The 144179-nt window shown below is 42.2% G+C and overlaps 2 protein-coding genes and 1 long non-coding RNA gene across 4 annotated transcripts in view; 2 read left to right on the top strand and 1 right to left on the bottom strand.

The window, feature by feature from the left end:
• Positions 1-61930, top strand: part of larp1 (La ribonucleoprotein 1, translational regulator) — a 65562-nt gene extending 3632 nt beyond the window's left edge. Inside the window, exons 2-21 of one of the 2 annotated variants that reach the window (XM_080749899.1) lie at positions 26345-26409; positions 28624-28689; positions 35402-35473; positions 39475-39628; positions 41704-41838; positions 42763-42915; positions 45577-45739; positions 46211-46355; positions 47195-47375; positions 50738-50895; positions 51380-51472; positions 51985-52311; positions 54224-54347; positions 54559-54764; positions 55461-55567; positions 55756-55913; positions 56046-56190; positions 56478-56587; positions 56737-56864; positions 57944-61930. In XM_080749899.1, the coding sequence (XP_080606025.1) occupies positions 26345-26409; positions 28624-28689; positions 35402-35473; positions 39475-39628; positions 41704-41838; positions 42763-42915; positions 45577-45739; positions 46211-46355; positions 47195-47375; positions 50738-50895; positions 51380-51472; positions 51985-52311; positions 54224-54347; positions 54559-54764; positions 55461-55567; positions 55756-55913; positions 56046-56190; positions 56478-56587; positions 56737-56864; positions 57944-58195 (2942 nt within the window). In that variant the 3' untranslated portion in view covers positions 58196-61930. The remainder of the gene's footprint in view (positions 1-26344; positions 26410-28623; positions 28690-35401; positions 35474-39474; positions 39629-41703; positions 41839-42762; positions 42916-45576; positions 45740-46210; positions 46356-47194; positions 47376-50737; positions 50896-51379; positions 51473-51984; positions 52312-54223; positions 54348-54558; positions 54765-55460; positions 55568-55755; positions 55914-56045; positions 56191-56477; positions 56588-56736; positions 56865-57943) is intronic. The other variant, XM_080749900.1, reaches the window with a different exon arrangement.
• Positions 61931-64678: 2748 nt separating this feature from the next.
• faxdc2 (fatty acid hydroxylase domain containing 2) lies at positions 64679-99942 on the bottom strand. The gene is made up of 9 exons (XM_080749847.1): positions 99776-99942; positions 85074-85111; positions 83378-83475; positions 81368-81471; positions 78864-78985; positions 73575-73780; positions 68457-68562; positions 66238-66404; positions 64679-65292 (listed from the first exon to the last, which is right to left on the bottom strand). The coding sequence occupies exons 1-9, from the start codon at positions 99798-99800 to the stop codon at positions 65136-65138; spliced, it is 1023 nt and encodes a 340-aa protein (XP_080605973.1). The 5' UTR covers positions 99801-99942; the 3' UTR covers positions 64679-65135.
• An 8707-nt stretch (positions 99943-108649) lies between these two features.
• Positions 108650-143640, top strand: LOC308304221. The gene is made up of 3 exons (XR_013963046.1): positions 108650-108784; positions 109146-109246; positions 142594-143640. It is a non-coding gene; the product is annotated as an uncharacterized lncRNA (long non-coding RNA).
• Positions 143641-144179: the final 539 nt, after the last annotated feature.

Here is a 144179-nt window from a genome sequence, read left to right as displayed (position 1 = left end):
TCTCAGGCTAATGTGTGCACTGTGCAGTGAGTTTGAACAACTTTACCTACATTTATTCATTTTCAAGTACGATGCTTGTCTGGCCTGTATCAGTACTGACACTGACAAGTGACTATCGGCTTCAGTCCTGTGGCAAGGAAAGGCTCGAGGCGCGCTAACTAGTACATAACTAGTACATAAAGACTTTGCACCTTTGAGTTTGTGCTGTACAGTTGTGAGCTTAGTATGAGTTCGTAAATTATTCTGATTATAAGCTTACTTTTCATAGCCACAGTATTTCACGTGTTTGTTCACGAGAAACCCACAATAACAAGAGTAGATTACCTTTTTCAAAATTTGATCAGACACTTTTGTAAAGAGCAGATAACAACCACATGTGAGTCCCGGCCTGGACACATTTAAGCCTATATTTATATATTTATATCTGGTGACCATGCACCATTGTTGCCTCCTGATAACTCCAGGCTGGACAGACACACCTGCTCAAGAGTCAGACATCCATGATCACCTGTCATTGTTTTAATGTCAGAGGATGATGAGCTGTAGTTGCACCATTAAAAACGGACGCTCCAGATAAGTGAAAATGTGATATGGAAGTGAGGTATATTTTGTAGGGTGAGAATGCCTTTAGAAAGGCTGGTTTGGGAGATACCTTATTATTGGTAGATGCTATAAAATGTTGAATTGGCATGTAATGTATACAGGCATAATTCAGAGAGAGAATGCTTGAGGCAAAGTGACATGCTCTGCGGCAGGGTGTCTTAAGCCAACACAATAACTTTTTTTGGACACAAGCCAGAGTAGCCAGGTGTGCAAACGTGTAACGTTTTTTTTTAAATAATATATATTTTATTTTTATTTGTACTTCATCTGTCATTATTTCATGGTTATGGATATTGTTGCTGAGCTTTGCAGCAGAAGATATTAAAGAAACCTAAGCATATGCCATTTAGGCCTGGGGCGGTATGGACATTTTGTTACCGCGATTACCGTCTTCCCATTTACCGCCGGTACTGCGGTAATTACCGCACCCCCGTATCTATTAATTAAGGTTCGGCGATAAGCCAAAATATTGCAATCATCTTCCCAAAAGGAGGGGCGACACAGCCTGACTGCCCGAGTTATACTTCTCCGTACAGCACAGCGTGTCTGGCTTTCAAAGGAGCAGATCTACAAGCTCACAACACGTCGCATCCGCGATGCGTTCTGAGCTTTTAGATCTGCACTGTCGGGTTACCATAGTAACGTAGGCAAGCTACGTAGGCTAGCTACTTGGGCTATTCAGACACAAACAGCTGAAGGAAGGGTTGTCAGATCGTGTACAGTGATTCTGTAAACTCACGTCACGTCTCAACTCTCAAATCGCAGTGATTGAGTGCTGCTATATACAGGTTTTAGTTACAAGACTTGACAGAAAAGGTTATAAAATCGCCGACGCGCCGCTGGACGGAGCACAACGTGCGACGGAGAAAGTAAAATAGTTTCTCCACAGTGGAGAGGCGACACAGCCTGACTGCCCGAGTTATACTTCTCCGTACAGCACAGCGTGTCTGGCTTTCAAAGGAGCAGATCTACAAGCTCACAACACGTCGCATCCGCGATGCGTTCTGAGCTTTTAGATCTGCACTGTCGGGTTACCATAGTAACGTAGGCAAGCTACGTAGGCTAGCTACTTGGGCTATTCAGACACAAACAGCTGAAGGAAGGGTTGTCAGATCGTGTACAGTGATTCTGTAAACTCACGTCACGTCACGTCTCAACTCTCAAATCGCAGTGATTGAGTGCTGCTATATACAGGTTTTAGTTACAAGACTTGACAGAAAAGGTTATAAAATCGCCGACGCGCCGCTGGACGGAGCACAACGAGCGACGCGGTGGAGAAAGTAAAATAGTTTCATTTTCGGCTTTAGTCCACGCGGCCCGCGCTCCGCCAGTAATCCGTACGTATGAATAAAAAAAGATATGCCACAACACAAGGTAGCCTATGTATTAACATCCTTGTGTCGAGTGGATTACAGAGAAAGAGTTGTGCTCCGTACTCTATCTATGCCCTGCGTGCAGCCGTGCACTGTGTACACTGCAGGTCTCTGTGTGTGAGTGACGTATGTGGCTTCCAACGTGTGGTACACGGCCCAGAGCAGAGCGGCATGGAGCGCATGCGGTCCTCGCTTCTCCCCCGTTTTAAAACTCGCTTGTTTTCCAATAAAAAATAGACCTTTTTTTTGTCTTTTTACCGCGGTAAGCACAATGACACCGCGGTAGACCTCGGTATACCGCGGTACGGCGGTACGGCGGTTACCGCCTCCAACCCTAATGCCATTACACAATCATCCATTGTTTCCAATGTGACTGACTTACTTTTTGTATTTTGTCACTGCTCTCTGACAGACTATTGTCTAAAATGTCATGGTTACTTACTTGGATGAAGGCAGTTAGAACGAAAAGATAAAGATAAATGTAAACTGTGTCAAGTGAAAGTAAAAGATGGTGTTTCCCTACAAGTCAGACATTTGAAAAGTGTTGAAAGATTATATTACATTTTGTTTCTTAGTAGCTGCAAATTGACCTCCTGGAATGAAGGAACAAAACTGCATCTTGAAAGATAAATTGATTTCCCTTAATTTTCGAATGGCAATGTTATATTCAATATCGCATGTATTCCAAAACACTAGCCAGTGTTATTTTACCAGCCAAATGTCATTTGTAGATATATAAACTAGTAAATCCAGTTTAAGGTTCCGGCCAAGACATTTCCTTTTAAACAAACTAAAGTAGCAACAGACCTTTGTTTGTAATTATCATAGGCTAGAAAGCAAGCCACGTTTGAGGGTTTACACACAATAGAGCAAATACAGATTACTGTTACTTAATGTGAAACATGAATGGAATAGTTTTTCGGAGGAAATGATGCCACGTGGAGTCCAGCATGCTCAGCTACTATACATACAAAGCGGAACCGGATGTTCGATAACGAGATGGCAGCATCGATTCCGAAACAGTTACCAATCCGATATAGCACACTTTAGAAATATTTATACATGAAATATGATATACAAATAAGTAAAATAAAACTAAAATAAAAGCACATATTTATGATCGGTCAGCTTCGCTGCGATCCGATCCACGTTTTTTGGCTGATATCGAGCCGATATCCAATCTGAAGATCAAATCGCTGCTTCTCTATATACAGTAGAATAACTATAAGCTTGGAATGGTGTTTTCTAACCACATGACAGTAGCCAATAGCTAAGCCAAACTTAACAGCCACACTAGACTCAATATACACCATTGCCATTTAAACCTAATCTATTACAGGTGAAAATATGTAAGGTTTTGTGACATGATGGGCCATGAGAAACTATTTGTATTTTTATCTACATATTATGAACTGTAGTTATATTCTTAGTGTTGAAAACCCAAGAAACTAAACTTCTTGTGAATCCATGCGGTTTCAATGCGTGCTGCTTATATTGATCCAAATAACACAATTTCCAATTGCAATAAAATGTCTCCTTTTCAGTTCTGGGGCTTTGCTACATAGAAACGCTAACCAGCAACAGTTATCACTACTGAAGTCATTGTCAGTGTTGTACTGGCAATGATGTAACAGTCACTTGTTACAAGAATGTCTCCAAAATGTGTTAAACACTTAAACCCATTGTTGTCAACACTTTGTTGACTGGGGTGTTGAGTTGCATTGTCTGTAGCCTGCTTTAAATCCACTGGATCCATTGGAAGCAGCAGGTTGTTTGCAGTTTACTGTGAGTAAAGCTACACTGCATCTGACTTGTGACCTGGTCAAGGAACCAGTTCAGGGTTGGTCAGGTAACACGTCAATATTCTTAGTGCCTGGGGGCCACCATTCACAAACGGGTGTAAATTGAACCGTTGCTATTTCAAATGACTATAGATACAAAGTGAGAGATAAAGACATATCCATGTTCTTTGAGAGATAACATTGTCATTTTGTTTCCAAAATGTAGTGGTTTGTTTTTTTATCAGGAATTAAAACACTTTGTCTTCTGTTTTTAAATCCTGTATACTTTGAGTGGGCCCCAGGGGTCTATCCATGGCCATCCTTTTTTTTGCTGTACACTAAACTAAAGCTTTGCCAAAACAAGCTCACAACACGGTGCGTTGCAACTTTGTTGAGCTTGTAGATCAACTATTATTTTTGAAGAATTGTCACCCATTTGGGCTGAATGTTTGCCTAGAGCTCAAGGGGTTTATTAAAGAGCTACTGCATATCTGCAATGATAAAACTACATGCTGAACTATTTGTGGTTTTGGAGCTGCCCGACAGCATTCACTTACAGTATATCGATACTTGGGATTCACCAAGCAGGGGTATAGTCTCAATGTTAGCATAAACATTAAACAAACACCTGTTTGTGTTTCTCTATTTCAGCGTCGGCATTAATCCTCAAACCTGTGAGTCGGCCTCTCCTTTGTTATTTGTGTAGAGTAATGTCCCCTGTTGAGCGGGACTGGAGACAATGACTGCCTACCAAGATTTTCTACGAGGTGTCAGGAGTCAGGAGGACCCCATAGGGGTCACAGACCCAGGAGTGCTAATGTGTGAAAGGCTAAAGAGGGATCGTTCTTGCATTGCAAGATTACCTCTGACTGTGAGTCAATAGATTGCGCTGCCCTGTGTGTGTGAATCCAGCCAAAACTAAACTGACATGATGTTGTTTTGATCATTCCAAGATTATATGGTAGAGGTAATATTGCAGCTACATCTAAGGGGGAAAAAGAATACATAAAACATTATTACATACATGCCGATATTGTCCTTTAGATATATAATTCAACAATACTCTATCATACAGAGAGCTTAACAATTAGTGGTTCTCATTCATCCATTCCTTGCACCAGCGGCAGCAGAGCTGCTATGCAAGGTGCTGACCGACTCGTCACGGGCAGGAAGAGCTGGGCAATCGAACCATCAACCCTGCGGTTAGTGGGCCGGCCGCTCTACCTCACGAGCCACAGCCTGAAAGGAAAACAACAGTGAGATAGAGTGGAGATTATATTGGTGGGTGGTGGTGAGTCATTATTAGCCATCAGCCTGTCCCAGAGTCTTCTGTTGGTCAGTTTTAAATGAGCTCATGATCTCTCAGAGCTGTGAGGGTGAATAGAAGCAGTGGTGATTGGTTGGAGCTGAGAGTGCTTCTGTTCTACTTTTTTTTTTTTTTAAACCCACCACAAAGTTAATTGAGTCCTTTTAAATCATACAGTTCTCATGTGTTTGTGCTCCCAGTCCCTCCATTTCTCAGTGTTTGGGTTCAGAAGACCGTTCTGTTCCTTGTTGAGAGGGCTTTTACACAGCTTTTGTGTAAAAAGACAACGAAACAAAAAGAGAATGATTTAATGAGTTGAGTACTTATTTGTCTTCTGTGTGTATCCATATATGTATGTCATATTTGTTTATGCCAATAAAATCAAAGCCTGCTCTGCTTCTGTTTCATGCGGAAATACATGAAACACAGAAAGCCAAAATTGCCCTGAATGCCATTTCATGGGGACTTGAAGAGCATGTGGGCGACTGGGCGTGCATAATGGCCTTTCATGCCATGGAAAGATGCTTTTGGTGGGGGTTTTGTTTTGTAAGTGGTCTATCCCAATAAGATGGACCCAGTGACACAAAAGTGGCCTGTCCTCCCCTGCCCCTCTCTCCCTAACCCACATACAGTATATAACACACCCATCATTACCCACACAGAGTCACAGACCCAGCGTTTTAGGTGGGTCTGTGTAGCTGCTTTATCTGTTGAAGGGTCGTGTCTGGACTCTGTGATATGGAAGCATCCGCTCCTTAGAGGGGAGTGTAGGCAAGTGCAGAGGGCGTGTGTTGTGTATTGTGCATCCTCCCCAGTAATCAGTCTAGTCAAATTAAACCATGTTTACGGTAAGGAACTTTTGTTGGCAGATGGCAACATGTTGGAGAGGGAAAGAGTCCATCAAACTGCCGTAGCTTGCAAACTTCCGAAATGTGATGCAATGTTCGGTAATGGGGTTTCGTCTTATGCGACGAAGTACTGTGACCCAAGTTTTGCAGAAAATGTGGGACATTACACTTACAGAAGTTACAGTGTGAGGGACTCCGTCACTCACTCAGCGTAATGCACCAATCACACCAAAGAAGCGACCGCAGTCTCCGTACCCAGAGCGTCTGTGCATGACCAATGAAAATGGCTGCATTCATTAACATTAAGCAGCGGGTGGGGGGAGTCCGTGCTCTTATGCTTGAGCGCCTGGTGGGTTTCAAGCGCAACAAAGAACATTGAAGGGTGGCCACAGCTGAATGGGTGGAGAGCCTTCCCGGGAAGCAGAAGGTCAAGGTGTACCTGGACAAGACATAAAATAAATGACAAAAACTTGTAGATCAGGTATTTGTCTATGTTTTAGTGTCTCGAAATGTAATCTATAATGCTGATGTTGCTGACATGATGTTCAGGAAAAATCAGGACACATTAGCTGCATAATTACGATGTAAAAAATAATAATGGCCCATACCGGTATATCTGTGTGGTCGATTGGGCCCACTTCGACCAGCCACACACATTCAAAACGGTGGCCATGTCCTCCTGAGCGGCTACCTCACTAAGCAAATGACTGTGATCTAGTTAACAAGGATCTGTCTCTTTAAGAACAGCGCTGGCAGCTGTGACGTACCAGGAAACAGCCCAGAGTTTGTATCAGCCTCAGTCCATGTGACACAGAATCAGTGCAGACAGTGGAGCTCTGTCTAATTGTGTGGAAAGAGTGGACAGCTTTCCTGTCTCGTTATTACGCTGTGATGGCAGCACCAAGAACAACGCCCCAAAATCATTGATAAGAAGTGCACTTGGATTTGAAGTGAATGGAAAAAGCAGAGCCAATAAGTGGCTTGGCTGTGCTGTGGAGTGTTTGGCAAAGGAAGGCGCGGTTGTTGAACGAGTCACGTTGACTGACTGGTATTTCTTTATGTCCATATAAATACAGATTGATGGAAAGTCTCTACAGTAGTAATATATACATGTCATACCATCATGTGTCAAGTTAACCCCCCCCCCCCCCACACACACACACACACCCCCACCCTGACAAGCACTTGGCATTGTAGGAGTAGGCATTACATTTAGTTTGACTCGGTTCCACAGATAAATATTATGAAAATAGCCAAGCCTGTAGATCGGCTATTTTCAAAAGCTTTGCCTCTCTTTCCTTGATAATATTTTACAATTTGGCCAATGTTTGACATTTCTTTTGTATATTTTGTTGGTTACTTTTGATGATGTAGTTGGTTTGTTTACCGTTGAATGATAAAACAATGTCAAAACAAAATCATTTGGCGACCCCCAGTTTGGGAACCCTTGACCTAGTCTAAGGTTGTTGATTGAACCTTTGAAATCAGGCTGCTCAGTGAGACACCTCCACTCAGTATAGGCCGCTTGTGGGTGTGTTCTTCCAACCTTGCATGAGGTGACATTGATGAGCAGTGCTCATCCCCAAATGTTGATTTATTTTTTCTTCTTGGTGATCGAAACAAAACGCTTGGTATTGTGACATGCGTGCAACTGGCCAATGGCCATACGTATACTACATTTAGGTAAAACCAGGAAGTCTACTGCTGCAATTTAGGCAGAGGAAGCAGAGGAAAATGTTTGGTATGTAGGTTTGTATGTATATACATACATTTGTATTTGGACAGTGAATGCTGGATGATTTTAAAGATTATATAGTGAGAAATGAGAACGGGATGATTTAAGCTAATTGCAACAAACATGCTGTATCAGGATTATAGTGTGTCAAATCTAACAGACATAATGACTAGCTGATTCCATGTTATGCAGAATAGAAAATACAATCCAAGTGATAGTGGGTTGTCTGCCAGAGTGGTTGGATTCATTGTAGACCGCCCACAGCGTATTATATAGTGTTTAAAGCCAATGTTTCAGTAAGGCAATTCCAACTGCTAGACACAGTTGGCACATTTTGTTTGGTTAAACATTCACGTGGGCAAGCCTTGGATAAATAAGTGAGTATGTTCAGTGTCTGAGCATCTGTCATGGAGCTGTAAATTAAATGAAATTAAAACCAGGCCTATATATCTGTCATCATTTGACTTTTTTGGCGACAACATACAGCTGATGTGTCCCAATTAAAATCTGGCGTTGGGTGTGCTCTAATGTAAATTGTTTGTATTTCAACAATGATGCATCAGAATGGCCTGCTGGACGCAATTAAAGAACTTGCCATGCCTGGAAACCAGGGATGGACTGGGCATCTGGTATAACAGGCATATGCCCGGTGGGCCCCCCATTTTTTTTCTTTTACACTTTTATTTTTGTTCCCGATTTAGGATAGTTAGGGTAATTTTTGGGCTGGGCGGCTACTTAGTTGAAAGGGCCACAGAGCAGAGAGACATCACATGATTGGCCCACTGGCTTGTCTATCATCTGAATACCGGCCTAGTAGCCCAATCACAGGCTACTGTGGCCCAGGAGTCCCACCCAAACATATAACATCCGATACAAGCCCACAACGCGCCAATGCGTTGTAGGCTTGTAGTTCTTCTATGTTCGTTTGCGCCGGTTGTGTTTGTTTGTTGGGTCAGCTCCATAGAGATCTAGGTGATGATCCAGTCGTCTCCAATCCATGTATGGATATCCAGGGTTTGATGATAGCCAGCAGTCTTGATTTGCAAATGAATTCTGTCTTGGCCATATGGAGCTGTCATCAGGGATATCCATATGATTGCCAGAACAGGCTGCCCTGGTCATATATGGAGCGTGACAATCAACAATGTGATGTCACAACCGGTCAGCTATAGACATTGAGGCGTCACTGATTCACTGACTGACAGGATCTGCCGGGTTTCATAGTAAATTGCGACCTACGGTTGCCATTGTGTGGTGTATACAGAGCTTGTTTAATGGCTGGGCCTGGACAAATCTGGGTGGGTGACTATTCAGCTATAGAAATAAATACTTTGTATGAATTGTATTATGTAGAATTGTATTCTCTGTAATATACCTTCATAAGTTGCATATGGGGATATTTTATAGTTTTGTCCTGTTATTTGTATAGCACAAAGTAATAGTCTGTAAGCAACTGTAAAGTCAGTGCTTTCATAAATTAATCCATCTGGCGCTCAGGTGGCGCAGAGGTAAAGTATCTTACCACCATCACAGAGTCTAGGGGTTTGAATCCACAGTGGTGCATCCGGCGTTGTTGAGTGCCTGTACATATTACAGACATAATTGGCTCGTGTTCGGGGGTGGGGAGGGTAATATTGTCATACCACATACTCTTGGGCTGGGGTGGCACCTGTCACTGGTGAGTGTTGTGTGGGAGGAGTACAACAGAGGTGCTACATCCTCCTGGCTTTTCAGTGGCAGGTGAGCCAGTAGGAAACAATAGCAGTGAACACAGAAATGTGTGGATGAATCAATTGGCATAAATTGGGGAGAAAGGGGATAAAAAAGGGAAAGAAAAAGAGATGTGTCTCAATCAGCCTTTTCATAGATTCCATATCATCGTTTGACAGAACAATCAATAGTGTGACTGTGTTTTTCATTCATGTCAAATTTGTCTTTTCAGATATTTAACCACTTGAGCCTTCATTACATAATACATTTTACCTTTTACTGGGGAGGGACTGGGGAGGCTCAGACTATGCACAGGGACACCTCCCTCTCCCTTGCTGGCCTGGACCCTGCTGTCTGTCTGTGCCTTTTACTCGAAATGAGGTGATGTCACTAGACCAGTCATGTGACTCCAGTCAGACACTTGGAGGTGTGTGTGTGGTGGGGGGAGGGGTTGTGGTAGGCGTTGTGGTAGGCAGTCTGCCGGCATGTGCTCTCTGACTAGCATTTCCTCCATATTTGGTTCTAGCAGACTGCTGCTGTGTTGCTGAGATGATCGAAGCCAGCTTGTGACTATAAATTGACTTTCTTAGTGATTATTCTATTGATTGGTATTTTGGTTATTCAAATAATTGAGAATCTTGTTTTTTTATGATTTAAAAATGTATACAACATCTATTAAAAAGGATAGGATCATATAGAGAAGCCAAACACCAAATTTGTAGCCAAATGCAGGCATTTCAGCAGCACAGGGAATGAACAGCAATGGGCGAACACGCACACGGTACATGGATTTTAGAAACAGGCTGTGGCAGTCCCGTAATGCTTTTATCTCTGCTTCCTGTCGCCTATCTGTCTCCAGCCGGCACCACCAACGCCAATTTGAACGGTACTCTGAGTGTGTGCCCACTCTGACAAACTATATGTGCCTGGCCAATAAATAAGCATAAACAAACGGCTTCACATGAACAATATTTGTGTATATGAAACATATATTCCCTATCAAATCTCTTAATTAACACCGATTTGCAAATAAAAGGGTGTCGGAAAGGGTTCATGCATTAAAACATTACAATCCAGCATCCCAGTCACAATGACATTACTTGTCATTTGTTTGTTCTATGTTTATTATTAATTATCTTTGCACTTGCACGGTGTAAATCCAGTTTTCAGTGATGTTTTGGCTCATTTAGCTTTCTTTCTGGCTCTGCAAGAATTTGACTTACGTCTCAGTCCAAAGCAGCCACAACAATACTACAATAATACTGCTTCAGGGAATGGTAACGCTGATATTTTACCAGCATGGTTCTAAAGTTACATTAAACTCTTAACTACCCAGACTATTGAAAAGGAAGCAAATATGAAACCTTCAAAAGTTGGCATGAACGTTTTCTCATTTTGAGAGAGACATTTTGATGAACCGCTATAAGACCATGGGTGCGGGGCAGGAAATGGACTTAAGGGTACATTGACCACAATGGCTCATAATTTCCAGTTTAACTGACTCACCAAAGAGCTAGATTTTAGATCATTTCAGTGACTGGCAGAGTAGGGAAAAACAGCCAGATGCATTCAAAATTCACCACAGAATGGGAGATGGTAGCTTCATAGCTTTAACATGGTGTTTATTTAAGACCTCTGTGCCTACGTGGCACAAGGTTTATTTATAGCTTAACAACCCAAACCCTCTGTGGGTTTTGAACAGGTTTTTCAGAGAAACACTGAAAGAACACCCATGGGAATTTGCCTCTGGACTCCACCTGAGAGTGTTTGTGTTTGTGCGCGTGTGTTTGTGTGCGCGCGCACGCGCGTTTGTGTGTGCGTGCGTGTGCGCATTCATGTGTGTGCATGCCATGCACTCGCTGCAACTGTGTGGAGCTTACATCAATGAGACGTTACAGTAGAGGGCTTGAGTCAGCCCAATGAGCCAGATTGAGATTGTGTAAATTCCTTGCGCAACTTACAATTTCACACTAAGACATGTTGGCGAGATGCCAATAAATGAACTTCAATTGAATTTCGAGGGAGATCTAGTCGGTGGTTAATGTGGATTGGCTGGAAGGCTGGGGGCGGTGCGCCTTATTGGCTAATGCTAATGGTAGCCTGGGGCAGTCGGCAAGCTGCAACAACTGACTGACTGCTGGGAGGTAGGGAGGGAATGGGAAATATGTTTAGATAGGTTAACAGGCGGAATGGCGGGGGGGAGTCAGTGGATGAGAGATTATCATGAGAGAAGGATCACTAGTCCCTGTACTGAATTAGGAATTGATCAAGCTGGGTGGGTGGGGTTAGTGATTAGGTTAGAATGTTAGCAGCATGAGGGAACAAGCAGCTGGGCAGACATCCCATTCCCCAATAAGTTTCACTGCCCAGGGGACCAACCAGCGTGCTGCTGACGCCCCTTGGAAGTGGAACTGCTTCACAGTTGATCTCTGCTAGTTGGAAAATGCAGCAGACACTTGTTCTCAATTATGCTCTCTCTTCCTCTCATTCTTCAAACTCTCTCTCTCCCTTTCTTCTTATCTTATCTTCTTTGTGTATCTCTCAAGTTTCTTCTGTCTGGCTACGCAAGACTAGAAAGACGGAGGGATCGGAGATCTCTGTCTTGTGTACTGATACTGGTGACATCTAATTTAGGCGAATGGGCTCAAAATGGGTGGAAACAATTTGGAAATGTACAAACAAACTGCATTGCAGAACCAATGCAAAGACTTAGGGCAGGCTTTGATGTTGGAAAGGTGATATGAATTTAATTCAAAGCACTAGGCGTAGTGCTGTAAACGTCTGTTCTCACTGTCGTAGCCCCTACAGTAAATTTGGATTTACCCAAACCTATCTATCACTCACTCTGTCACTCACTCACCTACTCGCCATACTAAGCCTTCCACTTTAGACACAAATATTCTCACGCACACACATATGCACATCCACGCCCACCTGACCTCTACTTCGGTTTATGCGAAGGTAACAATCCTATCACTCAGTGCTCCCATACAAGTGGGCTTAGTTAATGCCTGGCCTGTGAATTTTACCTGTCTCGGCAGACAATTCTAAGATGCTTTCAGTTCACACTGAGAAAGTGGATAATTGGTTGAAAAACTACTTGCTACTTGGCAGGCCAATGTTTAGAATCGTAGGTGTGTATGTAGGATTTCCCGATACCATTTCACAAAACAAAACTGTTTTTTTTTTTGGGATTGATTCCATGCCTTTATTGGATCTTCCAATTCAGACCTTGGATTTGATCCATTACTTCTACGGAACAATCAGTAGTTCATAACATTAGACGTTTTGAAATACTGACCTATGTTAAACAAATCTCTTAAATGCTGCTGTTATTTATACAGATAGATTCACTGCTAGGTCCAGTAATACATTAGAACTCCCATTGCTTAGAAATGGCAACCTGATATCTGGCAACCACTCCTGTTGTATTTAGGTCAATCAGTGGGATAAGAAGTACAATAGTAGTAGCAGTAGTTGTAGTAATAGCATTATAGGAGTAATAATGGAACAATTCACTTGGAAGCTGAGCATAGGAAAACCTCCAAATGGCTCATTATGAATTATCATTATTTCCGGCTACAGTTTTCAATGTCTAAATGTGTTGCACATTCAGACAGCCAATAGCTGCCAAAGGCTTATTCTGTACTGCAGAGCCCTGTCTTCTCCTCTGAGGCCTGTTCACTTGGCCTGACTGCCTGGCCAGCAACAAGCTTGCAGTTTGACAAGTGTGGACGGTTCTGGCCCCCTCTCAGCTGGCCTTTTAACAGTCATCTGACTTGCACTGACCAACGCCATGAGCAGCACTTTGAGTCACCACAGACAGGCCTGAGGCGGAGGAGCTCATAGTGAAGCACTGCTCAGCTGATGGTCATTCACAGCAGCTGTCAGCCGAGTGCTGAGATGATAACCAAAGCCACCGCTGTCCACTTCAATGCAGTGTGTCCAGGGCAGGAAGCATTCAGGACGTGCTTGGCCACTGTGATGACGGGACTCAAAATTCTGACGAGACCAAGCGTATTTTCTGGTCCCTGCCGGCAGGGGAGGGGAAGTTGCTTTTACAACGTTACAACTTTACACTCTGTTTAACGGCAGAACAGAAACCGCATAGCTCATGACGCGTTGTGGCGCGTTGTGAGCTTGTAGATCACCTTTTTTCGGCAAGGAGATTTGTCATAGAAGGGAGTAAAAAGTGGTACAAAAAGTACAGAGCTGACCTCGGTCAACTAAGGTGTTTTAAGTACCTGTAGTTAAAGTTTACTCTCTTTTTGTAGCTTGTTGAAGTTATAATCTTGGAGTCGTTTCAGATTAGAGACAGACAGGAGTAATGAAAATAACAGATCCTTTATTTAATAAATAGTGTTGTAATTTGGCAATTTCTGCTGAACCAGTGATATACAATATTTTCACCAAATCCAGAGGCCGGCCTAGAATATTTAAACTGTTTGACTCACTCCTCATTGTTCAAACATAGAACATGCTGTGTGATTGTATATCGCTGAAGATGTGCTCGTAACATTTATCTGCTTCAATTTAGACAAAAGTCCATCGTTGTCTCTCGCCTGTGACCCCCTGTTAGGTCTTAGACCAGTCTTGATGCTGATGTCCAAACGTTCTTCCAACAGTAACTCTGAAGGTCCTTTTAGAACACGTAGAGTTCATAATCAGCGTCCCTGATAGTACACTATTCTTGGCACCGTTTGGAGATTTGGAGGTATTTGTCTTGGTAGTTAATGTGTAATCTGTTTTCCAGTAGTGGAGCACATAATGTACAGCGTCAGAAGGATGAATCTGTGGAATAGCAGAGTCTCCCACTAACAATGTCTGCATCTTGTCGGGAAAGGTTTGATTCCCAATCCCTAGAGCGCTTCCCATCCCATGCAGTTATATCACCATACTCACTAGTACTGTGTAATGGCATTTTCACCATAACATTTTGCAGTACACTTAGAGGTTTTGCTGTTTTGGTTTTGTTTCACCAGCTGAGAGCTGACTACAGTAAAATGCTGTCTTAAGTGTACAGATTATTAATTATTAATTACCTGACAGTAAAGCTGTGAATCAGTTACTAGAGACTATATACAATATTGTATCTTTTCAAAGTCGATGTTTTACTATATTTATTTTTCTTTTCCAAATTGTACACTTGAGCTGAGTTCACAGCCTGTCGAATTTATTCTGCTAGACGACAGAATAGCGAATGAAGCCCATTGAGGCGTCGGTAGGCTGCTCACGTCCACCAATAGGGGCTCACAACAAGTTACAGGGGACGGAATTTGTAATGTCGACAACTTGGCACTGGTGCCAGGCTGCCAGCTGTCCCCCGCATTGATAATGTAATGTCAAGATGTGTTCATGTTCAACTTCTGTGACAGACAGTATATAAGGGCAGTCCTACACTCTGACAGAAAGGTCAAGAGGTCATTTTGCGAGGCACACTGAAAGCCTTTGGCACACGTTGCACACACTTCCGCACTTTCACACGCACGTTTGTAACTGTGCTTCTGCTTTCAGTGTGTGTTTTTTTCTCATTTTCCTGCAAAGTTTGCACTTTTAACCACTTAAGCCCTATACTTCATCGTACGACAGATGTCAGATAGTGGAAATAGCTGATCTACAAGCTCACAACGTGGTGGGATGCAACACTTGGTTAGTTTACATAAGATGGCATATTTTGATTTTCGCTGAAAGTTGAACTTTGTGGAGGTTGTTCAAATGTTTAAAAAATCTTTGTCCAAAGGATTTAGGGTGGTCCTTCATGTTGGGTCGGTGATATGATTTGTTTTCAAAGCAGTGGGTGTAGGTTTGTCACGGGCCGTTCTGTTTTTCCAGACCCTACTCTGAATTTAAATTTGCCTAGATGTGTCGGTAGGCAGAGACCTCTGAGGTCTGACTATGCAACACTAGGTTGAAAGGTTTTGGTAGATGCTAAGGTAACAAACATCATCACATATTGTGTTCGGCTCGGTTCTGTGTTGCATTGCATTGACCAATCATCAAAAGCAATGCGTTTGCTGTTGTGTGTTTGTCACTTTTATTGGCTTCATTGGGTCATACATAGTAACCCACATGAAACTGAGATTGCTTCTTATATCTTGTTTCAAGTGATGATGAAGCTTGGTGACAGGTTTATTAGACTCTTTCTATAGAGGGACTGGAAAGGCACCCCAGAGTCAAAGGCAAAGGTCGACTTCACTTCTTCCCGATATGAAAACCATTTAAAAGTATCGCTAAGAGGCTGAGTTTCAACTCCAAACAAAAACAGAACTTCTTGCTGTTAACGTGATTTATTATTAACAAAAAATAAGGTCAAAGAAGTTACTGAAATTAGATGAATGAAACTGAAGGCAAACTTTTTTTGTGACCAAACCTTTATTAATTTTTCATTTTACATTGAAAAAGCAGCCCCCTTTTCACAACATCTTTGGGCGGTTATACAGTATTCATTTTGGACATATGCAGGTTACAGATGCTGAGAAAAAAAAAAAAAATCAAACCTCGGTTCGAAGTGGAGCGGTGAATCTGAGCAGCTATACCCTGTGTGTGTTGCTAAATGCCTAAACTGTAAACTGTGCCTGTGAGTGAGTGGTGAGTGTGCCTGGCCTGCACAAAACAGCGCCCCTCCTTTAACTAGTGTGTTGTGTGTGGCCACTCAAGGTATTGCCAGGCTACGGACACGGCCAGCCACCCAGCCACCCACCCAGCCACCCAGCCACCCACCCAGGGACATACCCACGGACATACCTGTCTATTGGGAGCGCTTTCACCGCTCCAAAAAAGAATACGTCCACAGATCACGTCCTGTTTCTTGTATCTCTTTCCTTATGTGTCTGTGCAGGGCCACCCTCTCTCCACTTTCTCCGTCCTCCCTCCCCCTGAAACCCGCCCTCCCTCACTGAAGGCAAACTTTAAACGTATACGCCAATCGTAAATCGCATACGTAAACGGTCAACAGAAAATATTGAGCCTAGCTCACCCCTCTTCACTCACCGGAGAGACCGACACCTGACCTGACATAAACTAAAGTTAACGAGGAGACACCCAGCAGGAGCTAATCAATCAATCAATCAATTAGGAAGTGACATGCCAAAACAAAGCGTGGGGAAAAAACAAATAAGTTCAACAAGCAAAATATATATTTTGGCTCCTGCAGCACACAACAGACAAGCGTAACTCCTGGCTGGATTGTTCCTTAACCTGAGTTTGAACAATTTGGCACATATTTGAAACATGCCTTGTCATGGACCATAAGCGTCATTGTGTAGGCTACTTGTAGGTGAACAGTTTGGGCATGGGCATGTGTTTTGTTAATGCTTAAGTATTTATTCTAAGCTGTTAAGAGTGGATAAATACGAAGAATTCGTATTGATTCCTTGGCTTAGGCTACTTGAACACAAAGCTGCCATCCAGCAGTTTACAGAGAGAACCTTTGAGAGAGATTTGGATGTTTAGATCTTTCTAAATTTAGCTTGATTGCTTAATTGGTGTTAAATCTTAACCCATGTGCAGAAAGAATTTGTGAAAATGTACTATGCATTCATACTTGTTAATGTTAATGCTTTAAAATGCAGGCCAGCCTAATACCTCCATGCATTGGCATGTTTTGTATATTTGAAAATATTTAATTAAAATGTTATAATGAAAGTCAGAGCAAAGGGTCTCACAATCGGACTGAAACCTTGAAAGAAAAACACTTTTGGAGTCTTTTGTCACACTATTATGACGTCATAGAATCACTGACGTGAAGTCACAGATGACTGATATCACAGGCTGGCTACATGAAGTCTGAGATATACATTATAATCATGCCATTTCCATGTGGTGAATGTGTGTGGTGGTGGGGGGGGGGGGGGACTCTGTGTATAATAATATATCTGGAAATGGTTATGGGGTGATTTGGAATTATTTTAATTATTTTGATATGTTGGCTTAAGCCACAGACTAAAGCTGCATTCACACTACAGATATATAGTTGAACGTTTTGCTTGGTAATTCAATGTAATCTCAATGGAAACCAGCTTTAAAGATACAGGCCATCCTGAGAACGAAGCTTTGAAAGCTTTAAAGCTGGTTTCCATTGAGATTACATTGAATTACCAAGCTAAACGTTCAACTATATATCTGTAGTGTGAATGAGGCATAATAGTGTTTGCCACATCTCCTGACTTAAGAGAAAATTAACCAAATAGATTGCAAGTTATCAACAGGGATTTATGTGATTGATTGATTGATTGATTGATTAATTGAATACTTTATCAACAGTTTGCAGAGACAGGTTCATACATGGAAGTACAGAACAATACAAAGTCTACTAAAATTATTTTTCCAAGAAAGCCTCTGGCTTGTTTCCATTGGGGTTCTGTGTACTCAATTCATCGAATGTTCCCCAGCCTCTGCCAGAGAGCCCTTGAGCAAGGCTGGGGCACAACATCCTGTGTTGTAACAAAATAAGCACTAGTGATGACACACACACATAAGATATATAGGTCACTGTGCATCACACAGTTACTGTTAGCAATGCATGGGTTATCATATGATGGTTACACAGCTAAAATAGATCTACAAGCTCACAATGCATTGCATTGTGATGTGTTGTGAGCTTGTAGATCTGCTGTCTTTGCTGTTCTTGGAAGGTTTTCGCCTATGACGGCATGTCCAAATAGGGAAGCCTTAGCCAGGTTGAAGATGGTTAAGTGTCTCATGCTATCCGATGCTTTCTTTCCCCATGTTGCTTGACTCTTCTCTTTCCTTCATAAGATTGTGCAGTTTGGATAGGTCTACGGTATCTGAAGTGTGGAATGACTGTGAAAGCTTCTTGGAGTTTTTGTTAATGAAAAGCATTCTTAGGCCAGCTTGGTGATTGTTATCTTTTTAAGCAACAGTCAGACTGTTGATTAAATCAATCAAATCAAGTGAGTACTAGCCATCATTAACTATTTTGGTATTTTACCTGTGGCTAGAAGCACCCTTATACTTCTCTGGAGTACAACAGCATGTCTGATCTCGCTTATATAAACTGAGCCATCTGTAAGCTAAGCACTTTTGAACATTTTACTAGAACTAAAAAAAAGTAAACTTCCACACTGAGTGTGCATTGTGTCGTTTTGATATCTGCATGTCTTCCACGCATAGGGCACAAATAATTATTCAATTAATTTTGTTTTCTGAATGAATCAACCATATTTATGGTGTGACAATCGCAGAACTCAATAACTCCTCCCTATTTCGCAAAGAGGAAACTCTTCAGCACACTTATCTTTTTACCCAAGAGCTCTCAGTCTGTTTCCCAGACATGAAGTATCAAAACGTGCATTTTCTTCTCAAAGGGGACATGAATTCATTACTTTGTTTGGCAGATCTCAGGATAAGGGTTTGTGGCATTTTTGATTTTCACTTATTGAACCCTAAATTTGAAACGGCAAATTGTGCCAAGAGATTGAATGCTCTTACATGTTTGTGAAGAAAGTGTTCCACTTGAGGCAAATATGACTGATCTTGGATGTTTGCCAGAGAGCAGTTAGTCGATTGAAGAAATGTTGCCTTTTGCTTCTACCCTAATTGAAGTGATTCTTGGCTGAGGCACAGAGTCTTGATTAGGATTAGCAGTCTTGTATCGTGTAAAGTTGTTGAATTACCATATCCGCTGTCATCAGCAGTTCGAACCACCAGTGTTTTAAGAGGCTTGTACTTACATGTAACAGCAAAACCCATGCAAGTGAATAAGTTAAGCAGGAAACATTTCAATAGGCATTGGATACAAACTCTCCCAACATACAGAGCAACAGATTGTAAGTATGTGTTAGTTTACATTAGGGATGTCACAATTATGACATTTTACTTGAGGATTAATTGGCGCTCAAATAATTGCGATTAACCATTTGAATTGTGTTTCGATCATTGAACATTATGGAACATTATGAATTAAAGAATAAGAAAAAAATAACAATTCTATTTAGCTTTTAGGCTTTGTAAACAAAAGGTGCACATGGAAGATTTGACAAATAACATACATAATTTGTAACTTTGTACTTTCTACAATTGCCTATCTACAAGCAGATCTGCTATTTGTACTATTTTTGAAATGTTTTGAAAACATGAAACTTTTTCAACATGGAAATGATTATGATGAAATGATTGTGATGATCTCAAATAATTGTCATTTGGCAATTATCTAATGATTGTGACAGGCTTAGTTTATTCCAACATTTTACCTGCAATGTACACACAGAAGTTGCACCACTTCTGATGCTTTCCACTAGCCTTTGGCTGCTAGAATTTGCTACTGTAATTTGGTCTGGTTTTGCATACTTTGAAATTGGACAGGTATTTCCACACGTGGGAGCCTTTTATTTTCCTAACTGGCAGAATAGTCTGTGAAAACGTCTGCTAATCTAAGGGAGCATGTGGCTGCTAATACTCTGGTTCTGCTCTAGAACTGAACCCATAGTACTACACTTTATCAGTGATGTTAATAGGTTTTTAATGTAATGAGTCCCGGGACCCAAGAGGGGTCTTTCGGATGAGTCCCAGGGATATTTTATGGGTCCCACAAAAATTCAACGCGTCATGTCATTTTTGACAAAGTGCAGCATTTAACTTGAATTGGTTATTATATGGTTATGTTCATGTTACGTAGAAATGTGTATGAAAGAAATTAACCACAATTCCAAATCTTACAATTTGGAATTGTAAGATTATTTTATCGAAAAATAAAAACATATATTTTCTTTATTTTTCAAAAGTTTTTCCCCCAAAAAAGGTTTTAATCGTTCAAAACGTTATAAGCGTTAATGTTTTCCATATGTGAGAGGACCGTGTGTGTGTGTGTGTGTGTGTGTGTGTGTGTGTGTGTGTGTGTGTGTGTGTGTGTGTGTGTGTGTGTCGGAGACGAGTGCATGCCTGTGTTGTGCATTAACATGCATGCGGCGCTAGTCAGGTCCGCGGACTACTGATTGAGAAACACTGCTGGAACGGGCTGATGCGAGCGTCATAGCAGTGCGCGAATGCGCGTTGACTTGCCTGACTGTATCAACTCTATGGACTGGATGCTTTTGTTTACCTCCTGCCTCTGCATGCATGCTTGACACGAAAAGCTCGCTTGTTAATGGCAGCGTCGCCGTCGTGTGCGATGATCGCAAAATACACGTTAATGCGACACCACCGTGGACGCGGTCGGGGAGAGAGCGAGGCAGACACTGCTCCACATTTAATACACTAACACTAGCCTTAGCTACACTAGCCTGGGGTGCGCTAGCCTGAGCGCCCCCACTACGTTCCATGGACTCTGTAAAACTCCGCTTCTAGTCTCTAAAGAACAGACTTCATGCTAACGCAAGGAAGAGCAATTATTTATTATAAATATTATCAGGGCTTTGATGCAAGTTCTGATGGGTGCAGCTGCATAAAGTGTTGCTTGCTTGTTGTGTCGCTGCAGTGTAGAGACGTCATATTTCAGCGCTGTGCCTTGCACACGTTCTGTGGGGGAACCCTTTTCGGTGTATCACCAAACATGCTGTGCCACTATGGTCAGAGAGCGGCCCGGTGCTACGCTAAAACTCAGGCACCCATTGAATTCTGTGACCATCTACGGTCGCCCAAAATGGCATCGGTGGACGATAGAACGCACTGTCGTTAGTTCTATCGTCTGTTTTAAGACCTTCTACGCGGATTTCATTTGTGTTAACATAGCATTAAGTAGCATGCCTTCACCCATGAACAATGGTGGCGTCTGGACTTTTTAAAATATATTTTTTTCGCGACGTGGTAAATTATTTTAACGTGGATGCGTCCATGGGACCCAAGGACACTGACGTGAATGCGTCTTTAGGCAACGTGAATGCGTCAGAGACGCGTGACGCGCACGTATTGACGTCACTGCTTTATAAGCAGACAAGTTTTGTGGTTTTTAAAGCAAAATGTTTTGAAGGACTTGCTGCAATGATCTATGCTTTAATGGTTTAGCCTACATTCTGCACAACCAATCACATCACATAGGACAACGTAGGGCTGCAACTATCAATTACATTCTTAGTGATTATTTTATCATTCACCTTTTCGATTAATCAAATAGTCTTGAAGCATGTTTAAAAATGTATATGTATTTAAAAGAATCACAGTGTTAAAATCCCAGTAGATTATTTTAATAATTAACTAAATGATTTGTCTGATTAAACAGACAAGCCCTATTTTATACTAACTAAACTGATCTATAATATAGATCAGGGGTGGGCAATTATTTTTTCCATGGGGCCACTTGAACAACAGAAAATATTGTGGAGGGCCGGGCCAAAAGGCAGTGCTCCCCGCAAGATGTGCTCCCCGCAAACTAAACACACGCCAGCTTTACCTCCGACTTCAGTAAATAAATACTTTTTGTCGAAGACACGGCATTCAGCCTCGACTTTTCTTTTTTTTTTTGACACTTTAGCCATTTTTGATGGGTAAGGTAAGACAGGTCGTCTTACCAGTGAGGCTTGTTTTGATTCGATTTTTTTTTTTTTTTACATTGTCAATTTTTTTAACATGTTCAAAATAAAGACTTTCATTCATTCATCATTCACTTGTGACCAGTCTGACCACCTGCTTGTTATTGGGACAACATCCAATGATCAGGCACTCGTGCTGATGTATGCATTGCGTCCTTATGTGCGTGAATAAAAAAAACTTAAAAATAAAAGAAATGCAGCTTTAGTGTTTATTTAGTAATTTGCCATTAACCCTACAAGGGCCGGTCAGAGTGAACCAAAGGGCCGCATACGGCCCCCGGGCCGCACCATGCCCAGGTCTGATATAGATGTATTCTGAGCTTGTAGATGAGCCATTTTCACAATTTATTTTTAAATATTTTAGAAAAAACCTGGGGGGAAAAGTCTCACCAAAATTGGTTAGCTGCTGCATCTCTACTAGATACTGTAGGTTTTGTTTTCTTAATCCAGGGGTGAACGAGGGCCCGGTGTCTCACTGCATCTCTGCAATTTGCATATGTTATTCCTGTGATTCTGGCTGGTCCATTGAGCATGTGAGAACAGGAATCGGCTCTCATGAGCTAGACCAGTGGTCCTCAACCTGTGGGTCGGGACCCCCAGGGGGGCCCCAAATTATTTTGGGGGGGTCCCCAGATGATTAGCTTAATGTGGAACATTGTTTTCTCTCCCAACAGTAAACAAACCAACATAAAGTTTAAGTGTATAGAGGGTATATATGCCCATTTCCAAAGTGACAATTTAAGGACTTTTAAGGCCTTTTTTAATACCTCTAAAATGAAAAATTTAACATTGGCCAAATTGTCAAATATTAGAGGCAGAAATTGTGAAAATAGCCGATCTACATGCTCACAACGCCTCTTCCAAATCCATGTAGTGCGCATCAGGGTGGAGGTCCCCATTTCAAATATGAGTATTTTTGGGGTGTTGTGGCCTGAAAAGGTTGAGGACCACTGAGCTAGACTAGAGTTTAAAGAGCCAAACCACTGGTCATCAGAGCTTATGCCTTGGGAAATGGGATGCTGAGCTGGGTTTTTGTGTGACTGTTTTATTAAGCTTTTATTCTCGTATGACACTGACATTCATGGCGGTGCTAATTGAACTGTGCCCAGCAGTCACCATGCAAACGTGACCGGCCGCCAACTGTTGGGCCAAACGAGGGGGTGGATTAGTTGCTCAAAGGCTTGCAATGAAGTAACTTAAAATCCCACATGTGCTGTACAGTATTCTGACATTGTGTACACTGCCCCTTGTTTGTCTGCTTATGGTTATGCTGCATCTGTCAGCAGCTACTTAACCAATAATGGTTGGTTTGGGGAGTGGCTGATATCTGCTCTACCGGTGTCCTTGGCAGGTAGCCAGCCATAGCTGCAAGAGAGGTTCATGTATATTTCTTCAACACTATTTTAGGCTTGTCATTATAGGTTGAAATGTTGTAAAATGTTCAGAAATAACAGCTCTACAAGCTCACAACATGCTGTGAGCTGATAGAATGGCTATTGTTTACTATTTTTGCATGACAACATGGTAAACCGATTTATAAAATATGTGCTTAACTGGTCAATAGGGACAGTGACTAGAGAAATCTGATATTTTTTTTTTTTTGTCATGGACATGTGGAAAAACAGACTTTTTACATCACACTGACAAACGTTCACACTGTCATTTAACATGCAGTAATCTTTGTTCAAGAATCTGCTCTTAGAATCAGCATTAATTTCCGTCTACTATTCACAGAGAGATTAAATGCAACTGAACGCCACGCTTACAAAACACACTTCATCGTCCTCATCAGGAATGATGGAAAGTGTCAGGAATGTAAAGAATTGTACCACGACATAAGCTGCTGAAGAAACTGTGACGTTTGAGTATAAGTGGTCATGTTCTGCTCCAGTTTTCATAAAGCTGTGTGTGTGTGTGTGTGTGTGTGTGTGTGTGTGTGTGTGTGTGTGTGTGTGTGTGTGTGTGTGTGTGTGTGTGTGTGTGTGTGTGTGTGTGTGTGTGTGTGTGTGTGTGTGTGTGTGTGTGTGTGTGTGTGTGTGTGTGTGTGTGTGTGTGTGTGTCCGTCCTCTTATCGGCACCACTTTAATTGCAAATCAGGCACAGTTATTTGTCTTGGTGACAGCAGTGCAGAGATACAGTAGGCTATATTGACAACTTAATGGGTTTTACTGCAAGACACGACGGACTAGACTCTAGAGTGTAGATTATGCTTATTACGGTTACGGCTGTACAAATTCACACTAATATTCAGTATTGCTGCAACTATGTGCACTAGAGGTGCGCCATTCTTGCGTTGGCAAAGCCTGCTTAGTTTCTGTGTACACGTACATGCATGTGTACATGCCTGTGTTAAAGAGCAAGAGCACCCAAATGGTCTTAGTCCATTAGGGTTGCTTTATCCCGGCCCTCACTCCCTCTGTGGCTTTGTCCCTTGTTATGATCATCAGTCCTCTAAGGAGATTAGACCAAGATCTGTGCGTGGTGTCAGCGGCTTGGTGAGGGAACCTGGCCTGTGAGGGAACCGGGGGTGGTCTGGTCTGCCTGCAGGGCTAGGCGATATAGTGCATATACTATGTTGATACCGTGAGGAGACTAGATCGTCTTGGATTGTACCGGTAAATATATCATGAAATGGCGTAAGTGTTGAGGTCTTTCTAATTTTTATCACATAAGCCTTATTTTTTACGTGGTGGGGAAAACATGGTCAAACGTTCAAAATTGGCAAATCTGTAGGCTTACAATGCTTTGCCTTGCGAAGAATTGAGTGCTTGTAAATCTGCCATTTTCACAGTTTTTGCCGGAAGAAATTATATTATCATCACGACTTTACAGAATTATTAGCGAATCAAAGTATTGGGTCAGAAATATCATAGTTGATTTTGCCCAGTCCTACCTCCCTCCATCTGTGCTCCCTCTGGCCTTCAGCCTATTTATAATGACTGACCAGACTCATCACTTTCTCTTAGTCAGACCAATAGTTTTGATTCCCAGTTGGCACAGCTCCAGCGTGTCTGGTGACTGGTCATCTGTCTAATCCTCTCCCTGAACATGACATTAATCTCATTCTGGGTTCATTTCTTGACATTGCCGCCGGCAGGCCTGTGTACTGTCATAAACAAACCATCACTAGAGTCCCTGCTTGCTGAGTCAATAGCAGACCTCAGTCAAAACTTGTCATGTTGTGAGGCTGTAGATATTTTTGCAATTCTTTTCCTCCCGCGTAGCGCTGTCACAATTATTACATAATCGTATAATCGTGATTATTTGACATAATCGCAATTATTTTTACATAATCGTCATAATCGTTTACATTCATATTTTCAAACATTTTCAAAAATAGTGGAAATAGCAGATCTACAAGCTCACAACACGTCGCATTGCGACGTGTTGTGAGCTTGTAGATCGGCTATTTCCACTATCAATGTTCTTTTTCAAGTATAAAGTTGTCAAATTTGTAAGTAATTTCTTTGTATATTTAGGTTATGCCTAATGTGTCATATATGACATGTGCAACTTCAAAGCCTACAAGCCAAACAGGGATGTAATTGTCAACGACAGAAACTCAATTAAATCGTTAATCGCAATTATTTGAGTTACAATTAATCGTCATGTAAAATGTCATAATCGTGACAGCCCTACTCCCACGATTTAGACAAATAATAATAATTAAAGAAAATGTCCAAAATATGGACACCAGGTTGAACATTCTGAAAGTTATGAATAGCTCCATCTGTGGCTTGGTACGATAATGGTGATGATGCATCCTTCCTTGTTGTTGCCGAGCAAGCTGCCTATTTGTGTTGTGTACAGCCTTAGTTTGCTTCATTTGAACAGACAGAACCATAAAACAATAATGAGGAAAGGGGAAAAAAGATTGAGGAAGTTCAAACAAAGAGTGAACTGAATTCACCTCTGTTCTCTTAAGTCAGTGGTACAAGACGCGCCTCCTACGTTGGGCCTCTCGGTATTGGGAATGGATATTATCGTCAAACTGAAAGCTTCATCTGTTCTGTGTTCTCGCCTCTTTGACTTCTTTGTGTTTCTGTCTCTTGATCATTCTTTCCGCTGTCCAGTTGCAAGTCTGTGTGTGTTCAGAGCCTCCTGTGATGTCGGCCATCTTTGTTATCAGGGTTGGATTGGTTGGAGGGGATATCAAAGCCTTTTCTTTTGTGGAATTCGTCAAACATCGTGAAAATGGCAGATCTACAAGCTCAATGCAAATCAGCTATTTCCACTGTTTGTCGTACAAAGACGTAATACATGGCTTATGCATCATTCCCACCGGGCACGATAACTAGTATAAAGATATCGTTCGCCATTGTTTTTCATTTATAGTCGGTGTGACCGCTGCCATCCGCTTGAGTTTAGAACGATTTTAAAATGATATATCTTTATAGTTATCGTGCCTGGTGGAAATGGCGCTTTTAGTTGTTAGGAGAATGAAAATGTACCACCCTCTGTTTTTCTTTCATAAATTGAAACGTGTTTGTTGTGTCTCCACAGAGTCCACGGGTCCTGCCAAGGTGGTGAGAGCAGGGAACCCACCCAGACCCAGGCGAGGAGGAAAGGTAATGTCCATGTGATCATCTTCATGTGGGTGTGTGTGGGTGTCGTGCACACATAAGTGTTAGTATGTATGTATTAGGGCATTAACGACTTGTGATTTTTGCAAGTCGACTCGACTCAGTAAAAAGGTGAGTTGAAGTCGACTTTATCGTTTAATGACGTCATCACATCACACACGACCCCCAATTATTTTGGGGGGTCCCCAGATGATTAACTTCTCACTCAACTGTAAACAAACCTACATAAAGTTTAAGTGTATAGGGGGTATCTTCACATTTCTAAAGTGACAATTGAAGGACTTTTAATACCTCTAAAATGGCAAATTAAACATTGTCCACAATGTCAAATATATAGAGGCAGAAATTGTGAAAATAGCCGATCTACATGCTCACAACGTCTCGCATCGCGAGGCGTATTATATATATTTTTTCAACTTCGACTTTCTCTGGTGGGAGTCGACTTGTTTAATGAAGTCGACTTGTCGACTTTTTCATTAATGCCCTAGTACGTATGCAAGTGCATGCGTTCACATTTTGCCATAGTGCGGTGGTTCTCAAAGTGGGGTCCTTGGGGGGGTTCCAGGTGGTCCTCAGCAAAAGTAGTTAATGTAGCATTAGAATAATTTTAACCACTGTCCATTTATATGTTGGCTCTTCCAAAGAAAGTGAAAAGGTTTGCAAAATGTTGAATAATTTAGTTTTTCTCCCTTCTGGGGGTCTCTGTCACAAAATATTTTTCAGATTAGGGCCTGCAGCCACAATACATATTAATTTGGCGGTCCTTCCTTGACATGAAACGTTTTGAGAACCACTTCCATACTGGATGTGATTGCCGTGCCTGGGACGGGAATTGATAGGATTTTACCGATAACAACGTTGGCGTTAGTTATTCTGCTTATGGATCCAATTTCTTTATTGATTCTCTTATTGATTCCTGATGGAGTTCCTTCCCCCTGGAAAAAAGTAGGCCTATGCAGGTTTTCAACTTTTCAACAGTTTTATTATCTCTGAGTCTGAACTCAGTAGGAGCAGTATAATTTAGGACTAATACCATTTGGCTTTATTGTTTTGCAATTAGCAATTGTCAGAACAATTTGTTGGCATCGATAAAAGGAATTGATCAGCTTGGAGGCATACAATGTCAATTCAGGGAGTTAACAATTCCGTTTATCTGACAATTTCCCCTCTATTTTGGAGTATGTGAACATGTATAAATGTAAGGCAGAGTAAAAGAATCACAAAACCAGAGTGCATAATATTGGGATCACCTTTACATTTCCCAGGCTCTGACAATCGTTAATTTCATAATCGTGACAGCCCTACATGTGTGCGGTAGTCGACATTGCCGACATGCTCCTTCCCACTGCTATAATAGTCCTCAGTCTCCCCGTTTTTGATCTCAAAGGATTTACCCTAGTTTCAATTTCATTATTAGCTGGGATTTTGATCACGTGCGATAGGATAAAGCAATTTGGAATCATTCCAGATGGTAAAAAAATCTCCCCTTTCTCTGTCTGTCCCATTCACTTTCTCAACAATATATGTCTGACTACACCAAGCATCATTTAAGTCACACATGCTCGGGGTTGTGTGCAGAAGTATAATGTGCTTCCTGGTATGCATATTCCAAGTCCTGGAGAGCCAGAACAGTGGAAATCTTCGCGGGACTGAAACTGCTTCAGGGGGGGAGTTCGTCAAGTTCGTCAAACCTCGACTAACTGTCCCCAAAGCATATTTCATTTACATTTTCAGACACTTAGTTGCTCATATTTTGGCCGTAGTATACTGATCTGGAACCATGCCCTGCTGTGCAGCCTGACATCATATGACCATACTGACCCTCGACACAGGCGGACACAGATTATTGTAAATTATAAGTGTAGATGAATTTGCTTTAAATTGTTTATGATCAGGGATTTCCTCCTCTGTTAACACCAATCCAGGACATCTGAAGTGTTTCTCTGTGACTGTAGATTTTTGGACCCCAAGCCAAGGTGTCATGCAAACACATTGTCTGTATTTTGTGCGCTCAGAGTCCCCGACAGAATACCTTTTATTGCTATAAATTGGTGATTTGGGATATTCAGAAAGGATTCAATCACCGGATGTGTGACACAAAACCTACCGTACTGGTATTGCATAATTATTCCCTGTGTGATAGAAATGATGTGTTTGTTTTTCTTTTTTTTTTCTTTTTTTTTTTTCTTTTTTGTTCAGGTCGGAGATTTTGGTGATGCCAACAACTGGCCAACCCCAGGAGAGATCGCTACTAAAGACATGCAGGTGAGTTTTAGTTTTTGTTCGTGTTTAGTTTCAGTATATGAGAAATATCTGACATGTCATGTGACACGGTATGAAGATGACTGTTAAATACATTTTGTATTCCAAGCTACATTTCGTCGCTACCGTTGGAAACCCCATATGTCCAAAACTGTTACTTTTCATGATAAAATCGCATATATACAAGCGAGTGTGTTTGGGGCGATCGTTCCGGTTACCTCAGCATACATTCTCTCTCGTCGCGCTGTTAATGTTTGGCGACAGGGCACAGTGTATAATGGTTCGAGAATAGGGATGGGATGATACACGATATTATGGTTTATCGTGATACTCACGATAATCGTATAGTGGAGATTTAATTTATCATGAAATCGTCCTCCATCATGCACTGGGATCAATTCACCTTTTATTTGCCGATCTGCATATCCGGTACCACTTAAACCCTCTATTGGTAAAAGGTACTTATAATATATACGTACTTGATTGTCTTTTTTTCACTCTCTATCAAATTTCTTTGCCAAAAAATAGCCTATCTACAAGCTCACGGAAGCCATCAGCTCACGGAAGCCTTTCCCCTCGACAACACTAACAGTGCCTAGGCATAATATCTTTGGCTATCATCTTGGATGACAGTGATCCTTTCTGCCCATGCATCACAATGGCGAGGTTTCGTTTCACGGTGAAGTCTGCCACTCTGCCTTTGGACCGGGTGTCTCGCATTAATGTCAACTGACATCACTGGCGTTGAAAATGAGTGATATGCATACCTTGTGTTGTGTCTTGACAAAATTATGATCATCAACACACGACACTGCCATTTCCAAGCAAGCTTTCGTTTCAAGCATGTACAAGGCAAGCAGGAGGTAAACAATACCAGCCAGCGTGCACACGATCAGACATGCACTAACACTAGCTCTGGTCCAGAGCGTTAGCGAGGTCTCTCTAATGCTCTGCCAGGAAGCAGGCTCAGATACAGGGCCAGGAGTTCCACTGCCCTACGGGGGCTCGACTCACCTAAACGAAGGTAGTCTTGCGTGTTGAAAGTCTTATTATCCGTGGTGGGAAACCACACACACGCAAACCTAACCCACAGCCAGCGGTGTAGGCCACAGAATGATTGCAGTCCTTTATCACAGAGAATTGTTTTAGTACATTACATTTTAGATCAGAGAGATGGTGTGTGTATATATATATATCTATCATCCGATTCCTAACCATCCTCCCTGGCCTTGACATGAATAAAACGATTTTTTTAGACTATAATAGTTCAGGCAGATGCCCCACTGAGCAGTGCTTTTCTTAGCTAGCACAGTGTTCAACAGATACAGCAACTGTTGGCTGTGATGCACTGTTGCTTCTGTATGCGACTGGTCGCTTACCCTCTATTGTTAGTGAAACGGACCCGAGTTGTACCTGGTCTGCTCTTAGTTTCCTTCTACACTGAGTGTCTTCACCAGAAATATCTCATCTACAATCTCACATTGCGTCGTGTTGTGACCTGTTGTGAGCTTGAAGATCAGCTGTTTCTGGCGAAATAGCCAGACAGGCAGTCAGGCACAAATAGCCACTTGAACCTTTCTTTCTGATGGTTCAAGTGGTTGAACTTAAACGTCTAGCCTTCCATTAAAACAGTTTGGCACACGTTTAGCACGATTCATTCTTTCGTCGCACGACTCGTGCGTGGCGTATATTGCCTACCTACAAGCTCACAATGTTTGCGGATGCATTGCTTCATGAGCTTGTATATAAATGTATGAATCCACTGTATTCATTCATATATTGAGATTAGAGAGACATAAACTATGATTGGACAAAGCGACGGATAATGTTTCCCTTCCTTTGTAAGGGAGTCTAGCGAGCTACAATAGGTATTTTAGTGGTAGAGAGGGCTAATTACGCAGTGGCAACAGCGGCGCCCAATACACACAGTACACCCAGACAGAGCAGTTGATGTGTGGTGGTGATACTGTCTTTATGTCCCTAAAGCTGCTTTTTCTGTCCTTTTAGTGAGGGGTTAGTCCACTTTGACCTCTTTGGCAGCGGCAGTTCGGAGTATGTGGGCGGTTGTCTGACCTCTAAACAGAGTCTGAAAAGTAGAACACAACCAACTGGGAGTTTGTTTGTCTTTTCTCTGGAGAGGTACAGTGACTAGACCCTAGAAATACCTGATAAACAAAGACTATTTCTGTATGTGAAGCATTGCATTGGTGTGTGTGACTGGTTAGGGGTTTTATCCTCTAGTTTGTTTATTTCAAAATAAATAAATAAAACAAGATGAAAATGAAAACCAGAAAAGGAGTTGGCACTGAGAATTCAAACGATGAGCCGGCGCCGCAGCCGAGTGTGATTTACAAGCTCACAACAGGCTGCATCTGCGACGTGACGTGAGCTTGTATAGTATGTCTGCTGTTAAACCGGAAGTGTGGTGCAAACAGGTCCAAATAATCTCCAGTAAACTCCCGCGGAAACAGGTGGATATATATATAATATATATATATGAAAGAATCAGGACAACATATTATTACGCCTAATTTATGTTTAACAGCTTTCAATCTGAAGTCTCTATTTTGGCCATGTCCTTATACAAGAAATGTTCCCCAGGAAAACAAAGAAAGAATACAGTGTATGTGCCTGCATGTATTATCAAACAATCCAATATGCGGCAGTGCACAACTGTAAATATAGTACAAAGTGCTGAAACCATATGGTAAGAAGAGGCGGACACAACAGTAAACAATAGAGTCGGCTTCTCTAACAATTGGTGGGAGAGCATTCCAGAATGTACCCCTATGTACTGTACTGGCCATGGCAAGCGCGCGTCTGCCTGCTGCCATCATAATTGAACACCGTTCCCTTCGGCCTGTAGTTTATCCCACGAGTCAGTGAGCCAACATCGCACCCGGTATGCGGCTCTCTCCTGCTATCCTCTACTTTCCACAGGTGTTAATCAGCAGTTCTCTACACACACACACACACACACACACAGACACACCTCCAGCATGTCTCATTTCGTCGTGCCTTACAGTAGCGGCAGCAGCAGCAGCATGTCTTCTCTCTTCCCCCCCCCCCGTGGAGTGGAATGGAGTGGAGCCGGGCAGGTGGCCATTTCTATTTCTAAACTGGGTTTGCAGGGCAGGCTGCGCAATAGGTTGATAGGTTGTCACCGGCAGAATGACCCGGCTAACCCCCTTTTTTAGATGGACGGGGCTGAGCAAGGTGCGGCGGAGAGGACGTGAGGCGGGACGCATCTGCCTGGTGGGGTTGGTGGGGAAGTGTGTGTGTGTGTGTGTGTGTGTGTGTGTGTGTGTGTGTGTGTGTGTGTGTGTGTGTGTGTGTGTGTGTGTGTGTGTGTGTGTGTGTGTGTGTGTGTGTGTGTGGAGGGGGGGTTCAGGGGGTCAGAAAATGTGTGTCACGTCATCAGAGCCAGAAATATCCCGGCGGGGCAGGCATGGGCCAGAGGGTACGAGAGCAAGGCCTGGGAAGGGATGTCCTTTTAGGGATCCCCTATGATCAAAGCGTCCCTGGATCTCTGGCTGATGCTATTCTTGGGGTTTGTGGCCGGTCAGCGTACATCGTGTAACGTTTTAAAGCTGTAAATCACTTTATGTAATTGCACAAATTATGCATTTTTGATATTTACTGTAAGTGTAGGACTAGTATAGGTATTTGGCGGGTGGGGGACAAGGTGGTGTTGAGAGGGTAGTGTGCAGAATATGGTGAAGACATACTCTATGTGAGGTTTTCAGACGCGTAGACATCCTTTTGTCTGCATTCACCTATTTTGGTTTCTATAGCTGTAGTAGTGGATATCAAGAATTGGAAATCTGTTTTTAGTTCGTGGTCAGGTTGTTCAAGTCAAGCTTACTTCAAGTCAAGTCTACTCATTACTTTAAAACTTGATTGTTGATCACAAAAATTAATTGCCAGAATATAATATTTCTAGTGTCCCCTCTTCACTTTTCCTAAATGATAGAGCCTGTATTCTCCAGTCTCCACTTCTTTATACGTTGGATTTACAAGACTTCCTAGATTAAAAATCCCCAGGACTTTCAAAAATATTCAGGACTTTTTTTTTTAAACAACCGATCTACAAGCTCATGTTGTGTGCTAGTAGATCTGCTAGATTTTTGAATAGCCCAAGTATAAAATAGGCAATAGGGCTTAAGTGAAAGAACTCTTTCCATGGCTCATGAATTACCACCTTGTGGATATAAAAGCAACTCTACTTCCCTAATTCAATTGAAGTGAATGGACCTCAGCCACAATGCTAATCCCATAAGTATGACTTGTGTATGTTTGTGGGGAGGTGTTTGATTTCCTGAGTGTAAGCTGTGCTGGCCTACGCTTGTTTGTGTCGCCTGTGTTAAGGGTGGAGCCGACAAGCTGTGGGCCCCACCTTAGCTATCATCCCCGTCCACTGATACACGTTCTCTTAAAACGTCTGGTCTGCCCCAGAGAATGTTGGCACGCTGTGAAAGTGTAAATCCACCGTTAAATGTCCTACCATCCAGGGAAGGTTTAGTTTTTTAGGGGATTTCAGCGCACAGTGGTGGAAAATATGTTACAAAAATAACTTTTAAGTACTGTAAATAAGTTAGAGTACTTCTAGCTGTACTGTTTCTTTTTTTTGTTCTTCTTTTTTTTTTACTCTACTATTTGACAGCTTTATATTTTTCTTTTACTTGTAATAGAGCAGTGGTGTAAAGTAACTAAGTGTACTGTACAGTTTTGACTGAGGTACTTGAAATCTTTAGTAGTATTTCCAATTGTCAGTACTTTTACTCAACTCAACTACTCTCGTCTTTTGTCTCCACTACAATTATTTGACAACTACTAGTTACTTTGTAGATTTTGATTAGTATTACAAAACATACATCTACTCTTCAGCCCTATATACATTTCCGCCATTTGAAAATAGCCAATCTACAAGCTCTCAATCGCGACGCATTGTGAGCTTGTAGATCTGGGACATTCTGCATAATGAGTACTTTCTACTTTTGGTATCGAAGTACATTTTGATACCAATACCTTTGTACTTTTACTCAAGTACATTTCAGATTTCCAGACTTTCACTTGTAACAGGGCATTTCTCCATTGTGGTATTGATACTTATACTTAAAGTAAAGAATGTGAGTACTTTTCCCACCACTGCAGTAGAGTTTACCTACATTGTGGCGTTGCAGCTTGCTCTTCAGTATAAACTCTTCAGTATAAACTCTTCAGTACGCCTCCCATTCATTCCTGACGGAGGTCCCCGTTTCAGTGCTTTGTGTGAACGGTGGCACACTTGGCAGTATGATTCAGCATTCTGATATCATTATTTACACAGCCTGATGCTCCATGGCCATTATTGATCCACAATACCGGGCAAAGCGGCCCTCCAGGCTGCGTGAGACACTGTCACACTCCATCATATCACTCATATCCAGGGTTCGATTTGCTGGGTGGGATTGGGGGAGATCCGTGCCTCTGATTTTACCTATCCCCACCGCCCCATAAAAAGCGTGGTGGGGATAGGTTTTATCCCTGCTTCTGGTCAGACTGATGCGTTTTCTTTTGGGAAATGTAGACCGTTTGATTGCGACCGTCAGGTCGCAGTTACTATCAAAACCTCCACCGTCTGTCTGTCCATCACGTCACAATTTTGGCCCTACTCTTATCTCCCGCACCGTTGCCCCTATCCATGCCATACTTTGCACACACACTCCTTGCCTGGCAACCCACAACCTCCGCCCGTGATTTCTCACATGCCCCTCTTCTAGCACCACCATGAGGTTGCTTTTTGCAGACTCTTATCTCCGGCACCGTTGCCCCTATCCATGCCAAACTTTGCACACACACTCCTTGGCTGGCAACCCACAACCTCCGCCCCTGATTTCTCACATGCCACTCTTCTAGCACCACCATGAGGTTGCTTTTTGCAGACAACATTATGCGACCTGGCGGTAAATTATCTCCCGATAATATCACAATTTTATCTCAAAAATGGACACATTAAACCTGGTGTTTATGGTCCAGCAAGTGTCTAATCTACTCCCTCCTTTTGTTAAACAAATCGAACCATGCTCCTATCTATGTCCTCGCTGAAGATAATCCACTCTTGTTCTCTTCGGCCCAGAACTGGCGCGGGGGAAGAAAAGTCATTTGCGTCCGTTTTGAATGTAACGATGCAGGATCAGCCATGTCGATTAGATGAGATCCTCTCTATTATTCCCAGTTGGAAACTCAGGCGGAGGAGTAACGAGAACGGATGTTCATTACCCGTCCATAAACCTGGCCAGCATCCTCCTAGGAATTCTAACATGATTGAATTTGATAGCGTACAACTTGATTGTCAACGTGATAGAAAGATCCACACTTCCCTGATGCAATGGGAGAAGCCATATTAGCCAAAGTGGGTATTTGTGCGTGTGCATAAATTAATGTAACTAGGATTTGGCTTGATTGTTAGATTTAAGGTAACAAATTACTCCCCAAAAAGGTGAAATTGGCAGTTGTGATGAAAAATAGCCATCCTAAAACATTGCTCCCCCATAAATACCAACATGTGTACATGTGTATGTGTGTACAGTATTGTGTGAGTGCAAGTCCATCCATCTCTCTGTTCTGTCTAAACGTCCCTCCTTCCCATACCATCTCATCCTTCCCCTCTCTCCCTCCCTCCCTCCCTCCCTCCCCTCCCTCTCTCCCTGCCTCCTTGCCTTCCTCCTCTCAGATGGAGGTAGAGACGCAGACCGTGGCCTGCCCGGCGACTGTCAGGCAGGTCAGAGACTCGCGGAGATTCCCCGTAAGTTTACCTGGCAGCCACGGGGGGTGATGGATGGTGGTGGTGGTGGCGATGGGGGCATGCTGACCCAACCTTCCGGCCTTTGGACGACCCCACCGCGGTCTACCTAAAAGCTCATTAACCCCATTAACCCCTGTCGGTGGCACGTTGTTGCATTACACCTGTTGTGATGATGTGGCATGTTGTGAGCTTGTAGATCACCTATTTCTGCTTGTCATTGTGCAATGAAGTATATAGGACTTTAAAACCCCTTGAAAGCTAACATCACTATTCTGGGGCGAACATTCGGTTGGTCTACAAGCTCACAGCACGTCGCAACGTGACACATTGACCAAGATTTGGTGTTGAGAAAATACTAGAGGGCCTACTTAAGAGCCCTGTGTGACCCCAGTCAATTTTTTGTGCCAATGGCCCCCTAATTGAGATTATATATATAATATATATAGTCAAGATGGCAATATATTTAAATAGCCAATGTGATAAAATGCAAACTAGTCAGCATTTTCAGTATGTATTGCTTGCATTAGATGCAGTGCTTGATACAAGTACAAGCCCGGGGGAAAGACATACACCTAGTACACACAGCACATGCTAGTCCGAATTCAGGCAGACAACTCTTGGATTAATTTAGAATATATTTTATTGAGCATTCACTGAGCAATTACTGAGCATGATATATGAAGCATAGCATGATATGAAGTATAGTTTGGCATCAGGACTCTGTCTCTATTCATTCCCTGTAAGTATAAGGTAGGCAGACGGATTTAAATACCCGCCCTGATCAGGTGAAGAGATCATGTGACTGATGACCTGATCAGGGAAGCACGCTCCCTGAGTTGTCTGCATGAACTAGCTACGCAAGCTTCGCCTCATTTACTGATGTACAGTACATGTCTCAGTGTGTTGAGATCCCTGCCACGGTGATGATGCTAGCCTGTGCATTCCAGAAGATTGATTATTTAGACACGGCTCTGCAGGTGAAAAGGGGAAGTTGTCTTGGATGCTGATCTAGTTGAGCTCAGTTCTGCTTCCTCTGATCTCCTGTTACTTTTGCCTTTCGGTCAGTTTTCTTCGTTGTGCAATCACCAGTTCAAAAACGTTTCTGCTAATGGTATATTTACTCGTCACCACCTGTCATAGTCCATTGTTGAACACAGAGGGTATTGTTAGTTGCACGCTAGCCAGTTGGCCTGCAGTTTTTGTGAGCGCCATTGCATTAACGATACTAACAAGCTGTGTCGTGTGATTGAATTATCACTGTGCCAATGACGTGTTCTTCCCCATTATGTGAAGTGCTTGTTGGAACGAGACTTTAATCCAGGATGTCATGACGTTGAACAGGACTGACTGGATGGAATTGGTCTTAATCAGCACCCTTGGGCGTCGAGTTAGAGCTGCAGATGTAGGCAGGCCGATTGATAAGCTGACTGTTGAGGTTTTGATGAGGAATGTTATTCAGGACCTTTGGCACATGACCCCCACCCCTGCATTTCTAATGGGAGATTACTGTCATGCTTTCCTTTCCACTGTGCGTTCCTAAACCCAAATGCCCGGCATTTAGTGTAGCTGTCGTGAAGTTTCACCATGTGACACGTGGCCTCCCGTGGACTTTTTATAGGGCAACGCGAAAAAAAATGTCCATTTGTTAGCGCTTTAGCCCCAGAGAGTTTATTCATGATTTTTAAAGCTTTTCAACGGCCGTGTTTGTTCATGTGTTTGCCAGAAACGTGTTCACTCTACACCTCAAATGTGTGACAGGTTGTGGACTAGAGCCTCAAGCACAGAAACAGTGCTTGTACTGGCGTAGTGTTTGGGTGAATTGGGAAGAGTCGGTGTCAATAACGGCTGTGCATGCTTGGAGTGGGACTACTAAGTGAAATGAGTTGTTGGATTAACCACATTAACCCTGGTGTCCCTATGTGGTGCAAATTATCACAACATTTCTGGACATTTTCAAATGTATTTTAAAAATGCTCAAAAATAGCAGATCTTCAAGTCGCAATGCATTGTGGGCTTGTGGATAGGCTATTTTCACTATTTGTTTATAGGGCTTAAATGGTTACTGTGTGTGTGTGTGTGTGTGTGTGTGTGTGTGTGTGTGTGTGTGTGTGTGTGCGTGTGCGTGCGTGCGTGCGTGCAGACAGAATTGCGTATGAACATGTGCATTACACTACTCTAACTTTCTCCAGCCTCCTACTTTGCATGACTCTTGTGCAAAGACCTTGCAGATATGTGTGTTCGCTGATAGCCAAACCGGCAGTAACATGCAGAAGAGGCTGAATGGTGTTTGACCAAACTAAACTCAAATATTAGCACTGGAACAAGAACAATCAAAAAGCCACTCTAACATGCACTGGGAGCTCGTCTGTGCCCTATTGTGCGTCTGTGTTGAGACTAAAGTTTTTACGCTTTGCGGAAAGTGTCTTGAGGCCTGTGTGGCCTCTCTGCTGCAGTCAGTCATGAGACTGAATCAAAGAGAATCTTAATGAAAGTGATAACCACCTGGTAAATCTATATTGGGCCTCATCAGTCATTGTGTCATACCCACCCACCCCCTCAGGATATGTAGGCTACATACCTGTAATGCTAAAGTTATACTCTGTCGTATAACGGTGTTGCATGCCGATGTCGCTCACCAAAAATAGCGAATCTACAAGCTCACTACACATCACAGTATTTTATTTTATGTTAGGTATTCATGTAGTGCTTCAAACCTTTCCTCTAGCATGTCAATATTCTGGTATTCACATTGTTGACAACCTAATCAGGAACATAAATAAAGACACAATCGTATTTGATCACTGTGGCATGAGACATTATTAGGCATACCCGCTGTAGCGGTGATGAGTTTAACATGTCTCTTCTCTGTCTGCAAAACAACGGAGAGAACTATACAGCAACTGATCTCAGTATTGAAACACAGCAACACACATGCCACTGATGCCAGACATTTGGGCTCTGTGAGCTTAGAGATCGTCTCTTTTCGGAGGGCAACACAGGGTGTACGCTGTACGGTGAAGTATCAGGCTGACAGTAACTCATGCCAGGGAAAGATTCCATCAAAGTTGGCCACATCTACAATATTGGCCCCATTCATTCCATCTATGTCTGTCACCTATAGATTTATAGACGCCTTTTATTTGTTTCACAGACCATAATATTGCGAGAGCGCCTCTAGTATGAGCCAATAGCCAGTGTCAGGCTTTCACACAGATATGAATATAAAGTGAATGGTCACATGGAGTTACCACAAACTGGTGATAAAAACGCATAACATTATTTTCTCTATTGGTGCGAATTCTGAGCTCTAAATCTACAGTAAGTGTTGGCTACCTTTTAAGAATGAACCACATCCACCCGGTGGGCATTTAGCTCTACTAGCATACACGGTGGGTGAGGTATAGGGATGGGACGATTCATATCACGATTATTGTGACAAAAGAAATCGCGATTTACGATTTTATCGCGATAATCAAAATCCATTATCCTGGGGCGAAACATTTGCCAAAAAATAGCCGATCTGCAAGCTCACAACGTGTCGCGTTACGACGCGTTGTGAGCTTGAAGATCTGCTATTTTTTGTTAAAGACATTTGATAGAGAGTGCACGTATATTATAAGTACCTTTTACCAATTATAGAGGGTTTAAGTGGTACCGGATATGCAGCTCGGCAAATAAAAGGTGAATTGATCCCATTGCATGACGGAGGACGATATCCTGATAAATTAAATCTCCACGATACGATTATCGTGGGTGTTTTTTATTGCGATAAACAATAATATTGCGTATTGTCCCATCCCTAGTGAGGTATGATGTAAGGGCAAAATGGCCACCATGTGAATGTCGAAGGAGCATTGTTCTTCTTAACATGGGTGTAGTTGAGTGCACGCAACACATTCTCCACCAGCACTCCAGCGATTAGGCCCCCGCTGCGTCTATGTCCACGTTGGCATTTGTGAAAAATTGTATTGTCTATGTGCGACCCTCCCCCCTTTCCCCAGGCCCCTAAGAGGTCCTCGGTCAAGAAGGAGTCCAAGGAGAAGAGAGAGAGTAACGAGGAGAGCAAGGAGAACCTGAAGGCCACCAAGTCAGATGACTCGGGGGAGGAGAAGAACGGCGATGAAGACTCCCAGAAGAACGGACAGAAGAAGAAAGGTGAACATCCATCATTAAAACGCTTAACTGTTCACGTTACCCCATCCCTTTATCCCTAAACGCAAGTATTTCAGTATCCCTTCCCTTGACCACAACAACATGTTCAGCATCCTCATCAACTGACCTCTGTAACGAACGACTTATAATGAAACACTGTTTTTGTTTTAAGTTAAAACGTCAATGTGATGCTCGAGGCTACAGGTTGAGACATCACTCCCCTCCCTTTAGATATCCTCTGGTGTGTTCAGAGCCAGTTTCTACCACCTATAGATCTCTGGTTTAAACCACACCGCACAGCAGCAGGACGATGCAACGCACCAGACCACTACCTGCGCTGTGGCTGGACATGCACTGCTCCACACATTATTACACCACTACCTGTGCTGTGAACCGCCCTGCTCCACACAATATTTACAGTGTTTCTCAGACATTTTAATTTCAAGGACTCCCAAATTGATCATGTCTTAAGTCACGAACCCCTCCCTCCCCATTTGAAAAGATTATTGTCAGATTATATTTACCACAGAATTCTGCAACTGTCTCTGCTGTAGGTGGGGAGAGAGAATCATACGATCTGAGTAGTCATCCTTATACGCATCCTTGTACACATTCTCTCATTGGATTACCTTCTAGCCTGTGAAATGTTATTATATAACCGCTGAACCCCCTCCCACCCCCCTCCTTGTGTTGTGCTTTCCCTGGACACCCTATTGCCTAGGGCATGGCCATGGGGTTTTCCTGGTGCAGGCATCATTGCATCCGTCTGGGTTTTCCCACGTTTTGATAGTCTGGTCAGAGAAGGTCTATCATTTCCATTAAGTGTCTCTGATACATCTGTAGAAGTCTCAGAGTAGACAGCACAGGTACCGTAGGTATACTATCTGCAATTTCTCTTGACACATTTTTAGCAGTTATCTTTCCCAGATGCCTTATTTATTTTTCATTTAGCAATAAACCTGCAGTGTTTGGGGTAAACGTGTTCTATTGTAGTCGTTCAGTTAATCAATGTATGTAAATTATCAGTGAAACTATCGAGTTAACGATGCTGAGAAATCTTTCAGACAGTCAGTGGATCACAGCATATCAGTGCCCAGGCGTCACTCTCTGCACTTGACATTGAACACAGGCACCTTTTAAACTTGAGCCTTCAGCATAGCAACAACCAGGAGACCCTGATAGCTGAGCTGTTTTGGCAGCAATGAAGGGTTTAAATTCCACTAGTCAGCCAGCCAGCAAGTCATAATGTCAGTCAGTCAGTAAGTCATTCTGTCTGTCTGTCAGCCAGCCAGCCAGCCAGCGAATGTTTTTTTTTTTTCTTCTTCTTTTTCTGACCTTCAGAGTAAGAGGTTATCCTCAGTGAGAAGGGACATGAAGAAAGGGAAACTGCCTTCCCCTGCGTTTCCGGTTCCAATGTCTTTTTCCCTTTCATTGCCCACTCCCCTTCTCCCTCCTTTATCATTTTCTAGTAATCCCCCCCCCCCCTCACCCTCTCGTCTCTTTTCTCAATCATTCACTCTGTCCTCGTACCTACCCAGTCAACGGATAAGCACAGGGCCACGTCACTTTAACTCCAAGCCTCTTCCGCTGTCCCAACATGCTGTCTGTCTCTCTCTCTCTCACTTGCTGGCTCCCACACACAGTCACAAGTGCAGGTCACTTCAGCAAGCAGACTGCTGATGCAGCCTGCTGGCCAGCAAAGGAATTGCAGCAGTCTAAATAGGCTGGCACTGTTTTAAACATAAGAATGTGCAGTAAGGTAAACCACATGAAACATAGCGTTTCTATTCTGGGTTTGAGCATTTGTGAATTTGTAGATATTTTCACTAATCATCGTACACAAGGGTGTAAGTAGTTCATAAGACATTGAGTCACACAACAATAAGAGATGCCACCAAAATTGACCAATACTCAAGATAAGTCTGTTTTGGGGAGAAGTGGCAGAAGAGTGTTGAATGAATTCAAACAATGTTACTCCCAATCATCAAGCATGCTGTTAGCTTAGAGGTCACTGTGTACCTTTAGAGCATAATGCACACTTCTAACACACTTGCTTCTGTGGAATCGCCTCCCAACAGGCAACAAGCACAAGTGGGTTCCCTTAATGATCGAGGTGAAGTCTGAGGGCCCCAGGGAGCGCTCTGCTTCCAGGAACAACAGCCGGCAGAACGAGCCCCCCCGCATGCCACCCAACGCCAGGAATGACCTCCGAGGTGAGTCCACCGTGACACCAGCACCTCGCTTTGGGTGACCTGTCGACACCCTGAGACACAGCGTGGCCGCAGTCTGGGTGGCAGTAACATGAACTATACGTTATGCTACAGTATATATGCCTGCTAATTGCTTCTGGAGTGGAAATGATGAGTTTCACATGTCTCTTCTCTGACTGAAAGCAATGGAGAGAACTACTAACAACTCTGATCTCGGCATTGAAGCACAGCAGCACACGATTATTACTGAAAAGTCAAATAAAATAATAAACGCATTCATATAGTCGGCATTGGTCATAAACAACACTATGAAAACCTCCACCGGCTGTCTGTCAGTCAGTCTGTCTGTCTGTCTGTCACGTCAAGTCACGTCACGCTTTTGGCCCTACTCTTATCTCTGCCACCGTTGCCCCTATCCATGCCAAGCTTTGCACACACACTCCTTGGCTGGCAAACCACAACCTCCGCCCCTGATTTCTCACATGCCCCTCTTCTAGCGCCACCATGAGGTTGCTTTTTGCAGACAACATTATTGTAGGGAGTCTTACTGGTTGTTATAAGTATGTCCAGCTGCCATTAATAGGGGACTTAGAACCAATCGACTTAAAAGCACAAAGACACTTTGGTAGAGGTTTGGGTTGTGTAGTTACCTTGCCATAGATTAACTTTGTACTACAAAGTATACAGGGCATAAGTGGTTAATCTCTCTGTCATGTCTGTCTGCCTGCCTCCGCTTCAGGTGTGTGTACAGTGCAAACAGTCCAGGTTGGCTGATGCTTATGGAGAAATGGCTGCATGCATGTACAGGCCCACAGAACATTTGTCATACTCCAACACTTGGACTTTGTTTTTCTACTTGTAGTTCTCAAGTGGTTATGTGGTTTGCTTTTAAGGTTTTTAACACGTCGTTGTTGGGTTGTTTTCCAGACTGGCACAGTCAGAAGTACGAGCGAGAGTGGCGTGACGACCACGACGAGGTGTCGAGCGTGAAGAGCGAGGGGGCGCCATTCCGTGGCGGGTTCAGAGGTCGTGGACGCGGACGAGGGAGGGGCCGGGGGCGCGGTGGACGAGGTGGCAGAGGTATGTCTTTACACTCACAAGCACGCACACACACACACACTCACTCACTCACTCACTCACTCACTCACTCACTCACTCACTCACTCTCTCTCTCTCTCTCTCTCTCTCTCTCTCTCTCTCTCTCTCATATTAAGTGCTTCAAGCGTTTCCTCTTGTAGACAACACTGGCCCATGTAAACGTTCTGGGATTCATGTTTTTGAAAACCTAGTCGAGAAAAGACAATCAGATTTGGGCTTTCAGATTTAAAAATCCCAAATTGGTCAAGAGAGTAAAATAAATATACAGGAATCGGATTTATGGCGTCATGCACATTGACAGCTAACAGTAGTTTGTAGTGCAACTGACATTATTATGCTTTAATGGAAGCGTGAAAGACAGTAGCCATTAGTAGCCTGAACGCTGTAGAAGTGATGAGTTTCACATGTCTCTTCTCTGACTGCAAACCAATGGAGAGAACTACAACAGCTCTGATCTCGGCATTGAAACACAGCAGCACACATGCCTGATATTTGGACTTTGCTGTAATGTTAATATTGAGACTATGAAGATGGCAGAACAAAAACTTAAAGGAAGCCAGTGAAGAAAAATATCTTATCTTTGGACTTTGGTTGGAATCAAACGTGAGAAAGAACATGATGTTCCCCCTGCGTAAATAGAGTCCCTATTCTGGAGTTCAAACATTTGGCGAAGATAGACAAAATGGTTGTGAGCTTGTACGGTAGATTGGTTATTTTCACCCAAGAGATTAGGTGTAGAGCGGATCTAGTATAGAGCCCTGGAGAAGCCCGGTCAACTAAGTATACTTTATAGACCGATTTCTCAGAGCGGCAACCATAACTACGGTGTCAAGCGGCACCTATGTGTGTGCGCGGACACAGCAGCTACACTGCAGCGCTCTGGAAAAAGGTCTGTATACTATAAGATTGAATTGGTTATCAACCGTAGACATTGAGGAGTGCAGTGAGTATTTAAGTGACCAGCAATGAAATCCCTCCCAACAGAATGTTCTGCCAGCTATAAAGCAATAATAAATTGAGGTTTATCCTCATTAGGAGGAGCATACCCATTCACCCAGAACACAGAAGACTTCTTTTTGGAGGAAAATGAAAAAAAAAAAAAAAAAACATAACCCTTCTTTGTGCTGCATAGATCTAGTATATCTCTTGTATATTTCTTCTCTACCCTCTAACCGTGATTGTGTATGTGATCGCCCTGATCTGGACTCCCTGCTGAGGCAATAACCACAGTAAAAACATAAGCAGTGAAATAAACCCTGTGGCGGGGGTGTTATGAGAAGAGCTTTGGGTCCCATGGGCCTTGGAGCCAAGAGGAGAGAGAGACGTGTTCACTTTGGCATGCAGTCCATTTCTTGTACTTTTTTGTCTAACTTCCCTTAAGTCAGAGATGAGACTAAAGGGGGTGTTTTGTTTTCTATGGTTGTTTTTGACGTTCAACTCTTGTATACATTTCAAATTCTGGGTTTTCTGTGAACACACCTTCAACACCTGGTCTTTTCCTTTAATTTATTCTTCGTTGCACTTGAAAGAACAGTAAATACTCATGCAGACACAACATAGGACATTAGAACACATTACATACAGGCCATGAGGTGTCGTAAGATATTTATGAGAGCGAGAGAGCTGTGAGAGATAACTGCAGCTGAGAGATACAGTAAGAGGCTCTTCTCTGGCTTCCTCCACCACACTGTGTGGTGGTGAGTCGCTTACGGTAGGAATGTTCCCCAGGGGAACAATATAACGCTCCACAAATTAACTTTAAACACAGACTTTCCGTCTTTTCTGTCTCCTATGCATACTTCATCCTGTATGTAAACAACATGTGTGTGTGTGCACACACACTCACACTCATTCACAGTGTTTAAGTAGCACACAACACTTTAAGGGGGTGTAAACTGCGCCGTAAATGTGTCAACGCGCGTTGTCTCACCCATGTGGAGCAGCATCATAGCACTGGTTGCCAAATAGTGGGTCGCGGACCAATTCTTATGGGTCACGACTCGTGTAAAATATCCATTCTGTCCATCCCTACATTTAAAAAAAACATATGCTTCAAAAGAATTTCTCCTCAAAAAATCTATATACAGTAAAAAGAAAATGTAAATGCCAAGATTTAAATGTTAAACCAAATTCCATACATTTAAGAAGTAGTGAAAATAGCCGATCTGCAAGCTCACAACGCGCGTTGTGTGCTTATAGCTATTTTCACTAGTATAGGTACTGGACGTCTGATTTATTTTTGTTTGGGAACCACTGATGTATTGATAGGGAGTCTTTCTCTGCCTGTACAGATATATCTGTTGGTCGTCTGCCCTAATCTGTCAACTCTCTAACTCATCCTCCCATCATGCTTTCTCAAGCTTACACTATATTCTTTCATCGTGTCCTTTTAGCTGTTTCTCTTTGTTCATCTGACTCAAATTTAGGGATGCAGCAGTAAACAATGAAATGATTGACAAACATTTCAGATTTTCAAAAATACTGAAAATCAGCGATCTATGATGTCTCAACACGTCTCATTATGACACATTGAGCTGGCCACATTGGCAACTTTTGCCATGTTTTGCACAACGCTGTTGTGCAATAACGTATAAACAGGGCTTTGATTCATTTTAATCCAAGTTTGTTGATCTCTCCTTCCAGGTCACTATGAGTACCACTACGGCTACAAGTCCTACGAGGTGAAAGACGGTGCTTGCGGCCAGAAGTTCAACAGCACAGTGACCTACTACTATGACAACCTGAGCAGCAATGACCTGTTCTCTGTGGACCAGGACCATCTGAAAGACTACATCAAGAGACAGATGTACGTTTATTTGTACTCAACTTTTTCTTGGTTCATTTCAACTGCTGTTTAGCTTTTCATTTAATTTAAAAAATGTATTCTATCTGTTCAGAGCCTTTTAAACTATGTTTAAACCATCTAACCATTTAGGCCCGCAGCCAAATACCTGTACTTTTGGGGGTCCTTGACATGAAAAAGTCTGAAAACAGCTGATTTAGAGGAAGGATTTAGAAGTCGGGTCAAAGATCGTGTCAAAGATATTCAAAGACTTTCACGATTTTTCAAAAATAGCAGATCTACATGCTTGCAGCGCGGCACTTGGTGCCGTGCTGTGAGCTTGTAGATCTGCTATTTTTCAATAGTTAAAGCATAAAATAATGGTTAAAGTGGTTAAAATCTAACGCGACTCGGGCGTGTTCCAGGTTTTTGAAGGTTAAACATAAGACTACTACTACTAATAATAATATAATAATAACTATAACAATTTTGCAGTGAGTACTACTTCAGCCTGGACAACCTGGAGCGAGACTTCTTCCTGCGGAGGAAGATGGACCAGGAGGGCTTCCTGCCCATCTCCCTGGTGGCCAGCTTCCACAGAGTCCAGGCCCTCACCACCGATGTCTCCCTCATCCTGGAGGTAAACACTACACTCCCTCCCGGAATTTGAGGTTTTAATAAATGGCAAAAATGTTCAATCAGTTGGTCGGTTTGGTCTCAGTCGAACAAGACTTTGACCTAGAAGAAATGGTTGGAGAGAACAGTTTAGCACTAGATTGCAAAAATGTAGTGCATGTGTCTGCACCCTGTGTCCAATTAAATTAATGTATGGCAGTAGCAATAAGAAATATCACCGTTTGCAATGACAGAGAACCCAATTAGAGGGGCAACATCTACAGCAAAAGCGTTTTGTGCATTATGGATGTACTTACTTGTTTTTGAATGTGCAGTAGAAATGATGAGTTTCACATGTCTCTTCTCTGACTGAAAACCAATGGAGAGAACTACAACAACTCTGATCTCAGCATTGACACAGATCAGGGCACATTTGCTAGTTTAGTTTTTCTTTTACTTCTTAAATGGTTGAAAACCTTTTTATTTTATTGGCACTGAGAAATGTTCACTGGTAGCTTGTTGGCATATTACAGCAATGTTAATGGAAATGGAGGGACTCGGCTGGCTCTATGTCCATTCGTTAATATTGATACAACATGCTATCATTTCCATTAGCTTGGCTAAAAAGGAATCAGCTTGCAAATATGATGATGTCAAGCTTGTGTGTGTGTGACACTATAACAAAGTATTATTCTGCCACTAAACTGAATTAAATTAGCAGATTTTATTATGTTAAATAATAATAATACAGCAGGTTATATGTTGAAAGTGAATAGTAGTCATTTTCCCCCAGGAGGGAGAAAACAAGTTCAGGTGTGGACATATCCATTCCTTTAACCCCTTGCGTTCTACTCTATCTCTCAGGCGTTGAAGGACAGTAAGGAGGTGGAGATCATTGACATGAAGATCCGCCGTAAGGTGGAGCCAGAGAAATGGCCGCTGCCTGGCCTGATGATGCCTGGAGGCGAGCACGCCGGGCCTGACTTCTCCCAACTCATCAACTGTCCCGAGTTCGTTCCCAGACAGATGAGCGACCAGCCCGCAGGTAAACGCTCAAGACGCAGCTCATCCGTGCAAACGGGGCCAAACTATAAATAATTGTGATTTAAGGATTTAATTGTGTTTATGGCATTGATCATTGAAACATGCAATACAGATTTATTTTGCTTCATAATCACAAACTATACTGACGAGTTGAAACATTTTTTTTTTTTTTTAAACTTTGTTTATTTGATTTTCAAATGAAGCATTTAAGGCAAGAAAGTGGTACAACAATAAGAGTAGCTGCTTCTTTTTGTACAGACATCAAATATACAACAGTGGTATAAGGGTTGCAATTTTTCGAGTTGAAACACTTTTAAACCCATTTAGCAGTGTTTTATTTATTTTTTCCTATCATAGTTACTGCACTTTGGCTTTGTGATAGACAGAGTAGAACAGGTGGATGGATCTAGACAGGCATGGATAAAAGCAATGGCTGGGGAGAACATGAAATCGTTTGACACTAAAGAAATAACCCAGTGCATGTTTCTGCACCGCGTGTTCAATAAAATGAATGCATGGCAGTAGCAATGACAAACGTCTCTTCATTATACAATGACAGTGATCCCAATCACAGTGCAACATCTACAGCAAAAATAAATATCTTCGTCCCTGCAGGAAGATTTTGTTTGCAATCTGAAAGTAGTGTAGGGAGCTATTTTTTATTTTTTTGAACGTGCAGTAGAAATGATGAGTTTCACATGTCTCTTCTCTGACTGAAAATCAATGGAGAGAACTACTTACAACTCTGATCTCAGCATTGAAACACAGCAACACACCCCTGACAGATTGAGCTGTGAAACGTTAAAACGCCCACTTGGGGGCGCCGATGGCCTCGTGGTTAAGCTGCATACCATTAAAGAGCATAGCAGTGGTGGCCATTTTGTTTACCGGCTCTGGTTCCACAGATAGAAAGCCCATTCCTTCAGCCCATAGAGATTTCAGAAAGTATTTATATTAAGTATTTTAAGCCTGGAACCAAGCCATCCAGGGTCCTGGTGAATCATGACCATGAAACATTTGATTCTGTGTCAAAACATATTTGAAAACGGCCCAAAAAAAAAGGTGTGAAACGTTGCCTTTTTATTCTCCAGCCTGACAGCCAGTCCTGGGTTCGATTCCCGAGCCCTATGGATCTTTGCTACGTGTCTCTCTGACTCTCACCGTCCCCTCAAAGCCCCCAAAAAATATCTTGAAAGAAATGTCCACTGGAAGCGTGGAGAGCAGTATTCATGGGCGTCGCTTAAAGATGAGCTTCCCCAGGTGGATGGGGTTCTGCCGGGTGTCCAAAACATTTTGATTGACTGGGTTAGAGCAGAGTAAAGGCCAAGCGAACCCATAAGTACATTATGGAAACACACTGTTTAGTCATCAACCAAAGAATGAGAAATAACTTCACTGTATTTGAACAGATCATGTCATACACAGAAAAGAAAAAGAAAAAAAATCCGCCTCTCTCATTCACATGTTTAACAAACAATCAACATCATCATCACAAACTTCATATTTATGTAAATCATGTTTATTCTGTCTGCAGCAGTAGACTATCAACAAAAGAAATGACAGTTGCTGATCTGCCCTCCCAGAGGTTGCATGGTGACACCCATCAGTGTCTGCCTGCCTACCCTCGCAAAAAAGCAAGTGCTGTCTGAACTATGAAGCTAAATGTCAACACAATACAGACATCATCAGAGCCCTACAGGCTTTATCAAGTACTGTGTGCACTGAATGATGTTCAAATGATGTTTACATTGTGCTGTGGAAAAATAAACATGAACCACCGAGACTCTTGCAGTCTTTTTAACCGGTGTAACGTGTAGAATGCTTTCTTAACTCTTTTGAAACAAGACTGCACTCTTGTCGAGGTGCCAACTTGCTACTTGTGTCAAATATGGCCTACTTGTGTGCCAGCGGAGTGCGCAAGTAGGGTGATCGGTGCTCTCTGTATGTGGCTGACAGTAGGGTGGGTATGTGACAACACTTGTTGGTTGGTGGTGACATCACCGAGAACGCTGCTCTCTCATTGGCTGAAGACCCATCCTTTGTACTGTCAGCCACACACAGACAGCACCGATCCCCCTACTGCACTTGCGCGCTCTGCTGGTGCAAGTAATTCGTTCAAATTCACCAGAGTAAGCCTTGCAGTGTTGACCCATTTCGAGTGATGGATCCATGTTGATTGAATTGATCAGAGAGACACAATAGACATGTCAAATCCATGCACATTTTCTAAAATGTATCATTGAAAACGATCTTGTTTTCCAGTGACATTTGAAATAGCCTACTTATTAACGATTGATAGGACCATGGTGCTGATGGTAGCCTATTGTACAGTATGTTTTGAAAGCCAGTAGTCCCAGAGGAAAGTTTGAATGATTCAAACGTTTCATATAGTCATGACTGTATTCTCTATTTAATATAAGCTTTTTATGACACAGCTTTAGTTTTGGAAGATGCGGTATGACTTTATTTCATTGTACTTTTCTGTCGTCGTGATTTGACTTTGTATTCTTGATAACAGAATGTTTGTGTGACTTATGTTTTTGACGCACTAGCCTCTTAGCTCTTAGTCTGTTAGTCACTTTTATTGACAACATAATATAGTTTGATGGTTCAAGGTGCATAAACTATAGTGTAGCTTTTCTTGGTTAACATGTTGTATTATTCAGCCCTACATTTAGCCTTTGATATACTGTATCTATATTCTGAAACGTAACTATAAAACATAAACAAATATTTGATGACATAGTTTTATTTTTTATGACAACATACGCCTTTCTATTTTGATGACATGGTATAATATGTTTCATTATTTTAGCATAGTATTATTTTATAATGTATTTTCTTTAACCACATTAGTATAAGATTTCTGCTTTTTTTTTTTTTTTTTGCTTTTCTTACCTGGTAAACTATACTGTTATTCATATTTTGTTTTTATTTGTTGTTGGTAGTTTTTTATGGAACATAGTATTAGATTTTGTTTTGATGACAGTGTGGTGTCTTTTCTTTTTACGATTGTCAACATTACTTTTAAAATGATTTGACCACCTAGCACAGTATGAATGTAATATGTGATTCAAACTTTATCATCGAGTATTGGCACATAACATCTTACAATAGACTGCATACAAACCAGTCGTGTGGATACTGTAAGGCTTGTCAAAAACAACAAAAGACAATTGCGATTGCTTAGGCGATAACACATTTTGGCCTGGCCTATGGACTAACAGGACTTGTTTTTGCTTAAGGTACACGAAACGGGACAATAAAAAAAATCAACCAAAAACCGATATGCAATTTATAGACCATTTGTTGGTCTGAGCAGAGAATGAATGTTCTGGGCTAACCCTCCTTTGTCTGCTCCAGGTTCCTCCAAAACGGGTGCGCAGCAGCCCAAGATGGACTCGGACACCTCCAACCTGAAGACCATGCCCAAAGGCCTGTCGGCCAGCCTCCCTGACCTGGACTCGGAGTCCTGGATCGAAGTGAAGAAGAGGCCCAGGCCGTCTCCAGCCAGACCCAAGGTGAGAGGAAGATCATTTAGTTTTTCACTTTTTTATTACTTTTAAATGGCAGTAGTAGGCTTGGGCGTGTAGTTTGGGTTTAGAGCTGACACGTATTACTATAATTCATACAACGTTTTCATAAAAAGTAAAACGACTCACAACTTGTCACATTGCAAGGCGTTGTGAGCTTGTCAATAAGCTATTTAGACTAACTCAGCACCCCGAGAACATTCTTTCAGCCATTCACTGTGTGAGTTTGGTAAATCTCACATCTGTGTTTGTTAGATCAGATATTACAGACAAAAGCCCCAAACAAATCTGCTCCTTATCGCGATCAGTGTCAAATATCTGCTCACTCCTTCCTTAAATCATTACCCATTCTCTAATGCAGTACATTCTACTCTACTTCCTTTGGCCTTATCTTATATTCTTTGTATGTTTGGGATCCATCTATCCTTTTCACACTCCCTTCTTCTCTCTTCTGCCTCATCTTTCTCTGTAGCAGCAGCAACAGAAGGAGAAAGAAGACCCGGCCCGTTCTCCGGTTCCCCAGGCAGGTTCCTCGCCCGCCCCCTCCGCCACCTCAGCCGTTAAGGTACTACTTTAGTTTATATATATATGTTTCATGTTTCCTTGGTTACATAACTGGATATTTCCTTTAGTCTTTACATGTTATTGACTTCAACCTGACGGCATTCATGAGCGATATCGTATCTGATGGAGAAAGGTCAATACAGTCAGTCACTGTCAATACAGGATAGCAAAACTGTTTGGCTTTGATAAACATCTCATCCTTAAAGTGGCTTTTAGCATGTGAACTCAAATGTATAATTATATTATATTTATATTATAAGGGATAAGGGATTTACAGGTGGCCCCCATATCCAATTTATTACATCCTCCACCCCTGGCAGCCGTTTGTCTATATTCTACACACTGTAGTTAAATTTACTTACTTAACTACTTAGCCACGTAATTTGACAGCAAGAAAAACTCACTTATAACCTCCTCCTATTCTTTCTCCTCCTCTTTCTCCACTTTTCTTGCCTTTTCTTTGCTTTTCTCTTCTCCTCTTCTGTTCTCCTCCCCTGTCTCTCTCCTCTCCAGGACGGAGGGGAGCAGGACGAGCCCGAGGAGCTGGACTTCATGTTCGACGAGGAGATGGAGCAGATGGACGGCCGGCGCAACACCTTCACCGACTGGTCGGACGAGGACTCGGACTGCGAGATCGACGACAACGACGTCAACAAGATCCTCATCGTGACCCAGACGCCGCCCTACCTGCGGAAGCACCCGGGAGGCGACCGCACCGGACACCACGTGCCACGCTCCAAGCTGACCAACGAGCTGGTCAGGGTGATCAACGACGGCCTCTACTACTACGAACAGGACCTGTGGGACGACACCTACGAGCCTGAGTACGCCACCATCAAGGTGAGGTCCTGTCCGTCATCGTCTGGTCCAGCTAGAGTTGGTTTTACATCTTAGCCAGTATTTAGATTATGTTTTCTAGACTTCCCAATGGTCCTGAAAGTTTCAACCCAGCCCAAACCGACCCACGTGAGTTGGAATAGCTAGACCTGACGCACACCCAAAAGAAATGGCATTTTGTATTATTGATCATCGGGGAATACCAAACTAGCTTTGTGATGGCTTCACAAACCCTACTTGCATCGATAAAGAGTTCATTATAGATCAGTCGTTCCAGGGGACAGCAAGATAACGCTTGGCACACCGTGCGACACAGATCCAGCATTCGGAGTGGGCTCTTCTGAAAGCTTCTATGTTATGTGCGTTCCCCCATTGGAGGTGTTTCTGTCCAAGGCTAGATGATGAGCAGATATATTATTCTTTCATTGGAGGACTGTTTCTGGATATGGCACCCTCACAGAACAGAAAGCTCCTGTCCGGGGAGAGAGAAGGGCCATGATTGTGCTGTGGCCACCGCTGGCCCATTGTGGCATTGTTGCCCCTCTTTGTGGAGTCACACGTGCTGCCAGGCACACGTCCAGCGACATGTGGAAACACAAGGCCTTGTTTATAAATAAACCCCCACCGGCAAGGCCTCGGCCTGCCTGAGGGGTCCAACAGGCGGGTCTTCTGGGGGAAACAAAGCTGCGAAGATGAACGCTGGAAGATCCCAGGACACTTGGTTCAGCATGGAGGAACGCGTTAGTGGTTCTCAGCAGGTAGAATCGGAGATTTCAAATATTGATTCTTAGCGATTATTCTATTGATTACAATTGAGAACGTTTTTTTTGGAATATCAACCAATGCCAAAAATTGGGAGAGATTTTTATATATATATATATATATATATATATATTTTTTTTTTTTTATAATTGACAAAAATAACAGTTCTACAAGCTCACAACTTGTTGCTATGAAACCCATTGTGAGCTTGTGGATCTGTTGTTCGTGCTATTTTTGAAAGTCGATGATTTTATTCATAATAAAAGATTGGAGATGCTGGATGGCACAGTCAGCTGTTGACGTTGTTTGTTGTGTTAGTCCTGTATGTTAGTAACAGTAATAGTAAATTACTATTATTAGTTCATGTAGTTACTATCAGTAGTTGTAATTTATTAGAGATGATAGCAGTTGTGAGCGTTATTATTATAATGATCATAATTCTTAATGTTAGTAACAGTGATAGGTGGTTACAACATGCCAGTACTGGTGGAGCTAAGCGATGAGGTGTGTGTGTGTGCTGTTGTGATGAGTTTGTTCCAGCAGTTGGAATGTTCAGGGTGCTCGTAGACTGCTTGGGTGTAGTGTTGTTCATATAGGCCTGCTGTTAGCGTCCAGCTCCACTCACTGCAGAGAAGAACCCAATGAAGGTTAACATGAAGGTTAAAAAGGTCTTTCTGGCAGCCGTGTTCTGCTGTTGTATCTCTGTCTCCAAACTGTTCCAGAAAAGGTCTGTCGCACACATCATGAAACTCACTTCAGCGTCTTCTCCTGAATTACATCTTCCGGTGGCTTTATTATCGTAATTTTAGTTTTTGTTGTGATGTATACACAGTGGGGCTCTTGAGTGTGTTCATGTTCACTCGCGATTCATTGCGTTATGTTGCTTCCTTTTTGTATATACTATGTTTCTTTTATTGAAAAAGAATGCTCTCCACTTGAGAAGTGACGGTACTGTTTATGTCTGAAAGCAGTTCATTTAATGCAATGTGGTGTTGATCTTCACTTTGCCATCCCTAAAAGGTTTTTTCTTTATTTAGTTATTTATCTTTAGGAGACAAATACCTCTGGCAAGCCACGGAAGGCCATTACTATACTTGCATATAGTTCTCCCGGTTGTCATCTCTATTAAACCACCATGTTTTCATCTCAACAGCAAGAGGTGGAGAACTTCAAGAAGGTCCACCTGATAAGCCGTGAACAGTTTGACTGCCTGACCCCTGAGCCCCCTGTGGACCCCGACCAGGAGGTACCCCCAGGGCCCCCACGGCCACAGCAGAGTAAGGACGCAACCTCAACATAAACCTTGTTTTTTATTATGACGTTTTGACGAAAATATACAGTATATTAAAATACAGTATACAGAATTGAACTTCCAACAACATACCTATATCACACAAAACATTTGCCCTCCAAAAATAATAGGAAACCTGAAACCGCTGGTTTGATATATTATATGTGCTGAATAAATTCCGTCTCTCATCTCCTCAGTTCCCACAGATGCTCTGGCAAACAAACTCTTCGGTGCCCCTGAACCCTCCACGATAGCCCGCTCACTCCCGACTACTGTGCCTGACTCGCCCAACTACCGCAGTGCCCGCACGCCTCGCACGCCCCGCACGCCTCACCGGAAGGACCCCACCAATACGCCGCGTTTCTACCCTGTGGTGAAGGAGAGCCGGCCAGTCGACGCCAAGGTGAGAATGTCCTGAAGTCAGCGGTGCCTATAGGCAGGTGTTTAATAGGAAATGTATTAACCATATGAACCCTAGCGCCCCTGTTATGGGGAGTACTTGCGGTGAAAATATCAAATGTTCACACAAGACTAGTTTTACATTTTTTTAATTCAGTTGAATTTCCACACATGTTTTATTTGGTGTTGCGCGCCAAAAAGAAAACTACAGATCTTACGCAAACTAACATGTGAATCGTTGCGACATGTTGGCTTGTAGATCTGCAAGGTCTCAGAATCGATTCTGTCATTTCCAGGCAATGCTGAGTCTCTGTGGAAAAGTTAGCCTGGAGCCATTGAGCATGTCTAATCTGAAATTACATACTGATTGATTTGATAGGTTCAGTTTTTGCCATATTGCTTTTCCCGTCCATGCTTCAAATAAGTTAATAGTTGGAGCTTGATCTACAGTTTAATCTAATGTAATGATAGATAATTATGTGATATATCTTGGAGGTGGCCGTAGCTTAGTGGATAGAGAGACATCAGGTAATCAGAAGGTCAACGGTTTGCCCTGCAGCCAATGTGTCCATGAGCAAGGCACTAACAACAGCTATAGAACTCAATCCAAAGACCTGCATTAAATCATAACATTAGACTATAGACAGCTGGCCATCTCTCATGAACATGTATTGATTGTGTTCCTTTTCCACCCCTGCAGACCCCCAGGAAGAGGAAGACCCGGCACAGTTCCAACCCTCCCACAGAGTGTCACGTTGGCTGGGTGATGGACTCCAGAGAACACCGGTCCCGCACGGCTTCAGTCAGGTAAGAACGTTATCCTTAGACCCTGTCATTGGTATTTCTTCACCTCTGTTTTGTGTTTGTCACTGTCTATACATGTAATCACAGTCTATCTATATAAACTCTGACAATATGTTTCTGAGTCAATGTCACCAAGACAAACAAATGCTTTGAGTTGGACAGGACTTGACTCCTATTTCACCCCACCTCAGCTCCAACGCCAGCCCGTCGGAGGGCACCCCCGCCCTGGGGAACATCGGCTGCACGCCCCAGTCCCTCCCCAAGTTCCAGCACCCCTCTCACGAGCTGCTCAAGGAGAACGGCTTCACGCAACACGTTTACCACAAGTACCGCCGGCGCTGCTTAAACGGTACACACACACACTCAACAGTTACTTTTTAACTTGTCCACTAGGTGCCAGAGTTGAGGCTGTTTTATACTTACACACAAACTTATTGTAGTCAGCTTTTGCTTATCTCTCGTCCATTTCTCTACCAAACAGAGCGGAAGCGGCTGGGAATCGGCCAATCGCAGGAGATGAACACGCTGTTCCGCTTCTGGTCATTCTTTCTGAGGGATCACTTCAACAGGAAGATGTACGAGGAGTTCAGACAGCTAGTGGTAGAGGACGGAAAGGAAGGTTACAGGTACGGAAGGAAACCACCCTGCTCATTCTACTACTTTTAATTTGAAGGAACCCCTTAACTCTCAGTTACAGACCTGTAAGGATCTATTTAGAACCTTGAGGGTCCCTGGACCTCACTTTGAGAACCATTGTTTTATAAGATGGTTAGTCCTGGTTAGGGCTTTTACTGTCGATTATGAACTGCTAATTATCCATTATTTTCTTAGTATTTATTCTATCGACTACTTATATACTAATAATTCAATTCGGATCAATCTCACAAAAAACTAATTGTGTGTGTGTGTTCAGGTACGGTTTGGAGTGCCTCTTCAGGTACTACAGCTACGGCCTAGAGAGGAAGTTCAGACCAGACATCTTCAAGGACTTCCAGGAAGAGACCGTTAAGGACTACGAAGCTGGTGAGAGTAACACACACACACACACACACACACACACACACACACACACAGAGAATAGTTTAGATATAAAATTATGGACTACAGAGGTTGTGTTCAGATTGGGAAAATGTTTTGTTCTGAAAGTGAATCTACCCTCCTCCCTCACACAGGCCAGCTTTATGGACTGGAGAAGTTCTGGGCTTTCCTCAAATACTCCAAAGCCAAGACCATGGAGATTGATCCCAAGCTGCAGGAGCACCTGAGCAAGTTCAAACGTCTGGAGGATTTCAGGGTTGATGTGAGTGGAACGTGTTTATTAACTCTCTGTTCAGTTACGCTCAGTACAGTTACTGTCTGCTCAGTTAATCCCGGCGTGGAGCTTTTAACACTTTGAGTACCATAGTTTTGCCATAACTAATGTAGATTACTGACTGCCAAGGCTTTTTCCTATTGTGTTTACCTGATTTTCGGGGGCTCTGTGCACACGCCGCCTGCCCATCGTGTGCGCAGAGAAGAAAAAATACAACCGCGATGATCCGTGTATAAGTTATGATCCATAGAAAACAGCCCATTTTGACTAAATGCACGATATGGGAAAATATAATATAATAATATAATATAAAATATAATATTGGTCTATTTATCGATAGACCAAGAGTAGCTATATGGAATGGAAAGGTAATTAGACCCCTCTTTTTCATTTTCCCTCTTAAAATTGCTAAATACAAGGCACAAATACTTACTTTCCATACAATCAATTATTTGCATTGCGAATCGATTCGATACCAATTACCGCATTTTAAAACTATACGATACAAAGCCAAAACGGTACGATATTTTGCTTTTGCAAACAATATAGTAGATCATTGCAAATTAAAATCGATTCAGTTACTATATCGTTACACCCCTTGTTACCGGCATGGTAACCAGTTAGCATGTTAACGGGAGGACTACTGGGTGAGAACCGCTGACTTGACCCATTTAGACCAGGTACGCATATCGGCGTCACCACTTTAACCATTATTTCATGCTTTAACCATTAAAAAATAGCAGCTATATAAGCCGCGCTGCAAGCCTGCAGATCTGCTATTATTAAAAAATCTTGAAAATGAGTGCAAATCTTTGAATGTATATATATATATATTTTTTAAAGCAGACATTTGTAACACAAATCCTTCTTTCTCTTGGTCCCTGGAACTAAATCTTTTCAGATGGGGGTCTGTGGTCAAATACATATAATTCTAGGGGTCCTTGACATGAAAAGGTTTGAGAACCACTGACAGAGAAACATAGGTTTTTCAGAAAGCTGTTAGGATCTAGAAGACTTTTTTTAAGGTCTAAATGGGTTAATGAATGTCACCTTTTTTTTATTTGCAGCCTCCCATGGAGGAAGGCGGCCGCAGGAGGCACTCGTCGAGCGGGGACGGTCGCCGCCGCCACCCCTCGCTGCCCTCCAGCCGGCCCCACAGCCAGGCCAGCTCCTCAGGGCCCAGCCCCGCCCCCACCCCCACTGCCCTGACCGCCCGGGACGATGCCAAAAACCCCCCCAGCCACAGCAACAAGGCCCCGGCTGCTGCTGCCTCCACCTCCTCCACCGCCGCCACGTTGGACCCCAAGGCTCTGAAGTAACCCCCGCAACACGACCCCCCGTCGGCCGCACAGATCAACCCCACAAACTACGCCATCTAGTCGCTAACTCTGTCTGCGCCACAGGAGGGGGGAGGGGGGTCCAGCCCTTTGTGCAAGCATCAGAAAACCCTTTACCCCCCCCTCTCCTCCCCCCCTTTATTACAACTTGTGATTTAGGAATAAAGGAAGCAAAAGTAACGATATTCTTCCGTTTTGGTTTTTGGAGGGGGGGGGATAAAAAAAAAAAAAAAGACCTTGTATGTCTTGATGAGACGAAAGTTGAAGAAATGGATGGACATGTTTTATTTTTTATTTTATTTTATTTTGCAAACCATGACTCATTCTTCGCCGGCTGTTTGCCATGGGAGAAGTCTTGTTTTTGTTGTTTTTTGTTGTTGGTGTTGTCAGGACAGCGACTGACTGCTTGCGGACCCTCCTTTCGTGTCACTGGACCCCCGTGTTCTTTTAGATTGACACTACTCTCCGTGGCTCCAAGCCAGGCATGCGATTCCCCTCGCTCAGATCTCAACATTTATGGTTGTTGTTTCCTCGGCGGGAGTGATGATTTGGAAGCGAGTACTTTTGGAGAAAGAATTGACCGTTTGATTTTTCTTCTTGGGGCTGGACATTAAAAAGAAAATGAAGAGGAGGAGAAAAGAATTCTGAAAATATTTCAAAAACCAAATGAGAGAGAGAGAGAGAAAAAAAAAGAGAATACCATTTAAAAAAAAGAAAGTTAAGACTTTAATCTATCGGTATGAACATTGAGGATCATTGAAAGTTGCCTTATTTTAATGGTTTTACTTGCTTAGCTGTGCCCGCCACCTTAAGCTCGATTGTACAGCATTGACATTTGCAGATCACACGCCATCACAAACGCCACTTCCAGCAGAGGCCACTAGGTTGTGCCCTGTCTGCCAAAAAAACCTATTTTCCACCCTCTGTCGCCTATATCTTTCCAAGTCTTCCAAGTGTCGTATGGTCTGTTACAAACCCTGTCAAACATCTACATCTTCCTGTTTGAAAGTTGTGGCTTCTCGTGCTTAAAAAAAAAGAAAAAACACTTCAGTGGGAGGGAAGGATGAGACGGCGTCCCTCGCACTCTTCCTCGGACCTCCCTCCTCGCTGATCTCCCCTATGGACAGTGTGCATCCATCCATCCATCCATCCGTTGGGACATCCATCCATCAACTGACCACCATCGCGGCACCAGGACTGGAAATCAACCAATCCGGATTACTTGAAGAAACCAAGGTTTTATCAGAGGAGGAGGCTGACATGTTCGTTTAGGTGCTCCGGGAGAGATGTTCGGTGAACGTGGGCTTTTGCTTTTTTTTTTTTTTTTTTTTTTTTTTTTTGCTTTTTAAACCTCCGCAGAGGTTCTAAGCCCAAGGTTGGCAGCGCAGCCTAGCTTTGGCCTTGAAACACTCGCCATCTCTCCTATTTACATAACAACACACACACGCACGCACGCACGCACGCGCACACACACACACACACATCAAGCTGAATAGGAAACACACACACAGCTCTGTGTGTTGCCACAGAGAGTGAAAACTGTTCCGTTTGAGGACCAACGGACAACTAAACACAAGACTGGGACGGCTACACACTTTGTTCTGTTCAGTCGGAGCGGAGTTCCAGTCGGTGAAACCGTTGAGTCAAATAAACTCTAATAACCTAGCAAGGATAATTTAATCCTTTATCCGAACACAAGTACTGATGATGATGATATCAAATAGACGAGTGATTTTCTTTTCTTTTTCTTTTTTTTTCTCCACTAATGTAAATGTGAATTTGACAGATGAAGAGAAATTATTACAAACTCCCTGCAACTTGTTTATAGAACAGATTATATATTCGCCTTACATGTGTACGTACTCTTAACCTTTTTTTTTTTTTATGTCGTATAATTATCTTTTAATGCTTTTTAATTTCAATTTGCTGTGTTTCTATGCTATGGAGATGGGTTTGTCTCGGTGTCTGTCAATGTATGCTTTTGTGGAAACATCCATGGACTTTCAGGAATGGGAACATAGTACAAAAGAAGAAAAAAACTAAAGGGAAAGTTGAAATTAACAGGCATTCGTGCTAAGGAAAAGAAAATCTGCGTTAGCTAAACAAGAAAAGAAACGTTGGAATCTGAATGAAATAGTTGGATTTTGTTTACAGATTGCATGGTGTCACTGAGATGGTAACCGAATGTCAATTCCAACCGCCGCTTAAGCATAATTTATACTTTGTAGTACAATGGTGTGGCTTGCTTAAATTAACTTATCCACAACATACAAACGGTGGCCCGCGCTGAAAATGGCGGATCGACAAACTCGCAACGCAGCTCACCGCGCACACGACGGTGGCGCGTAACTATGTATACAATGGGCTTAATTTTCAGTCAGAAAAGTCTAGGAAAGTATGGCAAACGGTAGCATTGGAAGTGCACAAAAAGTTGGAAATGGTGTCGACATACACACGATTGGGCGAAGATTTCACTGAAAATCAAGTGTTGAATTTTGAAGTCAAAAGATGACTAGGAACCTTGTGACCTGCCAAGATTAATAATTCATGGATATTGATCCTTTTGTATAATTCTTTTTATTTGGCAATTAAGATAAATTTCCAGCAAAATCAGCTGGTGGTTCCCTTGTGTTATTATGTCCAATTGTCATGTTCATGTTGTTTGTTTTTTTATTTTGTTGGGGAAAACAAAAAGAATCTATAAGAGATAGCGAGAATTAACTTTATTTTTTAGCTTTTCTTTTCCTTTCTTGTTTGGCTAAACTCCAGGGAGCTTCGGGTTGATTCCAGAGACTTATAATTGACGAATCACTTTCCCCCTAAGAATCATTTTATTTGAGATTTAAAGATTAAAAAAATAAATAGAAAATACACAAAAATAAATGTGTATATGGAGATTAAACCCCCCAAAAAAGGAAGAAAATTCCCATTTCCCCCCATCATGCCCAAGCTGTGCTTTGATTGGCGAACTGGTGTTTGGCTGCAGAACTGGCAGGTGGCCACAGGGAGGTGCTCTTTCCCAGCCTCATGCCCTTCCCTCCCCATAATGTGATGATCATCTCCGTGCACTCCCACACCCCCACCCTCCAAAATTCCCTTCCATTTTGATGGAGAATGGTGGGTGGGTTTTCGGGGTCTTATCTGTCTTCTCTTTAAGCAAAGGGCAGAGTCTTTGCTGGACAACCCAGACCCCCTGACATGAACTGAACAGGAGGTGGGGGGTGGGCTGAGTTTACGGTGCCGGGGCGCTTTGAAAATGGACTTTGGCTTGATGGCCGAATGCTGGAGAGATGGAACAGGAGTGATGAGGAGGAGAGAGACTGACAGAAACGGAAACCATCTCGGGTTTGGCGTTTTTTTGACCCAGAGGATTATGGCCAAAACTTGATGTCTGGAGACTGAAGAAAGAAAAGGACAAAATTCCATAAAGCCATATAAAATAAGAAATAGCTGTATATGAACCATTAAAAACATGTTAATAGTTCATTACCATTACAATATCCTAGGCTTGTCACAAGGAAAAAAAAGATTAAAAAGAGGAAAAACTGAACAAAAAAATATATAAAATGGAAAAAATGTAAAATACTTGAATGAGATCTTGTATTATAACATTTAATATTCATAATATCTGCTTTGTAGGCTGACGTGATTCGCTATTAGTGTTATTTGTAATTTGTAGTAATTATGCTTTTCCTTAATAAAGAAAAAAAAAACACAAAACGGACAAAAAAAACTCAAATACATGCTGTTGTTGAGTGGTTATTTGTATGCCAGCGAGACAAAGGCAGAAGATGTATCAGTTGCATGTAAAAACTACAATTACAGAGATCGAGATGGACCATTCGACCTGATGAAACCAGCTGATGTAATAGTTTGTGGTTATAAATATTTTCAATGTCAATACACTGAATATTCCTACATTCACATTTCTATAGTGAATCTGCCATTCACTCTCATTCACTCTGACATCGGTGTGTGAAATGGTGAATGTGAAATAATAATTAACACTTAAATTGTGAAACACTTTGGAGAAAGGCTATGTAAGTCCATTTAATATTTACAAGCTCAAAGTGTCCCATGATCTCCTGTCGGCTCTTCGCTCTTTGGAAACATTGTGACAAATGACATGACCTAAGAAATAGGCATGTTAGGTTGAAAGTTAAAGGACAACTTTGTTTTTTTACAACAAGGTTTCATATTTTAGATAGTCATTAGAGAAAAGATAAGATGAGTGTTAAAATGTTTTAATTTACTTCTTTCTATAGTTTTTGCGATTTTAACGAGTTTGATTTGCATGCATTCCCCCAAGCGGGCTTCTGATTATGAAGCCCATTCCAAAGATGCACCGCAATCTATCATGGGCAGATTTGACTTATGGGGGCTGGTGTAAATAGTAAATTGCCGGCTTGTTGTGTCTAAAAAGACATATTTAGCCACTTGTAGCATGCCCCCACCCACTGAAATCAAATACTAAAATCGCTAAAACAATAGAAAGTAAATGAAAACATTTTAACACTCTTCTTTTCTCTAATTACAATCTAAAATATGAACCCTTGTTGTAAAAAACTAAAGTTGTCCTTAATAGCAGGTGTAAATGGACAGATGACCATACTTGCTTGTTTTAGTTTTTTGCTAGGAATACAGAGAGGGGGCGGCATGCAGCAAAGAGCCTCCTGCCAGACTTGAACCAGGGTCAACTGTATGGACTTTAGCCTTATTTATGTATGTGGTGAGCACTCTTACTCAGGGTGCCCCACAGATCAATACACTTGATCAATAAATTAAAGAGGTGGTGCCATAGTTTTGTACTTTTTCTGTTTTGTATGTGTCTATGGAGTTAATGTTACTCTAATTAGACAGCTGGGTCACGCCTCACGTTGCGAGCATGTAGATCGGCTATTTTGACAATTTCTGCCTCTATATTTGACAATTTGGCCAATGTTTAATTTGTCATTTTAGATGTATTAAAAAGTCCTTAAATTGTCACTTTTGAAATGTGCATAAACCCTCTATAGACTTAAACTTTATGTTGGTTTGTTTATTGTTGAGAGAGAAAACAATGTTGCACATTAAGGTAATGATCTGGGGACCCCCCCAAAATAATTTGGTGACCCCACAGCACCTGTCTTTAAAAGTATAGGTTATAAAGTTCTAAGTCGATATTATTTTGACTTATTCAAGCCATAGGATTCACTCTGTGTGGTGTGTCACGTTCGTTCTTTTTTTCCCCCTTATCTTTGAGACATTCATACAACTTTAGGAAGATAAATGAGTACAAAGCACGATTTCTTTAAGTTTGTTTTTATTTCTATTATTGTTCAAAGATTCAGTCTAAAAATCTACCTGACCCCTGAATCTCAATCCAGGGATGTTGGAAATGATAAAAGGCCCCATCAAGAGACCAGCTAAGATTGTGAAACACATAATTAAATCACACAGCAGGGTAGGAGATGTTTTATCACGTATTCATAACATGTATTCCAAATATTTTCATTTAATCCTTCAATCGTCCACATTGCTAAGGCCTATTATATATCATTCAAGGGAATAACATTTGTTGTCTAAGAGCCATATAGAATGAGATACAAGTGCAGTGGTCTTCTCCATAAATGAATAAAGTGGTTTAATGCAGTGGTTCTCAACCTCTTCAGGCCGCAACCCCCAAAATAATCATATTTTAAATGGGGACCCCCCCCCCCCCACACACACACACACACACCCTACGAGCATTAAGAGTTGACGCATTACATTGTGTATAACACGGTTCTATTGTGAAAATAGACGATCTACATGTAGATCGGCTATTTTCACAATTTCTACCTCTAATATTTGGCAATTTGGCCAATGTTTAATTTGTCATTTTAGATGTATTAAAAGGTCCTTAAATTGTCACTTCAGGAATGTGCAGATACCCTCTATACACTTTATGTTGGTTTGTTTACTGTTGAGTGAAAAAACAATGTTGCACATTAAGCTAAACATCTGGGGACCCCCCAAAATAATTTGGGGACCCCCCGGGGGTCCCGACCCACAGGTTAAGAACCACTGGTTTAATGAGATGTGTCCTCGTCCCCTGCTGTAGTGGACAATAGGGACAGAATGATGTCTACAAAGTGCTATTGCAATACATTCTCATTATCATACAGATGAAATAGAAAGAAAGACAAAAACAATACCATGCAGAACACCAATTCCAATTGTGCTTTCTGTATAGCAATTAGAAAATACAATCAAGTCCACGGCCTCTTGAACCACTTGCCTTAAACGCTAGCGTCTAATGACTGATTGTTTGAATACTTTATTAGCAGTTTGCATAGGAAACGCACAAGACAGTACAGCTTAGATACATGGTCTAGGTCTACTAAACCCAAGAAAGCACTATGGCTTGTTTACATTGGGGTCCTTTGTACTAATTTCATTGAACTTGAACTGGGGGGGGGGGGGGGGGGGGGGGGGGGGGGGGGGGAACTTTGGGTGAAAATATCAGATGTACAAGATTACAATGACTTTTTTATCTCTCACACAGGCAGCGAGTTGTACAACGAACTTCAGACACTGAATTTCAGTGGAGAGGCGTGAGTGGCATATTATTACCACTGGTCTACCCACCATTACAGTCCTCTGCACCGATCACCCTCGTGCACTACATTTACATTAAACATTCCTTTAGACTTGCTGAACAAGAAAAGGTAGACCACCTTATAATCAGGGGCGCCTCAGCACCTGCTGAGCCAGTCAGTGACAGGCACGGGTTTCACTTTGGCTTCACTACCTTCCTAAACAGCTGTTTTCCCATTACGAAAATAAGAATTACAAACATACTCCTTGGCTATTTTACTGTGATCTTTGCACCTTTTTCGATATCAGCTGATCCCAATCCAGGGGGCGAGAACCATGGGGAAGTTAAAGGCTGCGGGTTCCATCACTGGAACTTCTTGGGCTCATCTGGGACGCTCTCGTTCAGAGGGGTGAGGCTGGTGAGCACCGTGTGTCGCTCGTACTGCTTGGTCTGCCTGAATTTGGCATCGGTGCCGTGGAGTCTGTCCAACACCCCGAGGACCCCGAAACACTGGTTGAACCTGAAACCAGGAAGTGAAACAACTCTGGTTAGTATTGAAAAATCTGTCTCACATTTGTACTGTATACCCAAAATATGCACCTTTGCGTTGCAATGCGTTGCGAGCTTCTAGATGTGCTGTTTTTTTGCAGAATGTTCACATATTGTCCAGAATACCCTATTCTGGGCAATGTGTGAACATTTGGTTGGGCTTCCTGTGGTTAAGACATCTTTCGTTAGTCAGCCCGGGAAAAAGAGTTGGAGAGGCCCTCATTGCATGCTATAGAGAGATCTCTCAGCGCTGCTGCTACTCAAAGATTTGCCATTTCAGATCATGACAAGTGACAAGCCAGTGGGCCAATTACTGTACATGAGTTATATTTCGTCGTTGTCGGGTGGAAACCTTGTACGTCCAAAACCGTTTGTTTTGTTTAGTGAAAACAGCCGATCTACAAGGCGAGGCGTTGTGTGCTTGTAGATCAGCTGTTTTCACTACTTTTGTGCAACAGCCTTATATGATGAAGCAGGGCTTTGCTTTGCGAAAAAGTTTATACATTTGAAACTTGGAGTTACGAGGTTTCTGCCCGACAGTGACGATTTACTTTGTTGGCCGCCTAGCCCCCAAAATGTAACGAATGCCGACATTTTATTTTAATTCCTAATGGCCGGCCTGGACCGGCCGGGAATGAACCGGCCGTACGGGAGTTGTCCCGCTTTTCCCAATGGCCAGCACGTCCCTGCATGTAGTCACTAGTCAGAGAACTTGCTTAGACTGGCGGTGGCCATTACCACACTTATAAACGGACAAAGGCCTAATCGGGAATGATACAAGTCGGGAACGATGCATGTTGCAAATGCATGCCCCATCTGTTCATGCAATATCACGTCACGTCACCAACTCTCTCCCTCCCACAATGAAGCCAACTCGCAATAAGCATTTGTTTCAGTGAATGACTGGTAGACTCACTTGAGGTGGTGGAAGTCATGGAACTCGGGAGAGGGCAGCAGGGGCAGGTGGTACCCGCAGTGGGAGATGGAGGTACTGATCAGGGCCAGAGCGTACCAGAGGCTGGTGGTGGTCATGTGGGACCCTACGATCACAGGTCCGGCTATTGCTGGCAGCATGTTGGACAGCTGGCAGAGGAGGGAATCAACAGAGATTAAATTGAAACATACGTTTTGTTCCTCATACAGAAGCAGTCATTTTAAACGGTTGTGTAAGCGGAGTAGCAGTGCTTATCTGGAATTTTATGTGTGGTGTTGTTTCTGTTATTGTACATGCTCTAAAATTACCAACATACAAAAAGGCACTGACTATCCATATTGGCATGACGCATGATGATGTATCCAACCCAGCGTTTTGGGATGGTGCGTTCTTAATCGTGTGCCAGAACTAGCATCAATCATAAAATGTTACGATTGAATGATTGGGTAATTGTACTGTGAATTACATATATTGTGGTATTCGTGTCTTGAGAGAAATGGTGTAAAAGGTTATAGAGAGAGCAAAGAGAAGGTCAGATTTAGGGATGGAGTTGAATGAAAACTACCAGGGGGTCATCGCCATGCCAGGTTGTGATGGACATTTTTGTAAAAATTAAATTTTTGCCACAGACATACAAATTGAGAAGACAACTAGAAGAAGTGCTCTTCCGAGCACAGGTCTCCACCAGGCCACGCGTCCTGGTGGTGCTATAATAGGCTAATGTAAAAAGGGTGGCATGTGTTCTTCACCAATCTTAGACCTTTCATGGCGCCACCATTAGGCTGATTTGAACATTTTGTAGTGCAATTTCTTCCTTGGCCTTTTGCGAATGTGCGTGCACAATTTCATTACAATTGCACGATGTGTTTGATTTGAGGCATTTTGTTCGAAACGGATCAATCCTGCAAAGTTTGGAGGCCAATCTTAGCCAATCAGGATGGAATATTTAACATGGGACAGATCCGCCTTGATCATATGACTGTAGAGATACTGTGTACTGATTTGTGTTCATTTTGGGTAAAATCTGAAGGAGTAATATCCAAAAATGTGTCTTACTAAAATCGGCCTCCTGGTGGCGCTATAAAAGGCTGATGTGAAAAATGCAAGGAAAGACTTTTTCCTTGGCCTATAGGGAGTGCGCTTACAAAGTTTGAAACTGATCGGTGGAGTTATAGGTAAAACCACCAATTGGCCTGTTATAGCGCCACCATGAGGCTGATTTCAAAAATTTGAAGTGGTATTTCTTCCTCGCCCTAGTGGGAACGTGTGTGCGCGATTTCATGTTAATTGCACTCTGCGTTTGTGATTTGAGGCATTTTGTCCAAAACGGACCAATCTTACAAACTTTGAAAGCCAATCTCAACCAATCAGGATGGAATATGGACAATCAGACAGATCCATGTCGATCACATGACTGTAGAGATACTGTCTACCGATTTGCGTGATTTTTGGACAAAATCTGTAGGAGTACTGGCCAAAAGGTAGTTTTGCACAAATTGGCCTCCTGGTGGTGCTAGAACAGGCCCATGTGAAAAATGTGGGGCAGAGGTTCTGAATTGGCATCCAGGGAGTGCGCTTACAAAGTTTGAAACTGATCGGTGGAGTTATAGGTAAAACCACGAATCGGCCTGTTATAGCGCCACCATGAGGCTGATTTCAAAAATTTGAAATGGCATTTCTTCCTTGGCCTAGAGGGAACGTGTGTGCGCGATTTCATGTTAATTGCACTCTGCGTTTGTGATTTGAGGCATTTTGTCCAAAATGAACCAATCTTGCAAAATTTGAAAGCCAATATCAGCCAATCAGGATGGAATATGGACAATCAGACAGATCCGTGTCGATCACATGACTGTAGAGATACTGTCTACCGATTTGCGTGATTTTTGGACAAAATCTGTAGGAGTAGTGTACAGAAATGTGTTTTGCAAACATCGGCCTCGTGGTGGCGCTAGAACAGGGCCATTTAAAAAATGTGGGGCAGAGCTTCTGAATTGGCATCCAGGGAGTGTGTGTGCTCATTTTGGCAGCAACCGGGCCAACGGCGCCGGAGATTAGCTGGTAATAAACTCGGAGGACGGACGCACGCACGGACGGACGCACGGACAGGGGCGAAAACATAAACCAAGTCTCTCCACGGACACATTTCTCTGTGTACGGACATATTGATGACCCCTGAAAAGCAGCATGGCGTGACCACGTACCACGTGCTCCAGGGGGTGTGCGTAGATGGAGACCATGCCGATGGGGGCGGTCCACTCATGGTGCTGCTTGTGGTAGTGCTTGTAGAGGGCAGGGTGATGGAACAACCTGGCAGTGGAGGAACAAATAAGCTGGTCAGTTCCATCCCCCACTCAGTCTGAAAATATCTCTAGAACTAGTATGTCAATTCCAGAGAAGAAATACCCCACCAGTGGTCTATAGTTCATCCCCTCCTTTTTCCCCCTCTAGTCTACACCAAATCTCTTTGCTGAAAATCTACAGGCTCACAACGATCTACAAGCTTATAGATCGGCTATTCACAGAATGTTCGCCTATTACGAGTACGACATGCCCAGAATAGGTACGCTTGGGTTTGTGTCATTAATATAGCTCAGTTTTATAACTATAAAGCGACATTCCCACCAGGCACGATAACTATAAAGATAACAATACGGTAAGTATATCGTTCACCATTGCAATTGTTTTATAGTCGGTGTGAACACTGCCATCCACTTGACTTAATAGAACAATATTTAAAAATGTACTTTTATAGTTATAGTTTTTACAGTATAGTGCTCAGTGTGAATGGCCCTTAAGGCATACATTATCTGCTTTGTAAAAAAATCACTTTACAACCAAAATAATAGAAAGTGCCATTTCAGTTTGATTACGGTAAGCAACGCTAGTGTAATGTTTGATAAGAGAGAGCCTATAGTAAGATAAGCCAGTCAGAAGTGACGAACTTTAGACAACAGGGTAAATGGACATGTGATTAGAGTTCTAAGAAATCAAGCAGTTCTAAGAAATCAAGCACACAATAACACATCCAACTTGGCATCCATCTAAACATGTTCAAGTTTGGTTTATTTCTAGTACATCAGCTCGAAGATTCTACACACTTTACAAAAATAAACAAAAAAACATAATGTGCACGCTAATACATTTGGAGAGGCTGTGTTGCAATAAACAGGACAGTCTAGCAACATTCGAATACATCTGGGGTCCTATCACGGGTCATCTCGACTCTGTGTGACTGCTCAAATTTTAATAGCTTTATATAATGTGTCCAACTTTTGTATGGTTAATTACTTGTGTTTTATATGCATTAATTTCTAGTCTGGTGTGTTTGTCTTGTTGATGTATTGTTTGTAATGTCTTTTATAAAAATCTATAAAAACTATATATATATATATATAAAAAACATGGGTTATGGATGAAAGTTGTTAGAAATTAGTTGCAGAAAAACTAAGAAGAACCATGGTGAAGAGATGGGTTCCTTAGATCTGGTTAAGGGAAGCAGGTTCAGTTAAGAATAAGATTATGTCAACTGATAAGACTGTTCCAAAGGAAGGACGTGTGATGGACAAAATGTTTTTGTTTCATCTTTGTTCAAGCTAGAGGCAACCTGCACCTTGAGAGAACAGAGGACATACTGTACCAGTGTGCATGGTTTAGAATAAAGACCCTTAGTAGTTGACATTACAGTCATCTATACCAGATGTTATGTTTTGTGTACCAAAATGTCAACATCAGCCAATGACAGAAAAAACTACAGATCCTTGCAGTATGTCGCTTAGATCAGTGTTTCTCAAACTTTTTCAAGTCGAGGACTCCCAAATTGACACTTATTAACCCGCGGATCCCCATTTGAAAACATATGCCATGCAGGGACCCCCATAAGAGAAGATTTCTTTTTATGGCTCAAGCAGTGATTTTCAACCATTTTAATTTCAAAGACCCCAAGTTTGACATGCATTAGGCTACGGACCCCCATCTAATGGTATTTCTGTTTCTGAGACCCCAATTTATATTGTAAAATCTATGTTCATTTAACTCTGAGAGAGTACAAATGGAACCAAATGGACCCGTCAGAGTTACAGACCTGTAATAGTAGAAATAGCGACGGTGCAAAAGCGAGAGGCATGATTGTGCTGTCCGTGAAATGGTTTTGGGAATTGGGCCGTGGGTCTGTGCTAACATAGCTGCAGTGTAGCAGCGGGATACAGTACAGGGGGCGTGGCTAAGTTCTAAATTGTATATAAGGATAAAGCGACATTCCCACCAGGCACGATAACTATAAAGATAACAATACGGTAACTATATCGTTCACCATTGCAATTGTTTTATAGTCGGTGTGAACACTGCCATCCACTTGACTTAATAGAACAATATTTCAAAATATACTTTTATAGTTATAGTTTTTACAGTATAGTGCTCAGTGTGAATGGCCCTTAACACAACTCGTGCCTCTTAATCTGAAGGTTGCTTGTTGCCTTGGTGCCGCGCCGTTTCCTCCGTCGGCCGCCGCTATTATTTTGAAGGGCTGGAAGGGGGTTGTTTTTGTTTTTTTGGATTATCACTTGACGGCAACGATTACGTCATCTAGTCACATGACAGTGTGAGCCGAGAAGAGAAACATGGCTGCGCCCTACCGTGTGTATTGTTTACATCAGATCTGGTGCAAAATGGCTCAAAATGGCTCTTTTGGATTAAATGAAGTCTCTTTATGGGCCTCTCCATTGACTTAACATGGAGGAGCTTCACTTCGCGTGCACGCCCAACGTGCGTTTTAAACAAATCGCGGACATTACCGATGCGGCCGTGACCGGAGCGACATTATGTAAGTATTAATACATTTACTGTAAATACAGTAAGATTGACGGTGAGCGCTGTCAACGGCGTCATGTAGTCACCGATTTGAATGACGGTGAGGATCGTCTACAGCAGCAGAACAGTTAAGGCATAAATTATCTGCTTTGTAAAAAAAATCACTTTACAACCAAAATAATAGAAAGTGCCATTTTAGTTTTTATTATGTTAAGCCACGCTAGTGTAATGTTTGATAAGAGAGCCTGTAGTAAGATAAGCCAGTCAGAGGTGACAAACTTTAGATAACAGGGTAAATGGACATGTGATTAGAGTTCCTAGAAATCAAGCACACAATAACACATCCAACTTGGCATCCATCTAACAAGTTCGGTTTATTTCTAGTACATCAGCTCAGAGATTCTACACACTTTACAAAAATAAACAAAAAAACATAATTGTATGTGTGTGCACGCTAATGCATTTGGAGACGCTGTGTTGCAATAAACAGGACAGTCTAGCAACATTCGAATACATGTGGGGTCCTATCACAGGTCATATCGACTCTGTGTGACTGCTCAAATTTTAATAGCTTTATATAATGTATCCAACTTTTGTATGGTTAATTACTTGTGTTTTATATGCATTCTAGTCTGGTGTGTTTGTCTTGTTGATGTATTGTTTGTAATGTCTTTTATAAAAATCTATAAAAACTAATATATATATATGTAAGCAATTTACCCCGAGTGAGAGGACATTATGCTCTCATAATGTCCGCAGTGAGGGTGTTATCGGACGAGGCGCAGCCGAGTCCGATAACACCCGCACTCAGGACATTATGAGAGCATAATGTCCGACCCCGAGTGGTAAATAGCTTTTCTACCACTTTTTCCCGTATACATGAAAGAAAACACATAGTTGTAACTTGCAAGGATCTTAAGTTACAATCATTATTGCCTATAAAACTTCCGCGAGACAGCAGATAGTTCCACAAACAACATCTTCTACTCACCAACAGATGGCGCCAACTCCATAGTAATCCATGCGTCTAGCTTACAGCTAAGCTAACGTCAGTTAAAAGCACCGTTCCGGCCGTAAATAGAGGCTGTTCGCTTCCAGAAAGGCATAGGTTCAGAGAAAAGGGGCTTTAAAGTTGGCGGATTGCATTGGATCCAAATAAATCGGCGACGATAGTACGCACGTTAGTAAACATAGGACCGCTGCGACCTTCATTTGTTGGTTGGGGGAAGTCCCCGGATGTACACTGAGGCGCATTGATCTCGGACACACAACTTTGCGGCAGTTGTCCTCTCATAACCTCCGGAATTTAGCCAATCAGAATCCAGTATTTGAACACGTGACTCGAAAAAGTGGTAGAAATATATATATATATATATCCCACAACCTTAATTAGAATCGCCCCGTGTGTTTGTGTGTGTTTCCATCTGTAACTCCACGTTCAGCAGTTGTTCAATTGTCTAAAAAACATAATACAAAAATCAATAACGCATGTACCTTGCCCAACATCAACTTTATCACCTTCAAATGTGTCTCTACTTCTCATAATCCCCAAATGTTTAAAATATTTCCCCAAATTTTGGCCTGTAGGCGGCTTTGTCCTGTGATGCGATTTACATCACAAATGGGCGTCAACAAGCGTCTGTCTGCTTCACACCAAGGGGCTGTAGGCTAGTATATATTTAAAAAAACATGGGTTATGGATGAAAGTTGTTAGAAATTAGTTGCAGAAAAACTAAGAAGAACCATGGTGAAGAGATGGGTTCCTTAGATCTGGTTAAGGGAAGCAGGTTCAGTTAAGAATAAGATTATGTCAACTGATAAGACTGTTCCAAAGGAAGGACGTGTGATGGACAAAATGTTTTTGTTTCATCTTTGTTAGAGGCAACCTGCACCTTGAGAGAACAGAGGACATACTGTACCAGTGTGCATGGTTTAGAATAAAGACCCTTAGTAGTTGACATTACAGTCATCTATACCAGATGTTATGTTTTGTGTACCAAAATGTCAACATCAGCCAATGACAGAAAAAACTACAGATCCTTGCAGTATGTCGCTTAGATCAGTGTTTCTAAAACTTTTTCAAGTCGAGGACTCCCAAATTGACACTTATTAACCCGCGGATCCCCATTTGAAAACATATGCCATGCAGGAACCCCCATAAGAGAAGATTTCTTTTTACGGCTCAAGCAGTGATTTTCAACCATTTTAATTTCAAAGACCCCAAGTTTGACATGCATTAGGCTACGGACCCCCATCTAATGGTATTTCTGTTTCTGAGACCCCAATTTATATTGTAAAATCTATGTTCATTTAACTCTGAGAGAGTACAAATGGAACCAAATGGAACCGTCAGAGTTACAGACTTGTAAGGGTCCATTTAGCTGGGGACCCAGTGGAACTCCCTCAAGGACCCCTGGGGGACCCCGGACCCCACTTTGCGAACCAATGGCTTAGATGGAAGAAAGCAGATTTTATTGATACTCAAACAAATACCTATATCCCCCTGGTCCTACCTGTGTGAGTAGTAGAACAGGACCTCCTCCACCAGGGCGCAGATGGCCATCTCTATGAGGGCCTGGTGGAAGGTGGGCAGCTCCGGCCCACAGGGGTTCCCCCTCCAGGTCATGATGAAGTAGATGCCCACCACCATGGGCCCTGAGATCAGCACCTGGTTGAGCACCACCTGCTTCAGCGCGTTGCGGAACTTCACCGGGTCCACCTGGAGAGAGCAGGGGAGGGGGGGAGATGGTGGAAGTTGGAGGGGAAAGAAGTGTGTGTTGGGAGGGGGGAGGGAGGGGGGGGCAGAGATGGGAAAAGTACTTGCATTCTGTACTTAAGTAGAAGTAAAAGTACTTGTGAAAAAAACGACTTTGGTAAAAGTAAAAGTACTCCATTCAGAGAATTACTCAAGTAAAAAGTAAAAAGTACAGGCTTTGAAAAGTACTTTTAAAGTAAAAGTAAAAGTATTTTTACCGTATGTTTCTGTGCAAAGCCAATAGAATTTGAAGGATATTAAACTTAAAAGATCCCCACCAAACACACGTCTTAAAACTGGCCCAGGATTGGTTTCCTAACTATGATGTGAAATCTAAATACAGTAGTCAGTAACGCAATCCGATTACTGCAATTTTAAAAGTAACTACTAGTACAGTTAGTCGATTTATGATGACTGTTAACAGTTTTATCATAAAATATCTAATTTTAAAGAATCACATACTGGATAACACAATAGTCCACTTGTACACATACTGTAATTCACAAAAACTACTGCATGTTCAGAAAATAGAATAGGTTAGATCAGTTTCTCAACCTTATTTTTTTACCAGTAGGCCTACCACTCAAAAAATATTTGTCTCTCCAAGTACCACCATATGATGTTAAAATACAGTAGCGTACACCTTCCCCATCCTATTCATAGACAGGCACAGTACACAGAAGGCAAAAGTATTCCTACAAACAAAATAAAGAAAAACTAATAGCTTTATATCCAAATGACTGGTACTTTTTAAGCAATGGCCAAATGTATAATGTACATATACTGTACTGTAGGCATATATAAGAAATAGATGTATTGCTGAGAACGACCAGCATCCGTTCTCCCATCAAAAATTAAATAAAATCATGTTTTACAATCCATAACCAGCCTCGATACAAGACTGTCTTGATCCGAGGCTAAACAAGTGAGAAGCACCAGCGCCCACCAAGTTACACCCCTTTTTCATGTCAAGGACCCCCAAAATGACACTTATTAGCCCATGGACCACCAAGCATCACTGCTCAACCATTTTAATTCCAAGAACCCCCAGTTTGACATGCATTAGGCTACGGACCCCCATTTATTGGGTAAAATCAATGTTAATTTAACTCTGGGAGTGTACACTGTGAGAGTTACAGACCCATTGTCCATTTGTTTCCAAACTAGCATTTAGCTGCAAGGGGGTGCATTTCAATTTTGTACACTCTACAGATCCATAAGGGTCCATTTGGTTTCTTAACTATCATTTAGCTGGGGACCCCCTGGGTTGGAACTCCCTCAAGGACGCCTGTAGGTCCCCGGACGGTCCCCACTTTGAGAACCAATGGCTTAAACAAGCCACTTTATAAGGACTGCCTTTTGCTTACCGTTTTGTAGAAATAGCGTGTGTAGCCCATAGGTGTAGCCTTCATCATGCATATCTCCTTCTGCCTTGTGTTGTGTGCAGTTTTCCTTTCAGATGTTGTAAATATTCCATAATCGCCACTGAACCTATTTGTTGGTGTTAAACTTATCAGTGCTGCCATTGTAATCAAAGGCAGATACAGTGTTCCTAAATCAGATTATTGGCTTTTATTTCCCAACAGAAGCGTAATAAATAACCACTGTTTTCACCCAACTTTCTTCACGTTGAATAAAAACAACAACAGTCAGCCGGACAGTATCCCATCCAATCACAGAGAGGGATGCGTGAAATAGGAGTCATTGATTGGCTGTGAGACGTTACATGCGGAAATGGTGTCAGCAGACCATAGAGTATATCAGCAGGGGATGGTGTTTTTTACTGGTGTTTCAGTCCGAGTGTGGGGAAAGGGTGCGTTCGGAAATGCGCACCGGACTGCGCGGGCGTTTATCGTGGGCTTGCCCAGGCCTTACGGCCTGGGCATAAATATAACGATTGCATTCACCACGGCTTCGTAACTCGCGCGGCGCTCCGCCGGCCGCGCGGCCCTGGCCCGCTCTTCGCGGCCACTCGCGCCTGCGGCGCTCGGGGGCGAAGAGCAGGACCAAGGTCCGCTGGCCTTCGCGCCGCTTGCAATGTCGTGGACAATAAAACGAGCGCACCCTTTCATACACTCTGACTGAATCACCAGTAAAAAACACTCTCTCATATCAGCAGACTTACAAATTCACAATGCGTCGCGGTTAGCCGCGCTGTGAGCTTATAGATCTGCTATTTTCGATGCGCACCACCGTCTTACGACTGAACATAGCATAACATGCTGGAGTTCCCTGAACTCCAGCATGGATCCGCTTACGACAATGCTACTGGTATTTCTACTTGAGTATTTTATTGTTTCGTTTCATCTGCCGTGCAGCGGCGCAACATTCATTTAAAAAAAAAGTAGCGAGCCTGTTTTGAAAATGTAACAGAGTAAAAGTACAGATACTTGTGTTAAAATGTAACGGATAAAAGTAAAAAGTACCCAGAAAAATAAATACTCAGTAAAGTACAAAGTACTGAAAAATGTACTTCGTTACAGTAACGATTCGTTACTGTAACGAAGTACAAATACTTCGTTACTAACGAAGTATTTGTACTTCGTTACTTCCCATCTCTGGGGGGGGGGGGGGGGGGTAATGACTATCAGCAGAATTGTAATTTGAACCCATTAAGACATGAGGCCGACACATTACTTCTAAATCAGTAGTTTTCAAACGTTTTATGCCAAGGACCCCCAAAATGTATTTGGCCACGGATTCTGCTCTACCAAGACACTGCGTTTCGACGTGTGGCGTCACGCGACGCGTTCTCCTAGCAACATCTCCTTATACGGTCATTGCCATTGTACGGGTTATGACGTCGGCCCGGCAACGCATGCTGTCTATGACGTTTGTCTCATGTGACATGAGAGCACGTTTCCCCGAAACGTTCGTAACAGAACGTCTGTTAAAAATAAAATATATGTCCAAAGACCCACTCGGAAAGTTCTTTGAACGACAGTATCACCCCTGAATTTCACAATCAGTACATCCCAACTATGTTTACTTCTATCGGTGGTTAAACATCGAATTTAGAGATAAAAAACATAAACAAACAAATCCTCTCAAACTGTTTTCTTTTTACACACACGTCGCCCAGATACAGTAAACACTGAAAATGTTGTGCATCCGATAAAGAGGGTTATATTATGTGCAAACAACACTTAACATCCCATTCCCCTGACTCGTCTCAGTGGAACCTTGGACCTACAGTAATGCAAACAAGGAGGTCTAGTGTACAGTATGCTTTCATGTTGTGTGTACGTGTATCTCCATGAGCGTATCTGTGCAATCACCCTGTGTGTGTGTGTGTGTGTGTGTGTGTGTGTGTGCGTGCGTGCGTGCGTGCGTACGTGCGTGCGTGCGTGTGCGCGCGTCCCAGACTGACTGTCTTTACAGTATGTGCCTGTGATCGCCATAGGACAAAAATATAAAAGAATTACATTAAACTAAAGTCTCAGAATACATGGTAATCTCATTAGTTGACTTCTTATATACAGTAGATTCAAACCACTGTATAGGGTTAGGGTGACCCTGACTGATAAGACTAATTCTTCTGAAGTATTTCTGGGGCCATAATGTTATCTCCTCTCACACTGAAGATATGAAACCAACTACAAACACAGCTCACAGTTACAACCAGCCAGAGATATCATTACAATTCCTAACTGTAATTTGCAATATGACAATATGTACAGTACCATGATAACAGTAATCTGATTTGTAACTGTAATCATAGATTCCAAAAACACATTAGTGACAAAGAAAGATTGAGAGAATCCAAGTACATGTTGGCAGGAGAAAAGCATTCCATCCATCTTCAACTGCTTATCAAAAGTCTAACATAATATAATAATAATAATACTACTAATATGTAATATAATAATATACTGTATATTTTGATACTGTTTGTTAATTGTAGCTAATCAAAACAACACTATACACAGCTGCAGCAATGTCTGAATCTCTAATGATATGATGTACAGTACAGTACATAAAGTAACAGTACAGTATTATATAATTATTATATTTATTGCTTTATTTTTTATTTACATTTCTGCTTACACATTTACATCTGATACAGTGTACTCTCTAAATGTTCCCAACCCTGGTTTATCAGTAATGTATATGTCTTTATCTTGCCACTTTCTAACATCTATCAATCAAACACAGTATTGGACTTTGGACGGACAGACGGACGGACGGAGGGATGTGTGGACATGTGTACCATGATGACCCTGATGAAACGTGTGTTGGTCTAACAATAAAGGAGTTTTGATATCTCTGGACATGCTGTATCAGCAGGGCTGATGGAAGGAGGCAGGTTTTTCTAGGCTCAATGTGTGATATTCACTATGACGATATGAATGTGTGAATGTGTGAATGTATCTATATGACGTTATGCCTTTTCACCTCTTCTTTTCTTTCTTTCTTTCTTTCTTTCTTTCTTTCTCTCAAATGTACTTGACTGACTAGTGTGTGTATTCACAAAGTGTAATGTGGGACTGTTTGCAATACTGCTCTTTGTTGAAGCTTCATAATGTCTGTTTTGCATGAAGCACTAGTTTGGTGGGTGATGGCTGATTTAAGCAGTCACACCTGGCCTGAGTAAAACTAATTTGACTCTGAGGCTGGCAGTGACAAAACACACCTGTTGTCCATCGAGCTAATCGATGCACACAGGATAAGTCAGCCATACATGTTCAGACTCAAGAAGAGCATTTGATATGAGAGGTTGTTTCATCTCTCCTCTCGCCTGTAGCTCATTATTTCTGTGTGGTGATAGCGACTTTTGAATTATGTACCCGTACACATATCAAGCAGCTGGAGAGGGCTTGAATGTATGCAGAACAAACAAAGACACTCGCACGACACACACACTGTCTATACTTCTTAAAAGTATAGACGTTCTAAACATTATTGGAGGTCCTCATGACCTTCTTCAGTCAAAAAGCTGTTTGCCAATACCACCCAACCACACCTGTACCCATTCCCACCAAAGTAAGTAATCAATAAAAGGAACAGTAGCTATTGTTCTGTCTAATTACATGGGACTGTAGCTTACCGGGTTGTTCTTGTCCACCTGGATACGGTAGCGCGTGATGAAGGACGGCTTGCCAGTCATGTCCACCAACAGAAGCAGACCGTTTGTTACCCAGAAAGCCACAAAGGGAACCAACATCGTCCCTGCGAACACAAACGGCGCACCATGTGTCATCGATACTGGAGGTACCAAAAACAATCTTTTGTTCCTTTATGCTGCATACATGGCTACTGGGGGTGCGCTGGGGCATACATGAAGTTGAACTAGTTCCATAACATCTCTTTTATATGATAAATGACAAAAATACGAATGTAATGGAGAAAAGTGTTAATCCTTCCAGACCCTATGAGTTTGACGTTGCCCTTATATTACATTCCAATTATCATTATATTGGACAGATATTCCTATAAACCAAGACTTCTTGTAGTTTTGTCCTGGGCACTGGGATACTTGTCATGGCTCTGAAAGGGAAAAGATATACAGTATTCAGACATTATTATTACAAATTTAGGAATCCATTCCTTCACTTCCCAGCTTGCCCAATCTATGAGTCGAGGTGTCCCTGAGCAATATACTGCTGATATTAATGAATAGTGTTCACTTGCTGGCCCGTACCGCTGGCCTAGCTCCAACATAGCCTCACGATCTTTACTGCATGTCTCTCCCCATCTCTCTCTCTCTCCCTGTTTCCTGTCCATCTCCACTATACTCATTACCTATAAATCAAGGCAGAAAAGCCCTAAAAATATTTACCCTACCAGTCAAAGGTTTGGACACAGCTTTCATTCAATGTGTGTGAGAAGCTGTGTCCAAACTTTGACTGGTAGGGTATATCTTATTATTAGTATTATTATTCCATAGGACCCACAACACAAAGAATGCAGTGAGCCAGCTGGTTTGTCTTTTAGATCAGCAGATCTTTGGTACAGATATGTCCTTGTAAAACAGGGTGTGTTAAGCGTTCATTTTATTACATATTTCCACCATTATGTAAAGTGGAAAGTATTGAGGTGTGCCGAGGTGCTGACCGGGCAGACCAGTGCATCGTCCACAGGATCAAAACATCACAGTTCTATTTCAGCTGTAGAGAGACCTGTGTTGTGTGTCTGTAGGACTAATATAAAAAGAATCTGCCTCCTGGTGGCGCTATAACAGGACAATGTGAAAAGGGTGGCATGTCTTCCTCTGCCTAGTGGCAATGTGCGTGCAAATAAGTTTCAAGGCAAGCGCAGGCTATGTTCAGGATTTGAGGCATTTCGTTCAAAACATAGCACTCCTGGAAACTTTGGCTAATCTTAGCCAATCAGGATGGAATATGACAAATCTGACCCATTTTGTTGGATGACTATTATAAGATACTGTGTACCGATTTGCATGGTGTTTGGACAAAATCTGTAGGAGTAATTGTTTGGCAAAAATCGGCCTCCTGGTGGCGCTACAACAGGCCCGTGTGAAACATTTGGGGTAGAGGTTCTGCTCTGGCATCCAGGGAGTATGTGTGCACAGTTTCAGGTCGATCAGGCTAGCTGTCCACAGACGGACATACAGACACACACGGACGGACAGACAGGGTACAAAACAAAGCCCCGGCCACGCCTTCGGCCTGTTGGAGACTGGAGACAACTATGTACAAACAAGTTTTTACTCTTTTCTTTTACTAGAAAACGGTATTGTTTCTTGCCCAATTAAAACAAGGAGGTGCCATATCCCTCCCAACTCGAGCAGAACTTGGTCCCCTGACAGAAATCCCCTGGTGCTCCCTTTATTCTAACTATCTCGATCTTACATTTCCCTTCTCTGTTTCTCCACACTGTCCTGCGCAGCTCAATGTAATTGAACTGTAATCAATCAACTTCCTCTTTCTGTTGGCTTTGTCGTGTTTCTTTCATGTAACACCAGGCTTGAAACAAAGCCTTGTTTGTCATTACGATCAGAGGGATTTGTGCTACTATTTTCAGCACAAAGCATTGTTCAGTGTACACTGAAGAAAGCTTAAGGAAACCACAAGAACCTAGAGTATAGTGTTCACAACTTGACCTCCTTCACAAAACTTTTTTACAACAAGGGTTCATATTTTAGATTGTAATTAGAGAAAAGAAAAGATGAGTGTTAAAATGTTTTCATTTACTGCTTTCTATCGTTTTAGCGATTTTATCGGTTTTGATTTCAGTGGTTGGGGGCATGCGTACAAGTTGCTAAATATGTCTTTTTAGACACAATAAACTGGTGATTTCTTTATTACCATTTACAGGAACACTACTAGCCCCCATAAGTCACATCTGCCCATGAAAGATTGCGGTGCATCTTGGGAATGGGCTTATTCGCCATTTGTACGCATGCCCCCACCCTCTGAAATCAAAATAATTAAAATCGCAAAAACGATAGAAAGCAGTAAATGAAAACATTTTAACACTAATCTTTTATTTTCTCTAATTACAATCTAAAATATGAACCCGTGTTGTAAAAAAAACAAAGTTGTCCTTTAATTATAACTATACAGACATAAAAAAAGCATTGTTTCTTACCCAAGAAAAACAAGGCGGCTTCATGTCCCTCATACATCACATACAGCTTGGTCCACTGGTCCTGCCAGAAATCTCCTGACGCCCCCCAGAACCTCTGTAGATGCCTAGAATCAGAAACCGAGATCAAGTTCAATACACAGCACACAAAACATACAATAACGCATTGTACATTTCTTCTGCACAGATGCACAAATGTCAACACTTTCCGTTAGTATAACAGAGCCACTCAAAGGTTTATGTAATACCAGTAAGACGCCTAAGGGAAAAAAGCAACCTCGCCCTAAAGAGCAAGGTCATGCCATGTCTTGGCCATCTGGCCAAAGGGATTTGGTTCCCCTGGCATCACAGGGAACTCCATCTATATGGTAATAAAAGGGATTTGGTTCCCCTGACATCACAGTGCAAAACTAAGCTCCAAACAGCCCAAAACAAACTAATCAGGGTCTTGCTTAACCTTCCCTATCAGACTCACCTCACTGCTACTCACCAGTTAAGAGTGGGGTGGCTCAGAGTAGATGACAGAGTACAGCAACTTGCAATGGGCCTGGTGTGCAAGATACACTACACCACTAAGATACCCATGTACCTGTCTAAATACTTAACTAAGCGTTAAGGATGTCTACAATTACATTCAACCCAGAGTCAAGTCAGTCAAAGGGACAGACTTGTTCTTCTGCTATACCACCAAAATGTGGAACGCCTTACCGAAGGCCTTAAAGGCGTGACAATGTGGATCCCTAGCATCTTTTAAAATCGCCCTGAAAAACCACGGCAGCCGTTCACAACTGGCAGTAGCGAGTTTAAGCTAGATGGTTTTCAATACGGCAACACCAGGCGGACTACGGCTGCTATGACGTAATCGCTGTAGCGATCAAAATGGTTAAGCAAAGCCTCGGCGGCGACGGGTTCCCACCCCTTTCACTGAACGCTTTGGTTCCCATGGCGACGCGTACACGCAGCAGACGGAGTAGGTGCTACGTGGGAAGGGACCTTCTGCCGTAGTAGAGGCGGCCGCGGCGACGGCAGGTTTATCTATCGAGCGCGGTGGATAGTTTTGTACTTTTTCTGTTTTTCATGTGTCTAGGAGGTTGAAAGTACTTCATTAGACTCCCTGGTGTGGTTTTTATAAGCAATTATGTATTCTCTTGGTATTTGTTTGTTTTCTCTTGGAGGCTGCCACCTTGTGGTCAAAAGTGTCAGTTAAAAAACACAGATATGATTACATCACAGAATCAACTCCTCCCCTAATTACCATTCACCCAACACTGTGGGGTGTGGCTAACTTCAGCTGGGTCACCACCCACCATGACATCCATGCATACTTAATGAACTGGGGGTGTGGCCACATAAAAACCCAATTTTAACTCTTTCTGTATACTTTTTTGGAAAAGATCTTCCTCCTAGTATAATCATAATACCTGATAATCATGTTTTAGAGGGGGGAAAAAACCATGGCACCACCTCTTTAAGCTTTTTTATCCATACTCATCTTGGTTTGATTCTTGACTCTTCCTCTAATTTGCGCCTCTCCCGTGTTTCATTCTTACATCAGTTGCTGCTGAATTTCCCTCCAGGGATCAATAAAGGTTTGTTATCTTATCTTATAATAGTATATTACGTCATCCCCTCTGCCTGTGCTTGTTGTTGCATCCTCGTGCCTGTGCACGTGACACACAACTTGTAGGTGGACCTGTTTTGCTCAGTTGTCCCGTAGTTCCGTTCTATTGTTCAAATGTAATGCTTGGATTGAGTGAGTATGATGGTTAACACACATAGTGTATTGCAATATTGTTGACAGCATCATAGTACGGGCTAAATACTCAGTACTCAGGATAGAACCTGCACACAGAACTACTTTTTTATTTAAATAAACAAAACATGAGACGTTTTGATCCCTGGTGGATCTTCATCATGTCAACGTGACCCTTAAACTATGTTCGCTTTTATCCCAGCACCCACTGTCGATGCACGTACAGTTAGCCCCTCATCACAAGTTAATGGTAATACTACCATGTCAGTGAGTTGCCAAATGCAGCCAAGAATAAGAGTCCAGATCCGATGACGACGGCAGCTTTCTTCACAGAGTCCCACAGTCCCCCTGGATTCTCCTGGCGTTGGGAGAAACACAACATGTGTCTGGGAAACTCTGATCATCTGACACACAATGCAGTAACACAGCATAGAAAAACACGCTGGGTCATGCTCCCATAGTGGATTTAAATAAATTACACACAGGCACGCACGCACGCACGCGCGCACACACACACACACACACACACACACACACACACACACACACACATTCTCTGTATTCTCTCTCCCTGCAGTACCCCTCACCTTCTCACGTTTCTCCCATGAGAACACTGAACAAACTATCTGCCTCTCTGCTGTTGCACTCTGCATGATCAATGCACTCCAAACTCTTCTAAACCTCTCAAGCGTTCCTTTGAATAATTCATTGTTCAGTTGTCTACAGCACATAGACCTAGCCGTTGGGTGGGTGGGTGGGTGGGGGGGGAAATGTGGCTCTTCTGGTTGAGCTTGTCAACCACCAGTAAGGCTCCCTAATCGGGAGATAAGCGACCGTAGGTCACTTATCTCCACAAATAGGGCAAAAATGTGTTTTGCCAAAATCTTCCTGATCCATGTTGATGACATGAGTGTAGACATACTGTGTAGTGATTTTCGTGATTTTAGGGCAAAATCTGTAGGAGCAGTGTCCAAAAATGTGTTTTTAAGCTCCAGGGACCTGGGGGTCCCTGGAGCTCCGGGGGTCCTTGGAGGTTGTAGTTTGGCAGCCAAGGAACGTGTGTGCAAAATCTGGCATGGATCGGGGCAACGGTTGCGGAGATATAAGCAGGGAAAAAGTGTGACGTGTGAGGTGTGACAGACAGACTGACAGACAGACTGACAGACAGACTGACGCTTTGTGCAGGGTTTGATAGTAAATGCGACCTACGGTCGCAATAACATGCCAGCAGGGACTCAATTCAATTTAATTCAAAATGAGAAAACATACGTTTACATTGCCAAAGCAAGTGTCACAAATAAAGTAAAATGTTTAAGCCAAGGTATGTATAGTGTTTTGTGTGTTCTAGTGCTGTGGTATTAAGAAAGAATTGCTGGTTTAGGCGGTTTTGTCTTTTTTGGAATACCATGATTTTTGTCTTGGCTAGATTTACTGTCAGGGCCCACATATGTGAGAATGTGTGCAGGAGGTCAAGGTGCTGTTGTAAGCCTTATTAGTCTCACTAACTATTAGTCCATACAAACCAGTTTTAAATATCCATTGGCAAGCCAGTTTTAAATGGCCATTGGGCCTAATTAAATGGTCTTTCTGTTAGCAGGTCATGGTCATGTTTGAAATGTACTGTATCACTAGTAAGGTTAGCCAACTACAGGTATATTGTGTCATTGTGTACTCTTTTGTAGTCTAGATCTACTTACTCTTTTATGCAAATGTGCTGACAAATGTTTTTACTACCTATTGTCTAATATTATATTCCATAAACTATGCTCTAATAAGTCTCTATATATCATGCAACATCCAGAGGCACAACAAAGCAATGGATAAATCTTGTTTTCTGTATGCCTGTGTTTGTGTGCTGCTACTTGCATAGCAACTACCACATTCTTTGTGGCTTTGTAATACTGCATCCTATTAATTAAGGTTTTTTATGAGTGAAGAGCAGCTATGTTATCTTACCTGTCTGTCATTGCTGACAGGAACTGCACCATTCATTTCTGTAAAAAAAAAGAAGACAATTTCAATTTCAAACAGGCTATGGTTCGTTTTATGAAAAAAAATTCACGTTTGATTAATTTCTTACCATAATATATTATTAAAGGCATAATGTTCCCTAGGGGCAATGTTTTGCAGATCTAAAATCGTATTGAAAATCATCCCTATGTGTTCCCACCGTCCTAGTATGTTCCTAGGGTGGTCTACTACGCCTGGTCTTCAACCTCCCAAAATGTTCACGTCTCCCCCCTGTCCCATTCCCTTCAATGGCTTGAGGGAACCGAAGGGCACCACAAAACACGGGTGTTGGCATACAAGGCAACCAAAGGCATGCATGATGCCACCATACCTTCAAGGCATGTTCCAACCCTACAACCCTTCCCGCTCACTTAAATCAGCTATAACACAGGAATGCTGTCTGAGCCACCCCTAAAGCACCGTGGGAAACGTCCGTCCGTCCGTCCGTCCGTCCGTCCGTCCGTCCGTCCGTCCGTCCGTCCGTCCGTCCGTGCAATGGGGCAGTGGTTCAGGGGTAGAGAAACCGTCATTAGAACATAAAGGGTTCCCAGTTCGATCCCGGACTCACCCAGAGTTCATGTCGAAGAGTCCTTGAGCAAGACTCTGAACCCATAGTTGCTCCCGATGAGCAGGTTGGTGCCTTGCTAGCCTTACATTAAGAAGCACAAATGCGAAATATAGCACAGACTTCTGCGGAAGCCTTGTTTAATGTATTTGTCCGTATTTTTAAATAAAATTAGTTTTACTAAGTGTGTGTCGATTCCAAATCGAGCATCACTGGTTTGGTTAAACATGGCCGCACTTATCATGTGACGTTCATCCATTCCCCCATTCGCTCATACAAGGACATGACGTGTATACGGAAGAATGCACAATATGCTTCCCAGCCACCAACGGGCGCTGTTGCAGCTAACATTGTAGCAAACGAGGAAAAGCAGTACACTTGGTAAAAACTAATTTTATTTAAAAATACGGACTAATCTATCTATAAATGCGAGAAGTCTCTGTCTGTCTGTCTGTCTGTCTGTCTGTAATCCGCGTATCTCGAGAACCGTTCGTCCCACCGGCTTCAGGCACGCGCGTTCCCCGCCGTGGCGCGGAGTGCAGTGCCGGGCCCCGACCCGCGGTTTTCCTGAACCGGCGCGAAACGTTCGGAATCTCCTTATGCGGGGCTGATTGTTGACACCAGGCTGTTCCGGAGGAAATCGGCGCAAGCGCTGACTCATTGTGACATCACTTCATAAAAGGCTCTGACATCACGTACGCCACATGAGTCAACAAAAAATCTCTATGAGTGTGTATGTATGTATGTAATCCGCGTATCTCGAGAACCGTTCGTCCCACCGGCACGTGCGTTCTCCATATATGGGCATAAAATGAATGCCCGTATGCGGAGCTGATGTCTGACATCAGAGTTTTCCGCAACCGGTACTGTGTGTGCAGAGATCTTCATACCAGTATATGGGCATAAGTGGACAAAGACAAACAGATGGTCAAAACGGGTCCTATGACAACAGGTATATTGGGGTTTGCATTAAAGGGTGGGAAATTCATGGGGACAGATACAGAGATCTCCATAATGGGCATAAAGGGACACAGACAAACAGATACAGAGATCTCCATATATGGGCATGAAATGGATGCAGACAGACAGATACAGATTGTGCATAAATTTATATCTGCAAATACTGTACGATATAATCCAAACCTCAGGTCAGTCGAAGACTCGAAGTGCAGACAGCCATGTCAGTCTTTAGGTCTTTAAGTTTATTTGTATTTATAAGCTACTTTATTGGTCACAGAATGCACACAGTTTTACAGTTTACAGTTTAGGCATTTAGCAGACGCTTTTAATCCAAAGCGACTTACAATAAGCAGATAAAATATCACAATAATAAACAAGATTAAATGTCAGTACATCAACAGCAATATAACAAATGCAAATGAATATCTACCTAGAAAAACAATATAATCTGTAAAGAAAAATAAAATAATAAAAAAGGTTTAAAAGAAAAATACCTAAAAAAACAATACCTATGTTTGCTTGCGTGCGCGCGCGCGCGCGCGCACGCAAGCATAGGTGTCTGCTAACATTGAGAGATTTGAGACTATCTTTAAAGTATTCCGTTTTTCTTTTTCTTTTAAAGTTAGGTGCAAGAGATTTTATTTTTGTTAAAGTAATTGTTACATACTATATATTTTGTTAATAATCATACAGAGTTGTTTGTTCACAAACCCCTCTGTCTAGCTCTTTAGTAAACAGAAAATGCATTTTGGCAATTTGGGATACTCATTCTTCCAATCAGGAGAGAGAACTCATACGAGATACAGGACTAACAATAAGAAATGGAAGTGATGATACAAAGAAATAAGCAGACAAAATTGGAACTGGAACTCTATAAAATTTAAGCTGATAAATGGGTAGCCTCTCCTGAAAAGACCGAACAAAGACTCTGCAATGCAATCAGAATATAGAGCTCTGACGTTTTAACAAAAAAACTTTTGTTTTAACCACAAAATATCCCTTATACCACCTTTGTGCCTATGGGTTGCCTCCAAGTGATGCTGCAGCAGCTTTGATGGCATCATAGTTTTATTTGACAGCGCTATCAATGATTAACAACTATCTATAGTATGTGGCATAGCTGATATTGAATATCAGCACCATCAACAAGAACAGTAACAATAACAACAACAATCAGGGTTCCCACACATTTTTACCAATGAATTTCCAAAACTTTTCCAGAATATTTAACCCAATTTCCAGGACTAAAGGTATATATCAATAATTCAGCGCAATGAGTCGCTTACTCCTATGTGCAATGCCCAAAGACGGACCCCCGGACCCTGGGGGACCCCCAGATGTAAAAAATGACCAAATGTGCTCACAAGTCACACGTCACACTTTTTCCCTGCTTATATCTCCGCATTTTACACACACACTCCTTGCCTGCCAAACTACAACCTCCAAGGACCACCGGAGCCCCAGGGACCCCCAGGTCCCTGGGGGACCCCCAGATGTAAAAAATGACCAAATGTGCAAAAATGACCACCCCAACGGGGCTGCTCACGGGGAATTCCCGGGGACCACCGACTCCTGGTGCTCCAGAACGGATGCAAAAGTGGTGGCGCCCCCAGTGGAGGACCCCCTGCCACTGCAGCGCACATAAAATGCCGTAACTCGGGCTAGGAGCGTCCGGGAGAGCCGGGGCCGGTACCTATTTGTCCGCCAAGGCAACGCGGAGACCCCACCCCTCATTTCTCACATGGCCCTATTCTAGCGCCACCTTCAGGCCGATTTTTAAAACACATTTTTGGACACTGCTCCTACAGTTTTTGCCCTAAAATCACGAATATCACTACACAGCATGTCTACACTCATGTCATCAACATGGATCAGGAAGATTTTGGAAAAACAGATTTTAGCCCTATTTGTGGAGATAAGCCACCTACGGTCGCTTATCTCCCGATTAGGGAGTCTTGCTGGTAGTAAAAATTAAGTATGCACGCTGCGAACTGACCGTGGTGTGCATAAGGATTGTGCAAGATGGACATGCATTGCACATGCCCACGTCAAAAGGTAAGAAAATCGTGGCAGGGAACCCTCAAAGTCGATTTATGGTGGCAGTAAATGAGCTTAAGGCCTCTATCAAAGCAAACCTGAGGTTCCATAACACCTCAGCACCGCAGGCTGACCAACTTCATTCCATGCCCCATTGACGAAGACATTTGTTCAAAAGTATTCCAGGCTAAGTACTGAGTGCATAAATTAACATAACCTTTCAGAAGTTTGACATTTCTGTATCATAAATCCTTGGTTGCCTGTAGTATTCTAATATTTTGAGATATGATCTTCATGAGCTGTATGCCATAAAATTAAGGTTTTGAATATTTCACTAGATGCACAATGAATCTAGAATATTTGAAAGTTTAAAAATAGTAAATATTACAGAAGAAAATTTACACAATATATATATATTTTTAGATGGATCCGTATTGGCTCTGATGCAGCCTGACGGTAAGTCCTGAGTTCGATTCCAGAGATCGGCAGTCAATTGCAGATCCATCAAATGCACTGTTTACATAACATATTAAAAATACCCGACTTCAATTGACGATTTCCTGCAACTGTTATTAAAAGTGTCATCAAATAATAACGCAGTACAAATCTGCCTGTGATAGTTCGCAACTTCGCATCATATTCAATAGTTCATTCAAACATCATATTCAATAGTTCACTCAAACAACATCATATTCAAGGCTTACATGTCATTCTGAAGATACAACAACATATTATGTAAGAAATGTTATGTAATACATATAAAATTTGTTATTTTTACCTGTACTCCTCTGACGCAAAGGCTGTTGCTGTCATTGATGCAGACACACAAACTGACAATCAACCATGTACAAATGGCTTTAAAACTTTGACGTAGACAATTCTTTATGCTCCAGGTAGTTGTGCAGATCACTTTTCCCTGGGGGAGGTAATTATTACTTACATTCCCCACAGCCTCTTACTTTCCCCAAGGCCTCCCCCACGCTGAATTTTCAGGGCTATTTTAAAGGGAGCCAGTGAACTAAATATTTGTCAATCACTTGGACCATAACAAATAGTTAACAGGAACATGGTCGTAAGTTTTTTGGTGTTATAATTGTATCACATGGCACACGAACACAGAATACACCTGTATATAGGCTGTATGCTGTCCCTTTCATCAAATAACAACTACTATTTTACCTTTCTAGGCTTATTTACTTTTTATTCAACTTCAAATGTATTCTCATATCATGTGACATGTTTACTGGTAAGAAATAATTAAAGAGTGAGTGAAATTATTATTGGTCTTGAGGGATACTGTGATAAAGGGCTTGGCTTGGCATGATGGGGTTAGAGCTCCTTTTCAAACCGCAGGAAATCTTTTTGCATTAAGGAAATTCAGATTCAGATTCAGATTACTTTATTAACCATTGTGTAATACACATAGGAATTTGCTTTGGCATACTAAATGTTTTGCATTCAAATCAATTTTTTCCACATAACAAACAAAAACAAAAACAAACAAACACAAAAACGACACCGACAGAACGTAACACACGTAGTCACCACAGCAGCCATGGGCATCTTGGATAGTCCAAATAGTCCAAATACAGAAAGGTATTTCAAGAATTAATCAGAATGTAAGAAATTAGGTCTAGATTCACCAAATGTTTCAACAATGAACCTACCTTGGGAAACTTGAAAAACAAGCCAGAAGGCTTAAAAACCAGGTAAATGCCATAACCTAATCCGCCCAAAAAACCTATTAGTCGGAGGCCTTAGGGAGATAGAATGGTAGTTTTGTGCTAATCGGTCTAAATTAGACTGACTAGCATGAAATATCCCTAAGGCCTCCGGCTATATCTCGATTTAACAACCAACTGGGCTGCAGTCAGAAACTATTCTATAACTAATAACATCAACATTATTTCGGACAACACTCTTATTACAGACAAGCTTTATGTGGCTAATCACTTTAAAGTATCGAAGTAAAAGTACTCGTTAAGAATTGAAAAGTACTCATTATGAAGTAAAACTATATTTGATTAAAAGTACTCAAAATACCAAAGAGTAAAAGTATTGTTAAAGTATCAAAAGTAAAAGTACTCATTAAGAATTGAACAGTACTCATTATGAAGCAAAACATATTTGAGTAAAAGTACTCAAAATACCAAAGAGTAATAGTATTGTTAAAGTATCAAAAGTAATCATTAGGAAGTAAGGGTGCCCTCACACCAAAATACCTATGAGAGTGGAATCCGCGTTCCGCCAATGTATTTCAATGAGAGTGATGCGGTTTCATGCCAGCAGAGGATTTCTGCAAAAAACGCTCCCTTCTCATTAAAATGCATTGGCATAGGTATTTTGGTGTGAGGGCACCCTAAAAGTATATTTGAGTAAATGTACTCAAAATACCAAAGAGTAAAACATTATCATTAAAGTATCGATTTGAAAAGTACTCATTATGAAGTACAAAAATATTTGAGTAAAAGTACTCAAAATACCAAAGAGTAAAAGTATTGTTAAAGTGCCGAAAGTACTCATTATGAAGTAAAAACATATTTGAGTAAAAGTACTCAAAATACAAAAGAGTAAAAGTACTCAAAATACCAAAGAGTGAAAAGTATTGTTAAAGTATCTAAAGTAAAACTACTCGCCTCTACTCAAGTAATCAAGTCAATTGACATCACCCACAATGAGTGTGTACGGTATGTGTGTCTGTCTGTGTGTGTGTGTGTGTGTGTGTGTGTGTGTGCGTGTGTGCCACACACGTGCATGTGCGTGTGTGTGTGTGTGTGTGTGTGTGTGTGTGTGTGTGTGTGTGTGTGTGTGTGTGTGTGTGTGTGTGTGTGTGTGTGTGTGTGTGTGTGTGTGTGTGTGACGTGTGCGTGTGCGTGCGTGTGGGTATGCATGTGTATGTGTGCATACATGTGTGCGTCCATGTGTTCCCTGGACCACACTTTGAGAACCAGATAAATAGCCGATCTACAAGCTCACAAAGTTACACAGTGCAACTTATTGTGATCTTGTAAATGTGAGACCACTGACTCAGCACTGTAATTAAAGTTAATAAGGAGCACCTTTGCTTGTGAGCTGTAGAACTAACTGTTTGTTCAAGCTATGGGCCATATCCATTGGTTTGAATAGGGAGCGCAAATGACGAACTGATCGCTTTAGCGGAAACACGAAAAGTCAAAAGCACATAGTCTCTGTCCCGTGAGTGGCTGGAGACATTACTCTATAACTGTAACAATTTTGGTGTTAAAACGATCAATAATTAGCGCATGAGAGCGATTTAGAAACGTTTGGGGGGAAATAAAAAAAATTCTAAGAACCAGAAGAGTTATAATGGAAGGGAATGGGACCATCTGAGCCCGGCACTCCGAGGGCCATAGATGAAATTCTGTAAGTCTCTGTTTTATTTTAGTGGCACTGTACGAAACACGACGAGCGTGGCTACAAACGTGCCAAAAAACATGCATAAATGTTGAATATTTTGGCTGTGAGGACAATATATTCACAGAAAATCTGGGAACAAGAAAAAATCTCCTCCACTCTAGCCACACTCTAGGACTGGTTTTCCCGCCAAAAATACCCCCAAAATACCCCAAACCACTCTACCTTTGAGCTGCGATTGTGAATAAACTGTACAACATTTTCGAATACCGTTTGAACCAGGGAGAAGTCCAAAAGCGTGTGAGCGTTTTTCAACTTTAAATCATTTTCCTACGTATGAGGCTATAAAGTTTAGTGAAAAAGTGAAAATGTGAAAGTCAGATCCCATTCATTCTCTATAGGATGAAAGATTTATGAATAAAGTTAAATATTTCAAACAGTATAAACTTTAAAAAAAATTCTAAAACAACAATGAAACTTCAAACCTCGCTGAACATTTCAAAGTTGGAACGAGGTTTTTATGTGAAAGTATGAAAGAGCTATATAATAAGAGCACAAAGAATTTGCACCAGAAAAGTGGGCACTTTTCTACATAGACTCCCATTATAAGGAGGAAAATTTACAGTTTAAAAGTTAAATATTTCAAAAAATATGAAATATTTTAAAAAGAAAGCACACATCACTGTAGAAAGCTGAACATGTTGAAGTTGGAACGAAGTTTCTAGCACAAAGTGTGTTGAAGTAGTAGGAGGACAAAAAAGGTGGAGAACCTTGGAAGTTAGAAACTATAATAAACATAAATTGGGGCATAACAAGGTCTTCAGCGAGCCCAAAAATATAAACTGGGGTACAACAATAAATATAAACTGGGGTACAACAAGGTGGACTCGCCTTACAGGCGAGCCCACAATAATGTAACAATAATTGTAACTTTGTAAATAACTGTATACAGCTGTGCTTCTACTGGACAACTGAATTTCCCCCTTGGGATAATAAAGGTATCTATCTATCTATCTATAATGACAATATCTAAAGTGTGCTCGAGCCCACAAATATAAATAAATACCACATCACTCTCACCCATGGCTATAATCCAGGTATAATCGGCACAATCTGTTTCCCACTTTTCAGAATTTCCCAAATTATTTATGACTAGCCCTTACCCGTTCAAAGATATGAGCTCCAAAATGATGTGCAGTGTGTGGGTTATGGGATGTGCACTGTGCACACAGTATATGAGGGATGGAAAGTAACTTTAACTGGTGCTTGCATGATGTAGGAGCATCAATGTAAGAAACCCGTTTTGTTTAATGGCTACAGAGATACTGTTCCCCCCCCCCCCCCCCAGCCCGCCCGCCCACCCTCCTGCCTGCACACACACACACACACACACACACACATACACACACACACACACACACACACACACACACACACACACAGAGCTGGTTAAACATTTTGCCTCAAGCTAGATGCAGAATAGATGTGCCTCATGCTAGATGCAGAATAGATAATAGATACACCATAAAAATGCTAATATACAGCATACGATTTGTGAAAGTGACAAACGGGCTTCACAGTTATGTCAGGTGTGTTCATATGCTAATGGTGATGCGATTTCAGATCAATTGCTCCAGCCACTGAGGAGAAACGCTGAGACAGACAGACACTCACTCACTCACTCCCCTTTTAGATGAAAACAGGCTTCACTGTAAACTGCTAAGAGCCGTTTAGTTTTCATTTTTTATGTGGTCTTTATATGAAAACGCAATTTGTCCCTAAACGCGGTAATTTGCATGCCAGGTCGCTAGGTGGCGCATGTCGCCATGACCGCTCTGGTTCTACTTCCTAGCAGCCAGCAAAGAAGTCCTCCTCAGTCAGTCAACACAGGTCCGTGAAATGAGCAGAAAGAACGTTTCCGGTCTGGGCGCTAGCAGAAATAAGCCAGGCTCCAGCCTTCAAAATAAAAGTGCAGTAAATAATGTATATTTAAAAGACACAAATGTATTTGAAAGATGAGTATATGATGTATGTCTCTATACTAGTGTACTTCTAAATGTCCTAACACATTTTCCAGGTTCTTTCAGATTGAAATTCGTGGAATGCAAGCTATTAAAGGCCATTTAACAAAATTAATTCCATTCCAATTCAATTCGTTCTACTGTAATCCCATAAAAGAGCTATCATAGGCTAGAGCAGGGGTTTATCTGTTTATTTTGACAGGACAGATGCAAAGTATGGTAGGCTACTATATTAATGTAATTAATGAAAATATACCTGTAACAACTCACCATAAAAGTGCTATATAAAAATACTCTATTGCAAGTAAAAGTCACAGAATTCAAAATATACTTGAGTAAAAGTACAAAAGTATTGGCATTAAAATGTACTTAAAGTATCAAAAGTAAAAGTAGGACTACTCATTGTGCAGAATTCCCATTTCAAGTTTTCAAATGTTTAAATATCTTTTGAAAATAGCAGATCTACAAGCTCACAATGCGTTGCATCACAACGCAGACGTCTATTTGTGTCGGCACTTTGGACACATGCACGCGGGGAGATCTGCTCTGCCACACTGCACTCTCCGCTAAGCGGGAGAGGCGTAAAATCAATTTCTGTTGACATTTTCGGACATTTTCGGACATTTTCAGACTCTAGTTGGCGCTGGAGCGCAGACGGCTCCTTGTGTCGCCACTTTGGAGATATGCACGCGTGCGGGGAAACCTCCTCTATCACACCACACTCTCAGCTAAGCGGGGGAGGCGTCCCCTCAATTTCTGTTGGCTTTCCAGTGCAGCCACCCGCTCAAAAAAGTGTCATTTTCGCACATTTTCAGACTCTAGTTGGCGCTGGAGAGTAGACAGCTCTTTGTGTCGCCACTTTGGAGACATGCACGCGTGCGGGGAAACCTCCTCTATCACGCCACACTCTCCGCTAAGCGGGGGAGGCGTCCCCTCAATTTCTGTTGGCTTTCCAGTGCAGCCACCCGCTCAAAAAAGTGACATTTTCGGACATTTTCAGACTCTAGTTAGCGCTGGAGAGCAGACGGCTCTTTGTGTCGCCACTTTGGAGAGATGCACGCGTGCGGGGAAACCTCCTCTATCACACCACACTCTCCGCTAAGCGGGGGAGGCGTCCCCTCAATTTCTGTTGGCTTTCCAGTGCAGCTATCCGCTCAAGAAAGTGGCATTTTCAGACATTTTCAGACTCTCGTTGGCGCTGGAGAGCAGACGGCTCTTTGTGTCGCCACTTTGGAGACATGCACGCGTGCGGGGAAACCTCCTCTATCACGCCACACTCTCCGCTAAGCGGGGGAGGCGTCCCCTCAATTTCTGTTGGCTTTCCAGTGCAGCCACCCGCTCAAAAAAGTGTCATTTTCGCACATTTTCAGACTCTAGTTGGCGCTGGAGAGTAGACGGCTCTTTGTGTCGCCACTTTGGAGACATGCACGCGTGCGGGGAAACCTCCTCTATCACGCCACACTCTCCGCTAAGCGGGGGAGGCGTCCCCCCAATTTCTGTTGGCTTTCCAGTGCAGCCACCCGCTCAAAAAAGTGACATTTTCGGACATTTTCAGACTCTAGTTGGTGCTTATACGGCTTAGCAGAGAATAAACAAATACAGACGATTTAAAGTTTTAAAAAAATACTCTTTTATTACTCATTGTTAATAACAGTGTACACTTTCACTGGAAATGAAAACATAACATTTGGACTGAAAGGTTACTTTAATAGTTTAGTAATCACAGTTTTGATCAATTTACTGTGTGTGTGTGTGTGTGTGTGTGTGTGTGTGTGTGTGTGTGTGTGTGTGTGTGTGTGTGTGTGTGTGTGTGTCTGTGTGTCTGTGTGTCTGTGTGTGCACGTGCGCGCTAATAATGGCAAACATTATTCAAACACAAATCACACAAAACTGTTCAATTAAAGGTGCAACATGCAATGTACCAGTGCAAACACACTCAAATGTAAAAAGCAATAAATATATGAAGTACGACATGCTTTGCACCAAACTGAAAATACACTCAAATGTAAAAAGGCATAATAAATATATAAATGAAGTACAACATGCTTTGTACCAAAGTGCAAACAGCTGGGAGTAGGGTTAACATGTGCAAATGGTAAAGTGAGTATTTATTGATGTCAGGAAATTGAAAGGAAAATCTTATCCTGTTTCATGTGTTTGTCCTATCTTGGATTACTTCTCAGGAGTTTGGACCTTGTCTGTATTCTTTTATTCTCTGCTAAGCCGGAGAGCTGTATGAAAAAGCGTGGCGGGCCGTCCAGTGCAGCCAGATGTCAGAAAATGTCGAGTGTTTTCTTAAATCATGATCAAATGGGCAGTACAATAGAAAGTGGGTCTCATCCTCCACTAGCCACATAGTCTTTGATTTAATTCTGTTCCAGTTTACCGTCCTGATTCAATACGAAGTGGCAATATTCCCAAGCAAAACAGTGCACACATGCAGAGATCACTGGCTCATAGATAGACCACCCACAACACATTTTTCACATTTATACACATTTTAATAGGAGTGGCCCTCCTATTAAAATATCCCACCTGAAAATCCTACTTGCCATTCTGTCATCTGGCAGATAAGGTTTTCTGTTCAACAGGCTTATCATATTAATCTTCCACCTAACTTCACACTGTATCCATCCCATGTCACCATTAAAGCAGATATAGGAGCACATTTGTAAACTCAAAGAAAATATCTGATATCCCTCTCATGCACACTTACACCTTTGTTAAGTTACCTGAATCCCAAACTCCAGAGGAGTATTCCAAGATAGGACAAACAAACACATGAAACATTTTTTGCAAGTCGTTTTAATTTCCATCAATAAATACTCACTTTCTCATTCCCACATATTATCCCTACTCCCAGCTGTTTGCCTTTGCCAAGTAAAAACGTCACTTTTTGAGCGGGTGGCTGCACTGGAAAGCCAACAGAAATTGAGGGGACGCCTCCCCCGCTTAGCGGAGAGTGTGGCGTGATAGAGGAGGTTTCCCCGCACGCGTGCATGTCTCCAAAGTGGCGACACAAAGAGCCGTCTACTCTCCAGCGCCAACTAGAGTCTGAAAATGTCCGAAAATGTCACTTTTTTGAGCGGGTGGCTGCACTGCAAAGCCAACAGAAATTGAGGGGACGCCTCCCCCGCTTAGCGGAGAGTGTGGCGTGATAGAGGAGGTTTCCCCGCACGCGTGCATGTCTCCAAAGTGGCGACACAAAGAGCCGTCTACTCTCCAGCGCCAACTAGAGTATGAAAATGTCCGAAAATTACACTTTTTTGAGCGGGTGGCTGCACTGGAAAGCCAACAGAAATTGAGGGGACGCCTCCCCCGCTTAGCGGAGAGTGTGGCGTGATAGAGGAGGTTTCCCCGCACGCGTGCATGTCTCCAAAGTGGCGACACAAAGAGCCGTCTGCTGTCCAGAGTCAAATTTGTAAAGGCTATGCACTCCAGTGACCAGCATTTATCCATTTATCATGTTTTTATGTTATTAAAACCTTTCTTTTTTACCCAGAAACCTACCATTTCACATAGGCAGTCAACACAACGCACCGTCACACAGCACAGTGACAGGCAGACTGGCTGGCTGGCTGGCTAACTAAAGATGCTTAAAAAGTTTGTTCCAGACGGTCGGAACAGACACATGTAGCATACACATCCCGGGACTATATTTATTCCTTATGATACGATACAGAAAAAGGCGTTCACTTCACGTTTCGTTTCAACACAGAGGACTGGAGTCAATGCCTTTACTGCAGCTTATGGAGGGGATGATGATGAGATGTTGGATCGTGTCATGATAAACATTATAGGCTACTGTCGCTATTTTCAGCGTCGGCTATTTTTGCAGTTGTCTGCTATTTTCACAACGCACCGCGACGCGTTGTGAGCTTGTAGGTCGGCTATTTTCACAACGCACCGCGACGCGTTGTGAGCTTGTAGATCGGCTATTATCACAACGCACCGCGACACGCTGTGAGCTTGTAGGTCGGCTATTTTCACAACGCACCGCGACGCGTTGTGAGCTTGTAGATCGGCTATTATCACAACGCACCGCGACGCGCTGTGAGCTTGTAGATCGGCTATTTTCACAACGCACCGCGACACGTTGTTGTGAGCTTGTAGATCGGCTATTTTCAAATAGCTACGGTATAAATTAGGGCTAACGTTAGCAAATAAATGTACTTAATAGTTACTTTACAGTTTACACCACTGAATGTTTAAAAAGCAATTAAATTGCTCTTCATTAAGGTACAGTAGCCTATGAGTATGAGCTCAAAGCTATTTATCATAGTGGCATAAAATGAAGGGGGGAAAAAGACGATATATTCGTCAATCGCCGATTATTTGTATGACAATTATCATCTGGAGAAATTCCTAATCGTGACAGCCCTAGGACGTCCCACATCTTATCATTTTCAGTGGTTTGCTGCGTTTACGGTATTTAGATGAAAGCGGGAGATACAAAGCGTTTTTACCTTTTCCACTTTCAAAGGGGGTTTCACTTTGTTACGGTTTCACCCCCCGAAGACGCCATTTTCGTCTAAATGAACCCCCACAAACGACTATAAATCATTACGTTTACAGTGAAGCCTGTTTTCGTCTAATAGGGGCCTCAGACATTCGCAAAATGATAGTATAGATTGAGAGGCACTGTGATGCTCATTTGAAGTGGACCGTTTAAGATTAGGCTATTTTAACATAGCCTATTTAAGATGGGCCTACATGAAAAAATAAACAATATTAAGAGATCAGGGGCAATATATCCGAGGCTTATGCTTTATTTTCAAATACAAACAACAAAATATATATTAAAAAAAAATATAAAGCAAGCTCACGACCAGAAGTATTGCGTAACGCTGCTATTTTTGGCGAGCGAAAGACAAACCGTCATACACGGATCAGGTTTACCCCAGGTAACCCCAGAAACCACGGATTGAGATTAGACTACTGTCCTACATATTATGATGTTGTTGTCTCTGACTCTGTATTAACACAGACTTCATCCCTGTTGACTGTGTTAGCCCTGAAACATGACGGTCACCGCCATGGATCGACCTCAACCTGGTGTTCAGCAGTTTAGCCAATTCGCCATGTACGTCTACACAAACGTTCGGATTTCAAGAATACAGTGCTTACTGAAAGCTCACGGATGTCACCATATGGTACGCTTAAGCAGAATTATCCATATCTTCCGTATTGTTTAATAAAAAGCATTTTAATCCGTTCAGTCACCATTTTCTAAAATACTTTCAATGTAACAGAATGCAGTACACCCTCCAACCGATGGGGACACGTAATTGAAACGAATTGAAAGTGAGGAAAAATCCGAGAAAATGGCCGCCGATCGGATTAAAATGTTTTTTTATTAAATTAATACGGAAGATACGGGTAATTCTTCTTGAGCGTACCACATTGTGATATCTATGAGCCTTCAGTAAATACTTTGTTTTTTTAATGTGAACGTTTGTGTAGACGTAGGTGGTTAATTGGCTAAACGGCTTCAAACCATGCAAAACTAATTCCATGACGGTCCTGAGATACGACCGTCATGTTTCAGGGCTAGCCTGTTACTGAGTACTGGCTGTGTAATAATCGGTCCAAAAGCTGCTCCAAAGCTCACGACAGCCTCCATCCATATCACCTGCAAATAGCGGTCACTCAACATCTATTATAGGATCCAGTGAAATAAAGGAACTTACTGTGAGCGCCGGTGTCCACCGTCATTGTGTGTCTAGGTATCTCTGTCAGGCTGCGCGCAGATCAGATCGCTGTTATTGTTTTACCGTGCAGTGGATCTAAAAGCATGTACACTGTTGACAGCAGCAGGGCGACTTGTGATTGGTGGACAAGTGACCAGCTGACCACCACCACCACCGGGAGAGAGAAAGAGAGAGAGAGGCCCTTCAGTAGAGTGTGTTATAATGTTGTTTTTCGGTCAGGGTTTTGTAAGACACCTCAGTCTCACCACATGTATTCAGGTGAAAGTTGAAAAACAGCGTGGAAGCAGTCAGTGACCTCTACATGTTTTTTTCTTTCATTCCAGGTCTACAGAGAAAAAAGAAGAATCTATAGAATCTATCTAGAATAGGTGGGCCTATTCTAATTTTAGATATAGGCCTACATTGCGCATGCAGTGAAATTATTCAAAACCTTTTTTTACAGCTCATAAACTCCAAAATCCATATTACACCAAAACACTCAAAACAAGGATTTATAATACATAAATGAGTCAGAGTTGCTTGAAGTCCAGTACAGTCACTGCACTTCAAGCAACTTCTGGACTTCAAGCAAACTTCACACTAACAGGACTCCAGTAATGTGAAGTTTCCACAGTCAGTGATGATTTGGGGTGCTGTTGGAATCAGCATGCTTTTTTACACAATAGGCCCATTCTATTGTTTTCAGATGAATCTGTATAAGGAGGAAGGAAATAAATATGAAAGAAAATATATAGCCTAAATCCATTTGAGGTGAGAAAATAATAGCCTAGTTCTTATATTACTGTTAGCTAGGCCTATTTTCAAGTTAATGCTGGCATAGCACAACTTCAGCACTTTGTAGGCTCTATAAATCTATAAAGCTATAAAGCTCACAAAGCGACACAATGCAACACTTTGTGAGTTTGTAGATCTGCTATTTTCAAAATGTTCTTGAAAACTTGTGAAATGGGACTGCGTAATAATGACTACTTTTACCTTTGTACTTATCTGAAGTAGCCTACATTTTTAATACCGAACTTGTAACCTACTTTACTTAGACTATTTCTACAATGATACTTTTACTGAAGATTTTTTTTTTTTTTGTAGGACCAATTTTTCCACCACTGGAAACAAGTCCTCAGGACTTTTTTCTTATCGTTATAGCCTCAATGTACCTCATGCTGTTTACATTTCTGATTGATTGATTGATTGAAGAGTTTATTAGCAGTTTGCAGTAGAAAAAAAGTATCAATTTCATGACAGCACAAATCACTGGTACAAGGTCAACTAAAAGTAAGCTTTATTACGGCTTATTTACACAGGAACCACTTTATGTATCTCAAATAACATTGAAAGACAGACAGATAGAACATAGTACTTTACATAGGATAACATCAATTACAAAAGCAGAAAAAGGATAACATCAAGTACAAAAGCAGAAAAAGGGGAGAAAAAAAGGGGTGGTGGAAGCATGGGGGCTTAGGCTATTTACAAGTCTCGAGTAGCAGCCGCCTGAAGGTGACTTTTCATTCCAATTTTGAAGGAGGCTAGGGATTTGCACTCCTTTAAGGCTTGCGGAAGGGCGTTCCACATGTTGGTGGTATAGCAGGAGAACGAATTAGAGCCTTGTTTAGTGTTAAATCTACTAATAAAGTATTCAATCAATCAAAACATATACACTATATGAGCCTGGGCTTGATTGATTGATTGAATAATTTATTAGAAGTTTGCTTAGGAAAGGTACAGTTTCATGACAGTTCACTGGCACAAGGTCAACTAAAGGGATAAGCTCAAGTAAGCCTAGAATTATTTAAATTTAGATCCTTTTTTTAACTTGTGTAACATTGAATGACAAACAGATAAACACAGTATAGCCTACTATGAAGAGAAAAGAAAAACGGTCATAAGAACACAATGCTAGTTGATAGCACAACCTTTTCAGTGCTTGTGTTCTAATGGCAGAATAAGACCCACTGAGCAATACAGGCCTACTGTAGATTTGTTCTGAACCAAAATGCTCAAAACACCTTCAGCATTCCCATGATGAGTGTCCTTGACCCCCAGATAACCTATGGGTCATTACAGCTGGGTTGAAGATGTTCTATTAGGTCTGTTGTGTAAAATAGCATGTGCGCGCAAGCACGCGCACGCACGCACACACACACACACACACACACACACACACACACACACACACACACACACACACACACACACACACACACACACACACACACACACAGGAAGCAGATTATGTCCCATGAGGCTCCCATCTGAAGAGACGTTTGTTCTTAGACACTAGATATGACTTGCATATCGCATTGTATAACACTTCTTTCCAACAGGGGAGAGAGCAGTAATCTGAGTCAACATGAAGCATTAGGCTAGTTGTAAAACAACTTTTATTTGCTAGGCACCCCCTAGTTGTCTGTCAAGTATTTATCTAGTATTATAGGCTTACAGGATGTAGTCTACAGTATACATGAGTGGCAATTTAGAAAAACAACTTAAAGTGTAAACTTAGTAAATGGACTGCATTTATAGCACTTTTCTCCAACGCGCTTTATGCTGTACTACACACACACACACACACACACACACACGCGCACACACGCACACACGCACACACCCACAGCGGAGGAAACCATGATGCAAGGCACCAAAAGGCCGAAGGCCATAAAGGAGTGTGGATCACTAGCATCCTTTAAAATTGCCCTGAAAAACCACTTACAGGCAGCAGCCGTTCGCAAAACTAACCTAGCCCAACCCTACCCTCCCCTGCCCCTTCTTTGTATATACTTAGTGTTTGTTTAGACTTACTGTTTTCTTTTTCTTTTTTTGTTCTCTCATTTTATTTTATTTACATATCTACTGCATAGTACTGTGTTCTATTCGTCTGTCATTCAATGTTATATGAGATACTTAAATGGTTTCCTGTGGAAATAAGCTTAGTCTTTTCATGGATCTCCTTTTAGTAGACCTTGTACCAGTGAACTGTACCGTCATGAAACTGTACCTTTTCCTATGCAAACTTCTAATAAAGTCTTCAATCAATCAATCAATCAAACCAACCTGCTCATCGGGAGCAGTTAGGGGTTCAGTGTCTTGCTCAAGGAAACTTTGGTACATAGAACCTGGAACCTTTGGATTCCAAGATGGACGCTCTACCTCCTGAGCCCCTTCTGACCAACAAAGCCCAACACTTAGTAGTGTTGCACTGTGGCATATATTCTACAAGTCTCTGGAAGGCTGGAATGGAGGGATGGAACACCAACCAAATAATTAATTTGTTGATTTGAAGCACTGACTGTTGACCACGTCGGTCAACAATCTCTGATTGGTGTTTAATTGCATTCATTCATATCTGGTTGGTGACTGTGAAGACCAAAGCATTTGATTCACGTCATTTTCCTCAAACCATTCAGTGACCCCTTGTGACCTGTGGATGTCATCCTGGAAGAGAGGAGACCCCTCCAGGATCAGGATGGAAGTGTTTACATCATAGGATAAAGCTGATCACTCAGAATAACTTATACAGTGACCTTGCCCAAGCCATGCTAGGGAAAAGCCCCCCACAGCATAATGGGAATGCTCCCTGTGAAGCATTCAGACCTGAACCATTCTAATGGTGTATGCCAGTGGTTCTCTCAAACGGTTTCAAGTCACGGTGACAGAGACCTCCATGAAAGATGTTCTTAAAACATTTCGAGTACATATTATTTATAATTCCCCTCACCAGATCTACAAGCACCAATTGAAACATGTCCAAAAGCTTTTTTGAGGTGTTAATCCTTTCAGCTGACCATGTGGCCTACCAGTGAACTATACTGTCATGACACTGTACCCTTTCTTATGCAAACTTCTAATAGTCTTCAATCAATTAATTTAATCAATTTTCAAATATAAGATTGAATTGGTTAAACATATTTTTGATGCTAAATTAACAAACCTTGCTGGGGACCCCCTGGAACCCCCTCAAGGACCCCTGGTCCTGGAGAACCTCTGGTTTATGACACACATTATTAATAGTCAGTCTGTTGGTAAATGCAATGTCAGATGGCACCACCCTGTGGCATCATTTGGCATTGCATTTACCATCTGACAAATGGCATTACAACATGGATTCTCTCTGTGTGTGTGTGTGTGTGTGTGTGTGTGTGTGTGTGTGTGTGTGTGTGTGTGTGTGTGTGTGTGTGTGTGTGTGTGTGTGTGTGTGTGTGTGTGTGTGTGTGTGTGTGTGTGTGTGTGTGTGTGTGTGTGTGTGTGTGTCTGTCTGTCTGTCTGTCTGTCTGTCTGTCTGTCTGTCTGTCTGTCTGTCTGTCTGTCTGTCTGTCTGTCTGTCTGTCTGTCTGTCTGTCTGTCTGTCTGTCTGTCTGTCTGTCTGTCTGTCTGTCTGTCTGTCTGTCTGTCTGTCTGTCTGTCTGTCTGTCTGTCTGTCTGTCTGTCTGTCTGTCTGTCTGTCTGTCTGTCTGTCTGTCTGTCTGTCTGTCTGTCTGTCTGTCTGTCTGTCTGTCTGTCTGTCTCTCTCTCTGTTTAAATTTCCCTCCATTAAATCTCTCACCTTGGGCCAAGGGGGCTCCTGGTGTGCATGTCTCACTACCTTCTCCCCAATCCCCATCTGTGGTTGCTCCTTAACCCATATGCATCTGTGCATGACCTAGCTTCAGCTTAAAGGGGAAATTCAGACCAAAACATATCCCCCCACACTCCTTGTCCAGCCTCCAGGCATTGATTCATTCTATGGAATTTATTTCACAACCGAAACCAACAGTGTCTTTATAGCAGAGTGGCCTGAGAGGCCTGAAATCATAAAAATCTCCCCATCCAAAGGGAATTATCCTTTAGGATAGTGGTTAAGATGTTTGGCTTTAGTGTCCACAGTGTTTCTTGTTTGTCGAGTCTTTGCCGTGTCTAACTAGACGGAGTACAAGTGACTGTATTAGACTGTATTGGCAAGCTGGAATGTTATTGTCCAGTGGCACAGTGGCGCATTCGGTGGAGCTGTCGCCTCACACAAGATCTGTGTTCAATTCCCGCCGAGGACGCTGTGGGCGTGTTCTCTCCTCCGCATCACCAGTGCCCATACCCTAGTGGGATTGGCGAAAGGGCCATTCTGTCTGTTCTCTTTGTGTCCTAGACTACGGTTGGTACCATCACAAAAACACTTTCAGTAATCCTGGTCTCTATACTATCTCCCCCTGGTCAGCCGGGGCACCTTATGGAAGGGAAAAGGAACTGGTTGGAATAATGTGTTCCTTCCATACACTACGTCCAAACGGGGAAACTCCCCCTTGTCAGGTGCAAAGAAGCGGCTTGGACTCCTCATGCATAGAAGGAAGCATGAGCATGAGTCCGTTGCTCTCTCCAGGTTGAGAGAGTGTAGTGCCCAGGATTACATTAGACAACTGACACTGGGTGAAGAAATGGGTTACAAAAGTCGATAAAAATGTTGTACAAAAATAAATGTTATTGTCAGAGACAATTGGGGCCATGTACATAGGCTAGGACAGAACATTGTGAAATGAGACAGTAGTGACATCTGCAAATATTTGCAAAGAGTGTGCTCATCGGCTGGGCTGGTCTGAGCACTCCGATTCTATGCTTCAGGACTGTTTCTAACACACAGACTGGGAGATGTTTCGACACGCCTCTGAGAATAATATCAACAAGTTCCCAGGCTCGTCGTTGGATTAATCAGTAAGTGCATAGAAGACGACGTACCATGACACAAGGACCTATCCAAAGCAAAAGTGTTGGATCAAAAGCAAGTCTGTGCAGCGTTGCATGCACGAGATGCTTCCTTTAGATCCAGAAATCTGGGTTCTACCCACGACCGCGCTGACCTCCAGAGAGCCATCAGGAAAGCTAAATGGGAATATAGGACTAAGCTGGAAGACCAGTTCAAGAATGGGGATGCGAGGAGCGTGTGGCAAGGGCCCTGGGAAATAACGGCCTTCAGAGGGCGAACTAGAAGCACAGAGACAGACAGACAGCACCAACACCAAACCACCAGAGCCTGTACCGCCACAGGAGGCCAGCCCATTATCCATCTGGATGGCAGATGTGCGTAAGGCAGGGTTCCCCAATAGGCGGCCCGCGGGCCATTTGCGGCCCGCGGGGGGCTACTGTCTGGCCCCCACCAACCCCAGTAATAATAGTGGTATAAGAGCAGCAACAACACTAGTATATCGTCGTTGTCGGGTGGAAATCTCCTATCTCCAAATGTGTACGTTCTTTCGCAAATCATACAAGGCCGTCGCACAAAAGTAGTGAAAACAGCAGAGGCTGTTTTCACTAGTTTAAATCATTTTTAAAATGACGAACGCCCCCTGCAATGTTGTGGCCCTCGGCTTGGTACCCTAGAAATAATTCGGCCCTTGGGGAAAAATAATTTGGGAACCCTGGCGTAAGGCCTTCATGCAATTGAACACCTGTAAAGCGGCAGGCTCCGATGGCATACCAGGTCGTGTCCTCAAAGTCTGTGCACACCAATGGGCTGGTGTGTTTGTAGATATCTTTAACCTCTCCCTCTCCTAAGCTGGCTTCAAAATGTCCACCATTGTACCAGTCCCAAAGTGTGCTAACACATCACGCCACAATGACTGGGGACTTGTTGCCCTAACCCCAGTCGTCAGCAAGTGTTTTGGAGGTTGGTAAGAGATTATATCTGCTCTGTGCTGGATCCATGGCAATTTGCCTACCAGCAAAATAGATCTACCGATGATGCAGTGGCCATGGCTCTCCACGCCACCCTCATGCACTGGATAAGAGGTTGTGGACTTCAGCACAATTGTTCCTGCAAGACTCGACATTAAGCTCAGAGACCTATAGGCCTGCACCCGACCATGTGCAGCTGGATCGAGCCGTTGTCAGGTGGTGCGAACGGGAAATATAACATCTGATCCAATGACCCTAAATACTGGTGCACCCCAGGGCTGTGTGCTCAGCCCCATCCTCCCTGTAACGTGACTGTATGACCATGCACGGCTGCAATAGCAGCGAATAGCCCATGTGATCCATGCTATAACCCAGCCAATACTGATTATCTTTTTACCGGCTTTTCAACTGTTTTCAAATGGTAAATGGTGCATTTATATAGAGCCTTTATCCAAGGTGCTTTACATAGATTGTGCATTACATTCACCCATTCACACACACATTCATACACCGATGGCAGAGGAAACCATGCAAGGCACCAACCTGCTCACCGGGAGCAACTAGGGGTTCAGAGTCTTGCTCAAGGACTCGAACTGGGAACCCTTCAGGAACCCTCCGTGTTCTAATGACGGTTTCTCTACACCTGAGCAACTGCCGGACAGTGGTTCTCAACCAGTGGTCCGTCCTGGAGGGAGTTCCTGGTGGTCCCCTGCTAAATGACGGAGAGTTGGTAACCAAACGGAACCTTACAGAACTCAACTCTTGAGCGTGTTAAAACTCTCAAGAGTTAAATTATTGTTGAACATCTGCATTACTTCATTTACAAGAAGTCTACATAGAGAATGTAGTGGAATTGCTATTTGATCAACATTTGCCTGTTATCTCTCCTATGGTACCAACATCAATACAGCATGGAATTGTTATCTCTCCAATGGTACCAACATCAATACAGCATGTTTATCTCTCCTATGGTACCAACAAACATCAATACAGCATGTTTATCTCTCCAATGGTACCAACATCAATACAGCATGTTTATCTCTCCTATGGTACCAACATCAATACAGCATGTTTATCTCTCCTATGGTACCAACATCAATACAGCATGTTTATCTCTCCTATGGTACCAACATCAATACAGCATGTTTATCTCTCCTATGGTACCAACATCAATACAGCATCTCTCCTATGGTACCAACATCAATACAGCATGTTTATCTCTCCTATGGTACCAACATCAATACTGCATGTTTATCTCTCCTATGGTACCAACATCAATACAGCATGGAATTGTTATCTCTCCTATGGTACCAACATCAATACAGCATGTTTATCTCTCCTATGGTACCAACATCAATACAGCATGTTTATCTCTCCTATGGTACCAACATCAATACAGCATGTTTATCTCTCCTATGGTACCAACATCAATACAGCATGGAATTGTTATCTCTCCTATGGTACCAACATCAATACAGCATGTTTATCTCTCCTATGGTACCAACATCAATACAGCATATCTCCTATGGTACCAACATCAGTACAGCATGGAATTGTTATATCTTCTATGGTACCAACATCTGTACAGCATGGAATTGTAGAAAAGGAACACAATATAAAAGGTTGAAAACCACCGGTATAAACAGTGGTGGGAAAAGTACATGTTTTACTTTAAGTAAAAGTATCAATACTGCAATGTAGAAATACTCAAGTAAAAGTCCGGAATTCATAATTTACTTGAGTAAAAGTATAAAAGTATCTGCATCAAAATGTACTTAAAGTACCAAAAGTAAAAGCAATCATTGTGCAGAATGTCCCATTTCAAGTTTTCAAATGTATGAACAAGCTCACAATGCTTTGCATTGTGAGCTTGTAGATCTACTATTTTCAAATGGCCAAAGTGTATAAAGGGGTGAAGTGGTTAATGTGTATTATGTAATAATCAAAATCTATAAATTAACTAAAGTTGTCAAATACTTGTAGTGAAGTAAAAGTAGCTACACATTTGCCTCTGAGATGTAGTGGAATAGAAGTAAAAATATAAGAAAGTACAAATATTTCTACTTAAGTACAATAGCCTATAAGTAGGCTAAATGTACAGTTTAGCTGTTGCCTGCAGCAGGGGACCGACCAACCGGTGGGAGGGACTTATGCTGGTTGCACACAGACATCAGTCATTATAGACTGTGGAGAAAATGATTAGACATCCATCCTTCATGGAGACAAAACGATGTTCTTTACAACGTTAACGGATCTATTTTATTTTATTTGTGGATGCTTTAATGTTTAATTTGAACTTTGAAGAACATCACATACGTCAGTAGGCCTAGCAGTGGCTGCACATCATTTAAGGTGAGTTAACACCGTCAAATAAATAGCCTAATGGAAATGTTTTTAATTGTCACAAATGTACGTATTTTATGCTGAAGTGCAAAGTGTAAGTATGGTAATAATATAGCCCAACTTATCCTGTAGCCTACATAGCATGCAGTTATCTGGACACATTTGACTGTTGACATTTTCAGTTCACACTGCTGCCTTGGAAAAGTGAAAGTGATGGCCTATTTTTTTCTATCCAACAGAATAGCCTAAACAATCTATTTGACCGTGTAAAATACTTTGATTGGCAAAAAGTATAGTCAGTAGTCTATGATCATATGTTGGATTGTGTTGGAATATTGCATCATGTGTTTGTTTTTTTTCTTTCCTGCAGGGATGCTATTATTTTGCTTGATGTCAAAGTGAAAGTGAAAGGGAATCAACAGGCCTAAAATTGGCACAGCAAAGTAGCAGACCTACCGAACATCTAGCAGGGTAAGTGTATCTTAATATTTCACATTGTTTTATCTTGTTTATGGATAGACTACTTTTATAAACGTAGACTTGGTTTATTGGATTATCATATACATATGCTATAGGCCTACACATTTGAGCAGTTTACGTAACGGTTTTATTGCGTCATCTAGATTGTCCTTTTTTCCACGTTTTTTTTTGTCATATCAATCAACGAATTTTACCCCAGTCTACCCTAATATTTTTTTACACTGAAGAAGAATCGGTAAAATAGGCTAAATATACAGTAGGCCTATGGGGCTAAAGAAACTTGCTGGTTATCTTTATTCTTGTATACGATTTGATCTGTTATTATTGTGACTAGCCTATAATACATTTCATTTTGTAAATATTTAATTTGAAACAAATCAACTGCATACTGTAGGCCTACTGTTCAACAATTGCAGATAGACTAGTTTTTAGATGTTTTGCGTTTTCTTATGCGCGTGCGTGCGTGCGTGCATGCAAAAAAAGAAAGGGGGGATAATGGCACAATATTAGCAGTGGTGGATAAAATGTTTTACTTAATTTAAGTAAAAGTAGGCTATCAATACTGCAATGCAGAAATAGGTCTACTCTGTGTAACCTAAATGTCTGTAATTCAGTACAAAATTAGGCTACAATTGTAGAAAGTAGGCTAGTCATTATATGCAGAATTACCCATTTCACAAGTCTTTAATATTTGAAAATAGCAGATCTACAAGCTCACAATGCGTCCCACCCCGACGCATTGTGAGCTTGTAGACTGGTTATTTTCAAATGGCCGAAATGTATATAGGGCTGAAGTTGGTAATGTATATTTTGTAATAATAATCTAATAATAATAATAGTAATAATAATAAATCTAAAAATTATCTAGTAAATAAAGTTTTCAAATAATTGTACGGAGTAAGTACAATATTTGCCTCTGAGATGTAGTGGAGTAGAAGTAAAAGTACAGACAATTGGAAATACTGCAGTAAAAATACGTAACAATTGTATACTAACAGTACTTAGGTAAATATACTTACTTTACGCCACTGCACAATAGAGCCGCTAGATGGCGACAAGAGCATACATTTAAATAATCTCACCCCTGATCAAGGAAACTGCAGCAGTTCAGGCAGCACTCTGGTCTGGTTCCCCTTCTAGTTTGCATTGAACAGAATATTTCAAAAAGCCAAATAAGAATGTTCAGAATCAGGCTTAATGGCCAAACACGCTTTATTTAAATTATAACTATGGAATTCTGAATCCAGTTCACAATGACTCTTATGTAGCCTACCGGTACTTATAAACTGCAAGCCTATAGCCTAAACAACACAAGAGCCTAACAGTAGGCCTATTGCACAAAGGATTAGTCGTGGCTGTGGTTACAGTGTGATTGACTAAAGGATATATATGACACCCATTGTCCTGAAGACATGCAAGTAACAATTATGTTACTGTATACTTGCATACCCACAACTTGCTTAAGGACTGTTCCTACTCTCTCCGACCACCGAACATTTTGTCGGAAAGGTCCGGTTCAACTACAAAATGAGGTCACTCGCAACTTCTGAAAAGCATACCCCAAATTAGCAAAAAGTTCGGTGTTCGGAGACAGTATGGTTAGCCCTTCAGTCTCTCCCTCTCCCTCTCTCTCTCTCTCTCTCTCTCTCTCTCTCTCTCTCTCTCTCTCTCTTCGTCCCTCTCTCCCCCCTCCCTCCTTGTCCTTGGTCCACTCAAGACACTGGACAGCATGCATGTTCTCAATTTAAAGACCTAGGCTAGGCCTATTACAATCTGACTTTGATCACATTCTGTCACATTCATATGCACGCAGCACACTGCATAGCGTCTAACTTGTAATAGAAGCGTGCGTGCGAGTAGCAGCCTGCATCAAAACAGGAAACCGGTATTCTTAATTAGGGCAGTGTGGCGGCCCTTGACCTACTTTGCTACATAGTCTGCACTACAGGGCACATTATTGAGCCTGGAAATGACACCTGTCTCCCCCCAGTTGATTGATTGATTCATCAGTAAAGCGCCATTCACAATGAGCACTATATATAACGATAACTATAACTATATTGTTCACCATTGTATTTTTTATTTTAATTTATATAGTAGGTGTGAACTCTGCCATCCACTTGACTTCTTAACTATATTTTTATGGCTCAGTGTGAATGGCCCTTAAGATGTGCAATACATACATTACATAACCATAAAAGCCCCAGTAGCTGTAGTAGCAGTAGTAAAAAAGCAGTAGTAAAAAGATATATTAAGAACTCTAATGTCTGTTGGAAGAGCATTCCTCACTGTGCTGGTATCAGAGTAGAAAGCATCTTCCCCCATGATTGAGTTGAATTTGGGGGGAGACAAGGTCAGAGAGGAGCTCCCTCTGGTGTTATGCCCGAGGCCATCTCTCACTCTAGTGAAGTAGTTTGACTCTGTGAGTGTACAAATGGAACCAAGTGGATGGAACTAAATGTTCTAATTTCCTAACTTTTAATCATTTAGCTGGGGACCCCCTGGAAGCCCCTCAAGGACCCCTGAGGGTCCCCAGACCCCACTTTGAGAACCACTGATACAGCCTATAAGTTTAAGAACATGAACCCAATTGTGGGGGGCGAACAGTAGGCTAAAATAGCCGATCTACAAGCTCCTAATATTGTAACACGGTGAAGAGCTTTTGTGTGGAGGGGGACCCCTGCTACATTTGCCATGTGAAAGTTGCTGTGTAAGCGTTTAAGCCCTACATACACTGTTGTGTTGCGTAACAACCATGAAGAGATTGTATGAGTGCCAGAAGTTTGATTGATGTGCTTGATCCTTTGGCGTGCGAAGACGAGCGCGACAATGTCCTGAGTCACTGAAGCTGTTTGTCAGATTATGAGCTTTCATGTCAATGATACAACATTAGCCTATGCGTGCCGTGCATCTGGAGAGATGAAAGTCACACAGTGAAGTGTGAACGTTTGGTTACACACACTCAGAGCTCAATGATCACCCATGAAGGTTTTTGTTGTTTAGTGACTACAAAAACAAGAGAAACCTTGTATCTCCAAGTTTCAAATGTGTAAATGTTTTCGCAAAGTAAAGCACTGCTTCATCACACAAGGCCATCACTCAAAAGTAGTGAAAACAGCTGATCTACAGTACAAGTCAAGCACACGACGCACCGCGGTGCGAGGCGTTGTGTGATTGTAGATCGGCTGTTTTCACTAGTTTAGATCATTTTAAAAGTGATAAATACAAAACAAACGGTTTTGGACATGCAAGGTTTCCACCCGACAACGACGATTTAATGTTGTGTGGTTATGAGCTTTAAACTAGAGCAGTACTGAGGCGGAGTGACAGTCAACCTTTTTTTCCCCTCATTTTCTCTCTGATAAAAGTTCCTTTTTTGTCTGTCCGTTGCGTGTGAAGCATAACCTGTAAAGAAAACTGATGAATATTAACTAAACCTTTAGTGTCAAATAACCTAAAGACGATAACAGTGTTTGAGTGAGAATGTAAAACTCAAACATTGACCAGAATAAAGAACCCCTTTGGTTTGAACTGTTTGTATAGGTTGGTAATTTGTTACTTTTTCATGTGTAGACGTTTACATTTTACAGGACGTAATTCATGCTTGTTATCATGCTTGTTATCATGTATGCATCTTAGCCTGTGTGTGTGTGTGTGTGTGTGTGTGTGTGTGTGTGTGTGTGTGTGTGTGTGTGTGTGTGTGTGTGTGTGTGTGTGTGTGTGTGTGTGTGTGTGTGTGTGTGTGTGTGTGTGTGAATGAGAAGAATGACTCATTGTGAAACCTGGCTCTAAACTGTATATTTCCTGTCTTGGGGGCGTGCAAGACTTTCAGACTATGTGTCTGAAACTCCTGCTAATGGCAGAAAATCTATGAAAATAAAGCGGGCCGCACTCAGAATAAATCATTTGCCTTGGCTTTAATGATTTGTTTTCATAGTGTACTTTCAACAGTTTAGGTGGTATTAAAAACAAAACAGCAAATCATTCTTTATTTTATTTTTTTATTTTTTTAAGTGTATAGCCATGTACAGAAAGTGGTGACATGATGCAAAAAATCCTGATCATAAGTGCAAAAAAACAGACACTCACACAACTTATCTTAATACACACAGTATAGCTACTCTCAGCAAGCTACATGAATAGCCCAGCTGCAGCTTGCTGTAATACAGTATATAGCCCTGTCATACAGTAGCACAAGTGTAATAAGGATAAAATAAATGTATACACAGTGCATTATGAGAGAATGATTCTCTCCCCTTTATTGCATAAGTCATCCTAAAAGTAAAATATTCTGTTTGGGAAGTCATCATTCGGTTGCCTGTGAACGCTGAACGGCTGTGAGAGTACAAAATAGTTTGTCTAAGGAAAACAAAGCATTGTGATCTTTGGCAGGAGTCGGTGTATATTTTAGCAACAGCAGCTTCCAAGCTGTTAGTTACTGGCTTGCAGCTACTGACAGTTTGAAGGGTCACTTGGCTGAGACTCTGGGAGAAGACGATCACATTATAAAAAAAAGAAAAAAGAAAAGTGCCATAGGGAGTGAATTCCTAAATCCAAAAGGGTTTCGGTTTCTTGTAAATGCCCTGGCTTCTGCTCTAATCAGCAGCAGCACCACCTGCTGGTCAGAGACGGATACAGCAGCCATGTTCTTCACAGTCACGTGGTTTCAAAGAATTAGAAGCTATGCAGATCATACTGTAGTTACCCCAGTGACACAGAGATAAACAATGACTCTTTACTCCACTGTGGCATTTTTATTGGGGTGTTTATGCACTTTTATTGGGCTTGTCTCAAGTTCACACACAGTTTAGAAGGGGTTGTGAAATGAGCTAGTTGAATGAGCTAGTTACTAAAAAAACTAAATAAAAGATAGATAATTAAATCTATGGCTTGATTTTCTTTATCTAGGCTCTTGAACTTTTTTCTTTTTGTTTTTTTTTACCAATTTTGCCCTGGATTCATTGTGTGATAGGGTTTGTGTTGTACTTTAGCATTGGGCCTAATGGCAACAATTTATTAGAGCAGTGTTCAGTATGGGGTGCCATTTAGTGGGGGTTCCAGGGAATGGCAGCAGTTGTGGGAAAAGTACTTGAGTAAAAGTATCAATACTGCAATGTGGAAATACTCTGACAAGTAAAAGTCCGGTATATTAAAAACGTACTTGAGTAAAAGTACAAATGTATTGGTATCAAAATGTTCAAGAAGTAGAAAGTACTCATTATGCAGAATGTCCCCTTTCACAAGTTTTCAAATGTATGAAATGTATAAAGAAAATTCAAATAGCAGATCTACAAGCTCACAATGCATCGTGTGAGCTTGTAGATCGGCTATTTTCAAATGGCTGAAATATATACTGTATATAGGGCTGAATCTATAATATCTATCACACACACACACACACACACAGAGCCGTTAAGCACTTAAAACCTCACAATTGTTCCTGGATGAGCCGATCGACAAGCCCTACGTCGTGTCGGAATGCGATGCGCTGTGGGACTTGTAGATCATCTATTTTCTCCTGAAAGTTTAGATTTATTTCTTAATTTTTTTCCCCATTTTCTCCTAAAATTACCTGACCCAAATTGTGCCACCTGGATGACACACACACACACACACACACACACACACACACACACACACACACACACACACACACACACACACACACACACACACACACACACACAGAGAGAGAGAGAGAGATTAGCCTACATGTTACATGTGTCTACGTTGAAGATGCTGATTGCCCATGTAATAGGGCTTAAGTGGTAATTGTATTGCCTGCCTCTTTTTTTTAATGTTAGTACAGTACACCCCTGGTATTCAGCACTGTCGACAACTGCCGTCCGAAGTTGTATTTCCTGTCAGTTGTTTCCTGCTGCAAATATACCCCCCACCCCCACCCTCCCCCCTCCCCCCATCCCACCCTCTCAACAGAGTTACAGTTTGGCTGAGGCCGCTCTCTTCAGTGCTATTCTCAAAGCACTGTTCAGTGCACTTGGAATATGCTTGCTCAGATAACGTACGGTAGGTTGCATTTAAGAGGGGAGGAGAGAGAGAAAGAGGTGCAGAAAGATATAGCCTAGAGAGAGAAGGGGAGATTCGTGCAAGTTTCGTGTTCAAATTTGTGTTCCGATTTTTCACCTTTTTCAGTTTTTTGGGGAAAGTTGCAAATCTACAAGCTCAGCTTGTAGATTTGCTATAGGTTTAAAGTGCTCAAGCTAAAGCGCTTCTTTTGGACTTGTTTTCATAGACCTGGTTGCTTATTTCTCTCGCACAATCTGGCCACACTGACGCACGCCAGTGTTACATCACATCGTGCATGTTCTTTGTCAGCGGGCCGGTAGATCTCTGCAGCCCCCCGGTTGGTGTCCAGAGACCCTCAATCAACCTCCGTCCCCTCCTCCTCCCACATACCTCATCCCCTATTTGCTCTCTGGCTGATTATTTACTACAGTTGCTTATAGCATAAGGCCATGTGTAGAGCACTCAATGACAATAACTCTTTTTCCTTCTGCAAGGAATTTCCTGACAGCTGCAGAGCTCGAGGAACCTTTTGGTTAAGACTGGTGCGCAAAATGGGGGTACGGTGGCGCAGTGGTTAGCGCTTCGCCTCACAGCTAGAAGGTCCTGGGTTTGATTCCCTCCGGGGGACGCTGTGTGTGCTTGGGGCGTGTTTCTCCCTCCGCGTCATCAGCGCCCACACCCTAGGTGGGGTCGGCGATAGGGCCTTTCTGTGTGGAGTTTGCATGTTCTCCCCGTGTCTCCTAAGGTTGATACCCTCACAAAAACATGCAGAAATCCTGGTCTCAATAATGCCTCCCCCTGGCCAGCCGCGGCACTTGATGGAGGGGAAAGGAACTGGTTGGAATAACGTGTTCCTTCCACGCGCTACGTCCCTCCCGGGGAAATCCCCCCTGTCAGGTGAAAAGAAACAACTTGGACTACTCATGTGTTGAAGGAAGCATGAGGTCAGTCCGTTGTCTCCCCAGGCGCGGCAGAGGGAGAGCAGAGCCCAGGATTACAGGCAACTGGCACTGGGTGAAAATGGTTTGCAAAATCGATAAATGTGATAAAGATTATTAAAAAATAAATAAATAAAAGACTGGAGCGCAAAAGTATGGAATTGCGTAACTGTTGAACACGCGAAGCTCTCCGGTGCTTGAAGCATTTCCTTTGATGTAATTTTATTTATTTATGCTAATACATTGGCAAAGGGTAACGTATCAGTTACAGTTACCCAGGGTAGCCTACTTTATCGTACAACAAAATTTGGACAATAGCTGATCTAGAAGCTCACTACACGTCATGTTGCAAAGCGTTCTGAAGGATTTACACTCCTTTAGGGCCTGTGGTATAGGGTGTTCCTGTCCTCACCTGCACTTCTGTCTTTTCATTGAAGAACAATGACATCCAGACGGTGTGTCACACACTGGAAATAGCAGATCTGGAAGCCCACTAAGGCGTCACCATGCAGTGCGCTGTGAGCTTGTAGATCTGCTATTCTTCCTGCACGACGACACCGGCACGCAAGAGAGGCCTGTACCTTTTCCAGTAAACCAGCTGAGCTAGAGACACACTCTCCCTCCCCTTCTCTCTAGGCTATATCTTTCCGCACCTCTCTCTCTCTCCTCCTCTCTTTCTCGCACACACACGCACGCACACATGCACCAGTGGCGTCAGTTCAGCAAAGGCTAGGGTATGGCAAAGATGGGAGTCCTCATGGAAAAGAGGCATTACATTTTGTATAACACGGTTCTATTGTGAAAATTGCTGATCTACATGCTCACAACGCCTCGCGCTGCGAGGCGTTGTGAGCATGTAGATCGGCTATTTTCACAATGTCTGAAAAAAATGAGTTTTGTCTGTTTTTTACACAGGTTTCTACGGTTTCTTGGGCTGGATATGGCACCCTGGAACGGTTGTTCAAGTGCAGCTAAACTTGGCATGTTAGTAAAAATGCCACAATTAACAATAATGCATTGCACCTGTGCAGCTGACCTGCGGAACCTGGAAATATACCATTTTGTCAAAATGGGGAGAATAAAAGTGTGGAGAATATAATTATAATGCCTTGTTAAAGTGACCATTTTGTTACATTTTGCATTTGTAGTTATTTTACTGTAATTTAACAACATAATAACCAGCACAGATAGACAACGAGACATTCATGGATTTATATTTATTTATAACTTTTATTTCCCCCCCTGGACCCAGGGTATGGCAGCTGCATACCCCTCCCTGCCATACCCAATTGACGCCCCTGGCATGCACACACACACTGTGCCAACACAGACATGCCCACACAACTACCCATCCGCACAACCTGCTTATCAACTGTCCCCACATACTGTAAACAAACTCCGGTTATACCAGTCCAAGTCCATTATCTCCTTCTGTCTCGTCGTACCCATGGCACCATGCTACCGTGTGTAACACACACAACCCTAACCGTAATAAAATAGTCATTAAAGCCAAATACATTTGGGAAAGGCCGAAAAAGAGAGAAAGAAAATCATCAGCTTTTGAAGTACTGCCATAATAGGTGACAAGATGTCAAGACTATATTATAAAACAGTAAAACAATGAATAAATGTAAAAAAGGGAAATGACGTTAAATGCTTGACTACGTAATGATACTATACTTGGATCGAGTGTAGCTTAGTGGGTGGAGTGGCTGTCAGGTGTTCTCTGGTTACACGTTCATACACCCAGTATACATGGTGAGAGTCCCTGAGCAGGACCCTTAAGCCTGTATCAGAGTCGGCACCGCAGTGGAAGGCTATCCACCGCGGTGTAGTGCAGTGTAGTCTTTTTGAGTCATAAAACTACAACGTTAACGCTCAAAAAGACTACACCGCACTCTATCCACCGCGGTGCCGACTCTGATACAGGCTTTATCCCCCAACAGCTCCCCCTCCAGAGCAGCCATCAGCTGGGCGAAGCTGAAACTGAATTTCCTCTGCAGGATTAATAAAGCTTAAGGTTTACCTTTTTATTTTTGACTTTTGACTAATTTTTGACTTTTGACTCAGCTTTTTTGACCTGCACACACCTTGTGTTTCCCATGCATGAGTGCCACGGCTGCCCACTGTTTATGGCTTGTTGACAACAGATGGTGTGTATTGATAAATGAGCAGGAACAAGCCTGTAACCGTCGGTTGTGTTCAATGTAAATACATTGACTGCCAGGTATTCATTAATTCATTTGGTAGCCTCTGCCCCTGAAAAGAATAACCGCGATCATCCATGCTTTAGTTATGGTCCGTAGAAAAGGGCTTGGTTTGACCGAGGAAGGACGCAATCTGGGAAAATAATCTGAGATATATGCATTTTTCTAAAAGTGGACGGAGCAGAGAATTTGGGGATGACGTCATTTTCGGTTGCATTATGGGAAGTGTAGTCCTTGCTTCAACGTTTTCAGGCCAAGGACCCCTTAGCTGAGAGAGAGATGAAGCAGAGACCCCCACTACCTGTTCATAGATTCCATATAGTTTCATTGTTTGACAGAACAATCACCTGTGTATTTTGGGATTCATGTCAATTTGTGTGTTCAGATATTTAACCCCTTGAACCGTCAATACTTAAAAAACTTGACCTTTCACTCTGTTCTTAGTCTGCTCTTCCCCCTTCACCAAACCTATTTGCCGAAAATAGCCAATCTACAAGCTCACAACATTGTGTTACGTTGTGATGCGTCATGAGCATGTAGATCTGTTACTTTTACTGAATGTTTGCTGCAGAATAGGGATACTACTAGTGTTCAAGTGGTTAAAAATGTAACTACACATTCAGAAGCGTGTGCAGAGCTACCATGACATCTTCTTGTGTGTGTGTGTGTGTGTGTGTGTGTGTGTGTGTGTGTGTGTGTGTGTGTGTGTGTGTGTGTGTGTGTGTGTGTGTGTGTGTGTGTGTGTGTGTGTGTGTGTGTGTGTGTGTGTGTGTGTGTGTGTGTGTGTGTGTGTGCGCGCGCGTGCGTGCGTGCGTGCAGAACAGGTTTAATCGTCTCTCTGCATTGACATATCAAGTGGCGGTTGTAGTCACCCTGGCCACCTGTTTATTGGCGCCCCAGGCGACCGCCTATCGGCTGCCTAGAAACACCCAGTGGTCATATCAAATACTTTTGCGTAATTATGCACAGATGAGTGTGACAACAGGAGGTGTACAGGTGTTGATATGGTGCTGGTTGTTTAATGTTTACCCTTCAGGCCCAAAGGTTTAACCCTGCACATGAACGCATTCGTATTGTTCTAACATATAATTCATGTCATAAACAACACAGCCTAAAAATACACAGTACATTCAGCCACAACGTCTCAAACAAGACCTAGCTAGTTGCAGGAACTGGTGTGCTACGAGACATTTGAGACTTTTCTCAAACGGTATGCAGAGGTACACTGTCCTGGTATGCCCTGCGATTCTGTGACAACCACACATTATTATTTCAAAACATGTACATAGCCTATTCTTCCCAATACAGAAGTAAATTCTATACTAAATTGAAATTCACAAATATATATATATACAATTATTTTAAACTTTTTATTTGGCATTAGTAAAGAAATATTAACATTTATAGAGTGATAAGAGTGAAAATGTGTGTTGCAGAGGCTGTTCTGCACGGTTGTTGCCTTGAGACTTTGACTCGCCCTTTAGTGTGAATTTGGGCGCAAAATGTTTGAATGCCACGGCCATAGACCATGTGTGCGAAGAAGACGCAGCCTTGTGATCTTGTGTAACTTCCTGTCATGAAGTGCGAACCCCAACCATTGCTTCTGAAAGTGTTGTTGGTGGGGAAGAGGAAGGGTGTATTGTGGTTCACAGGATGCGCTGCTGGGCAGAGACGCTCAAGTGTCTTCACGCTGAGAATGTTATAATTGATCAAATAAATCAAATCACGTTTATTGCATGGTGAAATGTACAGAAACAACAGCACCTTAATTATTGCTGTCAATGAAATGCTTAATCTACAAGTCCCTCGTTGTCAAAATACAGTGTATAAACAATGCGTGTAGTAAGTAAGTAGAACTTAGAACATAATACAGATATAGTAAAGCAAGTTAAAGGAGTAGTTCACCACTTTTCAACCTGTCTTCCTATAATAGGTCCTCACTAATGTTCATGATAAAATATCACAATTTTTTTCTACTCAGTCCAAGTCTCCTAGGAGAGCTGTGGGAAGTTCAGAATCCATCGTCTTGTGACATCATAATTTTCCCCCCAAAACAATTAATCAATATTTTTGAAAAATATTTTTAGATTTTTATTATTGCGAGAGCAATGGCTTCCACTTTAAAATTGCAACTTTTCAGGAATAGAAAGCCTGCAGTTTCTATAAGCTGGATTGGCAATCGATGATGTCACAAGACGATGGGTTTCTGACCTGCCCACAATCCTCCTCTGAGAAAAAAAATAATAATAATAATATTTATTTACTATTTTTGAGTGAGGACCAATTATATGAACATAGGTTGAAAAGTGGTGGAGTGCCCCTTTAAGAGTGAATAAAACTTCGACAAGATGTTTGACCAAATACCTTGATCAATATTAATCATGGCTAAGCAGGTAAAGGCAAATCATTGAACAACTACAGTAGAACAGTCGCGTACAGTACGCTCCGAAACGTTCTGGAAATGTTAAAACCATTGCAATTCGTCTCTGTCAGGGTCAGGGGTTAGATCGGTCATGTTATTAGGGTTAGGGAATATCTCTAGGTCATCTGGCTAGCTCAGAGGTACTTCTGCAGGTGCATCTTTTTCTTTTTTTTGCACGTCCACATAGGTCGGTGTGGAGCGCCTATGCTTATTTTAAAGGAGTAGTTCACCCCCAAAATGACTTTTTTTCTATTGATCATTCATACCATGGAGACTTGAGTTCAATTCAAATTTTATTTATTTAGTTTAGTTGCATTCCTGAAAATAAAAATGTGATTATAGTAAATTTACCCCCATTCATTCCGGATGGGGACCCGAATGGATTTGGGTCCCCATCCGGAATCAATGGGTGTAAATTTCTTAAGAATGCAACAAAAAAAATATTATTGAACTCAAGTCTCCATGGCATGAGTAATCAATAGGAAAAAAGTCATTTTGGGGTTGAACTACTCCTTTAAGTCACTCTGGATAAGCTAAATGTGTCTAATTGCATCTGCTAATTAGTGTGGTTGGTTGCCTGGCAACACACTATAGTTCTCTCCCAACTTAATAGAGTAATATATATAGAGTAACTTTATAGAGTAATTTATATAGAGTAACTTTATAGAGTAATTTATATAGAGTAACTTTATAGTTCTAGTCCAACTGTTGGACTAGAACTGTTCTAGTCCAACAGTTCTAGTTTGGCGACCGGGAGGAGCTACCCCTGTGTTTTTGGCAGCGACCCAGTCGTCCTCATCCTCCTGGTTGCTATCTTCCCACTCACCCTTCATTGCCCCCCCATACAGATGCTTGTCGGTGACCTGCTCATTCTGGTTGATGTTTGGTGTTGCACATAACATTCTGGTGTAGCATTGGCACCCATCCAGGGACTCTCTCTAGATCGTCCCCAGACGACCCTTCCATCTTCGCTTCCGGTTCCCCATACATCCAGTCAGCTCATTGGTGCTTTGCGGCTCCTGTGTCTTTCTTGAGTACATCTACATATGTCAGTGAGGGACGTCCTTGTGACGGTGCCCATGTGTTGGTTACCACAGCACCAGTTTGCTGGCTGGCTGAGCACTATGTGTAACATTCTGGTGTAGCACCCGTTCTGCAGAGTTGGCTTCAGCCAGAGTCCATCATTCACTGCCATATAGGAGAACAGACTCTACTGTTGCATAGAAGAAGCTGAGTTTGATTTGTCGGGGGAGGTTGGAGTTCCATACAGGGACCATGCCATTCAGGGACTAGTGAAATGCAGAAGAATGTAAACATACAATTTGGGGTGTTGCTTCCTTGGCCTCTGGCAGCATGCACAAGACATTTTGTTGCTCATCACAGACAGACTCACACACACACACATACCCTCTTCCAGAAAGCTCAGCCCCTAAAGGACTCTGAGGAAAAACTCGAGTAGTTGGAAAACGCGTTGTCTGTCTGCTGTATGTCAAGCCTTTTTGTGTTCCTGGTTTTTAAGCTGCTGGATGAATGATTTTGTTTAGAACTCAATACTTCCGTAAATTTCAAGTAAAGACTCTTCCAACTATTCATAAAAACAATGCATACCTACCTTGTCTAAACATAAGAAGAAGATGTTAAGACAAAGTAAGCTGCTAGGCTTGTCTTTAGGCTTTTTGGGGTTTCCTCTGCCCCTGCCGCAAAATGACATCTAAAATTCAATGTGGTTCTCAAAGTTAGTTCTGTGACCCCTGGAGGTCTTTGGGGGATTCCAGGGGGTCCACAGCAAAATGTGTTCACTGTTCACATAGCTTCAAAATCGGTTTAACCACTTTATCCCTTTTGTACACTGGCTATTTGAAAATAGACGATCTACAAGCTCACAAAACACCACATTGTGACGCGTTGTGAGCTTGTAGAGAGTCTATTTTCAAATAAATCTGGGGGACTGGGGGGTCCATGGCAAAACCATTTATTCTGAAGGGTTTCTGCGGCTAAATATAAATACATTTTTGGGGTCCTTGGCATGAAAGGTTTGAGAGCCACTGGGTTATTGTGTGCTTGCACAAGGCCAGATCCCTATCACCTAACCGATGACACTGCAGAACAGCATGAGGCCTGTCCTGATTGATTGATTGATTGAAGACTTTATTAGGAGTTTGCATAGGAAAAGGTACAGTTTCATGACGGTACAGTTCACTGGTACAAGGTCTACTAAAAGGAGATCCTAGAAAAGACTAAGCTTATTTCCACAGGAAACCATTTAAGTATCTCATATAACATTGAATGACAGACGAATAGAACACAGTACTATGCAGTAGATATAGTCAGTAAAAAAAAAGAAAGAACAAAAAAAACAGTAAGTTTATACAAACAGTAAGTTATACAAAGAAGGGGCAGGGGAGGGTAGGCCTGGGCTAGGTTTGTTTTACCAGTTGCGAACGGCTGCTGCCTGTAAGTGTTTTTTCAGGGCGATTTTAAAGGATGCTAGTGATCCACAATCCTTTAAGACCTTTGGTAGGGCATTCAACATTTTTGTGGTAGAGCAGAAGAACGAGTTTGACCCTTTCTTTGAGGTGACTCTCGGTTGAACATGATCTGTGGCGCTGCCTCTGGTGTTGTAATTGTGGACGTCCTTAACGTTTATAAAGTATTTTGCCAGGTACATGGGTATCTTAGTGGTGTAGTGTATCTTGAACACCAGGCCCATTGCAAGTTGCTGTACTCTATCATCTACTCTGAGCCACCCCACTCTTAACTGGTGAGTAGCGGTGAGGTGAGTCTGATAGGGAAGGTTAAGCAGGACCCTAATTAGTTTGTTTTGGGCTGTTTGGAGTTTGGTTTTTAGGGCTTGTGGGGCGTCACGATACAATACGTGGACTCCGTAGTCAAAGAGGGGCTGGATTATTGCACCAGCTATGGTCTTCAGTGTGTTGAAATTGACCATCGGGGCGATCCTCTGTAGGAAACAAGTTCCTGTCCTTTGATATGATCCTATTTGATATTTGATATGATCCTGGTTGAGTGGCTCATGTCCTATTGGCAAGGTTCCTACATGGAAATGATCTGCGTCAATAGTGTGTGCGTGTGCGTGTGTGCGTGCGTGCGGGCATATTTTGGACTTCAAACCAGTTCATTGGAGATGGATGTATTAATGGGAAATTTGGGAATAAAATGGAAAGCTTAGAACCCAAGGAATAATTAGTTATATCGCAAGACTATGTCAATCTTTCCTATGTAATGAATATATTTTGAACCATGCCTATTTATAATGAAAATGATGTGTAGAGGTGCATGGGATATTGTACCAATGTGTAACTAATATACTACCAATAATGATTTCTTCCATTTAGAATCTCGAAACACAAGTAGCGAGCACAATATTGTAGATGCTGTAGATGCTTGCAGGGGATGTGGTGAGCTAGCTGGCACACACAGCAAAGCAACAGGCAGGCAGGCAAGAGCTGGTGGGTATGGATTCTGGGGCACAAGAGAAAAACTACAATACACTAAAGAATAGTTTCACTAGGATTGAACTAGTTAGAAGTGGTAGGCCGATCTAGCCTGTGCACACACACGGCCGTACGCAGAAAAAACAGGTGACCATGACAATAATGACATGCCGGGGGCACGGTGGCACAGTGGTTAGCGCTTCGCCTCACAGCTAGAAGGTCCTGGGTTCGATTCCCGCCGGGGGACGCTGTGGGTGCTGGGGGCGTGTTTCTCCCTCCGCGTCATCAGCGCCCACACCCTAAGTGGGATCGGCGATAGGGCCTTTCTGTGTGGAGTTTGCATGTTCTCCCCGTGTCTCCTAGGGTTGATACCCTCACAAAAACATGCAGTAATCCTGGTCTCAATAATGCCTCCCCCTGGTCAGCCGGGGCGCTTGATGGAGGGGAAAGGAACTGGTTGGAATAACGTGTTCCTTCCACGCGCTACGTCCATCCTGGGGAAATCCCCCGTCAGGTGAAAAGAAACAACTTGGACTACTCATGCATTGAAGGAAGCATGAGGTCAGTCCATTGTCTCCCCAGGCGCGGCAGAGGAAGAGCAGAGCCTAGGATTACATAGGCAATTGGCACTGGGTGAAAATGGGTTGCAAAATCGTGGGATAAAAATTATAAAAAAGACAATAATGACATGCCCAGAATAGGGACACCCGCGGCCGGGGAAGCCGTTAACAGAAACCTCTCCCTATCGTCTAGTTTTTATATAAAGTACTTCCACGCCAGCTGTCTGATTCAGTTCTTGGCTGTCTCCCCAATTCTCACAACTGTCAAAACAGGCCCTAAAGACAAGTTTCATACTGTACTTCACCACGCTTGCTTTGATATACTTCAGCGTGACCTGAACTCACCGCAGCAGGGACACGCTATATAGATAGACATTAACATGTTCTCACCTGTCCTGCCTTAGATGCTCTGCATGTCCTGTAAAAAGGAATAATCCAAAAGGGCTATAAACGTATTCATATACTCAATAACAGTTGTTTAACATAATATAATACCTCTATTACCTTTCAAGTGACTCAAGGATACTTGACACCCAAAACAACCAAAAAACAAACAAACAAAACACTTTTTCTTTCTCACTTTTTCATGGCTGACTTAAATGTGTCTGGGCAGCATTTGCAAATCTCTGTCTGGAGAGTGTTCCAGAGGGCGGGGACTGCCACACCGAAAGCTCTGTTGCCAAACGTTAACCAGCCGATGCGGGGGTGGATAGGAAACCCCTGTCTGAGGACCGCAAGTTCTGTGAGGGAGAGATGGAGAGATTTGTAGCTGAGGAGGAGGACTGATGAGGAATGTAACTGGAAGCTAGTGTAAGTGCTGGTGGATGAGGGTGGGGTGATGTGCTGCCAGAGGTTGGTGTCGGTGAGAGCCCTGACAGCTGACCTCAGCTCATACTGAAAGGTTGTCTACTGAAGCATAATTATGGAATATCTAGAATGCTAAGGCTTCAAGGCAAAGTACGCTAATTGTGGGCTCGCCTGAAAGGCGAGAACACTATGTTATCTTCATTATTTATATAGTGAGATCCGTCGCATAGTGAGTTCCGTCGCAGACAGTATAAAGGCAGGGCCCTTAGCCAATGGGGTGCAATTGAGGTGTGGACAATCTGGGAGTGGTGTTAGCTGGAGTATTGGTTGACCTTCACATGACAGTTAGCACGCTGCAGAATATAGTCACGAGCGAGCCCACACTGTTAAGTAGGAACAGTATTTCTAGTTAATAATGGTACTGTGGCCAGTGTGGGGCTCTCAGATGATCAGGAAGGGCATTCCACATGCATTGGAGCAGTGAGCAGAATGCCCGGTCGCCCATGGACATGGTCAAGGGGGCAAAGAGAAGATTGGTATATTGGGAGTGAAGACTGAGAGTGAAGGTTTCGAGTGGAAGGTTGTGGTTCTTTCAGGTAAGAAGGGGGAACATTGCCGTGGATGCACTGATGAGTCAGAAGGGAGATCTTGTATTCAGTCCTGAAGTTTCTGGGGAGCCAGTGAAGTTAATGGAGGATGGGTGCAGGAAGGGATCTTGCTAGGGATCCCAGTGAGTAGTGCGTTGCAGTAATCCAGCCTGTAGGAGACAAAGACACGGACCAGTTTTTCAGCATCTGGGGGGGGGAGTTTTGCAATGTTCCTAATTGAGGTGAAGTGGTGAACACACATTGTATAACACTACAATACTTAGCTCAGCAAAAAGAACATATCAGCCCAGAGCAAGCCCTTAAAAAAAATTGGGCACAATTTTCCAAATTACTGAGTTTGACGTGTCCCTTAAATTTACCTGAAAGTTTCTGGCCATCGAGATTTGTATCTCTTGTGGTTAATTTTATAGTTAGATTAGTCGTGGTTATGGATGGTGGATATGGACTGAATTTCAGAATAATGTCCCCAAAGGTTTGCAAGGCCCTGTGTATGTTTGTGGCTATGTGCGTGCATGGCGTGTGTATTGAAAACAGGGATAGACTAGAAAAAGTGCTCCTCGGAGCACAGGTCTCCTCCAGGCCAGGTAGGTTATTGTGGGCCAGTAATGTTTGGAAACCAGTCATTTTAAGATTTTTATAGTATGAACTACAATTCATGAGATATGAATTACGTAGGGTAAACATAAATAAGCCTGTTATATTGCCACCATGAGGCTTATTTGAAAAGGGTATGGTGGCATTGCATGTCAAGTTAGTTGGAGTGTGCGTGCTAACTTTCACACCAATGAAACAATTATTTGTAGCATTTTGTGAGAAAGGGGCCACTCCTGTGACAGCAGGGAATATAAGAAATCTGGCTGATATGTATTGATGACATAATACAGAGATGATGTGTTCCAAATTGCATAAAGATAGGTTGGAGTAATATAGAGTACCAGTTTGGTTCAGGTTTAGACAAAATCGGTGTAGCACCAGCAAAAACTGAAAACACAATATGACGGAAAACTTGTCAGGTGGAAATGGGCATGGCTTATTCCAAGAAATCCAAGGGGAAAAGAATTTTGATTGTGTGACCTACGGTTCAAGAGTTGTAGGCCAAAACACGAATCAATCAATCAAACGCTGCGTTCTTGATTTTAGGCATTTTGTTTCAAAACAAGCCACTTCTGCAAACTTCAGATGCCAATCTTAGCCAATCAGGATGGAATATATAAAGAAATGTACGTGTTGATCACGTTGACTATAGAGATAATGTGTACAGATGTGTGTGATGTTTGGATAAAATCTGTAAAAACGTGAATCAGCCTGTTATAGCGCCACCATTAGGCACTGTTGGGCCGTCCGTACAGTAAAGATCCTCAGTTTTAACCCAGACTTGAGTGTAAACACACAGCCTCTTTATTGCAATATACTATATGAACAAATATTGTTGGCTCTGCTTGTGCACACAATTCAAAAATACCTTGGCAATAAAGGTGGTTGCACACTGCTGCGTTTTTCGTTGCGAAATGCGTTTTTCAGGGCAAGGAGAGAGAGAGAGATAGAGTGAGCAAGGGACCGAGTGGTGCGCGAAACGGGCGGCAGTGTGCAAACGTGACTGACATAACGTGAGGTTGTTTTTTTATTTGCGTGCTCCGAAATCCACTCCGATATTCGGCCCGAAAAACGCAGCAGTGTGCAACCACCTTCAAGCACATCAGACAAAATAGCTGGGTTTACCTGTGGAGCATGGAGGAATCACGTTAAAGAAATTGATTCAAGCTCACTTTAGTCTTGACTTATCTATATCTAATAAAATTGCATTTGCCATTGTCTGTCTTTGTACCAACCACATCTACCAGCATCAAAACAGGAAGGAGAAGTATGACTTTCTGTGCTCTATGCTGAAAACCATGTTTAACCACAAGAAACTACTAGACAAAATGTGATGCAAGAGGAGTGCACGGCACGCCAGGCTATACTGTAGTAACATAAGACCACAATAGCTTTGCTGTTGACACGTTTCTAGCGATGCATCTCGGTATGATCGGCCATTACTTTGTGGAGTTCAGAAGGAAAACCAGTGGAAAACTGGTACAGCCGTGGTTTTGGGATATATGACACTTGCGAGTGTCATTAACTGACCTGCACTGACTGTCGCAGTGAGGCCAACAGCCACTTATGAGGGCTGTGAATACCTACAAACATGAGGGCTGTGGGACAACAGGTAGATATGTGTTAATGCATTCACAAAACCTTTAAATAACATACTTGTTGCTGACGACGGGATGGAAGAATATTCACGAATTGTCTTGACTGGGATGACGGCATGCACAAAAGGGTAGCTACTGATTCTGATTGGTTCAGCAGTTTGCTAGACAGACAGACAGACAGACAGACAGACAGACGTATGGGGGAAAACATTTTATGTCGCCCGCCTTCGGCTGGTGGAGATGACAATGACACTGGAGTGGTTTACTGTACAGGGAAACTCACCATAGATCAGGGTAACTGGATCCATGACGCATGTCCTTATAATGGCTTTTCTGTTTACATTCTGTATTACTGTACATACAGTAGCACACCATAACAGAACTGATCATCTGTTATAGCATATCATCTACACTTATATGAAAAGGATGTATTCATCAGTTCATATGTAAACATTTACACAACTTGCTGCCAATTCGCCAGACACTTAACTCTTATCAATGTGGCCGTGGTGGTGCTGAAACCCTGCCCAAATGTTGAAGTCATACGTTATAAATCTGTCATATAGAGGACTGATGTCATAGACATAGATGACTGATGTTACAGGCTGGCCACATTGGAGCCTAGTTAATGCACACCCTCTTTTAGAAAATGTCACAAACAAACTCAACATTTTGGAAAATGTCTGAAAGTTTTAACGTACAGTATGGTATGCTCAAAATGTATGCGTTTAACTGATACATTTAAGAACCTCTCTTGAATGCGGTCTCACAGCGTGGGTATCAATGTACTGTAGGCTTCCAGGCTTTATTGCTAGCCTAGTGCATGTGCACAGGCCGGGAGCGTGTCGCTGTTACTACACCTCATCTTTTCGACACCCGACTCTAACCCTCACCCTAACCTTAACCTCCGTGGAGTGAGTCGCTAACCCTCCGGTCGAAATGATGGGCGTTCGCAAAAGCGAGATTTCCCCCACAGGCCGTAAACAAGACATTTGCAGCTGGTAGCTGTATATGTATGTATAAAAAGAAGAGGCTTTGGTCTCCGTAGGCTATATTTGGAGAAGATACTGCTGCCTTGAATTTGATACAGTCATGTTTTGCTGTAGACTACCCAGTCTGCTGTCGTGACTTGTTAAGCCAAATATGTGATTATGCTGTAAACCTGAAGTGCACTATGTTGCTAAGTGACAGAATTTTTTGTGGCCTTTGCTTGTTTACAGTAAAGACATGAATAACTTCAAATGTTTGTGTGTGAGTGGCCACTGGGTGGCTCAGGGGTTCCGACATGTCGCCACTCCGAAATAGACTTCTTATTGTCGGAGTGGCGACACTTCCATAGGGGTTAAGTTTAGGGTTAGAGATAGGGTTAGTGTCGGAATGGAGACATGTCGGAAAGGAGACATGTCGGAGTGGCGGGGTGTAACCTCTACGTAGGCCTGTCACAATTATTACAAATATGTCAGTCATTTCTTTTTATATTTAGGTCATGTGTCATATCTGCCATGTGCAACTTCAAAGCCTACAAGCCAAACAGAAATGTAATTGTCAGCGACAAAAACACAATTAAGTTAATCGCAATTATTGACAATTAATCTTAAATTTAAAATCAATGTCATAATCGTGACAGCCCTACTCCTGCGGACTGGGAGCAGCACCTTTCAGCGGGGGTGTTGGAACGGGAGGAGTAGGATGGAGTTGGAGACCCTCCGTCTTCCTAGTGGGGGAAGCTCACTGGTGTGCGTGCGTGCATGCGCGAGTGGGTGTGTGTGGCATTGCTGTAACGTGTGTGTGTGTGTGTGTGTGTGTGTGTGTGTGTGTGTGTGTGTGTGTGTGTGTGTGTGTGTGTGTGTGTGTGTGTGTGTGTGTGTGTGTGTGTGTGTGTGTGTGTGTGTGTGTGTGTGTGTGTGTTGTTGTGGGCGTGGGTAGGAGGACAAATGTTTTCATGTGGATGGGTGAATGTAGAAATGATTTTTCGCGGGGTTGGGGTAATGTACTTGGCACATCTGTTTGCAGTTTCTTTGTTGTTGAGCCACACAGATATGTGAAACTATTGTATTGTGCTGTTTGTCTGTACTCATGCGAGTCTGCATATTTATATACCAAGTTTACCTCGTTTTTGTTTTGTCTTCCAGTGCACAGTTTATTTGAATGAAATGTTATATACAAATACAACTGACTTGACGCATACACTTGGCGTGTGTGCGTGTGTTGTCCCACACTATCACTTTGGTACAGTAAGCTACATAAATGTGTACAGTTGCTTTGTTGACTCATGTCCTTTGCTGTGTATCACGAGAGTCAAAAAGCTAGGGAAATACCTGGCTTGATTTTCCCTTACTGGTGGTGTGTGTGTGTGTGTGTGTGTGTGTGTGTGTGTGTGTGTGTGTGTGTGTGTGTGTGTGTGTGTGTGTGTGTGTGTGTGTGTGTGTGTGTGTGTGTGTGTGTGTGTGTGTGTGTGTACACACACGTGTGTGATTGTGCTCATGCATGCATGTGTACAACTTTAACACTCAGGACGCCACCATTCACTTGCGCTTTATTTTGAAGAGCCCCGGAAGCTCCGTGCGTGTGCACGTGGGTGTACACTGACGATCCAGGAAGGAGATCTGTTTGTTTACAAACGGTCGCGAAAACTAAAATCCTAACCGGGGCCGACCATCACGGCATAGTGTCGCCGTGAAGACAAGCTGATCTCGGCCTCCTCAGCGTTATTTGCACCTTATTTCGAGATAAAGCCGTTTTTATGTTTCAGTATAGAATAGGAGTTAATGGATAATGGCCGCTCTCGGTTGCTTCTGGCTGCGTTGCGTCATGACGTATGCAGTTTTTTCTTTCACCAGCACCCGTAGCAAGCGTCTGAGATGCGGGTTACCATGGAAACCTTATCTCGTCTGTGAACGTGTTTGGCTACCAAGAGCAGCCAAACTGTTTAAGGGAAGTGACCCAACGTGTTCACAATTCACATGTCATTTCACAACTATGAAAATAATCCCAGTTCAGTTGTTGTGCTTCAGGCTACTGTAGATCAGTATGTGTTGCCTTATCTATGTGAGGTTATAATTAATTATAGATTACACAAAGGCATTCACGTGGGAACAAGACAGACATTGTACAGACAATAACACCACACAAATAAGGTTCGGGCAGGGTCAAGATAAGGCATGGAATGGTGAGGATTGTTGGAGTTTGGGAGTTTATTTATAAGTAGGCCTATAGTAATACCTTTATATAAAAACGGGACGAATTAAACCACCTTCTATGGATTCAATTCCATAAGTCACCGGTTCTCAAACATTGTCATGTCAAGAACCCTCAAATTGATATAGATATATTGATAAAGTCTTGATATTGGAAAATATTTTATGAAAACAAATCTCTGCAATTTTCATAAAGCATAAATAGCATGGGGGTTATGTCGTTAAAAGTGTTGTAGATGGATGGCTTTGGTTAACAGCAAACTATAGCAGGCTAGAGGGACAGCGAATACACTTTCCGACACCAACACTTGCCGCAACGCTGCCATGGCAGGTGCCGGAGCGGTACCTAACCCTAACCTTAACCCTAACCTCAGTAAAACTATACCTAACCCTAACCTCAGTATAACTATGCCTAAACCTAACCTTAACCCTAACCCTAACCTCAGTAAAACTATACCTAAACCTAACCTTTACCCTAACCCTAACCTCAGTAAAACTATACCTAACCCTAACCTCAGTATAACTATGCCTAAACCTAACCTTAACCCTAACCCTAACCTCAGTAAAACTATACCTAACCCTAACTTCAGTATAACTATGCCTTAATTTAACCTTAACCCTAACCCTAACTTCAGTAAAACTATACCTAAACCTAACCTTTACCCTAACCCTAACCTCAGTAAAACTATACTCAGGTGCTGGTGCCGGAGAATGTATTCGCTCTTTCTGGCAGGCTATCTGACATGTATTGACGTGACATACCGGTAATATACATTTTGTTGTACTGTATGCTATATGTGTTTTGGACTATGCTACACAACAGTTATGCTAACCGTTGCTACTGTAAGACCAATTCATGAACCTTTATTGTGCCTGCAGAATAACTTGGTGCTTGCAGAATAAGGTTTTGGCATTAAACAGAAAAAAAAAGAACTGAAATTTGAGTTTGGGGATATAGGTACTACAAGGACAGCACTATTGCATGCCATTGTTGAGGGGCAGCGATAGCCCAGTGGTTAGAGGAGTCTGCTTGCGGTCAGAAAGGAACCCATCTGGTTGGGGAAGTGTCTGAGCAGCAGCCACACTGTCACTACTCACTACCCTCAGTACCTGAGGGTAAGGACACTGACCCTGAGTAAGGACACTGGCTGACTGGCCCAGGTCACTTTACAGCAGTGCTTCCCAAACATCTTGGTTCAGTCAAGACCCAAAAAGAGAAATTAGACGTTTGCCCGGGCCCAAACTAATTATATTGATTGCTAAGAAAAGAAACTGTGACTTTCGCGGTTGCCTGCTGCGATTTTCTTACCTTTTTAACGTGCAGGCGTGCAGAGAATGTTAGAGGGGCAGAAGCTGACATTTCTAATTTCTTTTGGTGAAAATATCGAAAATAGCAGACCTCCAAGCCCCGCAGAAGATCTCACGTTCCGTGCTGAGGAGTAGGCTAGTTCTCGAGGAAACCAGGGAAAATAGCAGATCTACAAGCTCACAGCACGCGCTGCGTTGTGAGCTTTGTGGATCTGCTATTTCACTACTTTTTTTTTATGGAAATTATTTGATCTTTGAAATACTTTAGAATAGATGTTGGAATTGTTTTTAATTGATGACAATGTTTGACTTTTTGTTGTTGAAATTATTGGGACACATCTTGTCCGCGTATCTCTGTCACGCCTGACACTGTGGTTCCCCTGACACATCACTGTGACATCACAGATGAATATCATATAAAAGTCCATATACCCCATATATGAAGATCCCTGATGTCATCCATATACATCACTGGCCAGATGGGCAAGACATGGCCCATATCTGTGTGGCTGGTTCAGATAGGGATCTCCATTATGTTATAAATGTCTCTCCCTCAAAATAATAGCTATGAAAAGAGAGCTCAGCTCACGTGCATGCTTCGTAATGTTGCACACCGACAATAATTTTAACTGTTGTGTTATTTGACTTGGGAACCCGGTTACATGCCTATGTTGTTTATGTTGTCATTGTCCTACAAACATTACTGGTTATGAAACCATAGATGATAGGTTTAGTTGCAGTACATCCCCCCAGTTAGATTGTCCCAACCACTTTTTAAGTGCTTCCTACGCCCATGTAATAAACGGTACAAGAGGCAGGATACAGACATCTGTCATTGGCTGTGAGTTTGAGTTTGGTTTTTCACAACTGTCACTGGGATGACTAAACAACCCTTCAGTCTCAATCTTAAGGCCCATTCCCACTGGGCCAGATAACAGATATCTGGAGATATTTCTCCAGATATTTTTCCATGCAAAGTGGATGGTAGATACAGATAAAAAAAATATTTGCCACAGATAAAAGTATCTGTGGCAAATATCTGTGGTAGATATTTTTTTTATCTGTATCTACCATCCACTTTGCATGGAAAAATATCTGGAGAAATATCTCCAGATATCTGTTATCTGGCCCAGTGGGAATGGGCCTTAAGTCCTGCTAACTTCTAGAGATTTAGAGAAACCTTGTGAAACCAGCGATTCGATGTTGTTGGGGAATCCCAGTGGGACTGATGGGGTTGCCGTAGAGTCAGTAAATAGAAGATCTACCGTAGCGCTACTGCCAAAGTGATAAAAATCTGGGAAGTGCTGCAGTATGTGGGTGGAAAGCACCAAAGTTATCTGTTGTCAAGTGACATGTTGTGGCTACTCACCACATGTCTAGTTTTTCTCCCGCGCCTTTCTCAGCTATTTCCTCATACCAACCAACCTCCCCACTGTTCGCCTTCCCTTGACGTTTATTTGTTTTCTTCATTCGGTTGCAATGTTTTACAAACTGCCGGAAATCTGTTGTTAGTGATTGAGACCATCTTGTAACAGGAATGCCAGTTCTGATGAGTATCTTTGTCTTCTGACCTCCCAGATGGTGTGGTGTTGCATGTGAGAGTAAATATGCCTTGCGTAGCCATGAATCGTTTCTGTAGTGTGAGGCAGCTTGGTGTCCAAGTACACCCCCTGGACATGACGCTAGTATGTCGTATGGACTTAGCCCCAATCCAACCCTTAATGCTGAGTGCCAAGCAGGGAGGCGCTGGGTCCCATTTTTCTGAGTCTTTGGTATGACCCGACCGGGGTTCGAACCCCTACCTCCCAGTCTCAGGGCGGACACTCCAACCACAAGGCCACATAGCTGCCTTGTGGTGCATGTGAGAGGTTGAATATAAAATGTTATCATCAAAAATGTACAAAACTTTCAAAAATAGTTGACCTACAAGCTCACAATGTGTCATATTGTGACTCATTTGAATATGGTTTAAGTGGTTAAGAGATCAATATAGTAACCAAATTACATATAAAAGAAAAAGGAAGAAATAATGTCGTTTCAAGTAAATTCCAGAGTATAGAAGCTTCTTATTTCCTGTGAAAGGGTGTGGATAAATTATTATTGTGGATCTAGGCTCACTAGAAAAGGGGCCGGGCAATTTAGATATGAGACCAGATATCATCTGATATTTTGGGTATCATAACATTGTGATACTGTATGGCATAAGTGTTGCCTGGTTTTTATCGGCTCCATATTATAGTACAGTGATGTCATTTTACAAATGTTATCTTGACTGATTGCTCAAGCTGCTGTTCCTATTATTTGCCTTTTTCGACTTAATTATAGGCATTATTCTATTGGTCAAATATGTTGTGAAAACACCAATAGTCAAACCCCACAATACATATTGACGCACATTATTTGCTCAACAATATTGGATTTTGTCCATTTGGCCCAGCCCTAACTTGAAGTGTATCTCACCAACTCCTCCATTCAACAGATGCAGTAGGTGAAATGACCACCCATTCGTCATGCTATGGTATGTAGGCCACACATAAAAATGTACTGTGAGTGTGCACCAGTTCTTTGACCCCAGCAAGCCTGTGATACATGTATGTTAACTAATTAAGAAAAAATCTGCAATAAAAAAAGAAAATACTGTAAAATGTGCATTTTTCGCAAAAATATATATTTTTAAAAGTTTTTATGGCATGACCAAAATAGGGATGTCAGGGTCAAAGTGGTTATGCTTCTATTATGCACATGATTGGATCCAAATTTGAATTGTATTCCAATAATTACCTTTATAAATATGTTCAAATATGTTCAAATCTATCGTCACAATTCTCTAAAGGTAAACGTTACATAAATGGCTATAACTCTCAGAGAGATGTGTGGAATTCTTCTATCTCTGACAAGCACAGTGAGCGGTTATATGTTTGTGTGAAGATAATTGCAGTTCAAAGTAAGCTGGTAAAGTTCACTGTGCCAAGATATCATGTGGCAAGAGGGTGGAGGAAGATACAATAGGTGTGCCTGTGTGTGTGTGTGTGTGTGTGTGTGTGTGTGTGTGTGTGTGTGTGTGTGTGTGTGTGTGTGTGTGTGTGTGTGTGTGTGTGTGTGTGTGTGTGTGTGTGTGTGTGTGTGTATGGGCACTCGTACGCACCTGTGCACACGTGTTTGTATGTCTATTAACCAAGTTGGCAATTACTGTGTGCATAGCTGGATCTAGAACATGGAAGGGACAGGGTGCGTCCGTGCGTGTGAGCGTGCGTGTGTCTATTAAATGGGCTGGCAGTTACCATGTGCATAGCTGAACGTGTTAGGGATTGTGTGTGTGCGAGTATGTGGCAGTTACTGTGTGTGTGTATGTGTGTGTGTGTGTGTGTGTGTGTGTGTGTGTGTGTGTGTGTGTGTGTGTGTGTGTGTGTGTGTGTGTGTGTGTGTGTGTGTGTGTGTGTGTGTGTGTGTGTGTGGCATGTATACCCACACCCAATGTATCTGTTTAATAAATACTTTATTCACCAAAAGAAATAAATGTCGAGGACTTTGGCTTGGTGCAGAGGTGTAATTTATTTGGCAACTTACCTGGTGATCACATGATTCTGTTTTTCTGAATATAGCATTGCGGAAATTGGCAAACTAGCCTAGTCTGACATCATTGCAAATAGTAGCCAGCAATACAAGATTTCATATGGTGCTAAGTTAACCACTTAAGCCCTATTTTATGAGTTCAAACATTTTACAAAATACATTACAAATAGCTGATCTACAAGCTCACAACGTGTCATGACGTGATGCTTGTAGAGAAAACACATTTTGAAAACTATTGGGGGAAAGAATTGGCAATCGACCTGCCCAAAATCAAGGATAAAGTAAAGAAGGTGAGGGCAGATGTTCTACGCCATAGCATGTGCCATAGACACATTGGCAGATGCAACCGTTCAATGGAATGCAGTAAATGAGAGCCGGCTGAACCAGCTTATGAATATGTTTATTTGATTGCGACCTCTGTCAGATGATCACAGATGAAATCACACATTGTTATTATGATAACTTGTGTTTTTTGATGTGCACACTATCTTATATATACATTCCTCTAAGAGCCGCATCCCACTTCCAAGCCCATTCACGCCCACTTCACATCCACCTCAACTCATAGCTAGATCAGATGTAGTTCAGATGTATGTCGGTAGAACTCACGGAATACCGCCCTAACTCTATCATTGGCCCCCCGTTGCCATGGTGACCGGTGACCGCCGTCCATTGGCTCGTATTCCCAGCTATGGGACCGGCAGATCCAATTTGAACCGAGGGGGGCGTAGCCAGAACACACACACACACACACACACACACACACACACACACACACACACACACACACACACACACACACACAAAAATAGCTAATAGTTAGCTCACAACTTTCCACTTTTCGCTTTCACCTCAATCGCAGTAACATCCGTAAACACCATGTCATCGCATCACCATTTTTTATTTTTTTTCAAAACTTTTTTTTTTTCCATTTTTTTTTTCAAAAATTTTTTTTTCTCAAAAATCTTTTTTTTCTCAAAAAAATTTTTTTTCTCAAAAATTTTTTTTTCTCAAAAAACTTTTTTTCTCAAAAAACTTTTTTTCTCAAAAACTTTTTTTTTCTCAAACTTTTTTTTTCTCAAAAAACTATTTTTTCTCAAAAAAAAACATATTTGGCCATTACACACACCACACTGCCGCAACATGGCGGTGAGGGCCGCGCAGCGGCCTGAACTCTAGACTTCGGGCCGCAAACTTCTAGTATTATTTCACTGAGGTTATACCGTATCTGAAGAGCCCAGAGTACGTTTCTGACCGGGCAGTATTAGGGGTGTAACGATATAGTAACTGAATCGAAAAATCGATTTTAATTTGCAATGATCTACTATATCGTTTGCAAAAGCAAAATATCGTACCGTAAAATGTATGGTTACAACCCTAGGCAGTATTCATTCTTCAAGGTTAGTAAGGTTTCCAGGCTAGACACGGGTCTAGTGCATGGGGATACACGGGTCTAGTGCATGGGGATACTCGGCATCGTTCCCAAGTAGGCCGGTGCCCGATGGCCACATTTAGGCCTAGAATTATTGAATGCTTTAACCAGTGAAAAATAGCAGATATACAAGCTCACAGCGTGCCGCGCTGTGATCGAGCTTGTGCAAATCTTTGAATATATGTATTTTCAAAGCGAACGTTTGTAACTAAAATTTGCTTCTGGGTGGTCCCTGGAACTAGATATTTTGAGATGCGGGTCTGTGGCCGAGTAAATATCATTTTGGGGGTCCTTCACATGAAAAGGTTTGAGAACCACTGACATGGAAAGCCTTACCGAAGGCCATAAAGGAGTGTGGATCACTAGCATCCTTTAAAATTGCCCTGAAAAACCACTTACAGGCAGCAGCCGTTCGCAACTGGTAAAAAATGAACCTAGCCCAACCCTACCCTCCCCTGCCCCTTCTTTGTATATACTGCTTGTTTTAGACTTACTGTCTTTTTTTTTTGTTTTTCTTTACATATCTACTGCATAGTACTGTGTTCTATTTGTCTGTCATTCAATGTTATATGAGATACTTCAATGGTTTCCAGTGGAAATAAGCTTAGTCTTTTCATGGATCTCCTTTTAGTAGACCTTGTACCAGTGAACTGTACCGTCATGAAACTGTACCTTTTCCTATGCAAACTTCTAATAAAGTCTTCAATCAATCAATCAATCAATCAAACAAACATAGTAGTCTCTCAAGAACAGACTAACTGAGCTCCAGTTATGTGAAAAGGACCTTTTCTTTGACGATGGCTAGCCATTGCTGACATAGAAACACAGGTTTTTCAAAAAACCTTAGAAGGATTCAAACACACTTATAGAATCGGGTCAAAATTCAATTTTTCACGATTTTTCAAAAATAACAGATCTACAAGCTTGCAGCGTGGCACTCGGTGCCGCGCTGTGAGCTTGTATATCTGCTATTTTTCAATAGTTAAAGCATAAAATAATGATACACAATAATGTGTACCCGTTCTGAATGGGTTAATATACACAACGCTCTAATCCAGTGGTTTTCATATCAAGGTCGGTTATTTATTGGGCATTTGAGCCACGGACCACCATTTGATGAGATTTTGCCTCTCAGACCTAAAACGTCGAATATTTTCTTATCGTTGGATGCGATTTTGTCCACAATTCCTTGCTGCATTGATGTGGTACCATAGGAGAGATAACAGGCAAACGTTGACCAAAATAACAATTCTTCTGTATTCTCTAATTGTGTAGACTTCTTGTAAATCAAGTAATCCAGATGGTTAATAATGTACTGTAACTCTTGAGAGCATAAAATGAAACCAAGTGGACTCAAGGACCACTGGTGGTCCCCGTATCAGTGGTTGAAAACCACTGGTCTGAAGTCTAAAGCTATGTACGAAATCTATGAAAAATAATGCATTTCATACAGTATGTAGTAGGTACTGTATGTAGTGGTTGTCCCTGCTTCATCTATCTCTCTCAGCTAAGGGGTCATTGGCCTGAAAAATACCCCTAGCTGGTGGAGGACCGATGCTTCTCCATTAGTCTAAACAACATGCTAACATCTAAATAATATTCTCTTAGCATTCGTGGTAAAGCAAACAATATGTATTTAAATAATAACATAAGATATGTGACCAACATGCATATTCACAGTATAACCCAGTAGATAAAGTCATGGTCAAAAATCAGTTTACCACTTTTAACTTTAACGCGTCACAATGTGATGCAATGTTTTGTGAGCTCAGCTTACACACCTTGAAAAAAGGTGATTTCTTTTGGAAACATTTAACAACACAATTCTTGTATGAGGGAGGGTCCCTAAACTCTTTTAAGATGGGGGTCCGCAGCCATATACATATTCATTTGGCTGTCCTTGACATGAAAAGGTTTGAGAGACACTGGTTTGACTTACTCCGATCTTCAAGTGTTTGGCATAGGTTTCTGGGGGGCACAGTTCTCCATTGCGAAACATCCCCATTCCGAACACCAGGTTAGCATTCACCAGCGTGGCCAGGTTAGCATTTCACATGGTTAGCATTCACCAGCATTAGTTTTACTGAGGTTAGGGTTAAGGTTTAGATGGTCAGAATAGCAATGTTTCAGGGTGCCGATGTGTAACCCCGATTCTGCTACTATCTTTTCCCTGCGGCTGTTTGGTTTCTAATTGGAGATTATACTGGCAACTATGTAATTAGGGATTAAATGTGACAATTCCATTATTCTCTGTTTACCTACTGGGTATCTGGTAGTACAAGCTCCAATGTAGTGCCAACAGTTTGTTTCCGAGAACCTAAAAAACCCACAAACATATCTGTATGTGTAGCCCGCGGGTGGGTGTTAGGAGGATGCACAAATTGTAATGGCTCCTCTGATTGGCCAACCCAAGCCGCCGGCTTCACGGATTGGCCTCACATCACGCTTGTGCCAGTATAACTCACTGATTGGCTAACCCAACCTGTCCGCGGCGTAACTGATTGGCCGAGCTTTGCCTAACATTTGTGCTGCATAGCCAATAAAATGGAACAGAAAGTGGAGAAAAGCCATTAACATGGAAGAATGTGATCTCGTCATGCATGGCCCCGGAGAAGGCTGACGAGCCGGTCTAGTTTATGACTAGAAAGATGCAATTGGAAATTGCAAGAGTGGTTGCCTTGAGGCGAGTCACACTTGCAAATATCTCTGTATCTGTCAGTCCTTGTCCTTATTTGAGCGGTGCTATTATTTCTAATAAGCCACAAAGACACACATGGCTTATTTTGTGGCTTATATTTATATTTTATAATGTTTTCAGACACATATTTTAGTTGCTGATTAAGTTTAAAATGAGTAATACACCGTCTCTGGGCGTCATCTTGAATGCCATTCAAAACGGAGTAGTTCTGCAATTAAAATCAGCTGTGTTTGAAGGAACGTGCAGATATGGGAATCAAACAGGTGTAATCAAGGTTCATTTATATTCACAAAATCCTATCCATGTCATCACACAGCACGTTTTTGTTCACAGGAAGTATTTAAGATTGGCTTTTTAGGGACTTTTGATATAGAAATACACAAAGAAATACACTTTTTTGGGGGCATCTATTGTTAGGTATGCCCATATGATGACCACGGGTATGCTCTAAAGGTGAGAAAAAAGTATTTTTCATTTCAATAGGTCTTTAAGGGTGGTGATTCATTTCACATATTTCATAGAACAAAGTCTCAGTTCAGTTGTTGTGCTACAGGCTGCTGTGGATGGTTTGGTATGTTTTGTTTATCTACTGCAAGCGAAGATAAAATGACATGTGTGTGTGTGTCACAGTGTGTGTGTGTGTGTGTGTGTGTGTGTGTGTGTGTGTGTGTGTGTGTGTGTGTGTGTGTGTGTCTGTGTGCGTGCGTGTGCCTGCGTACGTGTGCCTGTGTGTCCTTAATTAACTTTGGTAACCTGAAATGTCTTTCTGGAGTTCCACAAAGTATTCCCTGCTTTCCTCCCCACACTCATATAACACGCCTGCACCCAGAGGAAGGCAACCAGTGATGTCATCGTCTCACACACAATGGGATGTTTTTTCCTTTCTTTGGACTTTGGACTTTTAGACTTTCAGCAGAGAACCAAACAGAACCAAACGTGATGGATGAAAATAAGAACACTAGCAAAGAGATTCCAGAGGATAGTTGTAGGACTTAGCCGACTGACCTGTTAGTAAATAAGATGTCGTGACAAGAGCCAGAGTGAATTCCACAGCTGTGTTGAATCATGATTTGGCCTTTATCCAAACCTTAGCTTGCCTTTATCGCATACTACAGGCTGCAGCACCAGAATGGATTGTGCACCGACTCGCTACATGAATGAACCGAGTGAACTGAATAATGTACGTCTAGAAATGTAGCAAACCTTTTTGTTGTTGTTTTTCCTCAATGTCACATTTAAAAATGTGTGCACAATGTTAAAGCTCCGCTTAAACAGGTTGTGTTTTTTGCTTGAGCACCATGACTTACAGTAGGTACATCTCGAGTCAGACAAGTTATAGGTGTACAATTAAATGACAAACAATAAACAGCAAGATAGGAGATACAGTATATTGCACCCAGTGTGTGCGTGCGTGCGTGCGTGCGACCCACATTATGTATCTGCCTGAACTAGCTCGCCAGCCACGCATCATTAACATAATGGAGCCCAGACCATGACAATAAAAGCCCAGAACATCAGGAGATGTCGTCTTTGAGCTCAAACTTGGAATTGGTGGTGTTGTTTGTGGCTGCAAGAAGAGTCAGCCGAGATAATTAAAAACACCTCTCAAACAGAGGTTTGAAGTCATGAGGTCATGACTCATGCATTTAGATCACAATCTCAACCGTCGCACCCCTCCAGTGTATACGCTGTAACGCAGGCAGCAATATCCAGCAACTCATACGGTACATGCACCGTGACCTTAACAACTTATGTTCTCGACCATCTGGTCAAGAACATAAGTCTGTTTTCTGTTTTCCCAGATTTTGCAGATCTGCTATTTTCTTTTGGACAAAATGTCCCCCCCAGAATATATACTGTATGTATGGACACTAGGGTTCATGTGGCTAAAGTAGTGTTTTTCTCTTCGTCTGACAGGGTTTCACTCGGCAGAAGACCGCAACCCGTGATGGCCGGGTCTGTGTTCATGATCCCCCCCACACCTGGAGATGTCTTCTTCACGTCTGACACCTTGCAGAGGAAGGAACAACTAGGCCTGTCACAATAGTTACATAATCAGTTACATAATCATCTAATCTAATTATTTGACATAATCGCAATTATTTTGTCATAATCGTTTCCATATTGAAAAATGTTCATATATTTTCAAACATTTTCAAAAATAATGGAACTAGCAGATCTACAAGCTCACAACGCATCGCGATGCGGCGCGTTGTGAGCTTGTAAGTTGGCTATTTCCACTATCAATGTTCTTTTTTAAGTATAAAGTTGTCAAATATGTCAGTAATTTCTTTGTATATGTAGGTTATGTGTCATACAGTATCTGCCATGTGCAACTTCAAAGCCTACAGGCCAAACAGAAATGTCATTGTCAACGACAAAAATACAATTAAATCGTTAATCGCAATCAGTGACAATTAATCGTCATGTAAAATGTCATAATCGTGACAGCCCTAGGAACAACTTCATAGTTTCATAGAACATATACACAGTATATAAGAAAGGAGGGTTGGTTCAGCTAGTTCCAACGCGCTACTTAATGTCTTGCATGTCTCCCCTCTCTCTTTTCTGTCACTCTCCTATCTAAATAAAAAATGAAATGCCAAAAAACTACATTAATCTTAAAAACTAAATACATCAAAAATGTGTTTGATCAGACTATATAGAGGAACTATTCATCTGTCTGCTGAAACTTGCTAAGGACACCAATTATTGTGTGAATTGCACAAGTGCACATACTGCACAGTCAGCATAAAAAATAGAGAATTGAATTCTGTGGCCTGCCTTCTTTGTTAGAAAGACTTCAGGTTTCATTATGAGTGAAACTGACTTGGGAATATTTAGACTAGTTAGTGCAGGGGTTGGTTACTACAGGGGATCCTCCAAATCTTGGTGTGGTAGAAACCTTTTTTTCTCCTTTTTTATATGAACTACTTGAACGCCTATAGCGTCCGTATTCTGAGAACTTTAGCCAAAGATAGCCGATCTACAAGCTCACAACGCCTCGCACTGCCAGGCGTTGTGAGCTTGTAGATCGGCTATTTTCGGCAAAGAGCTTGTAGATCGGCTATTTTCGGCAAAGAGCTTTGGTGCAGAGGGGAAAAAAGAGCTCAATAAGTACAGAGTGAAAGTTCAAGTTTATTAACTCATACAGTGCCGCCGGCCACAAGGGGCGCTAGAGTGCCAGAAATTTCTCTATAGACCTTCGCTCTAGCTTCCGTCGACACTGTCCCAAGTGCCTTGGGATTTCACTCCAGCCAATGCTATGGGTGACTAGAGGAGGAAGCTAGCTGACACGTAGCCAAAATGCTAACCCATTTAGAAGCCCGATCTAAAGCTATTTCAGTCGCAAAACACTTTCTCTTTGGGTCTGGGAACACAATCCGGAGAAAATCCTGTCTAAAGATGTGTTTTATTATTGGAGTGGGCGGCGCGATGCGGCCGTTAGCGCGACTACTGCCCGTGTATGGCCGAGTGTTGGCCCGGACCATGGATGGACGTTT

Source organism: Nannobrachium achirus, assembly GCF_963921795.1.
Source record: "Nannobrachium achirus genome assembly, chromosome: 19".
NCBI classification, from domain to species: domain Eukaryota; kingdom Metazoa; phylum Chordata; class Actinopteri; order Myctophiformes; family Myctophidae; genus Nannobrachium; species Nannobrachium achirus.
The sequence above is the reverse complement of the archived record's forward strand: the minus strand, read 5'-3'. Positions and strand labels throughout refer to the sequence as shown.

Excerpts from the sequence above, each read along its gene's own strand:
- faxdc2 (XM_080749847.1), bottom strand. The coding sequence starts at position 99,800 with ATGACGGTGGACACCGGCGCTCACA. Across the intron at positions 83,476-85,073 it reads CTGTCAGCAATGACAGACAG|GAGAATCCAGGGGGACTGTG; the intron begins GTAAGATAACAT and ends TCCCAACGCCAG. Across the intron at positions 73,781-78,863 it reads AGGTGGACAAGAACAACCCG|GTGGACCCGGTGAAGTTCCG; the intron begins GTAAGCTACAGT and ends TGCTCTCTCCAG.